This window comes from Paroedura picta, chromosome 7 (assembly GCF_049243985.1).
Source record: "Paroedura picta isolate Pp20150507F chromosome 7, Ppicta_v3.0, whole genome shotgun sequence".
Classification (NCBI taxonomy): Eukaryota; Metazoa; Chordata; class Lepidosauria; order Squamata; family Gekkonidae; genus Paroedura; species Paroedura picta.
In genome coordinates, this window is record NC_135375.1 from 102,596,463 (window position 1) to 102,738,182 (window position 141,720).

The 141,720-nt window shown below is 48.4% G+C and overlaps 5 protein-coding genes and 1 long non-coding RNA gene across 8 annotated transcripts in view; 2 read left to right on the plus strand and 4 right to left on the minus strand.

Moving 5' to 3' along the window:
- Positions 1-4,039: 4,039 nt before the first annotated feature.
- On the plus strand, positions 4,040-16,896 carry LOC143841479 (vesicle-associated membrane protein 1-like). The gene is made up of 5 exons (XM_077345838.1): positions 4,040-4,204; positions 9,069-9,198; positions 9,758-9,916; positions 11,022-11,073; positions 11,397-16,896. Coding segments are annotated over exons 1-5 (360 nt in total). The 5' UTR covers positions 4,040-4,202; the 3' UTR covers positions 11,414-16,896.
- A 9,768-nt stretch (positions 16,897-26,664) lies between these two features.
- On the minus strand, positions 26,665-60,761 carry SCNN1A (sodium channel epithelial 1 subunit alpha). Of its 3 annotated transcripts, none has more exons than XM_077345841.1 (13): positions 60,702-60,761; positions 45,239-45,650; positions 43,899-44,154; positions 42,077-42,264; positions 37,278-37,378; positions 35,940-36,103; positions 34,422-34,520; positions 34,151-34,268; positions 33,965-34,043; positions 33,159-33,216; positions 29,643-29,698; positions 28,258-28,333; positions 26,665-27,226 (listed from the first exon to the last, which is right to left on the minus strand). In XM_077345841.1, exons 2-13 carry the CDS (start codon positions 45,634-45,636, stop codon positions 26,906-26,908), a joined length of 1,914 nt encoding a protein of 637 aa, XP_077201956.1. In that variant the 5' UTR covers positions 45,637-45,650; positions 60,702-60,761; the 3' UTR covers positions 26,665-26,905. The 3 variants fall into 3 exon arrangements, with proteins under 3 accessions (XP_077201956.1, XP_077201957.1, XP_077201954.1); XM_077345842.1 differs by lacking the exon at positions 60,702-60,761 and adding an exon at positions 54,244-54,364; XM_077345839.1 differs by lacking the exon at positions 60,702-60,761 and adding an exon at positions 53,783-54,062.
- A 35,077-nt stretch (positions 60,762-95,838) lies between these two features.
- LOC143841941 (taste receptor type 2 member 3-like) lies at positions 95,839-96,819 on the minus strand. Its single transcript, XM_077346490.1, has one exon. The coding sequence runs from the start codon at positions 96,817-96,819 to the stop codon at positions 95,839-95,841; it is 981 nt and encodes a 326-aa protein (XP_077202605.1).
- Positions 96,820-106,368: 9,549 nt separating this feature from the next.
- On the minus strand, positions 106,369-112,064 carry LOC143841942 (taste receptor type 2 member 2-like). Its single transcript, XM_077346491.1, has 2 exons — positions 111,322-112,064; positions 106,369-106,483 (listed from the first exon to the last, which is right to left on the minus strand). Exons 1-2 carry the CDS (start codon positions 112,062-112,064, stop codon positions 106,369-106,371), a joined length of 858 nt encoding a protein of 285 aa, XP_077202606.1.
- Positions 112,065-127,807: 15,743 nt separating this feature from the next.
- LOC143841943 (taste receptor type 2 member 7-like) lies at positions 127,808-128,800 on the minus strand. The gene has a single exon (XM_077346492.1). The coding sequence runs from the start codon at positions 128,798-128,800 to the stop codon at positions 127,808-127,810; it is 993 nt and encodes a 330-aa protein (XP_077202607.1).
- Positions 128,801-135,926: 7,126 nt separating this feature from the next.
- The window catches only part of LOC143841875 (uncharacterized), a 6,300-nt gene continuing 506 nt past the window's right edge, over positions 135,927-141,720 (plus strand). The window contains exons 1-4 of the long non-coding RNA XR_013232918.1: positions 135,927-136,056; positions 136,712-137,103; positions 137,921-138,040; positions 140,771-141,720. The exon at positions 140,771-141,720 is cut by the window's right edge and continues 506 nt beyond it. This is a non-coding gene — a long non-coding RNA (uncharacterized LOC143841875). The remainder of the gene's footprint in view (positions 136,057-136,711; positions 137,104-137,920; positions 138,041-140,770) is intronic.

Genomic DNA, 141,720 nt, shown 5'->3' on the forward strand with positions numbered 1-141,720 from the left:
CCAGAAAGGAGGCCATGATGCCCCGCAGCATCCAAACAAAACAGGAACCCAGCCGCATCATAAAGAACAAACAGTATTATTCTAGAGTATGCTTTCGAGGGTGTTCTCTGACTCACAAAAGAATAAATCTTGTTCAGTCTGGATAGGTGGGGATACCTGGTTTATCTCAAAGAAGTATAGGTGAAACTCTCATGAAATCTATGAACTTCATATAACCTTCACATCCAAACTATTACCTGTGTGTGTGTTTGTGTGTGTGTGTGGGGGGGGGGAACCAAGTGAGTTAGTGCTTCAAGCTGGTTTTAACTGGAAATGTGTATTATTCATTATGATAAATGCATAATTACTCAAAGATCCTTCAAGAATAACAGAAAAAACACAAAATCAGGAATATAAGGGAGAAAAACATAAAACACTGGCTCAGCTTGTCTTTGCTTAAAAAAATAGTTTTTATTACAAGGGTTTTTTGGGTGGGAGGGAGAGGAAAGATAAAAACACCAATACTACAGAAAATGGAAAAAGATATATATAAAGAAAAGCCTTCCACTTTTATCTACAACGTATAAGTAAAGTTACAAACTTATCACTTACTTGCAATTTTAGGAGGGGAGGGGGGAGAAGCACCTAGTCTCTAAATCTTAATTTCTTTTCTCATCAGTACATTTCCCACCCTCCTTTTCATCCAAAAAAAAAACCCATAAGGGGTTTCCAGTTAATAATAAACGTAGACATTATCTTTTCTGTATTCAAAGAAGTCAGTTTATCTGTTTCAGCAAGTTCAGTCCTATTCTCTATCGTGGGTAATACCAAACTTTCCAATTTTTTTGAACACATAATAATCCTGCTGCTGTTATCACATATCAAATTGCCTTTGTTTTCATGAACATCAGTCAAATAGTTGCCTGGTGCATTTAATGAATTTCAGACAAGTTTTGGGTCAAGGCTGACCCAAAGGGTCTTCCATTGGCCTCAGCTGTTAGGTGGGCACAGTATTCCCATACGGATGGTTGTCAGGACATTCAGTGCAGCAAGGGTGTGGTAGTATTCATTCAGGCGGGTCACTGGCTCTGAAGCAGCAGAGCAAATTTTGAGTCCAGTGGCACTTTTAAGGCCGAGAAAGTTTTATTCAAGGTATGAGTTTCGATGTGCAGGTGCACTTCCTCAGGTATAATCTCATGGAATGGAAGTAATCTTACTGATAGGCAATGCGTGAGAGTAAATTAACATACGGCATGCTGAGAATGCATAACAGATCCCAGAGAAAAATTGGGGAAAACCAGCAATTTTGATTTGTTTGTATTTACTAGAGCAGGCTTTCTCCACCAGGGTTTTGTGCAACCCTGGGGTTTATTTCGTAAAGAGCGATTCAAGTGGGCAGCCATGCTGGTCTAAAGTAGCACAACAAAATCAGAGTCCAGTGGCACCTTTAAGACCAACAAAGATTTATTCAGGGCGTGAGCTTTTGTGTGCCACTGGATTCAAATCCGGGGGTTTCTTGACAGCCCTGGAAGGGCTTCCTGAATGGATGGGAGTTAAATATTTTTTAAATTTGGCAAATGTTTATCAGGTGGGATGACCATGTCAACCCACCCTATCCCCAAATGACCAATTATGAGCCTGGAAGGAGTAGGAAGGGGAGGTGTTCTGGATGGGCGTGTACACAGCTATGCTTCCCAAGCATATTCTGCATGATCAGGGATTTCTCAACAGTAAAACAGTTGAGAAAGGCTGCACTAAAGATTGAATAGCATTGGGAAACATTTTGGAGTCAATAAAAGAGTCTACCTAGGAGAATAATGAGCAAATATAGAATCAATTGCTGACAGCAACTAGCTGAGATCTTGCCCTTAGGCCCCTTCCTCTCCTCTCAAGCAATGGATGCATCTTAGTGCATCATCATCTTTGAAGTGGAGCATCTGGCCATCTTCCCTGATTGCAGGCCAGAGAAAAACAGCAATATCCATTCCAAACTACATTGCATTATACTAGTTATAGTTACATTACAATCGACTTGTTCAAATCGATTATTCCAGATAAGAGAGAAATTAAAATACAGAGGGCATTTGTTTTTTCTGGGAGATTGTCAAGAATGCAGGCTAGCATATGTAGTGAGAGAAGAAAACCAATATCCCTGTTGAGCCCTGGGGGTTCCATTGTTCCGAGTGTTGTAACAACTTGTGTTTCAGCCGTTTCTCTTTCCATTCTGTTCTTGAAGTTCCTTTGCAGTATTCATGTGAGCACAAAGCTGCCTCCATCTGGCCCTACCAATGTCAGTCTACCCTGTACTGGCAAATCTCTGAGGTCTGGTGTCCCCTGTCACCTTCTGTCTGGTGATGCTGGGATCCTCTGCATGTGTTGATCCAGGGCTCCTCCTTAGGTGACATTGATCTTTACTGAGTCAGCCCTCAGATCCAAGGTCATGCAGCTCCTCAATAGGCAAACGCTTATATTTATTTAGACATTTATGTCTAAATACCTCCTCCTTTTGTACCTTAATGGGGACCCAAAGCACATTACTATGTCCTTTTCCCCTCCTCCATTTAATCCCAACAGGTAGATTAAAGAGGAGTTGGTACAACTGGCCTAAGGTCAGCCAGCAAGCTTCCATGGCAGAGTGGGGATCTGAACCTTGGTCCCTCACGTCCCCATATGACTACGCCACACTGGCTCCCTAGTACAGCGGTACGCAAGCTTTCTCCCGCTGTGGACCGCTGCGGCGTGGTGTGGGGAGAGGGCGGCCTGGGGGCCCGCGCACACATGGCAGCCCCAGTGCAAACGCGCATGCCCTCTGGGCCGCCAGCAAATCGGCTGCTAAAGCGGCAAGCTTCTCTTCCCTCCCCTCCCGAAATAAGAAGCTTGCCGGGCCGTGAGCTAATCGGCTGCTTTGGCGGCCGATTTGCTCGTGGCCTGGCGAGCTTCTCGCTTCGGGGGGGGGAGGGAAGAAGGAGCCGCGGCCCGGCGCCAAGGCCTTCGCGGCCCGCGGGTTGGGGACCACTGCCCTAGTATGTGAACTTTGAAGTCAGAGTCATTTGAAACAATAGGGTCAAGTATCTATGGAACACAGGTAATATGGAAGGAGAGGCCCTTCTGACACATTCATATGTGATCCAGAAAAATGCAGCGACCTTTCAGGCATTAGGGACAGTCCTCATTTTGATGTAGGGGTTAAGAGCAGCAGTCTCTAATTTGGAGTGCCAGTTTTGAGTCCCCATTCCTCCACCTGTAGCCAGCTGGCTGACCTTGGGTCAGTCCCAGTCTTGTTAGAGCTGTTTTTGCACAGCAGTTCTCTCAGAGCTCAGCCTCACCCACCTCACAGGATGTCTGTTGTGGGGTGAGGAAGGGGAGGCAATTGTCAGCCCCGCTGAAGCTCATGAGGCCTACTGGGTGACCTTGGGCCAGTCACAGCTCTCTCAGAGCTCTCTCAGTCCCACCTCCTTCACAGGGCAATTGTAAACCCCTTTGAAATCACTTTGGGCACTAAAAAGCTGGGTACAAAAAACTAGCTCTTCTTCTTCAAGCAGTTGGAAGATGTAAAACTGCACGTGTCACCCTTGTTCACACTGCAAAGTGACTACCTGTACTGGCAAAGCTTTCACCCGCGAAGGTTGTCTGAAAACGGTTTCATGAAGGGTTACATTCAAAGCAGGTATGGCTGAAAGCATGCTTTTCCTTCCTTCCTCTTCCTTCCCCATCGCCCCCTTTCCCCCCACAGAGGGTGAACGCGCGTTCCCCCTAACGTGCGCACCGGATTCGCTGCCCGCCTCTCTCCCCGGGCGGAATCCCGATTCAGCACTTTCACTCCGGAGGTCTCCCTTTGAAGGTCTGCGGCGGGAGGGAGGAGGCGGGGCTATTCCGCCCGAACGCGGCTGCGATTGGAGGAAGCTCTCGCCCCCCACCCCGTCCGGAGATGAAAGGGCCCCGCTTAGAGCCTTTCGCCGGCGAGGCTTGAGAGTGGGAGGCGCGGCGAGAAGCCGCCCTCCTATTGGCTCTCGCCGCCGGGAGGCGTGGCTGGCGGGGCCGCCCGTCCCCACCCCTTCTATAAAAGGGAGGGGGTGGCGGAGCGGCGGCCGCTGCAGCAGTTTCCGTCGCCCGCGGGGGAGGCTTCTTGCTTTGGCGCGGACTCCACGAGCCCCCCCGGCCGCCGCCCGCCGCTGCCCCCTGCCCAGCCGAGAAGAAGGAGGCGCCTGCCAGGGAGACCCGCCATGTGAGTCCAGCGGCCAGCCGCGCACCCTCGGAGGCTCCGCCGCTCGCCTGGCCACGGCTGCGGCACCTGCCAAGTGGCGCATTGCACCACCGTCCCCCCCCCCCCCCAATCCTCCGGTCCGGATGGGGATCGGTCACGCGGCGCCGTCCCCCGCCCAGGCTAGATCCCCGGAGGGCTGCGGGGCACTGCCCTCCCGGAATGCCCCGTGGAGATATTGGGGGGGGGGGGCGTGCAAAAAACCGGGAGGGAGTTGAGAAGGTGTGTGTGTGTGTGTGTGTGTGTGTGTGTGTCTGGGATGGGGGAACAGGGTTGCATTCACACGTGACGAGCAAACTCACCTCGGAGGAGAAGCGCTGGCTGGGGCAAGGCTGGGGCACGCCGCAAGAGAGCCGGAGGGCGGTGTGGGTCCTGCAGAGCGGGCGGGCGGGCGCTGCCCCGGAGGCAGCCTACCTTGCGAGGGTGGTCGCGTGTGCGGGCCTGAAGGTGACGGGACTGGCAGGGTGGTGCCTGCTGGAGGCCCCTGGGGAAGAGGGGAGCGTGCGCTGCTCTGCCTGGGGGAATGCTCAGATAGACCTTCCTGCTTGCCAAGGGGACGGCTTCTCTTTGCTGGGGGGGGGGGAGTGTTATCTGTGGGCTGACCCTGGACGGGGCTGATTTCCCCCCACTAGGGATGCCAACCTCCAGGTGGGACCCGGGGATCCCCTGGAATCACAACTCGCCCCCAGAGGACATAGATCAGTCCCCCTTTGGAGGGGGGACTCCAGGGCAGTAGATGCTGCCCTCCCCAGCTTCCATCTCCAGGTGCCTCCCAATCCGGATCAAGCATCCCTTCTCCCCCACTGATGGCGAGGCGGGACCTGACAGCCCAACACCCCACACATCTGGTGTGCAAAGGAGAATCTTGCACCAGATGGCTCATATTGGTGGGAGCCCCTCCCACCCACCCACCCCCGTTTGCTGCCCAGCAAGGAATACTGCTCCGGGCCCAGAGCTTGCACTTCACGGACAGCTTTTCTTGCGGGTAGAAATGGAAAGGCCAGGAAGCCGAGGGATTTTGCTGCCTGCTCTCTCCTGCTGGTGCTGCCAGTTCCTTGCTTGTGTGACACAGCAGTTCTTTTGTGTGGCTGTATAAACAGAGCAGACTCTTGCCTGGTCCGCATCCACATTCCTCCCTCAGAGTCAAGATTTTCCCTCTTCCTTCCATGACTGGGCTGCCCTAGTTGTCTGTTTTCTCCTTTCCTGAAGAATTATCGCTGTCCCGCCCTGTCACAGTATCATAATTTGCCTGGAACCTCAGGGAAGGAATGGGGTGTCCCCTTTAACTTAACGTGACTTAGGTGGCCCTTGAGAAGTGTCCAGGTTCCATATTGCCAAAATATTTTATTCCACACAGAGTGGAAGGGTCAGGTGAAATCAGGAGGGAAATTCCTGCAGTAATATAGGGAATTCTGAGGTCAAGCCAGTACATACACAGACCTTATGTTTCAGGCTAATGAGAGTTTCTTAATCTATTCAATTTCTTAAAATCTTTATGCGGAGAGAATTTTGTCCCAGTGTTTCCCTCAAAGTACGGTTTAGTGTTCTCTGACTGGTTTCCAGTAGGCTGGTGTATTCTTTCCAATACCCAAACCTCTTCTCTTGAAACACCAGTATGTGTCTTGAGTTTTTAACTGACCCTTAAGGTCTCCAAGAAGGCCAGATACTGGAGATGAAACTCAAATACTTTGGCCACCTCATGAGAAGGAAGGACTTCCTGGAGAAGAGCCTAATGCCGGGAGCAATTGAGGGCAAAAGAAGAAGGGGGCGACAGAGAATGAGGTGGCTGGATGGAGTCACTGAAGCAGTCGGTGCAAACCTAAATGGACTTTGAGGAATGGTAGAGGACAAGAAGGCCTGGAGGATCATTGTCCATGGGGTCGCGATGGGTCGGACACGACTTCGCACTTAACAACAACAATAAAGGCAGTTTCTAACCACACCAGACCAGGAATCTCTGCAGTCGTCAGAATTATCTCCTTGCTTGACTGAGTAGGGAGTTTTCTTTTCTCTCTAGAGCAGCTGTGGACAAACTGTGACTGGCAGAGGCTCATGATAATTGTAGTACGTGGGCATCTGGAGAGCCACAGTTTGGACATCCCTACTCTAGAAGGTCTGTCCCTTTTCCTTAGCCCCAATGGAGGTCTCCATCTAAGTACTCACTCGTCCTTGTCAACTTTCCCCAGTTCTCTCTCTGTGCTAAACTGCTCTCAGCCAGGGCTAAATCCCGACACTGTCAGTACTTGACTCTTCTCAATTAGGGCTGAAATCGGACTGAATCCTCTTCAGTGTCCAATTCAGAAGCCTTTCTCTGCTTAGCTGATGCTAACCAATCAGATCACTTGGAGCAGCCTGTCACTCAAGGCTCTCTGTGTCTCTGAGGCATTGACTCTCCACAGTCCTTTAGCTGTTTGTGCAGTACTTCTAAGCTTTTAAAAGTGTTCTCTGTCATGCCTGGCTTCCTGAGATGATGGCCAAGAGGAGATGTCCTTTCTCTCTCTCTCTCTGGGACCTTTACCCATTCTGCACCCATTGGATAATGCACTTTCAGTGCACTCTATTAGAAGCAGGGTGTAGTCTGCACGGGGCTTTTGACCCACTCCCAGTTTGAATAAATCCCTCCTGTCTACACTGAATTGAATTTCAATTTCGATTTTGGGTGCTTTAAATTTTTGCTCTGCAACATGCATGATTGATCCGGAGTGACCCTATCTTTCCCCCTGATTTGAAAAATCACCATCAGTAAGTGTGCAGATTTCTGCTTTTTGTGAATTCTTCCTTCTCTGTGCCTCGTAGCAAAGTAGTCTTCCCTGATTGGCCAGGGCATCGGTTCAAAGACTTCTTGGTTCCCAGTTGCAAGGCTTGTTTTAAAGTGACTGCACTACAGAAGCCCTAACTTCTCTCAGCAGAGAGTTGCCTCTTGGATTTATTTCCCCATGTGAGGCTGCTGTCTCCAATCCTCCCCCCCACTCGTTCAAGAAAAGAAAGAAATAGACTCCTGCTGTACTTGGCTCCCCTCCCCACTCTGAGCTTCCCCAATAAAATGCAGAACACTTTCTGTTACAATGGGGGGGGGGGGGATAGAGAAGACCAGAGTTAAAATCGATCTGAATTCAGCAGGATCCACAATGGAAAGTGCAGAATCAGACGAGCTTTTCCGGTTTGCGCAGAAAAATCCCGCTGCAAAAGCACATTGAAAGTGCATTATCCCACGTGTGCGGAATGGGCCCCCATTCGCAGCAGTGATAAGTCGGACCCGAGGAGTTTGCGACTAACAATTCCAGCAAGATGGACAGGGTGCATTTTCAAATATTGGAGTGCTTCCTGTACATTCTCTTGGCGAATCTCCCCATTTGTATTTATTAAATGTATAGACTGCCGTTCTCTGCAGTTACTGACATTAAAATTCCAGTTAAAATATAATAGGTAAAGGTATCCCCTGTGCAAGCAGCAAGTCATGTCTGACCCTTGGGGTGACGCCCTCTAGCGTTTTCATGGCAGACTCAATACGGGGTGGTTTGCCAGTGCCTTCCCCAGTCATTACCGTTTACCCCCCAGCAAGCTGGGTACTCATTTCACCGACCTTGGAAGGATGGAAGGCTGTGTCAACCTTGAGCCAGCTGCTGGGATTGAACTCCCAACCTCATGGGCAAAGCTTTCAGACAACATTTCTGCTGCCTTATCACTCTGCGCCACAAATACAACACACACGGTTAAAATGACAGATGCCCCATAATGCTGCATTATCCTGCCTCTCGTCCCAACGTTCAATCGTGGGATACTTTGGACAGGGGGGTGGCCCTGTGGCCTCATTTGCTGAGCTGGCTGTTTCCATAATGCAGGGGGGATCAGTGGGGCTGAGGGTGACAGGCTTGACCCCCCCCCCCCAAACAGCTCAGATGCAGTTTGAAGGGTGGTGGCTTTCCAGCAGGTCCTTTAAAGATGGCTCAGCTGTATTCCTTGCATCAAGGAGAAACCTGCAGCTGACAAAGCTCTTTGCGAGAGAGGGAAGACGCTTTTGCTTCGGTACCCGACGCTAAGAGCTCTTCACTTTGTGGCAGAAATTGCTGTCCGGTGAGGTGGCATTCAGAGGTGGCTTGCTGTCGCCCACCTCTGCATAGCAACCTTGGAATTTCTCAGTGGTCTCCTCTCCGGATGCTAACTAGGGCCAACCCTGTTTAGCTTCTGAGATCTGAGGGCATCCGGTGAGCCTGGGTCATCCAGGTCAGGGAAAACCCTCCCCATCCTCTACACCAGTGGTCCCCAACCTTTTTATCACTTGACATTTTTACTGAGGGGGGTAGTCTTTTGCCGAGGGACATTACCGCCCCCTGAGCCCCTGCTCCACATGCTTTCCTGCCGGCGCCTGACTTCCCACCACCCACTGGGGGGCGCTGCCAGCAGCAGCTGTGCAGTGCCACGCCGAGGGGGAGCCCCAGCCATGGCAACCTCCGGAGAGCACCAAAGGTGAGCTGGCAGCAGAGTGGCAGGGCAGCCCCCAAGGCAGCAGCCGGGGAGGAGGACACGGAAGAGATGTGGCCTGGTACTGACTGATCCACGGACCGGTACTGGTCTCCAGCCCGGGGGTTAGGGACTGCTGCTCTACACCATTTGCAGTCTTCTAAATTCCTTTTGTTGTCCTTTCCTCCTTGGGGGAATTGCTCCTTGGACATCTCGGTGACCTTCTCTACCTCTTCTGGTTGGGAGAACCTTGGCTGTCTCATGCTGGGTTTTCCATGCAACGCCTGGGACCGCTTTTTGCTGTCCTTCGGCCTGTGGATATGGAGGGTCGACAGCTGCGGCCGTTCTTTTATTTTTGTCTCCCCAGGTCTGATCCATCCCAGCAACCTGCCCCTGGGGCAGGAGAAGGTGGCGAAGGGGCAGGAGGCCCCCCGGGGCAGCCTCCAAACTTGACCAGCAATCGCCGTCTGCAACAGACTCAAGCTCAAGTAGAGGAAGTAAGTCGGTCAGAGGGGAGGAGTGGAGCTGTGGCTCAGTGGGCGAGAATCTGCTTGGCGTGCAGGAGGTCCCCGGTTCAGTCCTCGGTGCCTCCAGTTAAAGATCAAGTAGAAGGCAATGTGAAAGACCTCTGGCCTGAAAATCTGGAGAGCAGTTACTAATCTGGGTAGAGCAGATTGACCTTGATGGACCAAGAGTCTAACTTGGAATGAAGCAGCCCCATATGGGAATATCTTAGGCTGTTCTGCAGTGGACGCGTGTTTTGATAGGGTGAGAGACAGTGTGCTGTAGGGGTTAAAGAGCAGAGAACCGGGTTTGATTCCTTGCTCCTCTCCATACATGGTCCCTGGGTGACCTTGTGCTCGTCATGGTCCCTGTGAGATACATGAGCTCTGTTGGGTGACCTTGGGCCAGTCACAGTTCTCCCAGAGCTCTCTCAGCCCCACCTACTTCACAGAGTGTTGTGAAGGGATGGTGATTGTAAGCTGCTTTGGGCTGTGAAAAGTGGGGTATAAAAACCCAGCTCTTCTTCTTCTTTTCTTCTTCCTCTTTCTCCAGGTGGTGGACATCATGCGCGTGAATGTGGACAAAGTCTTGGAGCGAGATCAGAAGCTGTCGGAACTCGATGAGCGAGCAGATGCCCTCCAAGCTGGGGCCCAGGTCTTTGAAAGTAGTGCAGCCGCTCTCAAGAGGAAGTACTGGTGGAAGAACTGTAAGGTGAGCGCTCGAGAGGGGAGGTCCAGGTCCCCTTCTGGGCCGACAGCAGAACCCTGGCACCCTGCCTGAACTGGACAGGACTGGGAAAGAGTTCTTCTTGGAGAACTGCTGCCAGGAAACAGCGAAGGACGGGCGAGACTAGGAATCTGATTAGGGTCAGGGCAGCCCTATATGGGCGGTGTGTGGAGCTGCCTTATAGGGGGTCGTCTCCTCTTGGGGAGACTTCAACCAGATACAATCTTTTCATGGGGTCAGTTTGGGGAAGAGTGTTGGAGTTGAGCATCAATGTTGCCTGAGCATAGCGGGAGAGAGATGTGCTGTAGGCCAGGGGTAGTCAACCTGTGGTCCTCCAGATGTTCATGGACTACAATTCCCACGAGCCCCTGCCAGCAAACGCTGGCAGGGGCTCCTGGGAATTGTAGTCCATGAACATCTGGAGGACCACAGGTTGACTACCCCTGCTGTAGGCAAATGGCTTCAGCTTGGTGTGGTGGTTAACTGAGAGACAGAGCGGTTTCTCAGTGGAACAGGCTTCCTCGGGAGGTGTTGGGCTCTCCATCTTTGGAGATTTTAAAGCAGAGGCTGGATAGCCATCAGACAGAGAGGCTGATTCTGTGAAGGCTCAAGGGGGTGGCAGGTTACAGTGGATGAGTGAGAGGGTTGTGAGTGTCCTGCATAGTGCAGGGGGTTGGACTAGATGACCCAGGAGTTACCTTCCAACTCTGTTATTCTATGATTCTAAGAGTGGTGGCCTCTGATCTGGGGAACTGAGTCTGATTCCCCACTCCTCCACATGCAGCCATCTTGGGTGACCTTGGGCTAGTCACAGTTCTCTCAGAGCTCTCTCAGCCCCACCTACCTCACAAGGGTCTCTGTTGTGGGGTAATGAAGGGGAGGCAATTGTCAGCCCCACCGAGATATGTGAGGCCTGCTGGGTGATCTGGGGCCAGCCACGGTTTTCTCTGAGCTCTCCGCCTCGCCTACCTCACATTGCGTCTGCTGCGAGGAGAGGAAGGGGAGGCGATCGTAAGCCGCTCTGAGACTCCTTCAGGGTACTCAAAACCAGGTCTTCTTGCGTGTCTAATCTGGCGCCTTTTCTCTCCAGATGATGATCATGCTGGGGGTGATCTGTGCCATTGTGGTGATTGCCATTGCACGTAAGTACTATGAGGAACGGGGCTACTGAGCCACAACCCCCGGACAGCAGGAGCTAGCTGTCTGCCTGCCGGTCACGGGTACTGGGGAAACGATCCCTGCTGACTTTCTCCTCTGGGTGGTACTTGAGATAAGCAAATCTGTGAAGGGTCGTGGAACCGTTGAGGGTAACAGGCTGTGTTTTCTCCGCCGGAAGGGAAGGCGGGAGTCGGGTAGGGGGAGGAGGGCCTTCCATTCCGGGATGCTCGAAGGCCGGAAGTGTTGGGATGTTTGGGGTAACTTGCCCTCTTGTTCTCTCCTTTCTTTTTCCACCTTCTGTCCCCAGTTTATTTTTTTACCTGATAACGTGGTTCCCCCTTCCCTCCGGTCTGCAGCCTCCACCCCCTTTCCCCCTTTCCCCCTTTCTTCCTTTCTCCCTGTCATTCCGGCTTTATCATCGGGACCCCCGTTATTTTTACTTGCCTTCCGCAGAGGCACCGATGCACTCCTTCTGGTTTTCAGTTGAACCCCCTTCATGGCTTCCGCAGCCCCCCCGAGAGCACCAAACTCTTCTGTTTATTTTCAGACTGTAGCAACGGGGCCTAGTGGATAGGGTTAGGGGTGAGCGGGTAGGGGGAGTCCGCTCTGCGGATGGCGGGAAGGTTTTGGTTTCCATAAGGGCACGCAAGCTTCCGCTCCCCGCTTCTTCGCACCCCCGGTGCTTCAGGCCTGGCCTCGATGCTGCTGCTCAGAAGAAAAAGGTAGGGACTGGCGATGGAAGACGAGGCCGATTTCAACCCTACAAGCTTGGAATTGCCCATGACTTTGCCAAGCCCGGAGTCAGGAGGACCCTCTTTTCCTGTTAGCCCTGACCTGGGTAGCCCAGGCAAGCCTGGCCTTGCCAGATCTCAGAAACTAAGCAGGGTTAAGCCTGCCTGGTATTTGTTTGGGAGACTTCCAAGGATCAGGGTGGTAGTTCATCCGAAGAACACTGGGGGTCGTCATGCCATGGAGGCAGGCAAGGGCAAACCACCTCTGAACACCTCTTGCCTGGCCGCCAGACAGTCCTCAGATCTCCTGGCTAATACATGCTGTACGATAAACAAACAAACAAACAAATCATCTCTTACTATTGACATTGTGACCAGAGCAGAGTAGGTATTTGCTTCCAGGACCAGGGGGGTGCATCAGTGCCACTGGGCTAGGGCTGATGGTCTGTGGTCTGCTTCCCCAGCTGGGGCTATGCCGGCCTCAAGTGAGGGTAAAGTTGCCAAGCTCCAGGTGGGGGCTGGAGATCTCAGGGGATAACAACTGATTTCTAGGCAACGGAACACCTGGAGAAACTGGCCGCCTTGGAAGGTGGGTTCTGCGGTGTTACGCCCCTCCCCAAACCCAGCTCTCATTTGGCTCGCACCCTCCCAAAGTCTCCGGGTATTTCCCATCCTGATGCCAGCAACCCTAACTGAAGTTTATCTCTTAACCCATGTGGGTGTGATGGTTGCTGCCTCCCCCTTCGTATGGCAGAAGGAGCACATGTCCAAGCTGCATGGGGCTGGCTAGATGGGCTTTTCCATCCTTGGAAGGGGAGGGGAAGGGGGTTCTTCCCTGGCTGCTGTTCTTCCCAGTTTGCCTTGGTATCCATGGGTGGGGGGGGGGTAACTGAAACAAGCTCTATGTCCTTGAAGAAATCTAGAGGTGGGATGAAATTGTGTCATCCCCCTTCCCCTGGCTGTGTGTTCCTTGCTTTTGGCTCCTCTGTTGGGTGGTGCCACTGACCACAGGGCAAGGTGAACATGGCTCATTACATATGTTGGCAGAGAGTGCGCAGAGCTAGGATAAAAAGCAGGAGGCCTCACCGGCTTAGCTTTTTGAAGGCTTCTCTAGCAAGATCAGATTCCTAATTCTAAAAACTCCTAGAATAAATGTAGGCGCAGGTGGGAGGCAGAATGTCCAGAGAACGCATCATGCCGATGTCCAGTTTTAGAGGGCTAGCAGTTCCACATGCAGTTAATCACTTTGAATATCCAAGTTTGAGTCCATTGGCACCTTCACGCCCTGCCAAGTTTTATTCAAGGGATAAGCTTTCGTGTGCATGCACGCTTCCTCGGAAACAATGAAATGGGAGTTACCGCTCCGTGCCTTCAGGTAAAGTGTGAGCAGTACATTAACTTACAGCATCACGAAAACGTTTAACAGAGTCCAGAATCTAACAGGGATCAAAAAAATTTGCAAGAATCAGATTGTCACCTAAGATGTATGTGAAAACCTCTAACATGAAAACTCCATATTTTTTAAATTTGTTTTTACAAATTTTTGGGTTTTTTAATGGCAAATTGTTTTCATCAAATGAAAGATCCCGACGAGACAGCTGTCGGTTTTTAAAGTTTTGAAACTGTCTGCAAAATAACGGAGGTATTGTGATGCAATGCTAGAGTGTGACACTTGCAGCTTGTGGCCCTACTCTACAGAGCATGGCTTGTTAGTGGAAAGCACACCTCATGCACAGCCTCCTGGCTGTTTACAGCTCATGTCTCCGTGTCCTTTAAATTCTGCTGGCTGAGGATTTCTTCTAGAATGGGTTTCCGTTGCATTTTCCCGTTGCAGATCTGAAAGATTTCCCCCACGGCTGCCGCTTAAGATGTTTTCCCATCAACAAGCTTAGTTGACAAAGTTACTGTTTGTCTGGGTTCAGTTCAGGGGAAAAGATAGCGAAGGAAATATGCCAAAGTGGGAGAGTTATGGGCAGATGTATTGAATTGTGGGATGCTGAGAGCAATTAGCTGAGTTTCTGCCTTTATGCGCCTCCGGCTCCTTTCAAGCATGGATGCATCTCTGCAGCATCCTCCTCTTTGAAGCGAGGTGATTCGCTGTGCAGAGCCATTCCCCCTGTTTCCAGGCTCGAGAAGGACGTGTCAGGTTGCCATTCCAAATGACATTGCATTACGCTGTATGTTAATTTACTGCTCTCATATTTTACCTTTACGTATGGTCTGGCACTTGGTGTAGCGGTTACGAGTGGCTGCCTCTAATCTGTAGACCCCGGTTCGATTCCCCACTCCTCCACATGCAGTCAGCCGCATGACCTAGGGCTAGTCACAGTCCTATTAAAGCTGTTCTTGCAGAGCAGTGCTGTCAGAGCTCTCTCAACCCCACCTACCTCTCAGGGTGTCTGTTGTGGGGAGAGGAAGGGAAGGTGATTACAAGTGGCTTTGAGACTCCTTCGGGTAGAGAAAAGCGGGGTATGAAAACCAGCTCTTCTAATTTCCATTCATTGTATATGAGGAAATGTGTGTGCATTTGAAAGCTTATACCCTGAATACAACTTGTTGGCCTTAAAGGTGCCACCGGATCCAAACTTTGCTCCCGAGCAACATGGCTACTATCCCCTTGGATCCATCACTTTGAAGATATTATTGGGGGTGAGCATGCACATGCCTGTGTACCTACCGTGGCACAGAGAGGGTGCAACACACTGTGTGGCAAAAAATGCCAATCTCGAACAGGGAGCTTGCTCAGGGTCACGTGAAAAGGCCCTGATTCACCAGGCAACTATGAAACCTGGTTTGGGCGGGCCATTCAGCATATGGCTAATTGTCAGAGATGCACCATGGAGAGGCTACCAAAGATACAATTCTGTCCAGGCAGAGTGGTAGAGATCTTGATGGAAGCAACAGAAGAGTGTGTAACCTTCCAGGTCAGGGATGGGTAAGGCCTTCTAGGGTGGACCGTCCTGGCCGTTTCGGCGTGTTCCGGCCGTTTCGGCGAGCATCAAAGCCCGAGGTGGCCAGTGGTGTGGCAATCCTATGAGTGGATTTTATCTGGCCCCCAAACAACAAAAGAGAAGGGAAAACAGAAAGCCCAACCTGAAAAACAGGTGTGAGGACCAAAGAGGTGGAGGGACATGAAAGTGTAAAACTATATCGAATGGAAACTTTATTTGACATGAGCTCAAAGTAATTAAAAAAATATATATATATTTAAAAGGTAACATGGGAATGCTTCTTTACCCTATAGGTCGTACATGTATCAGTCTTGCAGGGGTAGTCAAACTGTGGCCCTCCAGATGTCCATGGACTACAATTCCCATGAGCCCCCGCCAGCGTTTGCTGGCAGGGGCTCATGGGAATTGTAGTCCATGGACATCTGGAGGGCCGCAGTTTGATTACCCCTGGCTCTAGTGCCTACCTTATAAGAACAAAAAATCTTGGCCCTGATGTGTTTCAATCTGGGAGATCTTCACCATAGGTCAAGACAACAAATACCAGTATAATAATTCTCACATCAGGCACTTTTCCAACAGGCTGTAATCCCCCCCCCCCGGGTGGAACTCGATCGCACAGAGAGACTCAATTTGGTCTGCTTCCACCCAGGGGTTATAGAATAATATATTGTAATACTTGGGTGTAATACTCAGCTTCTTCGGATATCCCATCGTTTCCCCACCGGATTCCTAAATCGAGCTGCACTTTGAATAGTCTCTCATAGCATGCTGCGCAGGTGCTGGGTGGCTTTTGTTTTGCATGCTCAATTCCATGCGCCTGCATTTCACGCACTGAGTCCATCGCCCTGCGATTCCCCATCTTTTTCTCCACCTGGGGGAGGAGGAGGAGGAGGAGGATGGAGAAGACCAGGAGCGCAGCTGTCAGCATCTCTGGACAAATCTCAGCGGAGCTGGGCTGACGGGGCTCCGAAGACCATCAAGGAGCTGGGTTTGGATTCTGAGGAAGCACAGTAACGTATACCAGGCCCCTCTTGGTCTCTTGGGAGAGATGCTTTTTGGTCCGCTCTGCTGTTGCTGATCTCTCTCTTCTACCCGGAGAGAACCCTTCTTGTTCTGTTTCTTCTGGTTTGTTCTCGTAGGTATCGTGCGTAGCCTCTTCATTTCCCCCTCCTCCCCACATCTACCTCTTCCATCTCTTTTATGCATGGGCCAAAAAAAATAAAAGAATAAATAAAATAATACACCTGCCCGGGCCCCTCTGCGCCTACAAGCAAGGGACTATTTTCCCCCCTCTATGCACAAGGACTCCAGCCGCTTTTCTCGCACGCGTGCGCGTGTGGTTTTATGTCTCTTTGTGAGGAACGCCGCTGTAATTCTTCCTCCGGCATGTATAAACAACCCACCTCGTGTACTCCCGCCGACCTCCTCCGCTAACTAACTCTCCCGTGTGTCACCCTAAAACGACGAGTCTGGCTCATCTGTCTCGGGTGCTGGAGTGGGAAGGGCGATTCTCCCGGCGGGTGGCGCAAGCAGAAGGAGCCGGACTGCAACGACCGGCGTGAGAAAGAGAAGGCCACCATGAAAGCGTGCGCTGTCTGTTAACATGCACGCTGCTTCTGGTGGAGATGTTTGGACCACAGCTGGAGAAGAGCAGAAGAAGCTTCCGGGCCAGGCGCTTGGCCCATGTTCTTGTCCGTCTCGCCGAAACCGGGCACCTGCTTGGCAGACTGTCAGCAGACCTGCTTGGTTGACCACCTCTGAGCACTTCTACCTAGTTCTGTTCTGTTACACTTTGGACTTAACGTGTCGAAGGCCGGCAGTGGCTGGTGTGGACCCTTCTCGGTAAACTGGGGGTAGAGATGCTTTTGGACAGCCAGGACTGGCTCACAGCAAATGTGGGCTTGGTGGCCAGAGTTGGGTCGGGTCCAGGGCAGCCTCTGACCGTCTGTCTCATGCTTAGCTCCCCCGTGTCCAGTTTCCTGCCTTTATTTACCTTCCTGGTCCAATGCGATCTTCTGTTCATTTGTCCGTCCTCCCTCCTCCCCCGTCTTTCTTTTTCTCGGCCGCCACCCAAATTCTCTGGATTCTGATTGTGAGCAAAATAAAACTATGTCCAGATAACCAACTGCATAGTAATGGGAGTTTCCTAACCTGCCTTGGGTCATAACGTTTTGGGAGGGGTTGCTGTAAATGTCGCTGCCTTAGAAATACTACTGATTTGTTACTTACGATCTGCCGTTCTTGCTGGCCTTCTAGGCAGATAATAAAGAAGAAGAGTTGGTTGTTATATGCCACTTTCTCTTCCCAAAGGAGTCTCAAAGCAGCTTACATTCCCTTTCCTCTCCCCACAGCAGGCACCCTGGGAGGTGGGTGAGGCTGGAAGAGAGCCCTGATATTACAGCTCAGTCAGAACAGTTTTATCAGTGCTGTGGAGAGCCCAAGGTCACCCTGCTGGCTGCATGTGGGGGAGCGGGGAATCAAACCCAGCTTGCTGGATTAGAAGTCCGCGCTCCTAACCACTACACCAAACTGGCTCTCATAATGCAGAGTGGGTTAGTGCATGTAATAGAATGGGTCATTCAGTGAACCATGAAATAGGCTAAGTGTTGTAGAACCAATAAGAGATCTGAAGACAGCTGTGGAACAAAGCACATGTACTGACACCACACTGACACCACGCATGAAGACGAGCAAAAATTACATCATAGGATCCTGCTTAGGCCTCAGTCCCAATAATTCAGCCAAGTAGATTTGTAAATCACTTTGTACAGTGCCAGCCACTTGCCTGTGTAGACAAGCCCTCTGGAATAATTTGGTTTTCTTTTAAAATAAGTGTTTAATTTAAAAGCAATACACTGCATGTTACAAAACTACTGTTTCTTAAACACATTAAGCTACTATTTTGTAATATGACAGCTTTTAAGAAGAAAAGAGGGAGGAAAAGACCTATAATATTATAATTTACATTTTATAACCCAGTTATTCCTTTCCATCTAATTTTACTGATCAATATAGTCTAAGATAGGACTCCATTTTCTTCAGAAGTCTGATGTCAGTCTGTTGTGCATCAGATATGTAAGTTTTGCTATTGTCACATATTCAGCCACTCTGACCAGTCCATAATATCTGGTGGAGTTTCTTTTTCCAATTTTGATACATATAGAATCCTTTCAGCTGTAACCATATCCTTAACAAGTTCACTATATATTCCATTATTATTTGGTACCATATTTAATAACATACATTTTGGCTCTAGCACAGATTTGCATTTCCATGTCTTTTATAACTCATTATTATGAATAATAATCCAGTATTTCCCTGTTTTTTGACAAGTCCACCATCTATGATAAAATGATGCATTTATATCCTGACGTTTTCAGCATTCCCCCTTATAACTTTTAGTTGCTCTTGCTATACCTCTGGAATAATTTGGTTTTGCCTAGTTTGCAGAAAGTGAGGAGAAATGCAGGCTCCCTTCTTGACCTCCTCTGGCAGGGATCCTCCTTAAAAAAAAAAAGCTGTACTTTTGCATTTAATGTGCATGACAATCTAAAGTGGGGAACTAGTCTGCTTTCAGGCAGTCCCCTTCCAGGCCCACCCAGTGGGCTCAAATGAGTTTTTCTCCATTGAGAGAGATCAGTTCAGGGTGCTCTTGTGATGCTTCTCTTATGTTTTCTCTACCTTACAACTGCAAATAAGTGAAGCAGTCCAGGTGTGTAAGGGCTGAAGATGCCATTGAGCGCATGATGCAGCAGGAGCACTGAAATGGTATGCAGAATGGCCATTGACCTAGCAGAGGGTCCCCTACCAACCCAAAGAGGTGGCCGTCCCTGTCTTGATCTTCTGCTGGTTGGAAGGGGAGGCGTGAAACTTCAGACAGCTTTCATACTCTGTAGACCCAAATTCACCCTTCTGCTGTACAGGAGGAAGCTGCATTCTGCACACAATAGATAATGCACTTTGAATGCACTTCAGAAGTAGATTTTCCTGTTCCACACAGGAAAACCCAGCTGCCAAAGCACATTGAAAGTGCATTATCCTATGTGTGAGGAATGGGCCCTGGTTGCCCTCCCCCTGCAACTTTGGGGGGGAGTTGTCTGGATTGCAGCTGGCCAGTTGCTAATGTCTGTTCTGGGGGACTGTCTGTGGACCCCAACAGGCTGCCTATGCCCCAGACAGAAAGGAAATGGATGGTCTGTATGCAGAGTGTCTTTGCCTTCCTACCCTGAGCAGCTGCGTTGGGCGTATTTGAAGGTGCACCCTTCCCCGGGGTACAGTGGTCTTGCTGTCTGCCGTAATTGGGCTTGCAGTGGCTTTCAAAGCAAGCATGGGGTGGTGGTCTAGAGTGGTGGCCTCTAATCTGGAGAACTGGGTTTTGATTCCACATGCCTCTGCATGCAGCCAGGGGGGTGCCCTTGGGCTAGTTGCAGTTCTCTCAGAGCTGTTCTCATAGTGTAATTATCTCTGAGATCTCTCAGCCCCACCTACCTCACAGGGTGTCTGTTGTGGGGAGAGGAAAGGGAAGGAGATTGTAAACCACTTTAAGACTCCTTCCAGTTGTGAAAAAGCGGGATATAGAAACCAACTCTTCTTCTGCAGCTACTCAGCAGAAATAGTTCTGATCCTCTGCTGCAATGAGGGTAGCTGTGTCTTCATGTGATAGTAATTGTTCTGCCTTTCATCCCTGCCCCACTAGCAAATTTAGGAACTTGGGGGCAGCTACAATAAGGTCAGCTCTTGCCAACCATCAGTTATAGAAGAAGAAGAAGAGTTGGTTCTTATATGCCGCTTTTCTCTACCTGAAGGAGGCTCAAAGTGGCTTACAGTCGCCTTCCCTTTCCTCTCCCCACAACAGACACCCTGTGAGGGATGCTGAGAGAGCCCTGATATCACTGCTCGGTCAGAACAGCTTTATCAGTGCCGTGGCGAGCCCAAGGTCACCCAGCTGCCAGCATGTGGGGGAAGGCATATTCAAACCCGGCATGCCAGATTAGAAGTCTGCACTCCTAACCACTACACCAAACTGGTTCTCCTACCTGGTAGGTAGGCATGCATCCCTAATTGGAGGAAGGCCTTGGCCTACACCCTGTTCCCCCCCAGGCTAACTGCTTAGGCCCTGCATGAGACAGGATGCTAGATTAAACAAACCGCAGGTCTGATGTAGCAAGGCTTGTACATTCTCCTCAAATCACCTGTACTTTGTAGATTGGATGAGACCTGGGGATTACCCCGGTTTTACAGCTCATTTCCAGGTGACAGAGATCGGTTCCCCCGGAGAAAAGGGCTGCTTTGGAAGGTGGACTCCATAGCATGATGCTCTACTGAGGTCTCTCCCCACCACAGATCCCTCCCAGCTCCACCCACAAAGTCTCCAGGAACCTCCCAACCCTATTTGTAGAGAATGTATGCCTGGCCTTACACTGGTAGGCCTGATGCTAGAAATGTAAGGGCCTGATCGATGGGGACGGGGTGTGTATACAAAACCTGGCTTCATGCTGTTTCCAGGAAACCACAAAGGGAGGGGGGCAACCTAAGGCTCAAGTCAAGTGCCTAGAAGGTTTGGGCAGCTCAACAAAAGAATAAGCTTGCATCTATTTATTCCCGTCCGTTCACATTGCAGGCATGTTGCTGTGTGTTATGTGGATGTAACGCGATACCCACTATCTTGTGGATTTTAATCTATGTTCTCTGCAGGGTTTGTAATGTGTAGATGCATCTTATGCTTTTGTTGAGCTGCTCAAACCTTCATTGTGTCTCCTGTGTCTCCTGCAGCGATGCTTGGAAATGTGCCCGGTTTGCCTCTCTGTACTAGGTGCCTTGATGGAGCTGTGAATGGGCGTCTCTGTTACAGGATAGCACTAGGCCCTGCCACCCCTTGATTTGGCTGGGAAGCTGGCTGGGAAGTCTTTACGGGATGCTGCATCAGCAGAAACAGGGCAAGGAAAAGCTGTGGTCGGTCGTATGCACTCATGAACACTGGAGGGAGCTTTCAGAAGGCAGCAGCACAGGAATGTATACTGCTGCTGGCCTTCCACTCCTGGCCAATTTGTAAAGTCACCAATTGTTACCCGAATCACGCTTACATGTACCCTGAGACACGTGTATTAAGCCTTGGGGAATTAGCTGAGCCATGAGAGGTGGGGTCACAGCCATAAAAGATCAATTTTGCCCGTGTTTATGAGGTTGATTATGCCCTTAAGAACTCAAGGCAGACACGTTGGTAAATCTGTAAAAATAATCGGAATAGTCTTTATTAGCAAGAAAATAATAAAAGCATAAATATACCTAACACACTTATCAAGCAGTTGTATAGAGAAGAAATCAGGTGGGAAAAGAAGGTCCAGTATAATTATCTTTCCTGGAGAGTGTAGAGTCAGAGGTAAGCAACACGAGCCAGCGTGAAGGGAGGTTCCAATGAGTCCCAAGTTGGAAGGCACTCGGAGTGGCTGTGTGAAGCCATTTTTATAGGGTTTTTGGGGAGGCAGCTGTGAGGTGGCCTTAGGTGAGCACATGATGGAATTTTCCATGGGTCAGGATGTTGGGCAATGCCCTGGCCAAGTCTGGAGATGGCCATTGATGGGCTTAGACAAAGGTGTTAATGGGTCAAAGAAAAGGGACCCATCATGTCTCAAGATTTCTAGCTGCTGGTGTTTGGGGAAGATATTTCCCCTGGCAGAGGGGCCAAGGATGAGTGATGTGCAAGACAAAGAGGTTTGCCTAGGAGCCCCTGGGCAAACAGGCTGGAGCTGTTCCACTTGATCAGCAATACATCGGAGTGTGTGTGTGGGGGGGTGTTAGATGGAGAGCAAGATTTGAGCCAGGAGGCACCTGGGTCAGGCAGAGGCTGTCATTCTGAACCTATTGCAGAGCGCAAGCTCTCTAAGATGGCGTCTAGCCTGGCTTGGCAGACTTTAACAGTGTCTTGGCTTTGGCTCAAGCCTAGACTATTGAGGGGTGCCATTGGTTATGGAAAACAGTGTGCCACTCTGTGTGGCAGGGGTCCTGCCATACTTAACACAATGAGCATTCTTTGTGTAACCCTGGGGCAGTGTTGCTTCTGAAGGGGGGCAAAGAACTAAGCTTGTAGCTTTATTGGTGAACTTTTTTTGGTGGGGGGGGGGGAGAGGAGGAGAACACCAAGGATTTTTCTGCAGTTGTCTGTCCTCTCCGGGTTCCCTTCGTACTGGACTTTGGAAGTTGGCATCGAATTTGCACCTGGTTCTCCACACTTTGTCTCCAAATGGCAATATTGAGGACTGGTTTTGCTTCATGCCATTCACATTTACTTTGGAGGCACTGACTGCCGGTGCTTTTTTGGGAGGCATGGGTGGCCAATCCTACTCCTTTCCTTGTTTTTTTTGGTTTGCTCTCATCACCAACCTTCCTCCCCCATCCCTTCCTCCCCCTCCTGTGGGAAAAGCGCCCAAGCGCCCCTTTTCCATATCCTGTGTAGCTCATCTCCCCCCCCCCCCCAAGCCTTCTTGGGAGCAATGCAAATGAAGACATCTTGGGGAAAATGATGTCTACTTGCACCTTTTGTTTTAAGTGTGCCACTTCAGACAAGCATCCTACGTCGTCAATTTCTTCCCCCCTTCCTCCCCGTATTGTACATGTTATTATTTTTTTAAACAGTTACTTAGGTGGCTCCTTTGCTGTAAAACGAAGAAGTGTGGGGTTTTTTTGTACTTTGAGGAAGCCATGGGAGGTTGCTGGATGAAACTGAACATGCTGGTAGCCTCCCTGCCTGCCTGAAACTGACCATAGCTTGATTTCTCTTCATGAAATTGACAAAGAATGTTCAATCTTGCTGGAGGAGGAGGGGGGGGGAGGCAGTGTGTTTGTCATGCTTGTGCTATTTTGGAACTACATTGCAACATAATCCTGTTCAATTTAAAAATACAGCGGGGAATGGTGGGAAACAGTGGAGGAAGCCAGTGTGGTTTTTGAGTTCCATTTTAGGTTACTGCGAATTCGCTCGGGCGGGGGACGGGGGACAACTCACGTTTTCTCAGATTTCACAAGATGCGCGGCAAACAGGGAGCTGTGTCTGAATCGGGAGGTTTTAGCATGCAACTAAGGAAATTCCGTGAAGCTTTTAGTCATGTGGAAATGGCCCGAGCGGTTCTTGCTCCCATTTCTTGGCTCTAGACTTTGTTGTTGTTAGGGGCGAAGTCGTGTCCGACCCATCGCGACCCCATGGACAATGATCCTCCAGGCCTTCCTGTCCTCTACCATTCCCCGGAGTCCATTTAGGTTTGCACCAACTGGCTCTGGACTAGGGTGGCCAATTTCTTTGAGGCTGAAACGAAGCAAAACAACTTGGCTGCTGACGGCTGAAGATTATTCAGTTTCACAGTATGCCAGAATGAGATCCGGTAGACCTCGTTTTTGAAAAATCGCAAGTCGTCTTCCATGGCTAATAATAAAACAATAACCTTACAAAAATCATTATGTATCTCTGATTATTATTAATTAAATTTCTAATTTAAGTTAATTAAATCACCTGTCATATGCATAATATGTTTGTGTGATATTTTATTGTTTTTGATTTTTCGAAAACGAGGTCTGCCAGATCTCATTCGGGCATATTGTGAAATTGAATACACTTCAGCTCTTAGCAGCCAATTTGTTTTGCTTTGTTTCTGCCGGACTGGCCGGTTCTCTTGAATTTGCAGTTCTCTTAAACTTCCCTGCGGCACCTGGAGACCTCTCACTATTACAGTCGACCTCCAGAGAGCAGGGAGCCATTCCCCTGGACAAGATGGCTGCAAAGCCTTGAGGACCAATAATACAGGCCGTCAGGGGTTCAGCCTTCCCCACAGTGTGGGCTTTGGGGTATGCCAAAAAAGAAATGGAATGGGCAGTGTGTTCTACAGCAGGGATAGGCAACCTGTGGTCCTCCAGATGTCCATGGACTACAATCCCCATGAGCCCCTGCCAGCAAATGCTGGCAGGGGCTCATGGGAATTGTAGTCCATGGACATCTGGAGGACCACAGGTTGACTACCCCTGTTCTACAGAGCCTAGTACAAATGTGGGGGGTCTTTAAAGTAGGCCATGTCTAGGCACAGCCTGCCTGCCTGCCTGCCTGCCTGGGAAAAGCCCTATGTTGTTGACTTGGTTTCCTGTTCCTCAGAAGGGGACCCAAAGTGGCTGTCACCTTTCTCTTCCCCTTCATTGCATTCTCACAGCAACCCTGTGAATGTGTGACTGGCCCAGTGGGTGGTAAAGCCTTAACCTAAAAGGAAATAGGAGGTGGGGGTTGTGAACATCTTAGGAGAACCGCCTGCTGCCTGTGTGAGAAGGCTTGCACATTCTGTCTTTCTCTACCTGAACGAGTCTCAAAGCAGCTGATGATCGCCTTCCCTTCCTCTCCCCTCAACAGGCCCCTTGTGAGGCAAGTGGGGCTGAGAGAGCTCTGAGAGATCTGTGACTGGCTCCTAGTCACCCATCAGGCTTCATGTGTCTCAGTGTGGCTTGCAAACACCTTTCCCTTCTTCTCCCCACAACAGACACCCTGTGAGGTGGGTGAGGCTGAGAGAGCCCTGATATTACTGAATAAGAAGAGTTGGTTCTTATATGCTGCTTTTTCTACCCGAAGGAGTCTCAAAGCGTCTTACAGTCACCTTCCCTTTCCTCTCCCCACAACAGACACCCTGTAGGGTGGGTGAGGCTGAGAGAGCTCTGAGAGAACTGTGGATGGCCCCAAGTCACCCAGCAGGCCTCGTGTGCCTTACCATCACCTTCCCTTCCTCTCCCCTCAGCAGGCCCCTTGTGAGGCACTTGGGGCTGAGAGAACTGTGAGAACTGTGACTGGCCCAAGGCCAAGCAGCCGGCTTCACATGGAGGTGCAGGGACGCAAACCCAGTTCTCCAAATCAGAGTCCGCCGCTCTGCACCACCACGCCACGCGGGCTCTCAGGAGGAAGCAGCCGAAGAAGGAAATCCTGCCTGTGCTCCCAAAGCCGGAGTTTCCTGAACTTTTTCACGGCTGAGGTCCCTCGAATAAAAGCACAGGCCCAGCCTTCGTTGTGGCCCTCAGACTGCATCATGATCATTCATAGACTTTTGCCACGTCGAGGTGTCTTGCTTTAGTCTCTATTGCTCCCTGCTACCCCTGCTAGGGAGGGCTCGGGGGAGGGGAGATCGGATTCTGTTTCTGGAGCTACAGCATGGAAAACATTGGGGAGCCCAGTGAGATTGTATTGCTTCTGTTGAACAGATACAGCTTGCCCTGGGGGGCTGCAGAGTTCAGAGGGAGCATTCGCTTGCAGATTCCTCTGAGTCGTTTGAAGCTCTTCACAGCACCTCACAGCAGATCTCTGCTCCTTTCAGGCATCTCATGGTTCAGGATCCAGTGTTTTTAGGACTGCAGATGGTTCCAACAGTCTTTCTTCAGTCTGCTTGTTTTTGGGGGCTGCAACAGGAAAAGGATCTCCAAACAGCACATGGAGCAAAAGAAGATACTGTCGGCATGGATTGTGGTGTGTCTCTCCCCCCCCCCCCAGTTTGGAGGGTTTCCCACTGGGTGGCTTTCCCGTTGTCACTGTGGCCCAGCAGCTACACATAGGGACGCCCTGGAGATCTAGCTCATGTCCAGATGAAAGAGATCGGCCCCCCTGGAGAGAATGGCTGCTTTGGAGGGCAGGCTCCATAGAATTATGAGGTCTGGAGGAACCGGGTTAGATTCCACACTCCTCCTCCTCCACGTGAGGCCTGCTCAAACCAGTCACAATTCTCTCATGGCACCCGTGTCAAAACCTGCCTGTTTGGTTCTAAGTGTGGTTCTGTTTTCCCTCATGTTTGTTGGTGTGTGTTTGGCTGTGGCTTAGGTTAGGGGGTTAGAATGTTAGGATGCTTTAGGCTAGGTCAGGGCTCTCTGTGGCTCTCCAGATGTTCTCCTAACTGTGGCTCTCCAGATGTTCATGGACTACAATTCCCATGAGTCTCCTGCCAGTATGTGCTGGCAGAGGCTCATGGGAATGTCATTTATGGACATCTGGAGAGCCACAGTTTGGCCACTCCTCAAGGTTAGAATTCTAGGCAGCTTTGAGGTGTGAATTACAGCGGGGGTCGTCAACCCCCGGTCTGCGGCCCAGTAATGGGCCGTGAAGGCCTTGGTATTGGGCCAGCGGCGACCATGCCTGCCTCCCCCCCCCCCCTGCAGCAAGAAGCTCATCAGGCCGCGAGAGAAGCGGCTGCCAAAGCAGCTAGCTTCTTGCTGCTACGGGGGGGGGGGGGAAGAGGCAGGCGCGGCCGCCGGCATGCTGGTGGACACAAACGTGCATGCGTGGAGCTGGCGCGCATACGTGTTAGTGTCCCAAGGTGGTGAAAACGTGCATGTGCGGCAGCTCCGCGCATGCGCATTTTCACCACCAGGGGGAGCTAACGCGCATGTGCGGCGCCCGGGCCACCGGCTCTTCCCCACCCCCGGGGGCTGTCCCTGACCATCAAAAGGTTTGGGACCGCTGAATTACAGAGTTTTGACCATTTGCCCTAGATGTCCTTACGAAGCAACAACGCCCTGTCACCTCTGTTCCCTGGGTTTGATGCCTTTGATCGGGGCATTGCCCACCTAAACTGATACGGGGTCGGGGGGACAAGTGGACACTGAAGGCTAAAACTGTCTTGTGGCCATCTTTGATTCGGTTTCGACCAAACGCTTGCAGGAGCAGCTTGTTATTCTCCAAGAAATAAACTTTTTTTAAAAAAGAAGTTTTCTTATTCTGGCAGTCGGCTGAAACCACAGCAGCGACTCAGCGAGCCTGGGCAGAAGTCGAAAAGCTGAGAGCCGAATACGGAGGGAAAGAACTCTTGGATGTCCAGCGTGGGCTCTCCTGAAGGCCTCTCGCTCGTGCCCCGCATCCCACCGAGGCGATACAAACACACCCCAGTTTGGATAGAGACAACCCTTCTCTTTAATGTGGTTCTCAGATACCTGAAGCGAACACAGCAAAGGAAAGCTGGGCCAAAGGCTGATTCCAGTAGGGCCGGTGTGTCCTTGCCGTTTCCTTATAGGCCTTTCCAGTTCCCCCTGCCTTGTGGAGATGTAAAGCTTATAACCCGGAGGTGGGCCGCAGGAGCCGAGCCCCTCTTTAAGCCACGAGGCACAGCCAGCCGGAGCAGGGCCAGGCCTCACTCTCTTCCCCCACAGGGAAAACTGTGCACGGCCAGCGCTTCCAGGCTGTTGTAGGACGGCAGCGTGGCCACCCCGGAGGTGACGGGCAGATGCGGCGGGGCGCCAGCCGTAGAAGGCGGGCTGCAGAAGGCGGAGTTGTCGTGGCCGCCGGGGGCGGGGAGGTCGGAGGAGCGGTGCAGGTAGGCCCACTGGAAGGCCAGGAGGCAGGTGACGGCCAGGAAGTCGAAAATCAGTTCGGCCATCTCCACGACGGAGAGGACGGAGGACCCAAACCACAGGCTCCACTGGTTGCCCAGCTGGGACAGAAGCGTCACCACCTGCCAAGCGGAGGGCAGAAAGTGAGGAGAGCAGGAAAGGTCCCCCAAAGGTCCTGTGGTCCCCACTGGCTTCTTTTGGAAGCCACAGCCATGAGGGACCTGGGATCAGAATGCGATGGAGGGCAGAGTGGGGAAGCAGCTCTTTCCCTCTGCAACTGGCATCAGTGCTCTGGGACTCTGCCCTGTTGCGGGGGGCAAGGGTGGAACTGGGGATCCCTTGGAGTTATAGCTCATCTCCAGACTGAAGAGATCAGTCCCCCTGCAGAAAAGGGCTGCCTTGGAGGGTGGACTCCACAGCATTATACTCCACCAAGGTCCCTCCCAACCCAAATCCCACCCACTCCTGGCTCCGCCCCCGAAGCCTCCAGGCATTTCCCAAACCAGATCTGGCAACCCTTGTTCTCCTGGAGAAGATGGCTGCTTTCTAGGGGGGACTCCATAGCATTAGACCCCACTGAGACCCCTCCCTGCCCCAAATCCTGCCCACTTCGGGCTCCACCCCCTGTCCTGTGAGGTAGGTAGGGCTGAGAGAGCTCTGAGAGAACTAGGACTGGCCCAAGGCCACCCAGCAGGCTGCATGTGGAAGACGAGCAGGGTTCTCTGGATTGGTACCATAAGGCCCCTTAGGTACCATGTGGCCCCTCAATGGGAAAGGCCCCTCAATGGTACTGCAGTGTGGCAGTTTTCAAAATGGCGACTGTGAAAGAGGGTTTGTAATTTTTTCTTTAAAGCCTACCCTTATTTGGTCAGGGTGACCCAACCCCTTCTAAAGTGGCCAATGATGGACCTGGAGGGGGTAGGAAGCCATTTAAACCTTTGCCGCCCGAGGTGCCCTCCCACTTCCTGGTCCTTCGAAGCCTGAAAAATATTTCAGTGGACCTTCCATGGTCAAAAGGTTGAAAAAGAATGCTCTAGGGCAGGGGTGGTCAACCTGTGGTCCTCCAGATGTTCATGGACTACAATTCCCATGAGCCCCCGCTCTAGGGCAAGCAGGGCAGTGGGTGCTGAGCAATGACAGACAGAATACCTACCGTGAATGCTGGAGTCTCCCCGTTGCTTTTATAATTCCACTCCTGAAAAAATATATTCACTTTGGCAATTCCGCTCCTAGTAATGAGAGAGGGATCGAGTGAACCTCGCTCTGCAAGAACGGGCTACTTCATCACGGTCCACTGTGCATCTCTCTCCCCCCCCCCGTACTTCTTCCATTATTTCCAGATTTCCAGCCTGCAGCTTTTTCCTAAACCTGCTATGACCCACATCTGTGTACTGCCCAAACCACATGGAAGCAATAGGAGTATCGGCCCTGGAGTCCTATATAAATTTCCTAGCTGACTTGCTTCTGCAATATACGGGCTCCTCTCTTTTCTGTTCCATTTCATCAGTCTCGGACTCTTTGCCATCAGAAGGAAATTGTGTGGCCTGGGGATCATGCCCCCATATTGCGCCTCTAAGAGGTTTTTGGGTGCATGTTGGCTTCTGCTATGAGCCTCTTGTGGCGCAGAGTGGTAAGGTAGCCGCCTGAAAGCTTTGCTCATGAGGTTGGGAGTTCGATCCCAGCAGCTGGCTCAAGGTTGACTCAGCCTTCCATCCTTCCGAGGTCGGTAAAATGAGTACCCAGCTTGCTGGGGGGTAAACGGTCATGACTGGGGAAGGCACTGGCAAACCACCCCATATTGAGTCTGCCATGAAAACGCTAGAGGGCGTCACCCCAAGGGTCAGACATGACTCGGTGCTTGCACAGGGGATACCTTTACCTTTACCTTTACTGGCTTCTGTCGCTAAAATAGCCCGTCCTCATAACGCAAAGAACCTCCCTGGACTTTCCTCCACCTTCAGAAAAACCCAAGAAGTCTCCCTTTGGGGTCTGCAGGGGGTCTCCCCACCATCGGCAGATGTTTGGCTTGGAGCCTCCTAACATTTTGCGGAGCTCCCCTACATTTTGGGATCAGCCCCAACCATGGTAGCCACAAATGCAAAGCATGCAAAGGTAAGCGATTGCCAAAAATACAGGGAAACACCTGTGTGAAAAGGCTACAGATCATGCATTGTATGTAATCCTCAGTTCAGCAGTAGAAATAAAAACACTGCTGAGCCTTGTACATTTTGTCTTGAAGACTGGTCTTTATTTAGCAGTCTTGGCCACTGAAGAAAGTTTTGAAAGGACTTCTTGGATCACTCCTTTTATTCAATTGTTCCTGAAATCTCAGCCTGGATTCGAGCCATCTGGCTAAAGTGGTAAGCCAGGCTTCTCTCCCTGGGCTGGATGGCATCTTCTGCCCCATTTTCTGGAAGTCTGCTTCTGTTCCCCACCACCCTTTTGCTGGTTGGCATCTGCCTGCCCCTGGAATTCTCTCCCTAAAACCCTCCTTTGGAAATTGTCAATCCACATTTTGACACTAGATGGAGCTCTTACCTCTTGGAGGTGATGTTGTACTTATTCTGCTTATTCAGCATGTGGAAGACCCAGGACTGGGAAAACAGGAGACAGAAACTTGTTATGTCTATAAGGCCCTTGGAGCTGGGGAATATTATCATTATGCTGTGTACGAGTCCATGACCCACTCTCTACTTATATCTGCGGTCTGGTTGTCTGAAATAGCGTGCTGTGCACACAAGAAGCTTACACCATGAATAAAGCTGGGTTGGTCTTCAAGTTGCCATGGGACTCAAGCTTTGTTCTAGGGCAAGGAAGAATTGCGTAATGCCAGAAAAGACAAACACACACTGTCTAGCTGCAGGCTATGCGTCGCACCTAGATTCGAATCCTGTAGCACCTTCAAGACTGAGAAGATTCTGAGAGTCTTTGTCAGATACAAGCTTAAATGCCTATAACTGGGACGTGATGTCATTTTTAAAAAGTGCTCCGGAAGGGGGAATTAAGAAGAAAAAGAAGAAAAAGAAGAAGAGGCTTTTTTATACCCCACTTTTCACTACCCAAAGGAGTCTCAAAGTGGCCTTCCCTTCCTCTCCCCACAACACATATCCTGTGAGGGAGGTGAGGCTGAGGAAGCCCTGATATTACTGAAGAAGAAGAGTTGATTCCTATATGCTGCTTTTCTCTACCCGAGGGAGTCTCAAAGTGGCTTCCCATTGCCTTCCCTTTCCCCACCCCACAACAGACACCCTGTGTGGTAGGTGAGGCTGAGAGAGCTCTGACAGAACTGCTTTGTGAGAACAGCTCGAACAGAACTGCGACAAGCCCAGCTGGCTGCTTGTGGAAGAGTGGGGAATCGAACCCGGAACTCCAAATTAGAGGCTGCCGCTCTTAACCACAACATCGAGCAGAGGGAGAGGGATTGCTTCATCCTTCCTGTGTTCCCAGGCTAGCCTGAGCGCCTTGGATCCTGGACGCTAAGCTTGGTTAGTATCTGGATGGGGAGACCACCATGGAATTCGAGGGTTGCTAGGCCGAGGAAGGCGAGGGGAAACCACCTCTCGACTGCTCCTGCCTTGAAGACTATAGGGCACGGGGGCCAAACTGTGGCTCTCCAGATGCCCAAGGACTACAATTATCACGAGCCCCAGGCAGCATGCAGCATGCCATATGACAGGGGCTCATGGTAATGGTAGTCCATGGACATCTGGAGAGCCACAGTTCACCCACCCCCTGCCGTTAGGGGTAGCCGCAAGTTTGTTGCAATTTGACAGCACTTTGCACCCACATCCATGTTCCTGCACTCCATCCCCCTGACCATTTACCCTGGAACAAGCATCCCCTGTTATGTAGTCACTCTAAGTTTCCCCTATCTCTGGCAGCTTTTTAGTTTGCAAAGCAAATGCCTTTGTGTGGGATCTAGACAGCAACTCAAATTATTCTAAACACTTAGGTCGAATTCTGGAGTTCTCTTGGGATTACAGATGCTCTCTGGGATACAGAGATTGGTTCCTTTGGGGGAAACGGCATTGGAGGGTGGACGATGGGCCCCTGGCCAGGGTATTTTTATTGGGTGGAAGGCGAACTGGCACAGTGGTTTGAGCACACCATTATTTATTTACTATGTGTGTGTGTGTGTGTGTGTGTGTGTGTGTATGTATGTATGTATGTATGTATGTATGTATTCATTCATTTATTATGACTGAGCTATGAGTCTCTGCAAGGAATCGTCCGGCAACAAAGCGCAGACCATTTCACTTAAAACCAAGTACCCCTTTATTCACACACAACAAACAGTCCTGTGAATGCATGAAGATTCCCACCTCCATATCATCCCCCTTCCACTTTCCTGGGTTTCTGGGTGCCAAATGGGGATATATCACCATAAAAGTGTCTTTTCCCCTGAGCATGAAATGAGGCTTTGCTAACAGAGATCACAATAGAAGGTGCATTTTGGCAGGATGGATAGCCCCTTTGATTCACAACACCATCATCCAGGGCTAATCCTAGTGCGAGTAGAAGATCAGATGGGGCTCCCCCCTTAAAAATATGCTTCCACGCTTCCATTGGCGAGGTCGGTTGTCACACCCCTCTCTTAGCCACCCCAGCTCTTAGTGGGGGCTGTTAAGATAGAGGATTACTATTTACGCTGTACGGTTTTTGTATTTTTCTGTAATTTTATGGGGTTTTAATGGGGCTCTTAATTGGGGGTTGCATTATTGTTCTGAGTTTTGTATGTAATCCGCCACAAGCCAGCCTGTCCAGGAGTGGCAGGCAATAAATACAACAACAACAATAACAACAACAACAATAACAATCTTCCATTGAGCTCAGTCCACCCCAAAGCCCCTAGCCCTGCTCTGGTTTCTTTCCCCATAACTTGCTATAAGGACAATAAAAGCAGAGTCTAGTAGCACCTATAAGAAGTTAAGGGTAGCTGTAGGCAATGTGCAATAGAGTTTCCAGCCTCCAGGTGGATTCAAGTGTGCAGCCGGGTTGCTCTGAAGCAGCAGCACAAATTTAGAGTCCAGCGGTGCCTTTAAGACCGACCACATTTTATGAATAACTCCCGACGCCCAGTGCTGCTAGGAATGAAACTTTGTGGGTCTGAAAGGTGCCACTGGGCTTTAAATTTGTTCTGCCTCCAGGTGGTGCACTATTGACAAGCAATCACCAGAACAGGAAAATGGCTACTTTAGTTTAGAGCAGGGGTAGTCAAACTGCGGCCCTCCAGATGTCCATGGACTACAATTCCCAGGAGCCCCCTGCCAGCATTTGCTGGCAGGTGCTCTTGGGAATTGTAGTCCACGGACGTCTGGAGGGCCGCAGTTTGACTACCCCTGGTTTAGAGGACAGAGAAAGAACATGACCAAGCTGGCAATGGAAAATCCCACAAATGTTCATTGTAGTTCACAACGGTGATCCACAATGGGCTTGGGGTGCAGAATGCTTTTCCCCACCCCAAGTGTTTTCAAGGGCCAAATGCTTTTCCCTACCCCAAGTGTTTTCACTTGCTTCAGAGCACAGCTGATCAAATACCTTGTGCACAAAGCAAGGTACAAAAGGAAAGCCTGGGAGGGAGCCGGAAGGATGGAAAAAATTCCTCATTGGCAAAGCTTGGAAGGGAGGGGGGAGGAGGGGAGAATCTTCCCCTTATTGGCTAAGCCTGGGAGGAAGGCAGGAGGAGGGAAGGAGAATCTTTCCCTTTTTGGCAAAGCCTGGGAGGGAGGTGGGAGGAGGGATGGAGAATCTTTCCCTTTTTGGCAAAGCCTGGGAGGAAGGCAGGAGGAGGGAAGGAAAGGCCCTCTCTCACTGACAGAAGACTTCACAACCCCTAGTGCAGACTGGTGGGGCATGACAAATGATTGGTGGGGGTCATACCCCTTTGTGCATCACCGTGGTTATCAGGCTTGTGGACTATGTCATCATATCTCTCCCTTCCTCAAACTCCACCCTCTACAGACCCAAATCTCCAAGTGTTTCTCAAGTTGGCATTAGCAGATCTACCAGGAGCGCTCTGTGTGTGCACATATAACCCGGAAATATTCCTCTTACCTCAGAGACAGGAGAAGGCCAGCGTGAATATCCAGCTGACAGCCTATATTCTGTCACCCTAAGGAAATGAAAAGTTTATGGCTATGCGGCTGAGGGAACCTCCTGCATATCCAGCAACTTCTTGTCCAAATTATTCTACCCATGTTATTCTGTTATTGCCACTTAGATTAACTTGGTGCCCAATCTATATGTTTAAACTGGGTTAGTCTCACGTCGGGTAAGACCAACTAGGATGCCATCTTTGGGGTATTTTATTTATTTTACATATTTATTGATGCATTTTTAGTCACCCCTCTCTGGAGATTTGTGGAGGGTAACAGCTGCATAGAAAACCCTATTAACGTCCCATTAAAACCCCTGTAAACAACACAATTGGCAGCATAAAACCTCACCACCCCATCCATCCTATCTTGAACAGCCATCTGTCTCAGGATGTGGGGCTCTCCTGGCATAGCCTGAGGAGGGGTCACCATTGTTCCTTGCTCTGGCCTCAACCAAAGATCTTGGGTTATCCTGATATGGGATCTGGACTCATCAGCTAGAGAAATCACATACAGTGATAGGCCTCCAAAAACAGTCCTGGAACAACTCAGTGCTGCTGAATTTCAGAAGAACATTTGCGGCTTATGAGATGCTCTCTCCCACAACCCAGAGTTTCGAAGGCTCGGGTGATAGGACGTATCTAATCTCACATCTCATCCCCTGTTCTGCCCCGTTTTATTAAATATTTTCTTCTGCTAAGCAAGCTCTGTTGGAATTTGACCAGCTCTAGGAATGCAACTCCGCGGGTTTGGAGCCCTACTCACTTGCACGGTTTCCGACATTTGCTGAAGCAGTCCAGAAAGCCCGCCTTGAACTCGGCCTGGAGTTTGTAATAACAATAACCTCGGCAGGAGAGAGAAAGAGAGGGGTGAACATACGACGCGTTAGCTGTCCAATCGGTGCACGTGGGGCGTGTGAGTAAAGAGCCCTAATCCCGCCTCTGCACTTACCCCAGCCTGGGTATTTAGTGTAGTCGCAGTAAACTGCTCCAGGGGGCAACGGGTAGATGTAGTGGCCGCAGCCACAACGTTCCACCATGATAGTCTGAAAACAGGAACGAATGCAGACCTGGGAGAAGGCAGGGAGAGCCCTGAGCAACGGCATCATCACAGCACCCCAGGAAGCCTGCCGTGACGAGGCGATCAGGGTGATCCTGACCTCGGGCCGGGCACGGATGGCACAGGCCATGCGGTGGTGGGGACACTGGGGGGATGAAGATACCTGCTCAGTGTAATGGGACGGGTAGAGGTTCTTCACCGGCACGTCGCTCCCGTTTTCGGTGCAGCCACTGTAGCTGCCCCCCAGGCGATTTGTCGTTTCCTGGCGCAAGAAGTTGAAATTTATCGGTTCCTACTGGATTTTGGAGGGTGAACTGGGGGGGGGGGGCTTATTGGCTTGAGGTCAGGGTTGAGCACGTGGCCCAAGGGCTTTTGGCACCCTAGGTGGGCCCTTAGTACTCCAGCTAGCTCATAAACTGTGTGAGCCCTGAGCTACTGGCTAGCCTGGAGACCCCAGTGGGGCTGGGACAAGGGGTGCCATGAGCCTGCCTGCATTTGGTGCTCCTGGTGTCATTCCATACTCTGGTGTCCTCAGTGATCGCCAGCTTCCAGGTGGATTTGGTCGTCTCCCAGAATCACAGCTGATCTCCAGCCAATCATTTCCCCTGGAGAAAATGGCTGCTTCCACGGGTGGACTCTACGGCACTATACCCTGCTGAGCTTCCTCCCGTCCCTGAGCCAGATGCTTTTGAGGCAGCCAAGCTTTCTCTCGCAAAGCACTGCACAAGGAAGACTCCGCTGCAGGGAAGAGGCATCGGCCAGCCAGCCAATGCGCAGGAGCATAGAGGAAGCCTCCCCTTTTGGAAGGGAACCCTGGTCTAGGCTCCTCCTATAGCAAGAGGGAAGCTGATTGATGGGGCAGGGCATGTTTCTCAAAGCCTGAAGAATGTTTCAGGGGTTTCTTAGTGGTAGAAAGGTTGAGAAGGCTGGGTTAGAGTATACAGGCTGGACCTGGGGTTCCTGGCACCCTACATGCTGAGGCACAACCACACGTGACTCACAAGTCCTTCTCAGTTTCCAGGCCTGCTGAACCAACTTTAGATTGTTAGTGTGATGCATGGACAACACTTTCCCAGCCTGCAATGCACAGAGCTCTGCCTGACCTAACAGGGAGACCTCAGTCTTCACTTGTGGATTTCTTCAGCTCCCCTCCAGGATCGCTTGGAGGCGGGAAAACTGGAGCGTGGGGGTGCAGAGAGGTCAGATAGTGGATCATTTCCCTTTCAGCCAATTGCTAATCGTCCCCCCTCCCCTACAAACCCTGTAGAATCAACAATAAAGCTGTGATTGTCCCAGTGAAGATGAATGGCTTTGGCTGTTTGTTGAAGTTCTCTGGTTTCACGGAACTGCGCAAGAATGGAAATGATTTTATTTTGACCTCTCCTCGCCTGTAAATCTAGACCGCAGAACAAAACTGATCCTGCGGCTTGCAGGTCCTTCCCTGGTCCCACAACCAAGGTTGAGAAATCCCAGGAGATTTAAAAGTGAGGCCTGGACAGGGTAGTGTTTAGAGAGGGGAGGGATCTAAGTGGTAGGTCCAACCTGCAAAGCAGCCATTTTCCTCCCGGGGAATTGATTGCTGTGTCTGGAGATAAACTGTATTTCTGGGAGATCTCCAGGCTATGCCTGGAGGTTGGCAGCCTGACCCTGCGCACAGAAGCCCTTCCCCCCTCCCCCTTACCTTTCTCATACTGATGGAGGTTTCCATGCCGGGACGCACGTTAAACCCCCCCTCGTCCATGAAAGCCGGCTCGTTCTGCCCGTGGACCATCACGCGGGCTCCCGTCACAGTGGAGAGGAGAGGGATGAAGTCGTGCTGCTCCGTTCGGACCAACAGAGAGAGGCCTGAAGAGAGGGGAGGGAAAGAGAGTGGGGAAGTGAGGGTAAAGCAGGTCGCATCCAGGCAGGCCAAGGAATAGAGAACAAGGCAGAGTCCAAAGGGAGCTGAGGTCTGAATCCTGGCTGAGCTAAACAGCCTCCAGAGAATCACCTAATACTGTTGAGCTTAGAGCAGGGGTAGTCAACCTGTGGTCCTCCAGGTGTCCATGGACTACAATTCCCATGAGCCCCTGCCAGCAAACGCTGGCAGGGGCTCATGGGAATTGTAGTCCATGGACACCTGGAGGACCACAGGTTGACTACCCCCGGAGCATCAGAAAAATAGCACTCTCAACTTTATACCATTGAAAAAGCTCTGAAATATGAGAAATAGTGCCGCTGTGCAGAATATGGTTAGGAAGCATAGCTGTGTCTACGCCTACCCGGGGTCCTGCTCCTTTCCACCCCCTCCAGGCCCATCATTGGGCCTGGAATTGGGGTCACTCTGGGTAGACCGGTAGCTGTGAATTTCCTGCATTCTGGAGGGGGTCAGACTAGATGGAAGTCCCTGACTATGTTTCTATAGGCTCCATGTGGTACCTTCTCCTCCATGGATCACAGGCATAGCCTTTCCTTTCCTTTCCTCCCCCCTTTCCCCTCTTTGATACTCGGAGTGACACCCCTCTGCCCTCAATCTGGTTGCTCCTGCACGCTGCTTGGCCCCTGCATCTCCTTGAGCTGGCTCTGGTGCCATGGCTCCACGAATCCCTAAACCACTCATGGCCTGGTAGTGGGAAGGGGTCATCAAGTGGCCGCTAACATCTGGCAACCCCAGCATGTATTCAAGGCAAGAGATGTTCCAAGGGGGTAAACCTTGACCTGCCTCTGCAGAGTGACTCTAAATTTCCCTGGTGGTCTCCCATCCAAATTCCAACCAGGGCCAACCCTGCTTAGCTTCTCAAACATGACAAGATCAGACTAGCATGAGCCATTTGGGTCAGGCCTTGTGTGAACGAGTCCTAGGGGACCCTTGCTGTTACAAGAGCAGGGGACTGCAGCCCATAGGTCTTATCATAACCCCAACGGGAGTGTTTTGTCGGAGGGACCTTCCTAGCATCTGTTACTGACAGCTGGGTTTTATAAAGGAGTCACTCACAGTCTTTTGGGGATGTATCTCACTACGCAACATGCACCTGCTCACCATTATTGATCCCAGGCAGAGAAGACATCCAGAGTGTGCTGGTATTGTCGTTGAAGGTGTAGCAGTTCCCATAAATGGGGTGGTGGAAATGCGTGTAGTTCCTGGAGGAAGAGATATGAGACGTCCTGGTCAGTGGCATTCATGTGACGGAACGTTTCTTCCACCATGTTATCCCCTTTGAAAGGAATCGGAACATCAACTGCAGCAGAAGGGCTTGCCAGCTGAAAGGTCACAAGGCAGCGTGGAAACGTTACAGTGCTTCTTCAAGCTGAATGTTTAGGGGGAAAAGAAGTGGGTGCATATAGGGTAAGGGGAAAAAAACAGCATGGTGAAAAAAGTCAGATCTGCAGTTTCTAGTGGTCCAGACGTAGAAAGGTGGAGGTGATTTGAAGATTTTGTTATGTCTTGCCAAACCAGTGGGCACTTTAGGAATGTTGAGAATGGGGAATGTTGAGAAAGTGGAATGTTGAGAAAGGGGAATGGCATAGGGTTACTAAATCAAGCTCCAGGAGATTTGGGGGGTAAAGCTGGGAGAAGGCAGAATTTGTGGAGGGGAAGGAGCTCAGTGCAATTTAATGCCATGCAGCCCAACACACGAACCAGCCATTTTCTCCAGGGGAACTGATCTCTGCCCTCTGGAGACCAGTGGTAATTCTGAGAGATCTCCAGGACCCACCTGCATGTTGGCAACACTAGGGAGTGGGTGCATCAGCAAAATGGCTGCCATAGGGTGCTGGAACCAACTCCAAAAAGTTTGGTGATTGCAAGTCAAGGGAATGGAAGCAGCTGCTTTGGATGGGCTCTCCCTGAACACCCAAAGGTGATGCTTCTTGTCTTCTTCTCCTGTTTCAGTGAGGTAGAGGAGAACCAGGAGTAGCCCTCTGTTTTTATTTTTATTTATTTATTTATAATTTGATTTATATCCCGCCTCCCTTGACAAAGTCGTCTCGAGGCGGCTTGCAAAACAGAAATATAAAAAGAATTAAAAAAAACCACTATAACCCATACCCCCCCCCCCTCTACAATATTAAAACCCAATTTTTCCACAGCAACTAACAATAATACAACAACAGATGACGGAATAAGAACAACCCTTCTCACTGTTCCAGTCAGCTTCAACCTACAATTGCATCCACCTACTGACATCCCTCAAGGCCTTTTGGGGAAGAGATGCGTTGAGGAAGAAGCAAATGGGCACCCATTAGAGTTGGTGTGGTACAGTGGACAGAGTGTTGGATGAGCGCGTTGGGAGACGCAGGTTCGAATCCCCCACTTCTACCATGTAAGCTTCTTGGGTGAGTCGGGGCCAGTCACATTCTCTCTGCTTAACTTACCTCACGGGGTTGTTGTGAGGAGAAAATTTAGGGCAGGGGAATTATGTTCTAAGCTGCGTTGAGTCCTGACTAGGGAGAAAAGAGGGACATAAATAAATAAATGCAAGTACATGCACGGTGCCCTCAGGAGCTGTGTTGGGGATCCCAGCATCTGTTGGTCCTTCACCTCAGACTTCCTTGGACATCCAAATACTAATCAGGGCTGACTCTTCTTAGCTTCTGAGATCTGATGAGTTTGGCTAGCCTCAGCTATCCGTGTCAGGGCATTGGTTAACATACACACTGAAAAAGATCTCTGTTGGCCCCTCAGGTTGGCTCACTGGTGCCATCCATGGCCTTCGTAAACGGACTGAAGAGCACTTGTGACAGATGAACCCTGCAAGAGAACATTTATTCTAGGAAGGCCATTGTGTGTTTCTTCTTTTTCCCAGAAGAAGAGCTTGGTTTTTATTCTCTGCTTTGCACAACCTGAAGGAGTACGCCTTTTCCTTCCTCTCCTCACAACAGACACCCTGTGAGGGAGGTGAGGCTGAGAGAGCTCTGAGAGAACTGTGAGTGGCCCAAGGTCACCCAGCAGGCCTCAGAGGGTCGTACAGTCACCTCTCCTCCCTCTCCCCACAACAGATGTAGTTGGTGGGGCTGAGAGAGCTTTAAGAGGACTGCTCTGAGAGAACTGTGACTGGCCCAAGGTCACCCAGCTGGCTTCAGATGGAGGAATTTGGGACTCAAACCCCGTTCTCCAGATTAGAATCCATGCTGGATCTCATAAGCTCAAGAGGTTCCCAAAGAAGAAAGGGCTTTCGAAGGACACAGGGGCACACAGAAAGAGGTCAAGGTGACCTCCTCAAGCTGTGTCCCTACCATAAATAAGGCAACAGCAGCCTCAGGTGCAGATGCGGGTGGCTTAAAGGCCATTCAGAATGTAAACAAAGATCAACAGCATTCAAGACATGAGTCAAAACAGTTCCGAGTGTTTGTGGCAGGTGGGGTTGGGATGGGGAAAGAAAAGGAGTAAATAAGTTATGAAAGAAAGGTCAATGTAAGGTGAGTTGCCAAAGAACTGCAAACAAGTGCTGGAAGAAATGCTGGGCTGGCTGCAGGCCAAGCTGATCCAGAACCACCAGGATTCAGTGGCTGTGGTGTTTGCTTGCTATCCAAGGGGATGCACCTAGTGTAGCTATCTGACACTGAAGGCGTGATTTGGAAAGACTAGGGGCTCAAGGGTAGAGCAGCTGTTGGCATCCCGAAGGAGTTCTGCCCCAGCCATCTCCAGCTAGAAAAGGCATCAGGTAGCAAGTGATGGGATAGATCTCTTCTGTCCAAGAGCTCGGAGAAGTGCTTTTAGGCAGCATAGACACCACTGAAATACCAGTGGGTCTGACTCAACAGAAGGCAGCTTCATGTGTATCTGTGTGATTTTAATCCCAGGTCGGCAAAACTGTTGACTTGTGAACTGCAGCCCACCAGGGGGTTGATATACCTTTGGGTTTGGCTGCTGGCACTGCGAAATGGCTGCAAACGTGGATGCAATCCAAAGAAGAGTTGGTTCTTATATCCCACTTTTCGCTACCCGAAGGAGTCTCAAAGCAGCTTTCCATTGCCTTCCCTTCCTCTCCCCACAACAGACACCCTGTGAAGTAGGAGGGGCTGAGAGAACAGCTCTAGCAGGACTGTGACTAGCTCACTGTGTCACCCAGATGGCTACCTGTGGAAGAGGAGTGGGGAATCAAACCCAGATCTCCAGATAAGAGGCCGCTGCTCCGAACCACTGCGCACTATCCATAGTGGAACGATGTTGCAAACCGCCTCAAACTCAATGGGAGAGAGGCTGTCTGGAAACATCTTAATTATGCGATGTATGAATCCATGACCCATTCTCTACTCATACACGTGGTCTTGTAACCCCCATTTTATTGTCTGCTGAAGTGAGCTGTGCATACAAAAGCTTACACATTGAATAAAACTTTGTGCGTCTTAAAGGTACCATTGGCCTCAAACTTTGTTCTGACAAAAAGAAAAGAAAAGCATTCATGTCCTTCTGCTCTGGTCAGTATAACAGAGGGTTAACTATCCATTCATTCATTCATTCATTCATTCATTCATTCATTCATTCATTCATTCATTCATTCATTCATTCATTCATTCATTCATTCATTCATTCATTCATTCATTCATTCATTCATCTTATATACCTCCCCTCTCTGTGAATGGGATCAAGGTGGTTCACAACCATAGGATAAAACAATCAATAAAACAATGAAAATTGCATGAAATTACCAAAATTAATAGTTAATTATCAGTAGTTAACAAAGCCCCCCCCCCAGCTTTCTTCATAGAACTATAGATTTGGAAGGGCCCATCTAGGCCATCCAGTCCAATCCCCTGCTCAATGCAGGATTAGCTTCAAGCATCCAGGATAAGGATCTGTCCAGCTGCTGCTTGAAGACCGGCAGTGAGGGGGAGTTCACCACCTCCTTAGGCAGCTGATTCCTCTGCTGAACTGCTCTGTGAAATCCCCCCCCCCATAACTAGGCAGTGCTGGGGGTCCTATTGTCTGTTGCCAACAGGAACCTTCCGTGCCTGCAGGGTTGGTAGTGTGTGCCAATGGTGGAAGGAGATGGAGGAAACCAGAGAGGAGAGGAGAGAAGGGAGGCCTCTATGGTGTTAAATTGCCTTGGCCTCTACCATAATCCTGTTGGAAGAGTGTCATCTTACAGGTCCTGTGGAACTGTAATAGCTCCATCAGGGTCCTGATCTCAGAGACAGTAGAGTTAATGAAGCTGGAAGGTCAACCATGTTACAGTGGGAGGGGTGTAGCTATGTGCCTGGTACATTTTAGATGAAGATGCCAATATCAAAATCAATGTGTCTATTTGGTCCTGATCCATCTTAAAAATCATACCCAAGCTGCCCTTGAGTGGCAGCGGAATAATTGTTTTGCTGGAACTCTCTTTCTTGGTACATATGTAAAATCATAGAGTCACGGAGTTGGAAGGGACCTCCAGGGTCATCTAGTCCAACCCCTTGCAGAACGCAGGGAATTCATAACTACCTGCCTACCCACAGTAACCCCAATTCCATGCCCAGATGATGCCCCCCCCAAACCACAACAAGAGAATCTCTAGCGGTTTTTGAAATATCAAGGCTTAGATCCATTCCAGGGTATCGCAGGGGAAAGGTACGGTCACCATGAATCAATCATGCATGTTGCAGAGGGAAAATTTAAAGTGCCCCAAATCAAAATGCAAATCTAATTCAGTGTAGATGGGAGGGATTCATTTGAACTGGGATGGGGTAAAGAGCTCTGTGCAGAATACACCCAGGTTTGAAGATAAGAGCTGTTTTCATTAATTCATTCATTCATTCATTCATTCATTCATTCATTCATATTTTTATACCACCCTTCCCTATGGCTCTGGGCAGTTTACATAAAACATTTTGGAACATTTACATTTTGGGACTCACGCTTTGTTGCAGGAAGCCTCATTAAAGCGACAGGCGTAAATGAAGCTCTCAAAGTTGGATTCGTCGACATCCTTGGAGGCGGGGACCCGGGCCAGGATGTTGATGTAATGGAAACTGTACCACTCTCGCACAGCGTCTACCCCTGATGAGTACATTTGCTGGAAACAATCAGTCTTGTTTTCATTCCACTGGGAAGTGAATGAAGAATCTTGTCAGGACAACCCCTCCAAGACAAAAGTGATGGAGTGTGGCAACAAAGATGAGCGATGGGCATGAACCGAACCACAAAATAAAATTTGTCATGAATTGTACCCTGTTAGTGGTTTGCAAATTGAAGTTCATGGCGGGTCTACTCTCATGAACTTCCACAAACTTATAAATCAGTGGTTCTCATCCTGGGGGTCGGAACTCCTTTGGGCAGGGCAAGCAGCTTGGCCGGGGGAGCGCCACCCACACAACAGCCTTGCGGGGTAGATCGAGATAGAGCATTCACCTGTCTGGAGCAGCGGAAAAGAGCGAGATCGGCATGGTGGGACAAGAGGCAGAGCTGAACTGAGAACCCCCGGGGGGGGGGGAAACAATTTATATACAATCATGAACAATGAATCTTCACGCCACTGGTCAGTTTTGGTTTAATTTCTGTGAAAGAACACTGGCATAATTTTATGGTTGGGGGTCACCACAACAGGGGGAACTGTATTAAAGGGTTGTGGCATTAGGAAGATTGAGAACCACTGTTTTAAAGCAATTTGTGGTGGTTCATGGATGCAGGAGCAAGCATGGGTTTGAAGGGACTCCAAGTCCCTTTAAACTCTTGCTTCCTGTCCCCCCCCCCCAAGCCACAAAACAGTTGAGTAGCGGGAAGCATCCTGCTTCCTCCTCCTTAGCTGTTTTTCAGGCTTTCTGCATATCCTCACTAACCTTGTGGGGAAAGGAAGGGAAGGTGACTGTAAGCCCTTCTGAGACACATGAGGCTTGCTGAGTGACATTGGACAGTTCTCAGAGCTCTCTCAGCCCCACAGTTCTCAGAGCTCTCTCAGCCCCACAGTTCTCAGAGCTCTCTCAGCCCCACCTACCTCACAGGATGCCTATTGAGAGGAGAGGAAAAAGAGGCAATCGTGAGCTGCTTTGAGACTCCTTTGGGTAGTAAAAATTAGGGTACAAAGCCATTTGAACTACCTCACAGGATGCCTGTTGTGGGGAGAAGAAGGGGAGGTGATTGTAAGCCACTTTGAGACTCCTTCGGGTCGTGAAAAGCAGGGTACAAAAGAACCAGCTCTTCTTCTCTCACATTGGAGGCCCCTGCTGGAACTCCTTGAACAGCAAAAGATCCTGTCTCTATGCAAGCGGTGAAATCTCCAAGACAGCAGGATGTTGGGATTCACCATCTGGTGAACCACAGATGCCCGTCTGAACCTTCATACTCTCTCTAGCACCAGCAAGTGCATTAGACCAGGGGTAGTCAACCTGTAGTCCTCCAGATATCCATGGACTACAATTCCCATTAGACCAGGGGTAGTCAACCTGTAGTCCTCCAGATGTCCATGGACTACAATTCCCATTAGACCAGGGGTAGTTCACCTGTAGTCCTCCAGATGACCATGGACTACAATTCCCATGAGCCCCTGCCAGCTAACGCTGGCAGGGGCTCATGGGAATTGTGGTCCATGGACATCTGGAGGACTACAGGTTGACTACCTCTGCATTAGACGACAGAGCAATTGTAGGCAAGACTCATGTGTGGAGAAGATACAAGCCAAAAATGGAGGGGAGAGAAGTTGAATTCGGAATGGGGGCTGAAGGGGAAGGGAAGGAGCCTCACCAGGAAGAAGCCAATTCTCCAGTCGTTCATGGCCACTTCGGGATTGTTATCCTCCATGCTGCCTTGAGCATCTCGCTTCTGCCTGCGCAGCGGGTGACGTTGGATGTGGTAGTGCAAGCTTCTGGATCTGCGTTTCCGGCTAGTCTGGCCTATGCGGCTTTTCTGCCCCAGTGGCATATCGTATTTGTACATGTCCATCAGTGTTCGCTTGGTGATGCGGTCCAGTTCTTCCAGGTCATGCTGAAGAGCACTGTACCTAAGAGATGGATGCCATTTCTGTATTTTTGCAGATTAATCCTCCATCAAGGATGGACCTCAAGGGTCCTCTACATTCTTGAGCTCATGGGCAATTCGAGGATTTGGAGAGCAAATAGTAGGCACCATGACAAAAATGCTACTACAGTTGCAGAACCAATCACAAAATGGCTACCTTGGCTGGTGCCAATCAGAAAACATTGGGAAGTTCCAAAAAATGCTAGGATGTTCCAAATCAATTACCCTTCTATCATAAATAGGGTCACCAGCTCCCAATTGGCAACCAGTGGGGGACGGGAGAAAGAGAAAAGCCCACGCCTCATCGCCAGCATTGCATCAGAAGTGACATCATCACAAGAGTGATGTCCAGGTGACACTCTGGTATTTGGGCAAAAACTCTATGGTAAAACTGGCTTCTTCCATAGTGTTTTTGCCCAAATACCAGAGAATCACCTGGTTGTTGCTGTTGTGATGACGTCACTTTCTGTGTGATCCCGGTGATGGGGCCTGGGCCTTTCTCTTTCCCCAGCTGATCAGTGGCTGAGGGGCAAGTTCTGGCAGTGGGACTCCCACCTTCACAGGACAACCCAATCATAGATAAAGCTATTTCTAGAGGGGTGCTTCCTACAAACCCAAAAAACATGCCTTCTAGATTCTTCTGAAGCACTTCCTGGGTCAGTGAGGCGGGAGAAAGTCAGGACTGGCTTCTTGCTTCAGGGAAGAGATATTTTAGGGAAGTAACTGGTGGGTATAAGGATATACGTTGTTGTGGGCACCAGCCTTGGTCAGAAGGTAGACAGAAGGAGGACTACTGGCTAGTTTCTGATGAACAGCCTGTTACATATCACTGAACTAGATGAAGATTTGTCTGCAGCAAAGCAATTTGCGTTCTTAAGCAAGGATCCAACCTTGGGATCACTCTGCACAAGCTGTTCGTGCCCTAGCTTTTAAGAGATCTTGAATTATGTATTTTGGCTTTGTAAGTCAGAGATGTGACAGCCAGCCCCATGGACTCTTGTGAAAGAAGAGAAGTAGTCCGTTCAAGATTCAAATCACCCCTCAGCACACCACATCACTGGACTTACCGGTAGGGGTTGAGGGTACACAGGGTGACAGCCGGAAAGGTCAGCCTATCGGAGTTGAGGTTCAAATTCAGGTTGACCGGAAAGCTGAAATAATCGGCATAGATGATTCCAAACTGCCAGTACATAAGGCCGAAGGTGAGGAAGAAGAGAACCGACCAGAAGGCGGTCTTCATCTTGTTCCTCTTGGAGCAGACCAGCCGGATGGCCCCATGGATGGTTGTGTTGTTGCAGAAGAACTGGAAGAGCTCCTGGTAGGAACTGAAGAATTCAATGAGACCTTCACTGTCATCCTCTTTCTCTTCTTCCATCTCTCCGCCTTCCTCTACTTTTGGCTCCTTGGTCTCCAACTTGGATGACGGCTCGACCCTCTTGCCTTCCGGCTGTCTTTCAAGCTTCATTATTGCGGTCAGAGCTAAAACGAATATTCACAGACATTATCAGTTCACGAGTATGTCTAGGGTTGCCATGAGGGATGCCAATCTCCAGGTGGGCCCTGGGGACCCCCCAGAATTATAGGTTGACTCCAGTTTACAGAGGTCAGTTCCCCTGGAGAAAATGGATACTTTGGAGGGTGGACTCTATGGTATCACACGCCAATGAGATCCCTGACCTCCCCGGGCTCCATCCTCAAAACTTCCCGGCTTGGATCTGGCAACCTTACCTCCCATCCACTGTTGGTGGCCAAGAACACCCAACAATCCTAGGTCCATTCTGCACACACTGGATAATGCACTTTTAGTGTGCTTTTACAGCTGGATTTTCCTGTGCAGAACAGGAAACTCTCCTTCGAAAGTGCATTGATAGCACCTTATCTAGCATGTGCAGAATGGGTGCTAATCACCATTTAGGGTCTAGTCATGAAACTTTAGATTCAAAATGTGAAGTCGCCTGCCCAGCATCTGAAACTGTTCTGCGAACTTCCTTTATTTAGGAGATTTTAAGGCTGCCTCTCTAGAATTGTGCTCGAGGCGGCTTTCTAATAAAACCAATGCCAAGACTTCATCATAAATTATCGACATGAAAACAAAATCAATTACAAACAAAATAGGGATATAAAAATTGCCTAAAATGTCCCTTAAAAGGACCAGAAGAAGACCATTAAAAAGCTTAACCCTCAAAGGACTGGAAACGTGTTATCCTGGCCATCTAAAACAGCCATTCTCAATGGGGGCCGTATGGGGGCCCTGGCACATCTGAAGGGGGCCACAGTCTGAAAAATGTGAGAACGGGAGCCCAAAAGGTTTATGGGGGAGCCTGCTAATTGAATCAATGAAATACCTTCTGGTCACATATGATGTCACTAATTGCTAATAAATCCAACCTTCGTCAAGGTAAAGAAAAATAAATCATGTAAGCTGTTTCCTTGTGTGTGCTTAAATTAATACATTCAAGGGGGAAAAACACACACATGCATATGTTGGTTGAACGTTCTAGACATCTGTCTCGCATATGTACGAGACAAGGTCCATTGAGTATAGTTAATCCAGCCTTAGCTTTAGCTTTTTAAAGCCTCACTCATTGGGCAAGGGGTCCTGGAGCCAGAGAAGAGCTCCTAAAAGGGCCATAGCAAAAAACAAAACAAAACAAAAGTTTGGGAATGGCCAAGGGGCCTCCAGTTCCATTATTGCATTAAAGTGAGCAGAAAGGTCTTGGCAGCGTGACAAGATTTTCTCTGCAAAAAAGCTCAATAAAGCCTCACAGCTCATGCCCGACTGAGTAATTTGGGATGGTCCAGCAGTCAGGGACGTCAAAGATCGAATCGCTCCAAATTATTGGGCTGGGCGTGAGCTGGCAGAGGCCATAGAGGCTGCAAATTATTCCTTCTCTGCAGTCTTTATCACCGTCTCGTAAGCGTTCTTAAGCGTCTTGTAGGATGTTCTTGCGGTTTCGTCACAGGTTTTTCGTGAAATTCGCTCTAGCCGTCTCAGTTCCCGTTCCCATTCGTGCAGCTCTGGGGCTGGCTTTGGGAGGGAGCGGAAAGGGCATCAGGGCTTTGGAGAGACAGCTATTCTAGTCCTCTCCCAGCTCATCTACCGAGGCTCAAATTCTGTTCGGCTACTTCAACACAGCTACCTACCTGAATCACCTCAGCTTTGTCACAGCATATGCTTGGTTGCAACAGGTTGGATCAGGGGTAGTCAAACTGCGGCCCTCCAGATGTCCATGGACTACAATTCCCAGGAGCCCTTGCCAGCATTCGCTGGCGAATGCTGGCAAGGGCTCCCGGGAATTGTAGTCCATGGACATCTGGAGGGCCGCAGTTTGACTACCCCTGGGTTGGATCTATGTTATTCTGGTTATTACACCACTTGGGAACGACACTGTCTGTACTGAAATAATACACTGTGAGAAAGCTGAGGTGAAACAAGGGGTGTAGGGTTGTGCGATTCGGCATCCGAAGCGGCCGTTCCCGCCCGAAGCAGCCAACAGCCGCTTCGGATGCTGATTCGCACAACCCTAGATGTCGTTCCGGAACCCTGTCACATATCGATACAGAAAAAACATATGCAGCTTGAACAAAAGAAGACGACTCGTAATTGACTTTTGACTTCTTTATGGTTATATAATTGTCTTCATTTATTTAATTTATTTATTTAATTTATAGACCGCCCTATCTAGTGAACAGGCTCAGCGCGGGGTACTTCATATTCTATCGGCAGATTAAACCGTTCACTAAAATTAATTTAAAGAAAATCTAAAACACATAAAGTGTAAAATTTAACAAGACATCCTTAACACGCCCGCGGCGCCGCGGGCGCCGCGGACTAAATAATTCGCTAAGCCCTCAGGCGGAGGGCTTTGTCCGTGATGAGGAAGGGGCCGGATTGGCCCCTTCCTCCTGACAGACCATCGGCCGGGCCAATTGGCAGGCGCGAAGCGCCTGCCGATTGGCCCGGCCGATTCCTAACCTGCTGAAGGAAGCAACTGCGAGCCGCGCAGAGCGCGGCTCGCAGTTGTTTCCTTGACGGCGGCCTGATGCGTCGAGAGGCTGCCAGTGGCTCCCTGCCCGGCGGGCTGAAGCAGCAAGAAAGGGAACCCCTGGGAGCCGCGTGGAGCGCGGCTGCCGGGGGCTCCCTGCCCAGCGGGCTGAAGAAGCAAGAAAGGGAACCCCTGGTAGCCGCGTGGAGCGCAGCTGCCGGGGGCTCCCTGCCCGGCGGGCTGAAGCAGCAAGAAAGGGAACCCCTGGCAGCCGCGTGGAGCGCGGCTGCTGGGGGCTCCCTGCCCAGCGGGCTGAAGAAGCAAGAAAGGGAACCCCTGGTAGCCGCGTGGAGCGCGGCTGCCGGGGGCTCCCTGCCCGGCGTCCTGAAGCGACGAGAGCCGCGAACAATAACAACTACCCCCCAAACTCTGCCTGGCCTAAAGGTTCGATCCTGCGCGCCTTGCTTTAGGTGTAGCCGTAACTCTGGACTCCGGACAAAAGAGACAACAGACCAGGACTATAACGTGAGCGATTCGGCCTTGGCTGCGCGGACGCAAAGGCTGTACTGCACGTTCGTGCAAGAAGTTTCCGCCCAGCCGAGGCTTCCGCCCAGGCCCTGCCAGGGAGGGGACGGCCGTGAAGCCGCGGCTTCCTTCTGTTCCTCCCCCCAGTAGCCGTCCTGTAAGAGGGGTCGCGCGTTGGCGGACTCCGCCTCCCTGCGCGCTGGAGGAGGGAGAGGGGGGATGCCTGGGAGAGCCGGCCAAGCGCCGCGGGGGAGAGGAGGGACCTGGGGCCGGCGGGGCGGAGCGGCGTCGCTTCGGCTGCGGCTTTTCCCCACCAGCGAGGCGGAGGAGGGGGGATTAGTTGTGTAAGGGAAGCAGTCCGGGCAGCCGGCTGGCGGGGGGTGCGAAGAGGGCAAAGCAGCATGGCTCAGCCCCCTCCGCCCTGACCGCGCCTCCTCCTCCGCCGCAGCCGCCGCCTGCTCCAGCGCCCGTCTTTGAGGCCACGGTGAGTGCCGCCTTTCCTGGACGCTGGGGCTTCGATCCCCACGCTTCACCTCGGGTCGCGCCGCCGCCCATGCCTCGCCAGGGCTTCCCCGTTCTGCCTCCCCCTCTCCCAACCACCTTTCTCCAAGCAGGCCTCTCCCCGCTTCAGCCCGCCCACAAAGGGAAACCTCCCTGCCCAACAGCCTGACAAACGGAGCCAGCCCACTGACAAACGGAGCCCCGGCAGCCGCGCTCCGCGCGAATGCCGGGGGCTCCGTGGTCTAGCGCCCGCTGCATTTAGCTGCAGCGGGCTTGATTGCTAGTCTTAATATAAAAACCAGAATAGCAGCATCAAGTAACTCAATTTATCTCCAGTTCTTCCAGAGCTAAGCAATAGTCTTGGGGCATCTTTTTGATAGGGAGGGCCTCATGGATGTTGCTGTTAGCCACCTATGCACAGCGTTTTCTCTTCTATGGCTTCCTCAGGAGGTGGTGGGTTCTCCGTCTTTGGAGATTTTTAAACAGAGGTTGATTCTGATTCAAGGGGGTGGCAGGTTACAGTGGATGAGCAATAGGGTTGTGAGTGTCCTGCTTTGTGCAGGGGGTTGGACTAGATGACCCAGGAGGTACCTTCCAACTCTATGATTCTATGATTCTACCTCATTGCTGGCTGGTTATGGGCCCTCCATGGTGTACCAGTGAGGACCCTAGGAGCTACATCTTACATCAGTTGTAAGTCAAAGACAAGGAAAGGCCAGCATAGAGCAAGTTACAGAAGTCAATCCTGGAGGTGACCATTGCATGGAACACTGGTACTCCTTGTAATACCTCAACTAAGGAATGACTTCCTTAAGCACTACTCAGATGTTTTTGAAGACCCAGGTCAATTTCCTGGCACTCACCACAATTTACTTGACCCACCAATCCCTCCCATTGTCCGTGGTTGCAGAAAGATCCCCTACTCTCATTTTGAACAAACTGAAGGACACAGTTCACTGATTGGAAGCACAAGGCCTCATCACAAAAAATCACAAAGCCCAGTCCTTGGGTCAGTAGCACAAAAAGGAGAAGGGTTCACTATGGACTTGTCTTAATCCACATGATCTGAATAATTCCTCTCTTGAAGATATCAGGAAAAACTTGGCTGGGAAGTAGCTGTCTACCAGCCTAGATGAAGAGGATGGCGACTGGCAGGTAAAACAGGAAAAAGAATGCTCAGAAGGGTGTACATTTAACACCCCATGGGGAAGATACCACTTTAACAAACTCCCCCTTCCATATATGGTCAGCAAGAGAGGTAGGGGCAACTGACTGGAGGATTGAAGGTGTAGTGCAGGGGTAGTCAAACTGCGGCCCTCCAGATGTCCATGGACTACAATTCCCATAAGCCCCTGCCAGCAGATGCTCGCCAGGGCTCGTGGGAATTGTAGTCCATGGACGTCTGGAGGGCCGCAGTTTGACTACCGCTGGTGTAGTGTGTAAGTGCCAATGATGGCCTCACTTCCAGGAAAAAAAACAGCAACTGGACACATTCTAGAAATCACCATAAACTCTATGGTAAAACCACAGACTTTCTGGGGATTCCTAGAGCTGCCTGCCATAATGTGTGGGCTTTTTCTGAAAGCGATATTAAGCCTGAAGGGCAGATAACTGAAGTTCTGATTGGGGGAAAGGCACCCTTAGGGTGAGTACAATGCTAGGAAGCAACCCAGATCCAAGATGGAAGCCGAGATGCTAGGAGGCTTACATGAGCATGATGCATAGGCTTGTGAACTTCCTAGTGTGGCTTAGCGATTTCTGGGAATTACAAGGGATCTCTTAATGACAGAGATCAGTTCCTCTGGAGAAAATGGCTGCCTCCAAAGCAGCCATTTTCTTCAGGGGACTTAATCTTGGTCATCTGAGATCAATTGTATTAGTGGGAGATTAACAACCTTACTCTCCAGGTTCTACCTCAAAATATGACATGTTTCCCAGCCAAAAGCTGGAAGCCCAACTTCTGCATAGAATACAGTGGAAAAGAACAAGATAAGGGGGATAAAAATTTCAACCCAGAACAGATCAGATAACTGAAAAGGTTGTGGTAATGGTGGGGTGTGTGTGTGTGTGTGTGTGCATCCTTATGAAAGAGAATATAAATGTCAGTTACAAAAAGGCTAATACTATATTCCAAAACCTTAAATCAAATTAAAAATATTTAAAACTCTGCATCAAAATACAACACATGTAGTCACATCTACAGGTACCTTCTATTATAAAAAAGACTTTCCCCCCCATAAAACTGCACTTGTATCATATAAAAGTGTGTGCATACTTCCAACGACGTGTTGAACATTCCAAGCCCTCCTATTGGCCCTCAGTGGGGGGTATGCATCCAATAGGCTGAGGGCACTGTCCCACTCAGCACTGCTTTGGAGGGGAAACTCTATGGCACTGTACCGTACTAAGAGCCTTCCTCAAAACCTGGGTGTAAACTGCACGGAGCTTTTATTCCAACCCCAGATCGATTCAGTCCCTGCCCTCTACATAGAATGCGATTTCCGTTTGGATTTTGGGTGATTTTAATTTTCCTTCTGCAGCAAGGAGGATTGATCCGGAGTGACCCTACCTTTATTATACGATATCTCAGACTGCTTTTAATCCTGAATATCCAGCTTGGGAAAGAAAGCTCCGTGGTAGAGAACCTCTGATAGACTTCACCTGGTCATGTGACACGCTTGCCTTAAAGGAGAAGACCCTAATTTGTCTCAACTTCTGTCAGTCCTGGATTTTTCCTCCCTCCTCTGCCTTTTTTGATCCTCTCCCCCTCCCCTCCAAGAAAAGAAAGGGGCTCCCTGCCTGGCTCCTCTCCCCCCCCCCTTCAAGAAAAGAAAGAAAGAGGCTTGGCTCCCCCCCACCTTCTGAGCCTCCCTAACCACGTGCAGAAGACTTTCCTGTTTCAATGGGGAAGGGGGGGGAGAGAGGAAGACCCGAGTTTCAAAGTGATCTGGATTGACAATGGAATAAAGAAAGTAAGTGCAGACTCTGCCCTGGTCTCCCTGGGCTCCATCCACAAAATATCCAGCTGTTTCTGAACCCAGAGCTGGCAAATCTATGTGTTTGGCTACACAAGCCATTGGGCAATGCTTTCTCCTTGTGCCACTTCAGATTACCCGGAGATCTACTTAATGGTTGCCTAATGAAGTAGAAATGTTCCTGCCTCGGTCCCCTTCCCCCACAGAAATGTAAAATGCTGGCAGGGGCTCGTGGGAATTGTAGTCCATGAATATCTGGAGGACCACAGGTTGACTACCCCTGTATAAGAGGACTCTTAGCTTTTGGAGTGTTTGCAGGGGGAGGCAGTGGCTGAATTTGCTGGATGCCGCGCCCCGCACTGCTGCAGGAGGCAAGGAGCGAGCATGTGCCTGTCACCGATGTTGGCTGGATCAGTACTACTCACAGGGCTGCCAAAGCTTGGCTTCATCTGTGCCTGAATCCCAGAGGTGCTGCGGAACAGCAGCCTGCTGGGACACCTCCTGGGAAGTCCACGGACCAGCCCGCCCCGGTGATGTGTCACTCCTTTCTAAGAAGCCACCAAAGCCCACCGACGCACCCGCCCATTGGATCCCCCCCTTCCCCAGACAAAACTGCTGTACGGGCTGGTGGCACTGCTGCAGCGCCACGTACAAAACGAGATGTTTTAAATTTGTTTCGAAGCCGGCGGCCTCTAGTTGGAAGCAAAAACTCTCAGGAGGCCCGAGGTGGAGTGTAAAACCACAGAAGGAGCGGCTGGGCAAACAATGTGGCTGGGGAGGGGGGGAGAGGAAGAGATGGAGGCAACGAGACGTTCTGTACCACAGTCAGCGACACCTCGTCATTTCCAAGGCAGGAGGGCAGGAGCCGTGCTTTGGCAGGTGGCTCACCTGCGATTCTGGCATCTGAATGAGCCTAGGATGCGGGGAGCCAAGACACCTCGCTTGGGAGTGCAGGATCCCATTGTGGGCTCAGAGAAGGAGGGCAATTGGAAAAAGAAGAGCATCTTGACAACAGGGCTGTTCAAGAGCTGTCTGATAGGCCCAATTTTGCAGGTAAAGTCATTCTGGATGGGGAGAAGATGCTTCACCTGGTTAATATCTACCTGTCCAGTTTTTTCAGGTGAAGCCCTCCCTGTCTTTTAGCTGGGGGAAAGGTGGCTTCGCCTGGTCAATAGCTACCTGCTCCGTTTTTGCAGGCAAAGCCATTCCAGCATGGAGATGGGGGAGAGGATGCTTCACCTGGTTGATATCCACCTGCCCAGTTTTTGCAAGAAAAGCCACTGCTCTCTTGGAGATGGGGGAGAGGATGCTTCACCTGGTCAATCTCCACCTGCCCAGTTTTTGCAGGTAAAGCTGTTCCTGGCATGGAGATGGGAAGAGAATGCTTCCCCTGGTCCATATCTGCCTGCTGGAAGGCACTCGAGCAGGGCTTGTTAACAAAAATGAGCACAACACGACTGGCTTTGGAATCCCAGTGGAATTTGCTCTGAGCCAAGGCCTGTCCTCCTACCCGTGCTCTGGAGTTCCAGAGGCCACCTCTCCCGTCTTCTGTCCCCACCTCCTCCTACCTGACCTCTTTGAGAGGAGGTGATTCAAATCGGCCCCAGAGCCACAAGAGACCAACCTTCTGCATCTTGGGGGTGCTGCTGCTGCTGCGTGTCCCCTGCTGCCTTTGTTTTCCGGAGGGACCTTCCTGATCCCCAGGAGGGCTGTTCCCCCAGCAGCCGGGGGGGGGGGTCTCCCCTCTGGTCTTGCCTCCTCTCTTTAGACCTGAGCTCGGCAGGTTTTCTCTGCCCTGCTGGCAGCCGGCTCCCTTTTCCCCAGGGCGAAGATTGAACTGGTTCCTTTCCAGATCAATCTAGCAGCCTGTCTTGCGCTGGCTCGGCCTGCCCTCCCTCCCCGCCCAGGAGAGGGGCTGGGATGAAAAGGGAAACTCTCCTTGCAGCAGCTGCGGACGGAGCAGTAGTGATTCGGTTTGCCGGACAGCCCTTGGAGGGAGGCAAAAGACCGGGGAAGGGAGCAAAGGAGAGACAGAGAGAGCGAGAGAGAGAGAGAGGGGACACTAGAGAGAGGGCTGAGATTCACCTCTGCACTTTGGGGCAGCCTGGCTGAATCAGGAAAGGAAGCTGTCCACAGCTGACCTCCAGAGGGGCTAGTTTGATAGTTCGATTCCTCCTCGGGCATCCTGCTGATGCTTCTGCTTGTTCCTTCTCATGCTCCCTGATAGAAGGAGCCAACTCTGGATTGGGAAATGCCTGGTGACTTGAGGGGGTGGGCCCTGGGAGAGAGGCCTCAGTGGGGCAGGATGTTCCAGGTCCCCCCTGGTGTGCCTGAAGCTCTGCTGAGGTCCAAGCTTGAGGGCCCAGGCAGGATCCAAAGCCTGCACTGAAACTGACATGTGGCTAGATCCCATTGGCTCTATCCAGTCCGTTAAGCAAGACCAATTGATCGCGCGCACTGGCAGGAAGATCCATTGTGTGGCTTTTGTATATAAGTTGGGGCTGGTTGTGGGTTTCTTTGGTTCAGTTTTGCCCCCTGTACCATCACGCTGGGGTCACAATAAAGAGCCGAAATGAACTCATAGCGTCCTGATCTCTAAACTCACACAGATCTAACACCCACTTTCAGAGCAGCCATCTTCTCCACTGATTGCTGAAGCCTGGAGCCTGGCTACAATCCCAGGATGCCTTCTGGCCTTTATCTAGCATGCTGGTTCTTTCCCCCGTGTCTGTCTGAAGGGTGACGGGGTAACTGGGCCACCTCTTGAAATGTGTGGGTAAAGATCCCCTCTCTGTCATCCCTCTTAAAAAGTATAGCTGAACTATTGTACCAGACAAAATGTCAGAATAGAGAGGGAGGGAAGGAGAGAAGGTTTGAGATTAGGGCTGAGTTGGAAAATCCCTGGAGATTTGGAGGGAGGGGGGGAGCCTGGAGAGGGTGGGGTTCACAGAGGGGAGGGACCTCAGGGAGGTGTCATGTCACACAGGCCAGTTTAACTCCAGGGGAAACCAGCCTGGCCTGAGCCTAAGATAGTATATAAATATAAAATATTTATATAAATCATAGAATCATCGAATCATAGAGTTGGAAGGGGCCATTCAGGGCATCTAGTCCAACCCCCTGCTCTACGCAGGATCAGCCCTAAGCATTTAAAGGTAAAGGTATCCCCTGTTCAAGCACTCAGGTGACTGGTAAGTTTCTCTTGTCAGTTACACATCTGTGGTCTCCTCCTTCCCTCTGACCTTCAGCTCTAAGACAGACAGACAGCTCAATGGGAATAATGAGAAGATCCAAAGATTTCAGAACGCTAAAGGTAAAGGTATCCCCTGTGCAAGCACCGGGTCATGTCTGACCCTTGGGGTGACGCCCTTTAGTGTTTTCATGGCAGACTCAATACGGGGTGGTTTGCCAGTGCCTTCCCCAGTCATTACCGCTTACCCCCCAGCAAGCTGGGTACTCATTTTACTGACCTCGGAAGGATGGAAGGCTGAGTCAACCTTGAGCCGGCTGCTGGGATCGAACTCCCAGCCTCATGGGCAGACAGCTTCATACAGCATGTCGCTGCCTTACCACTGTGCGCCACAAGAGGCTCTAAAATATTTATATAAATGTAAATAAATAAATTTGTGTGGTCTGGAGATCAGTTATAATTACAGGAGATCCCTGGTGCTCACCTGGAGGTTGGCAACACTATGAACTATGCCAAAATAATGTAAAGTAAGTCCCTAGGGTTGCCAGCTCCAGGTTGGGAAATTTCTGGGTATTTTGAGGGTGGAGTCCGGGGAGGGTCCTCAGCACAGAATAATGCTGTAGAGCAGGAGGAACCAAACTGTGGCTCTCTAGATGTCCAGGGACTACAATTCCCATGAGCCTCTGCTGTGCTGTAGCTCACAATTACCTGGCTACCCACAGTGTCCTCAATTCCATGTCCAATAAAACAATGAATAAAAAACAGTACAACTTTTCAGCATAACTTCCTGCTACAGCCTCCCTCCCAATTTACCAGACAAGAATAATCCACCGTCTACTGCCTAAAGCCTCAGGAAGGGCACACATCCAGCCCTAGATATTCCGGGGGATTCTGAGGAGGGACCCAAGATCTTCCACAGCCTGGCCTCAACCAAGGGGCTGGTGGAAGAGCTCCGTCCAGCAGGCCCTACGGAACTGTGACAGCTCTGTCCACGGAAATCGGGGCCCTGTGGGACCTTAATCAGCTCTGTAAGGCACATAAAACAGCACTATGGTAGAAGACAGGATTATATACATTTAACATCAAACTGGCTGGTCTCCCTGTCATCACGTTGGAAAAACTTTAAAAGAATTTAGAGTAAAATGACCATTTATCCTGCAAATGGCAGGACTGGCCCGGGTTCCCCCCAAATGCCTCACACTCGGGGCAGTTGCCAGATTGTCCCGCGGTGTTGAGGTGAAGTAGGGGCGTCCCTCTCCCTTCCCTTCCCTGGCAGGGCGGCAGTTGGTGGCACGCACAGGAGTTGGCCTTGCACCCTCCTTCCCCCACCCGGGAGGGCCCGCCTTGGCCACAGGGAGAAAGGGAAGGAGGGCAGGCTGGGCACGAACTCTGTGCATGGGGCAGGAGGACGTGCTGCGCTCAGAGCCTTCTGCCACCCGGCGCGGCCTCCAAGGACAAGGTAGGAGGGGGGCCACCGCCGCACTGCTGTCGCACGTGCTGCCGCGGCGGCCACAGAGGTGGCGCGTCCCGCCTTACGGCCCCAGAATTCTGGTTAATTTAGAGACAAGTGGTAAATATTATGAAAAACGTATCAGTATGTTTGTAAAACACTGTAAATGGTTTCAATTGAAATCAATGTACCATTTCATTGTTTATTGTGCTGCTATGTAGCTGTTTCCCAGTCTCCCCAGAAGAAGTACCGTGAAACAGGCAGGCCCAACTACCATTGGGAGTCACAGGTGGATTGTATTCTCTTTATGGCCTTTGGCTCTGTTTACAAGCATTGTATTTGAAAAAAGCTAAAACTTTTTGTGTGTGTTAATAGTGCACTGTACAGATATTTTGGTTGTATTTTATTATGCTATTGGTCTGTAAAAAATTAACTGTAAAAAGTAATTGTGAATATGACAGAAATTTACTGCATCCATTGTGCCTTTGAGCCAGGTTGGTATAATGGTTAGGAGTGCAGACTTCTAATCTGGGGAGCCAGGTTTGATTCCCCACTCCCCCACATCCAGCCAGCTGGGTGACCTTGGGCTTTCCAAAGCACTGACTGAGCAGTAATATCAGGGCTCTCTCAGCCACACCCACCTCACAGGGTGTCTGTTGTGGGGAGAGGAAGGGGAAGGCGAATGTAATCCGTTTTGAGACTCCTTCTGGTAGAGAAAAGCGGCATATAAGAACCAACTCTTCTCCTTCTTCTATACACCGGGTTAGGAAAAAGATTCCTAGTCATTCAGAACCGTCTTCCAATTGACACAGGGAATTCCATTTCCCTATGACATTTAATTGGCATCCCCTTCAGTTCTCTGATGAGCAGTATCACACCATGACAAATGGAATGCCAAAGCTCTGGAGGGCTTGCAAAATGGCATTCTTCTACTAGGACTTTGGCTGCGGCTGGAACAAACTATACCTCAATATAATCTACGGCAGGGGTAGTCAAACTGCGGCCCTCCAGATGTCCATGGACTACAATTCCCAGAAGCCCCTGCCAGCGAATGGGAATTGTAGTCCATGGACATCTGGAGGGCCGCAGTTTGACTACCCCTGATCTACGGGCTTCCCTCCATTAACCTCTGGGTTATTCTATTCACCAAGCTAGAACCCAATTAAAAGATCTCACTGTCTCCAAAATGGACCAGGAGGACGTTTGATGGATCAAAGAGCAGAAGTAACGCAGCACCGCTTGTTTTTAATCATCTTTTTAAAAACTGTGATTTTATAAACATTATCCATGTAACGCAATGTAAACAAAAAATAAATTAATATCACTTAATGGTAGAAGCTTTATTTATTTATTTATTTATTTATTTATTTATTTATTTATTTATTTAGTTAGTTAGTTAGTTAGTTAGTTAGTTAGTTAGTTAGTTAGTTATAGCTTGCCACTCTCGAAAATCGGCTCATGGTGGGCCACATACAAAAAATCCATACAATAAAATTCAATAAAACCCCCATTAAAACCCAAAAATCTTAACGGATGGCAAAAATCCCATGGCCCTCCTTAAAACAGGAAGGCCCCGGTGAGGGCAGCATGCTGGGGGGGGAAGTGAGATATTCGGTACCAGATGGTCAGGTCCCAATACCAAGGGGGACCCATATCACTTGCTCTAGCCCTAGCCTTGACCATAAATCTGGCAGAAGAGCTCCATTTTGCAGGCCCTACGGAAAGCAGTAAACTCTCCAAGGGCCCGCAGCTCCTCCGGGAGCCCATTCCACCAGGTAGGGTCTTATGGTACTTACGGGTAGCAATGCTTTTTTTTAAAAAAATTCAAACTTATAAGAAAAAATGACCATGGCAAACATCTGTAAGTTGACAACCCACAACCCACACTGAAAGACCCATCCTGAGAACAGAATTAAAGAGTAGTGGGGAGATGATTCATGCACAGTGCAGTCTGTGCTCCTGTTCTGCCAACCAGCAAGCCAGCAAATGAGAAATCAGCTCCTAGGGGGAAAGGACCCTTATGAAGAAAGAAGGGGAGACACTGGATTAAAGGCAACGTTACCTGGAAGTGCAATGATAACGTCATGTACAAATTATGGTCATTGTGGTTCATGCGACAGATATGGAAAAAAACGGGGAATGTCCACCACAGAGATTTCTCTCTCTCTCTCTCTTTCTTTTCGGCAAAAAAACTTTAATTGGGGATTTTTATACAGATTAAAAGAAGTGCAAAAAAAGTCATACAAAGAAAAAAGGAAAGAAACAAACAACCGACATAACTAATTCAATGTTTTTCAGCCTTCAGCTAACCAGACCATAAACTATAATCTCTATATCAGATTTATCAATTTGTACCAAGCTTGCTCCTTTAAACTGAAATTAAAATTAGCTCTACCTTGGTTTTCTTCAGTCTCTAACGCCGCAAGCGGTTAAACCAATCTTACTTCTTTAAATCAAAATAAAAATTAATCTCTGGAGATGAGCTGTGATTTTTGGAGAGCTCCAGGCTCTGTCTGGAGATTGTACACCCCAGAAGTACAAACAGTACAAAAAGTGGAGACTCTTGTTCAAAATACATTGCCTGTATTAACAAATTACATGATGTTACATTAACAGCCATCAACAATAACCCCCCCAAATCCTTAGTCCACACACTACATGGGAAATAGCTGGAGACTTTAGGGGTGGAGCATTTGCTGGCAGGGGCTCATGGGAATTGTAGTCCATGAACATCTGGAGGACCACAGGTTGACTACCCCTGACTACCCCTGCTCCATGGAGTATATTGCCATGGAGTCCGTGTTGTGGATCTGCCCAGGGCTCAGCTTGAGGTCTGAGGCAGAATCCAGGCAGACACGAAACCAGCCAGTGTGCTGCAAGGATCCCTGCTGTGGGATCCAATCAATTTAAATCAATCATGTTCAGTTAAATCAATCATGTTCAATGGCATGAAGCTGCAGGGGTTTCTTTTGCCTGTATTATATATGTAACACAGTTGGCATTTTCTCAGGGTTTTTCAGTCTTGTTGCCTGCTACAACATGTACTCACTGCTGAGATCACCAATAAAAAGCTGTTTGTTTGCCCAGTAGCCTGGCTTTCTTCCTATGAACCCACACATTTTACAGTCCCCCCCTCCAAGGAGCCATTTTCTTATGTGAAATAAGGGTTGCTGGTGCTCGTTTGGGAAATCCCTGGAGACTCTGGGGGGTGGAGCTGGGTCTGGGCAAGGTCTGGGGTGGGGAAGAACCTCAGTGGAGTATAATGCTACGGAGTTCACCCTCCAAAGCAGCCATTTTCTCCAGGGGAACTGATCTCTTGAGTCCGGAGATGAGTTATAATTCCAGGGGGTCCCCAGGTCCCACTGAGAGGCTGGCATCCCTATATAACAGAGATAATAAAGTCTGCAATTCAAATCAGCCATTTTCTCCCAGCAGCCATTTTCTCTGCTTTGAATTGCAGACTTTATTATACATCATTGATGGCCTTCCTGACCCAAATCCTGCCCTCTTCCATGCCCAAAACTCCAGGAATTTCTCCACTCAAAGCTGGCCACCTTATTTGCAGGACAGGTGAGATCATTCTTTGCAAAAGAGCACAGATCCCCTCCTTCCACAGGGCCTCCTTTGCCAAAGGAGCTGTACCATCAAGTACATTGACCCCGGAACAAGCACACTTAACAGGGTCAGTCAAGAGAAGGAAAAGAGGCTGCTGGTGAGGTTTTGGGAGCATGAGGAAGGTAGAGTTTGTAGAGGGATAGACTTCAATGGGATATAATGCCATTGAGCCCCCCCTTCCAAATCAGTCATTGCCTCTAGGTGAATTCATCTCTGTTGCCTGGAGATCAATTGTAATAGCAGGACATCTCCAGCCTGGTGGTTGGCAACCATACCCACCAGCCTTACCTTGCCAGGTTGCAGCTGAAGGCCCGTCACACAGCTGGTGACCGTTTACCTAGCATGTCGATCTTGGCTTGCCCTGAAAGAGGTAAGGAGAAGGAACAACAGTTTCTGCTTCAGGGTATAAGTGAAACTACTTGAAAGAACACTGTGTTCCTAGACTGAGGTGGGGGGACGATGACGGACAAGTCAACAATGTCCCAGTGACAAAAGAAAGAAAAGAAAAAGAAAGATATACAGCAATCTAGAAATAAATTAAGAAAATAAAAAGGAAGGAAGGAATTAAGAAAGAAAGAAATTAAGAAAAAAAGGAAGAAAGGAAGGAAGAAATTAAGAAACTAAAAAGGAAGGAAGGAAGGAAGGAAACAAAAAAAAAAGAAAGTGAAAAATAGCAGGAAAGGAAAATTAAAACTGCACATGAAATGATCTAAATTAGACAACTATAATTATTAGATATTATGGAAGTTGGTTTTCTTAACCAACTTAATTCGTACGGGTCAATACAACAGGACAATAAATGAAAAAATTATAAGTCAGAATAAAGAACACTTATTTCCCAAACATGTGGATCAAAGAAGAGCAATCAGCAGTTCCAAAATATAAAAGCCATTTCCGCATGAGGAATATTTTCCTGGATGGCCTCCAAATGTTGGTGGTTTTTAGAGCCCCATCCTCATAATGCGGACAACATCTCGAGGCTGTCTAGCAGACGGGTTGAGATTTGGCCATTTTTAAAGTGCAATTCACTAAATCCTCTATCGCACATCCCAGCAGCGAGCAAGCAGCAAGCAACCAGTGATAAGACCATATGGAGGCGGACACACACTATATGTCTTGAACATTGTCCCTCCCTTGCATCTCACCTCTCCATTTCCTGCACGCCGTTTCTAAGCTTCCACAATGAGGGAGCCAGATTCCCACCCCTGCAGTAGTTCAGCCGCTCAGCCCTTCCCTTCCCTTCCCTTCCCTTCCCTTCCCTTCCCTTCCCTTCCCTTCCCTTCCCTTCCCTTCCCTTCCCTTCCCTTCCCTTCCCTTCCCTTCCCTTCCCTTCCCTTCCCTCCCCTCCCCTCCCCTCCCTTCCCTTCCCTTCCCTTCCCCACTCTCCTTGGCCTCCTGCCCTCACCCTCTCCAAGCACTTCTTAAGCAGGTGAACTGCCTCCTCGCTGCTCAAGCTGTGTGTGTGTGCTGTATCTTGAATGGCAATGTGTGTGCATTGTCATGAGTACGCACTGCCACATGTAGGTTTCAATTTTAAAAAGTTTCTGCTCAGGGGAACTTTGGAGACCTACAAATCTCCGATTGGTTGCCTTCAGTGATTGACAGGCCGAGGTTGCTCTCTCTTGTGCCTTTTCCCACGCCAGTGAGGAGGGGAAAAGATGAAATGCAGCAGCAGAAAAAAGCAGGAAGGCTTTCCAGTGTGGAGGTGTGAAAAAAGGGCAATTTACTATCCCACAATTGTGGGCAGGAGACAAACTGCAATTTGGCACTCCATGAGAAATGGTTAAAGGAAATGGAGATCAGTGCTACGATATGAAGTCACAGCAGGGGACTGGGAACATGCAACTTCATGAGGATCAAAATGTACGAAATGTCTGGGCTTCAGAGACAACCTATGGAAAATGATGGATCAGTAGTATTAAACTCTGAGGTTTCAAAATGTACAACTATATATGATGTTGACCTGCCCCTCTCCAAATGGCCAGTGATGGGCCTGGAGGGGGTAGGAAGGGGAGGGGTCCTGGGTGGGCATGTTCACAGCGATGCTTCCTAACCATATCCTGCACCATCACACCACTTTGGGGGCTCCTCGAAGCCGGAAGAAGGTTTCAGGGGTTTCTCAATAGTAAAAAAGTTGAGAAAGGCTGTTCCAGAGCTAAGAAGTATTGGGAGAAGATTTCGTTTTTAATGAGTGTGGGATAGGGAAGAACAGTCAAAAACATTCCGGAATGTATATTACTAAATTATGTTCCATTGGTGCCAAAGAGACTACATGTGACCGTGCTGAATTTGATTATGGCTGCGTGTTTAACCTTTTGACACCGCTGGAAATCTTAAGGTGACGCTGGATATGCATGAACGGCTAGATGAAATAAAGGAGATTTAACTCATTAAAACTAACCGCATTTCAGTGAAATGAAAATCTTGTATGTAACTCTGCAGGCAGAATGGACAACAGTGGTTAAGCCTATTCAGTTACATTTGATCAATGCTGTGTAACTGACTTTAAATTAATGTTGTCTTTCTTTGTAATGCCTTAACAGGTTAATAAAGTGGTGGGGAAGAAAAACTGTACCTGACTCTGGGAGTTCTTTGCTTAGAACACACAAGCATGATTTCTCCCTGAATAGCAGGTGCACGGAGGCCCGGTTTGGATCAAAACTGTGGCACAACACTGTATTATTTACCAAAAGGTCCTATTGGGCCCACTTACCAGCAACATGCACAGCACCTGCATAGTTGCTGCTCAAACATGTTGCATGTGCCAGTATGCACATGAAAAGCCAAACTGGGGGTTAGGTGCATAAACAAACACAGGTGCATAAGCAAACATATGTGCCAACACATTTGCCAACACACTAAAGGCTGACGTCTCTGCTGGAGAAGGAATGAGTTGGAAGATCAGCTCCTTACCAAAAAAAACCCTGTCTAGGGAAATTCAAGCTGTGGGCATTAGGAACATTGTGATTTGTAAAAGATTTTTAACTGTATGTTTTAAATCATAGAATTATGGAATCATAGAATCACAGAGTTGGAAGGGACCTCATGAGTCATCTAGTCCAACCCCCTGCACTATGCAGGACACTCACAACCCTATCACTTATCCACTGTGGCCTGCCACCCCCTTGAGCCTTCACATCAGCCTCTCCATCAGATGGCTATCCAGACTCTGTTTTAAAATTCACAAAGATGGAGAACCCACCACATCCCGAGGAAGCCTGTTCCACTGAGAAACCGCTCTGTTGGGAACTTGGCTGTTTAGACAGAATTTCTTATGAATTAATAAGGGATATAAATTAAAATTTATTATTATTGTTGTTGTTGTGGTGGTGGTGGTGGTAAGAATGGGAAAGGCATAGCCTGAGATGGTGATGCCATACCTCTCTAGGCATCCGTGGAAACTGCATAGTAGCACCATAGAGTTTCCAGTGATTCCTAGAAAGCACTGCTGTCACATCCAGGTATCCCACAGAAGGGACCTCCCACCATCCTCCTGAGAGCCATTTTCATATCCTAGACTCCACCTGGAGTTTGGCAGCCCTAATTTCACTCAGCAAACCTTTGCAAGGACGGACTCTCTGCTTGGCTGCCCCAGCATAAAAGTCCTTAAAAATAATTGCAATATCTGTTTACCGAGCCTGATGTACACTTTGGCCCGTAGGTCAAATCTGCAGTCGACGGATGACCCTGACTGCAGCTTAAAGTCAAACAATCCATAAGACAGGAGTGGGTTGTGCTGGTTTTAATTACAGGAGACAAAGGAGTGTTGAAACGGGGAAAGACAGAGTGCATCCTTGGCTCCTCCTTACAGCCTGACTCCCCTGTGCAAAGTGATCCTGGGGATGAACTCTCCTTCCATGATGTCAGAACAGCCTGGTGGGTCAGGTCAGCATTCTTTGTGAGCAACCAGAAGGCCAGAGATGGCTCACCATCTGGACTGTGACTCCCCCTTCAGTAGACCACAAAGAGCCCATTGTCCACAGTGTATTGTCACCAATAAGGCAGGCCTGGAATTTGTGAATGGCTCCACTCTACAAACCCGGTTGAAAGTAGCCCACCTGGAGGAACAAACTTGGCAGAAGGAAGGGTAGTAATTGGGACACTAGCCTCCCCACCCCAAATCCCTCCCACTCTCAGCCCCACGCCCCAAAGACTATTTCCCAGAGCTTGGTCTGTTTAGCCTGGAGAGGAGATGACTGAGAGGGGATCCTTGTGGGCAACAATGGAGGCTGCAGCCACAAGGCTTCTAACCATCTTCAACTCCAGCTAGTGCAAAACGCAGCTGCCAGGGTCCTCACTGGTACACCTTGGAGGGCTCACATTCAGCCAGTGCTGAGGCAGCTGCACTGGTTGCCAATTGCTGCCCGGATCCGGTTCAAGGTTTTGGTTTTAACCTTCAAGGCTTTACGCGAGTTGGGACCCACATACCTGAGGGACCGCCTATCGCCCTATGCCCCCCGCAGAGCCTTACGTTCTGCGGGAGAAAATCTGCTGGTCGTTCCCGGCCCCAGGGAAGCACGCCTGGCCTCGACCAGGGCCAGGGCCTTTTCGGTCCTGGCCCCTACCTGGTGGAATGAGCTCCCGGGAGAGCTGCGGGCCCTGCAAGATCTTCCATCATTCCGCAGGGCCTGCAAGACGGAGCTCTTCCGCCAGGTTTACGGTTGAGGACGAGGCTAACATCTATGCCCCCCCCCCAGGGACCCGGGACCCGGGATTGAGATTGGGTATTAGTACCATCAGTATCCCCTCTCCACCTGCTTGTAGTAGGAGGGGGAGGTTGATTAGCCTATCTTGCCAGGTTAGCTTGCTAACCGATAATGTTATATTGTAATTGTTGCTGAGGGTTTTTTAATGGATTTTATTGGGGGTTTTAAAATGTTGTAACCCGCCACGAGCCGTAAGGGAGTGGCGGGCAATAAATCGAAAGATAATAATAATAATAATAATAATAAAAGTATTTAAAAGGCTGCCATGTAGAGGATGGAGCAGAATTGTTCTCTCTTGCCCCGGCGGGACAGACCAGAACCAATGGGATGAAATTAATCAAAACAATTTCCGTCTAAACATCCGGAAGAAGTTCCTGACAGACAGAGCAGTTTCTCAGTGGAACAGGCTTCCTCGGGAGGTGGTGGGTTCTCCATTTTTGGAAATTTTTAAACAGAGGCTGGATAACCATCTGACGGAGAGGCTGATTCTGTGAAGGCTTAAGGGGGTGGCAGGTGACAGTGGATGAGTGATAGGGTTGTGTGTGTGTCCTGCATAGTGCAGGGGGTTGGACTAGATGACCCAGGAGGTACCTTCCAATTCTATGATTCCCAACCCAAAGCTGGTAACCTTACCTAGAATGACAGCTCTTCCCCGAAGGATGTGGTGAGCTCCCCCTCACTGGCAATCTTTAAGCAGTGGCTGGACAGAACCTTATCCTGGATGTTTTAGGCTCATTTAGGCTTATCCTGGATGTTTTAGGCTCATGTTTTAGGGACCTGGCATTCCCCTGAAATTATAGCTCAGCCCCGGTGACAGAGATCCCTGTCCCCTCCAGGCTGTGGGGGTACAGCCAGGAGTGGCGGGATTTTGCGCGAGAAGGGACCTCGGTGGGTTGCTATACCCCTCTAAAGCCGGGGTAGTCAACCTGTGGTCCTCCAGATGTCCATGGACTACAATTCCCATGAGCCCCTGCCACCGAATGCTGGCAGGGGCTCATGGGAATTGTAGTTCATGGACATCTGGAGGACCACAGGTGGACTACCCCTGCTCTAAAGCATCCATTTTCCACAAGGGAACTGATCTCTATTGCATGGAGATGAGCTGTAAAATTGGGGAGGGGGCGGCTCCAGGTCTCACCTGGGATCTGGCATTCCTAATGAGGAATTATAGCTCACGCCCAGGTGACAGAAATCAGTCCCCCTGGAGAAAATGGCTGCTTTGGAAGGTGGACTCCATAGCACTGTACGCCACTGAGGACCCTCCCCGCCCCAAATCCCACCCACTCCCAGCTCCACCTCCAAAGCCTCCGAGTAATTCCCAACCCAGAGCTGGCAACCCAAGCAGCAGACCTCTTCGCCCACCTCAGCTCCCACACCGATACTCTATCTGTAAATCTGCAAAGAAAACAAATTCTACAAATATCCCTCCCCCCCCCCTTCCTCTCTCCTCCAAAAGGAACTAGCCCAGGTAAACATTAGCCTCTCAAATGTCTCCCTGCTCGGGGAACTGTGACAAGCCGGACACAATCTTTCCCAAGCGGTAGCTAAAGACCACTTGCCTGGTTACGCAACAGCTTGGTTTTCTTTCGCCGCCATCTCTGTGTGGCAAAGTGGGACAGGCCTTTTGCTCATGCAAGCCAGAGCCCCTCTGGTTCTTACGGTCAGCATCTCCTGTGGGGTTGCCAACCTCTAGGTCAGGGGTAGTCAAACTGCGGCCCTCCAGATGTCCATGGACTACAATTCCCAGGAGCCCCTGCCAGCGAATGCTGGCAGGGGCTTCTGGGAATTGTAGTCCATGGACATCTGGAGGGCCGCAGTTTGACTACCCCTGCTCTAGGTGGTGGCTGGAGATTACAATTGGTCTCCAGACTCCAGAGATCAAGCTCCCTGAAAGAAATGGCTGCTTGGGAAGGTGGGCTCTATGAAGTCATGCCTCACTGATGTCCGTCCCCTCCCCAAGCCCTGCTGCCCCCCAGTTCCACTACCCAAATCTCCAGGAATTAACCAGCATCGAGCTGGTTACCCTACTGATTAATTATATTTATTTATAATTTGGGTTTTATAATCTTACCACTTTTTTTGCTTGGTAAAGCTACTTCCCATATGAAAAAAGAAGAATGTACAAATAGTCCTGCTGGATCTGATTGGAGGTCTCTCTGATCCATCATTGACCAGACATATTGACCAGGGAAGCCCACAAAGGGAGCCCTGCTGGTTCTGACCAGTGGTCCATCTAGCCCAGCATCCTGCCTTGCACAGTGGCCAGCCAGGTCCTCTGGAGGGCCAACAAAAGGGCACAGAGGCGGAGACCTTCCCCCTGATAAGGACATAAGAAGAGCACTGCTAGATCAGTCCAGAAGAACCCTGCTGGATCAGACCACTCCCAAAGTCTGCAGGTTTTTTACAACCGTATAAGAGAGAAGGGACAAGAAACACAACCCAGAGGTGTACCAGAATGAAGAACAAGCCAATGATAATAACTATGGAGGCCTCCTTTCTGCCACAGAGAGACCTTGCCTCACTGTCCCGTTACTCCTCTCAGCATTTGTCCAAAGAGAAGCAGGAGACTCTGCTCTCAGCACATGCCTACTAGCGGCAGGCCTTTCCACAAGGCAGGAAAAGATGCAGCTCTCAATGGGTTCAGGTGGAGTTCCATGACCTGTCTGAGGCTCCTGATGCAACAGTTGAAGACCAGATGGCTCCTTGGTCTACTCCTATGTATATATTAGCCATGTTTCATGAAGCCTCTATGTTTAGAGGCAGTATACCTTTCTGAACTGGATGTTGAGAATGAATGACTAGAGACAGTCACCATCCAACACCTGCTTTTCAGCAGTCCACTGTGGGGATAAGCTGAAACAGATCTCTGTGGCTGCCTTCAGAAGATTCCTGGCCTTTTGACCTGATCCAGCATAATGTTCTTTTGATCTTTCTAGCATCGCACCTGTGATTGGCAATACCTAGACTGCAGGTACACCTGACAGTAGGTCTGAAAGTCAGCTATTATGGTTAGATAATCTTTCACCCCAGGTTATCAAAGGGTACACCTCGCTAGCCCAGAAGGTAAACAAGGTCATCTTGGTAGCCCAGAAGGACTCCTTGTGATGTTTTTCAGTCCTGGAGCTGTTACGATTTGTGAGACTTGCCTTCTGGAAATGCTTTGGGGCTTAAAAGCAAAGGATCCTGAAGGATTGAAATAGTCACCTGTGCCTGGGCCCGTGTCCAACTGGCTAGACTCACGTCATGGGGAGGGGAAAGGGTGATCTGAAACTTCAACCAGTACACAAGTGGAGAGCACCAAGCAAACATTAGCTTGACTCTCTTTAACCCCAGTTCTTCCGGAAACATAGAGAAGGCCCAATCTCTCTGGATTTATGTCTGCCGTTCTTTTCCTGCAAACAAATTTGTGATCAAAAGAATGGAGCTCCATGTTTTTAAATCAATGATTTGGACGAAAGGGTGGAGGGACTTCTCATTAAATTTGCAGATGACTCCAAACTGGGAAGAGTAACCAACATCCCAGAATAAAATCCGAACCACCTGGAAAAGTGGGCAACTGAGAACAAGATGAAAATCAGTAAGGAGAAGTACAGAGTTCTAAATTTGGGTCACAAAAATGAGAAGCATGCCTACCAGATAGGAGAAATACTTCTGGGTAGCAGAATGTGGGAACAAGATATTGGGGTCCTTGTGGACTGTAAGCTAAATATGAACAGTGTGATGTGGCAGTCAAGAAGGCAAATGCAGTTGGGAAGAAGAAGAGTTGGTTCTTATATGCCGCTTTTCTCTACCCGAAGGAGTCTCAAAGCATCTTACAATCTCCTTCCCTTTCCTCTCCCTACAACAAACACCCTGTGAGGTGGGTGAGGCTGAGAGAGCCCTGATATTACTTAAGAAGAAGAAGAGTTGGTTCTTATATGCTGCTTTTCTCTACCCGAAGGAGTCTCAAAGCATCTTACAATCTCCTTCCCTTTCCTCTCCCCACAACAGACACCCTGTGAGGTGGATGAAGCTGAGAGAGCCCTGATATTACTGCTCGGTCAGAACAGCTTTCTCAGTGCTGTGGCGAGCCCAAAGTCACCCAGCTGGTTGCATGTGGAGAAGGAGTGGGGATTAGATGTCCGTGCTCCTAACCACTACATCAAGCTGGCTCTCAGGCTGTTTCAAGTGAGACATCGTATCGAAATCACAAGATGTCATACTCCTGCTGTATATTGCATTGGTCAGACCCCACCTGGAGTATTGTGTGCAGTTCTGGAGGCCTCGCTTCAAAAAGGATGTGGATGAAAGGGTGTCTAAGGAGGTTGTGAGCTCCCCCTCACTGGCAGTCTTTAAGCAGCAGCTGGATAGATGTGGTTCTATGGTCTATGCCAGGGGTAGTCAACCTGTGGTCCTCCAGATGTCCATGGACTACAATTCCCATGAGCCCCTGCCAGCATTTGCTGGCAGGGGCTCATGGGAATTGTAGTCCATGGACATCTGGAGGACCACAGGTTGACTACCCCTGGTCTATGCTTCATGAAGGGTGGGGAGGAGATGAAAAAATGTCTTCCAATACCTCTCGACAGGTAAGACTTAATAGGTACAGCTTCCCTTCCAGACAGCCTTTCCAAAGCAGGATAGATTTATTGGGATATTTGGTTACTGTAGCAGAGTTTCACACAGGCCTAGAAGTGTGATGGTGGGTGCAGGAAATAAGTCTCCCAAGAATTATATTGCAAAAAATAAATCAATGAAAACTTTACATTGATTCAAATAGATCCAGTTCACATGCAGGTTGCAGTCAAAAGAAGAGAAAGAGAACCCCATGTAAAGAGTGCTTTTCTTCTCACCGATGCAAACGCTGGCAGGGGCTCATGGGAATTGTAGTCCATGGACATCTGGAGGACCACAGGTTGACTACCCCTGATCTTGACCATTAGAGCGGTTCCTCAGTGGAATAGCTTCCTAGGGAGCTGATGGGTTCTCCTTTTTTGGAAGTTTTAAAGCAGAGGCTGGATAGCCATCTGACAGAAATGCCGATTCTGTGGATTTAGGCCAGGGATGGCCAGATTGCAGCTCCAGATGTTCATGGACTACAACCCCCATGAGCATGTGCTGACAGGGATTCATGGGAATTGTAGTTGAACATCTGGAGAGCCACAGTTTGGCTGCCCTGACTTAGGCAGATGGTGAGTGGGTGGGTAGAAGGGGTTGCGTTGATGCTTGGTTCTTCTGGCCCTTTCTTGCGTGCTCAGGGAGGCAAATTTCCTCCAGGCCAGACTGGCCAGGGATTCTGGTTTTTTTTTGGGGGGGGGCATCATCTGGGCATAGAATTGGGGGTCACTGTGGGAGGTCAGGTAGCCGTGAGTTTCCTGCATTCTGCAGGGGGTTGGATTAGATGACCCTGGAGGTCCCTTCCAACTCCATGATTCTATTATTCTATAACTTCCTGCTAGTAGCTGGGTTTTTCTGCAGCAGAAGAGCTGGATTTCAGTCCAATAGCCCCTTAAAGACCAACAAGACTTCCAGGATATAAGATTTGTTGGGGAACTTCACCCTGGAAATCTTGTTGGGAATCGAATCTTGCTCATCCCACCATCTGCCTGCTAGCAGCCGGTAACCCTACTGAGAAGAATCAAAAGGTGCTGGGAGATCTGTCCTCAGGTGACTTCAGTTCTCCAGTTACTAGCAGAACAAAGGCAAGGAGGAGAACGGAAGGGAACAGGTTTCTTGACAAGCCGGGTGCTTTGGGTAATGCTTCTAAGATTGGAATGAGGAAACAGGAGGCCCTGGAGAATGGAAAACCACAAGCTGGGGTTCCTTGAAAAAGAAACACAGGGGATTTCTCATCTCCAAAGAGGAGCTCTCATCTTATGCTCCAGCAAGGCAACACGCTTCACTCCATGCACATGTTCTGCCTTGAGCTCACCGGAGTAAATCTCTGTTCCTCTGTCTTGTTAGCCAGAGTGGAACTCAGGGCCGGTTTACCCATGGAGCACAGACAGCACGTGCTACAGGTCCTGTGCTTCCGGGAGCCCTATATGGTGACTCCTCCCCATGGATCAGGACCATAGCCTCGCTGTCATGAACCCTGGTTCCTGACCCATGTTTCTTGGCTTTCTCTTGTTGCTCCTGTGCTGTTAGCCCCCTGGTCCCATCCTTCGCCATAAGCTCATAAATCCCCCGGCTTGTTGTTCACCTCCCTTTGCATTCCAAAGAGTCTCCCCGCCAGCTGGCCCTTATTGCTTCCTGACCTTGCAAGGCTCTGTGAAGTCTCAACACTTGCAATGTTTAGATCAAAGTCTGTGCCTGATTGTTCCCTTGAGAAATGTTGCATTTTCCTGTCTAGGGAATCCCCCGGCCCTTTCCCCCTTTCTGTCACCAGGTATAAAACCCCCAAGGGGTCTTTGGGTCCTTAGTCTCCGCCAAGGAGTTTGCTCATTGAACTTTCTCTGTAGATGCCTATTTGCTTTAGTCTACTGAATAAATATTCCTTTTTGGATTTCTCTACAACTGTGGTCCCAAGGAGGTGATTATTCCAGTGACTGAGCAGTGGTGTCTTCTGCATGGTTCATGACACTTGCTCCTTCCCCCCTTCCCCCCCCCAACCTTTTATGATGCATGGATGTTTGGAGTGCGGCATCAACGTGTCAGGGTAGGAAGGAAGATGGCTGCATTGCGCAGGCGCAGCCCCAAACAGGTGGAGCCAAGAGACCCAGCTCCTTCCTCCGTGCCCTTCACTCACATTGCCTCCACTGCCTCTTCCCTCCTGCACAGGACTGCAAAGGAGGCAGCAGTGGGTGAGTGAGAGGCCCCCTCCTTCTTTGCCCCTTCCACAACACTTGTGTCAAGGGCCTGTTCAAAAAACAGCTTGGTTGATAGAGCTCTTTAAGGACCTTCAGAGTGACACACCTGTTTACTGGGGGTGGGGGGGCTCCACCCTCAGTCTGGCTGCTCCCACCAGAAGTGGTTTAAAGATTCACAGTGCCTGTAACGCTAGGACCAGTTTAAGGATTTGCAGGGCAAAGTACAATGGTGGCAGGAGAAATCAGACTGAGGGCACAGGGGCCACCCACTCCGAGGGTCCTTAAAGAGAGGAAAAGGAGGGAGGTGAGAGGCTACAGTCCTGATCCATGGGAGAGAAGGCACAACGTGGGGTCCCTGGAAGTCCGAGGCTTGTAACACATGCTACAGTCACTACAGTTGTGCCCTATGAATCCTCAAGCTGGCTCTGGAACCTCCTCAAGCTGGCTCTGGAACCTCCTTGGAGTACAACGCTCTGGGCAATTAGAATAAGAGTTTGTGAACACCAAAAGAAATGCTTATGCAGATCATGGCTTGAGAGAGAACAATTTCTACAAATGCTCTTGTCCAAAGCCTTTTCCTTCAATTTGTTTGCTTGGAGTGTCCTCAGGAAAATCAAGACGATCATTTCTGTCCATGTGACCTTTCTCAATCGATAATTCTACAAGACATACAGAACCATTACAATTATGATGTAGTACGAAATCAAACGAGCATGCCTTGGAAAACAGCTTTGCAATCAGCAACTCAGCAGATAAAACCAAGGGCCATTTCGCACGGCTTCAAAGTAGCAGAATGGTTGCTATTTGGAAACGCTACTAATTTGCCATAACCCACGACGTCGTAGACAATCTGCAACAATCCTGAAACCAATCAGCAAAAAGCGCTTCGTTGTGGCGCTTTCAGGGGAATCCAGAAAAGTGGATTCACCCTCCGGATAGCGATACACTCCTGCAACCAATCTGCAACAGTAGCGCTAAAGACCTGTGCGTTACCATTGTTGCGGGTTCTTCAAAGTCCCTCCCCCTGGCTCTCTCCTCCAAACTTCCGGCGAAGCGATCGCCATTTTTTTTTCTCCGAGCGAGCGGGGATAAACGCACCGGCGAGCCTCTTTCTGTTTAGAGGCTTCCCTGGCTTCAGTCCTTCACCTTTAGTCACTAAGCACAAACCACTGAAAAGCCCGTTTGCTGAAATAAAGTCCCTTTATTTTTTACAAATAAATTCAGCCGAAAATCGGGCCCGTGAGAGGGGGGGGGGGATTTTTTTTTTTATCACTCGAGGCAGCGTGCAAACGATCATACAATCAAACGACAGCTCACATTAGGCAGCTGGATGGGTCTCTCTGTAGCAACGAATCTACCTAGATTCGTTGCTATGGGTCGTTTGTTTTTTTTTTAAACCTTTCTTAAAGGGAAAGGGGCTGTTTGGGAGCATGCTAACGGCTGCCCATTGGCTGCTTGATGGCCAGGGGCGGGACGAGCTTGGCAATAGCGCTTCCTTTCTAGCGATTTCTGCCGAGACCGGAAGCCTGTGGGAAACGCTAAAAAACGCAACTGATTCCACTACAAAGGCAGGTATGCATAATGACGAATTCCACTATTTTAAATGGCGATTTTTCATTCCGCAAACAATTTGCAACAAAGATCCGTGTGCGAAAAGGCCCCAAGTTTTTCATGCCCTCCAAAAAGAGCGTTCCAAAATATGTGAAAAGTTTCTACCGAAGAAATGAGATCATTGTTTAGGACATGAAATAATGTCAAAGAAAATAAAGCTTCTAGTATTTTTCTTATAAAGACATTCTTATCATTTGTCTACCCCTCAGGCTTCTGTGACTATCAAGCTGTCACTGCCTTAAGGCATGAATTTAAAAGACTGAAAGTGTCACAGGAGTCCCACCAAAACATCCTTTCAGTGGTGGCAATCTCAAGGTAAAATAACAAACAGCTGTGTTGTTAATACAAATTGTCAATGAATAGCAGAAAACAGCTTAATTCAAAATGGTGATTTAAACCGAAAGGACTTAAGGGTTTTAAAAGAATAGTTAGTTTGACCTCCTCTTGGAGAAGAATTTTGCAAGCATCTGGATCATTATATTGATGAGCTTTAAATACAAACAGAAAAAAGAATCTTAGATCCTCCTCTGTATGTCCTGCTTGAACAAAATGAACCGGTAATGGCATCTCAGTATTTTTATTTCTAATGCATCTACGGCAGGGGTAGTCAAACTGCGGCCCTCCAGATGTCCATGGACTACAATTCCCAGGAGCCCCTGCCAGCGAATGCTGGCAGGGGCTCCTGGGAATTGTAGTCCATGGACATCTGGAGGGCCGCAGTTTGACTACCCCTGCTCTACGGGGTAGTCAAACTGCGGGGAATTGTAGTCCATGGACATCTGGAGGGCCGCAGTTTGACTACCCCTGCTCTACGGGGTAGTCAAACTGTACCCCAAGCACACGAACCCGGACTGCGCGCTCTGTCATCCCTGTGCAAATCAAGAAACAAGGACACAGAATTGCATGTACAGCATGTTCTGTAGAACATGTAGCAAAAAATAATCCAATGACCTAATAAAATTACAGTCAGGTTTATGATAAGAATCCATCTGTAAGGGATATTTGTGCACCACACAACACTGGCACTTAATAAAGCCTTTTGCAAGAGTAGAGACATGAGTTTGCAAATGAACCAATAAATCTTTACGAGAACGAGTCTTCTGGAAAGCTACTCCTGTGAGAATCAGGACAATTTACAGCATCGGCCACCATATGCCCGTGTTTCTGAATAATATCCTTCTGTTATTTCCAATGGTCGGTTATTCTCTGGAGTGAGGGGGGACAGCAAAGTAAGGGGTAGGGTTTGGAGAAGAGAGAAGGGAGGCTCATGTTGTTGTTGTTAGGTGCGAGGTTGTATCCGACCCATTGCGACCCCCCATTGCGATCCTCCAGGCCTTCCTGTCCTCTACCATTCCCCGGAGTCCATTTAAGTTCGCACCCACTGCTTCAGTGACTCCATCCAGCCACTTAATTCTCTGTCGTCCCCTTCTTCTTTTGCCCTTCTTCTTTAGGGATAACTATGAGGGAGCCTCATAGTCATCCCTAAATCATCCTAGCAAGTTGGTATTTGCAGAGTGGGGTGCTCATGGGGAGGAGGATATATATATTCCTCTGGCTCTACCCCCCACTTCTCCAACAATTCAACAGGGATGAAATTCTCAGGCAGGACAGGAAGAAGCCTTTGAATTTTAGAGGCAGGGCAGGAAACAAGAGCCCCAGGGAAGCTGTGGGATGGAGTGGGGGCAGGGGCATGCATTCGGCAGCCTGAGGAAGAAGGTTGCGTGGCACCGTGGTCCTGAAGATCACATCATTCATAGATACAGGCAGATGCCATGGATAGCAGGACTGCGCATACCGTGCGAGGTATTGAGCAAGGGTGTGGGGAGCAGTGCTATTTCGCAATCCCTCTGTGGCACTGGAGTGTGACTTCCCCCCACTCCTTTCCCTCAGGCCAGGACGACAATGTTGTGCGTATGTTCTATGATCTTAATCAAGGTTTTGGGTTAATTTTTGTTTGGTTTTTACTGAAGGGAGCTACTGACGACTGCTGACAACAGAGCACAGATGTTACTGAGAAGAGACAGAAGATCCATGGGATGGCAAGTATGGTGTCTGTTCTCCTCTCCCCCCCCCCTTGTCTGCAGATGTTATTTGTAGGCCAATGGTGCATAAATCAAAGAGGGCTATGTCTAGCAGGCATAACACCCCAGAACTTAATAGACCAGGGGTGCCCAAACTGTGGCTCCCCAGATGTCCATGGGCTACAATTACCAGCTGGCAGGGGCTCGTGGGAATTGAAGTCCATGAACATCTGGAGAGCCGCAGTTTGGCAGCCCCTGGAATAGTCCAAGGAAACAGAAGCCACAAGTTGTATAAAATCCAAGCCCTACCACAAACCAGGGAATTAGCAATCTGATTGGTGTAAAAACTCCAGTGACTGGTAAGTTTCTCTTGTCAGTTACACATCTGTGGTCTTCTCCTTCCCTCTGACCTTCAGCTCTATGACAGACAGACAGCTCAATGGGAATAATGAGAAGATGCAAAGATTCCGGAACGCTACTGATTTGTTAATTGTTCAGTTTGGATTAGTTATAACAATGAATAATTAATGAATAATTAATAATTAATGAATTAATGAATAGAGGTTGTTGGTCTGGGTTTCAAGCAGTTAATACCTGAATTTAAATTTCTAGATGGAAAGGCTTAGAGAAGCTTTTAGTTATTATGTCATAATGGGTCGGATCCAGGCAACTTTTCCATTCAGTCCCACCCAGTGCCCCTCAGACACCTAGGATTGCCATTTCTCCACATGTGGAGAGTAAACCCCACCCCTGGTCCCAATTCCTGCCTTTAAAACAGTGAGAATTGTAGGAAAAATGTCTGACAAAATTTTCCCCATAGTTCTATGGTCTTTATCATAGAGATTAGGAGGAATTCCTAGACAGTCTCCCAGAAGTTATGTCACTTCCCAACTCCCCAAATTCTACTGTCCACAGACACCACACTCGGGGCCATTTCGCACGGGGATCTTTGTTGCAAATTGGTCACTGAATGAAAAATCGCCATTTAAAATAGTGGAATTCGTCGTTTTGCATACCTGGCTTTGTAGTGGAATCAGTTGCGTTTTTTAGCGTTTCCCACAGGCTTCCGGTCTCGGCAGAAATCGCTAGAAAGGAAGCGCTATTGCCAAGCTCGTCCCGCCCCTGGCCGTCAAGCAGCCAATGGGCAGCCGTTAGCATGCTCCCAAACAGCCCCTTTCCCTTTAAGAAAGGTTTTTTTAAAAAAAAACACACCCATTGTAACGAATCTGAGTAGATTCGTTGCAATGGAGAGACCCATCCAGCTGCCTGGGGTGTTTGAGCTGTCATTTGATTGTTTGATCGTTAACACGCTGGCTCCGTTTGATTGATTGATCGTTAACACGCTGGCTCCGAGTGAAAAAAAAAAATCCCCCCCCCCTCTCATGGCCCGATTTTCGGCTGAATGGAATGTGTGAAACTGAAGGTCACTTAGTGACTGAAGGGGAGGGACTGAAGCCGGGGAAGCCTCTGTTTGAGCTGTCATTTGATCGTGGCCATGCTGCCTCCGAGTGGAAAAAAAATCCCCCCTCCCCCCCCTCATGGGCGCGATTTTCAGCCGAAACAGTGTGAAAAATAAAGGGAAAATACATCAGCAAACGGGCTTCTGCGGGCTTCTTGTGCTTAGTGACTAAACTGCTCTGAGGAGGGACTGCAGCCTGGGAAGCCTCACTGGCTAAACGGAGGCTCGCCGATGCGTTGATCTCCACTCGCTCGGGGAAAAAAAAATGGCGATCGCTTCGCCGGAAGTTTGGAGGACAGGCTCAGGAGGAGGGACTTTGAAGAACCCGCAACAATGTTAACGCACAGGTCTTTATCGCTATTGTTGCAGATTGGTTGCAGGAGTGTATCGCTTTCCGGAGGGTGAATCCACTTTTTGGGATTCCCCTGAAAGCGCTAAAACGAAGCGCTTTTTGCTGATCGGTTTCAGGAGTGTTGCAGATTGTCTACGACGTCGTGGGTTATGCCAAATTAGTAGCGTTTTCAATTAGCAACCATTGTGCTATTTTTAAGCCGTGCGAAATGGCCCTCAAAGTTTCCTGGCATTTGCTCAGGCAGACCTAGTCCCTACCAACAATGGCTGTTGTTTATATGGATCCCAAAATCATATTTACCTGCTAAAAAACATGGTTGGGTCCAACCCCATAAAAAAAAAACTTTTATTGAAGATTTTAAAACCAGCGTAGAATCATATAATCATAGAGTTAAAAGGAGCCACACTGGCCCTCCAGTCCTGCCCTCTCCTCAATGCAGGATCTACCTAACATATTAAGTATCTGTCCAGCCACTGCTTAAAGACCGCCAGTGAGGGGAAACTCACCACCTCTGTAGGCAGCCAATTCCACTGTTGAACTAGTCAGACTGAATTCCCCCCCCCCCCCGGCTCCACTTTCTAGCCAGTACCATTCTATACATAGTTTAAATCTCTTACCATGGATCCTATCTTCTGCTGCCAATTGTAGCTGCTTCCTGCCCTAACATCACTGCCCACTGCCCCAACATAAAAGATAGATGATAAAAAAGAGAAGAGAAAGAAAAATGCATTAAAAGGTCTCTGATTTTATCTACGACCAACACCAGAAGTGCATCATCTTATAAAAGTTCTGCTTAAAGCAGGTTCAGCCTCATTTTTAATTTATAGTTTGGATGTTTAGGGAGCGGTGGGATATAAATTTAATGAATGAATGAATGAATGAATGAATGAATAAATGAATAAATAACCAACCAACCAACCAACCAACCAACCAACCAACCAACCAACCAACCAACCAACCATGTATGGTCATGTCGACCTACCCTCCCTCCCAAAATGGCCAATGATGGTCCTGGAGGGGGTGGGAAGGGGAGGGGCCCTGGGTGGGCATGTACACAGCTATGCTTTCCAACCAAATTCTGCATGATTGCGCCACTTCTGGGGTTTCTTGAAGCCTGAAGAATGTTTCAGCGGTTTCTCAACAATAACCAAGTTGAGAAAGGCTGGGTTAGAGACCTACTGGCCTTAGTTCACCTCCCATCCCTTCCTCAAATGTGACCTTGGGCATTACCTGATAGGAGGGAGTGGTCTTTGGTTTTCCGTCTGAGAAACAGTGAAGGAGAACTTTGATCACTAAGAAGTTCTCCTGGTCTGAAAGCTATTGACAAAGTGCCCTTGGGGTTGGTAAGGGGCTGGGGCAGCAAGGCAGTAATTAAATTCAAAATGACCTTGATGGGTCGGAAAGCTGGGCCTGAACTGAACAAAACACTTCCAGGTCACAGCTGAACAATTGCCACAGGCTGGGATCCAAGGGTGTGTTCAAATGACGAAGCGACGGCACACACAACGTGTGTTCATATGTGTGTCCTTCTCCCCAGGATTGTGCTAGTATTGGCTGGAGGCTTGGGACATCGTGAGAGAAACCTCCTTCCTTGGTACAGTTTCTCAACTCTTAAAAACTGAGGAACATTTTTTTAAAGGTGTCAGACAAAGATCATGTCTGATAAAACCAGATTGACCGAAACCTGTGGAGCGACTCTTCAGCGTTCTACCCATGGATTGATGTCCCTGTCAAAAGCACTGTGATACATCTGCTAGTGGGAATATCCCAAATTTAAGGTGCTATGCCAGCATTCCTCAACTTTTTACCACTGAGAAACGGCCAGACAGGGCCAATAGAGCATTTCACCAAGAGATAAGCCAGGGCAGACAGGATTCCTGTCAATGCCTTGTTGGTCTTATTCTCTCAGGTGGAGACTGATCCTTGTGCAGAACAGGTACAAAGCCAACTCTCAGAACTTTTTCTGGCATTTGTGTTCCCTCCACTGCTTTTAACTGCCTTGGCTCTCCACCAGGGCCCATTCTGCACATATTACATAACAAACATTCAATGTTCTTTTCCAGCTTCATGAAAAGGGAAAGGGTGCCCTCGAGTTGTCTGTGGTGGAAGCCAGCTTGGTGTAGTGCTTAGGAGTGCGGACTTCTAATCTGGTGAGCCAGGTTTGATTCCTTGCTCCTCCCCCACATGCAGCCAGCTGGGTGACCTTGGGCTCCCCACAGCACTGATAAAGCTGTTCTGACCGAGCAGTAATATAAGGGCTCTCCCAGCCTCACTTCCCTCACAGGGTGCCTGTTGTGGGGAGAGGAAAGGGAAGGCAACTGTAAGTTGCTTTGAGACTCATTCGGGTAGAGAAAAGCGGCATATAAGAACCAACTCTACTTCTTCAGTAATATCAGGGCTCTCTCAGCCTCACCCACCTCACAGGGTGTCTGTGTGGGGAGAGGAAAGGGAAGGTGGATGTAAGCTGCTTTGAGACTCCTTCGGGTAGAGAAAAGCGGCATATAAGAACCGAATCTCTTCTTCTTCTTCTTCTTCTTCTTCTTCTTCTTCTTCTTCTTCTTCTTCTTCTTCACCACCACACTGGGTTGCCAACTCTGGGTTAGGAAAAAGATTCCTAGTCAAACAGAACCATCCTCCAATTGACACAGGGAATTCCATTCCCCTCTGACAGTGAATTGGCATCCCCTTCAGTTCTCTGATGAGCACACTTCAAATCCTGCACTCTTCAGGATTCACCCCCAAAATCTGTAGGTGTTTCCCAACCCGTAGCTGGCAACCCTACTACGACTCTAGCTAAGCTCTCCCCACTCTTCAAACTCCAGCCTGCCCCAAATCTCCAGGAACTTTCCAGTGTCATAGCCAGCGACCAGGAAAAGAGGCTCTAGTCAAACCAAGGGGAGAAGAAAAAAATCTGCAGACACCCCTGGCTTGAGGGGTTGCGTGCCTGAGCCCTGAGAAAATCCTGCTCCAGTGGAACCTATTTCCTTGGCAAACAAAAGGACAACAGGGCATTCTTCTTTTGCGTTGACCCAATATTTGAGGAGAAACAGCACCACAAAGCAGTCCCGTGTCTTGGCATGTGAGCCAGACGGTTTCTTGTGCATCGCCTTTGCTGCAGCTTTGACCTCACGCTGCGGTGGCAACTATTAACTGGTTCAACGCCCGGAGCGCAGCCGAATTCTAAACCTCTCCTCATCGGCATGACTGCGTGACCTCTTCCCCTTGCCGAAGGGCGGGAGGAGAATCACAAACGTTTTAAAAACCAGTTGCAAAATCACACTGAGAACATGGCAGCATTAGCCGTCACTTCTGCACAGGGACAGTGGCCAACTCTGAGTTGAGAAATTCCAGGAGATTTGGAGGGTGGGGACTAGGGAAGGTGGAGTTGGGGGAAAAGATGAAGTTTGGCAGGAATCTGATCCATACAGTCCATCCTCTAATGGTACCATTTTTCTCCAGGAGAACTGATCTCTATTGTCTGGAGAGCGACTGTAATTCTGGAAGGACTCCTGATTTTAATTCAGAAGAATTGTAAAATGGAACAAGATTGGTATAAAGGGCAAAATTGTTGGTACTTGATTTGTGAAGCAGATTATGCTTTCCTCGGTTTTAGATGGCCTTACATCATGGTTTGTTTTTGCTTGTGCATTCTCCCACCTGGAGGTTGGAAGCCATACTGATAGGGCCGAAGGACTGGAATGAGACACAAAACATCTGCAAACAGCTGGACTGGCCCATGACCAATCCTGAACAAAAGCAAACTCTGAGCAATGCCTGCTTTTAGGGCCAATCAAAATGACACATAACATGGCCCAAGCTTTAGAGTTCATTCGAATTCTTCATCGAAGCCAGATGCTAAGAAAAGATAAATAATGTTTCTCAAAGATGGAGGAACCAGATTTTTCAGGTCAAGATTTTAATACTCTTGGGGTTAGATGCCGACTGGAATGTCATTTTATTGCTGCTGATGTTCAAATACAGTCTAGGAAGAAGGCAGCAAACAACAGGAAGCTGTAAAAATAAAGTCCGAATACTGCTCAAAAATGTAGTCAAGAAGGATGGATCTCTTTGCAGGCTGAAAAGAAGAAGAAAAAGGAAGAATTCGGTTTTCTGCTGTCGGCACCTTTAAAACTAATTTTATGCCCTATTATTATTATTATTATTATTATTATTATTATTATTATTATTAATTTAATTCCTATACTGCCTTCCCAGCAGATGGCACAACATTCACATAAATTCTCATAAAATGGCTGAAACAGTTTAATAATTCAATTAATAGCGATTAAAATTAATTTATAGCAGTGAATGATTTGAGTGCTAGATCTCAGTATCAGCTGCTAGTGTAACTTGGACCTAGTTTCTGATGGTTCTTCTGGTTCTAGAGTAAGGTGACCAGATGGTCCCACTTTTGGCGGGACATCTGGGGGCACCTGGCAAATTGTACTAATGTTGAAATTAAAATATATATGTTACAATACCATTTTTGCATTCTATGCGTTCTATGAAACTTTTTGTTGCTCCATATAGACCAAATTTTTAATCAAGAACCCCCCCCCCCCCAATCAATGGTGTCCCACTTTACCAATGTTGAAATCTGGTCACCTTATTCTAGAGCAGGGGTAGTCAAACTGCGGCCCTCCAGATGTGCATGGACTACAATTCCCATGAGAGGCTCATGGGAATTGTAGTCCATGCACATCTGGAGGGCCACAGTTTGACTACCCGTGTTCTAGAGTGTATTCAGGGGCCGTCTTCCTGGTAGGAAGGGCCTAGCTGGTGCATATTTTATATATTTTTATATATGTTGGGTTCCATTTACACTACAAATAGCCTTGAATTCTGTTAGGTGGAAAGATGGGTGATAAATATTTTAACTAGTCTTTAGCAATGAGATTTGAAATGATTAACAAACAAGGTTGTGTCCCTCCTCCCCCACCCCCAAACAGACATGCAGGAACCTTGGAGAGATGCATGCTGGGAATAATCAATGTGCTGCTCCAAAGTTCTGTATGTCATTTCCTGCCTAGGGGTCATTGCAGCGTCTCAAAACATGGCAGGAGACTGCAGTCGTAGTTCCAAGCACAAAAAGGCTCCTTCTGATCTTTAGAACAACATTCCCCTGGTTTGCTAATGCCCAGGAAGTGGTTGAAGATCTCCTGGGATCACAATTGATCTCCAGTAGACAAAGATTAGTTCACTGGGGGGAAAATGGCTGCATTGAAAGATGGATTTTATGTAAGGTGACCAGATTTTAACATTGGTAAAGTGGGACAACATTGACCGGGGGGGGGGGGTTCTTGATTAAAAATTTGGTCTACATGGAGCAACAAAAAGTTTCATAGACATAAGTACAATTTGCCGGGTATCCCCAGATGTCCCTCCAAAAGTGGCACAATCTGGTCACCATAATTTTATGGCTTTATAGCCCACTGAAGTCCCTTCCCTCCTCAAACCCCACCCTCTTCAGGCTCCCCCCCCCAAAATCTCCCGGTGTTGCTCAATCCAGAGCTGGCAGGCCTAGCCCTAAATCAGGGAAACCCAGACACAACTCTCTGCCTAGCCTACCTCACAGAGTTGTTAGGATAAAGCAGCCGAGAGGAGGAGGAGGATGTGAGCTGCTTTGGGTCCCCCACCGGGAGAGATGGGCTGGATATAAAGTACATAGTTGGACTAGATGACCCAGGAGGTCCCTTCCACCTCTATGATTCTATGATTTTATAAATAAATAAGTACAAACTCACCCCAAACCACAATGTCTTGTCTGACCCTTGCATGGTTCACAAGCAAGATCCTGTGTCTTGTACGGGCAATGGACAAAGTTTAAAATGGCTTGTAAATGTTTTCCACAATTTCTTGCCCAACAACTGACTAAGCCTTACTCAGCATGACCCATTATTTCCAGAGGTATAAGCAGGGACTATTAAATTACCATCTCTGTGATGGAGATAATAGACTATTGTGCACTGGTGTTTTCCCTCACTTTTACCATGCATGTCCATTGGGTTTTCTTTTTTATTCTGCATTGCTCCCCCCCCCCCCATCAGTGCTCAGCTCACTGTTTCCCTGGATTTTCTAAGAGTGGACAACTTCCCCCTTATTTCACTTCCAAGCTGAAGGTAATTCCCTCAGGTTTTTAGCCCCCGCCCATTTGCTGAACCTCTAATGTCACTCCCCTACGCATGTCAAGGTCATTCTGCCCGCTTTGCACCTTTTGTCATCCTCCCACTCTTCATAAGTGTACAAGCTCCATTCATTACTCCCCCTCCCTTTTATTTTACATTTTATGTTTTGGGAGGACAAGCAGCACGAGTCTAGTGATATGAGACTATTGCTAGTCTTGGATCACTGAATAAAAAAATTAAATGATGGAAAAAATAAAAAAAAGTTGTGCAAGAGATTGTGGTCTATCTTGGGCTTCGGTTCACAGTGGAAAATGGGAATGGTGGACTCAGACTTTATTGCTGGTATAGGCTGTTTTCTTCACCTCTGATCTCCTTTGTCAGCTCTGGGTTGGGGGAAAACCTGGAGATTTGGTGGTAGAACTTGGGGAGGGAAGGGTTAAGGGAGGGGAAGGGAGGAATCTCAGCAGGATATAAAGCCACCTGAAGTACCATAGAGCAGTGGTCCCCAACCTTTCTGAGGCTGGGGACCGGCAGGGCATTGGGCCGCGCCCGCGCATCGGGCCGCGCCCACGGACCACGCCCGCGCATCGGGCCGCACCTGCGGGCCGCGCCCACACGGGCCAAGCTTGCGGCCTGGGAAGTTTTTTACTGCGGGGGGGGGGGCGGGGAGAGGGAGCCGCGGCCCGGAGCCATGGCCTTCGCGGCCCGGCACCGGGCCGCGGCCCGCAGGTTGGGGACCACTGCCATAGTGACCTGTGACCTATTCAGCTTCCTGGAAACCAAGCAGAGAAAGCTGCACCAGTGCCTTGTGGCACCAGTGCCAAAGGCCAAACTACACGTGATGGCATTAGGATTGCCAACTCCCAGTTGGGAAAAACCTGGAGACTTTGGGGATGGAGCCTGCCGATGGTGGGTATTGGGGAGGAGAGGGGCTTCAATGGGGTATAATCACATACAATCCACTCTCCAAAGTACTCATTTTCTCCAGGGGAATTGATCTCTGTTGCCTGGAGATCAGGTGTAATTCTGGAGGAACCCCAGGTCTCACCTGGAGACCTGCATCCCTAGACAGCAAGTGCTGAAACATGCGTGCCTGCACCTGCTTTGGCGCTTGACAAGTTGTGGAGGGACAGACACAAAAGAGAGCCTCGGTTCAGGACTTCATGAGATTTTAAAATTACTTTATAAAGGTGGTGACGTCCACAGGCCTGACCCATGGACCCTGTCACGTCTTGTTGAGCCCCAAGAGCCATTGCTCAATGTTAGCACACCGGATTTGAGCCTTTAAATACAAGGCTTGCATTGTGTTCTCCCTGCAGAGTCCCTTGCAAGGAAAGGTATTGCTTCATCTATCCATCTCTCTCTCTTCCTCTCTCTGTGTCCTGCATTCTTATTACCCTATTTTTCAACCTCTATAAAATCTCAAGTATGTTGAGAGAAGGGGGGAAAAACAAGAGTCCTTTTCATTTTCTTCTGAAATATTTATCCTCATTAAATCCTTCTGAGACAGACCTGGTTTCTGCCATGGGCCTTGCTACACGTTGCAATGTTCCCCAACAATAAACTGCCCCACAGACACCTTTTAACCTGGAAAAGATCTATTGATAGACAGTGAACTGGGAACTAAGAGAATAATGGATGCTACCACTGTTTTATTTTTTTTACTATGTTATTAGCTGTTTTGTTATTGGTTTCCAAGAGAGCGGTATATAAATGGAATAGAAACAAACAAACACATAAACGTTCCTTGTGTTTGCCATTGGATAATTCTGTTATCCTTGCAGGGGACACTACTAAAGAGAATTCACACTTGGCGATGCTAATATTTGTAGACCTCTGTATAGTGGGTACCACAGAAACATTTGAAGATTGAATCGCATACATATTACCATAGGACTAAGATTTCATCCTACTGATATATGATAGGAATGCATTTAAAGAGGACCTATTATTAAAGGTTGAAGAGTATTTTACATCACTGACGAAGATACCGAAAACCATAAAATACCTAGGAGTTCGTTTTGATGTTTTGGAAGTTTGAGGAATTGTTCATAGCGGAATAAACTGTTAATTTGCCATTGCCAGCTTGAAAACTATTTCATTTTAGAATCATAGAATCGTAGAGTTGGAAGGGGCCATACAGGCCAATCTAGTCCAACCCCCTGCTCAACGCAGGATCAGCCCTAAACATCCTAAAGCATCCCAAAAGCGTAATTTTCTTGTGTTACGGCTGACCTGTTGGATGTTTGCAGGTTCAGCAGGCACAGTACAACCATCTTCAGCAATTACAACTCTTTATTAACACCAACACCAATCAAACGCTGAACAAGAAACACACACAACCCAACGCTTAAGGCTTCCCACCAAACTGCCTGATTAGCTCTTATCAGAGCCTTGTGATTGGATCTTAAACGCAGCATCTCATTGGCTACAGCAGATGAGCAGAAGTGGTTGTTGATTGGTTACATTGCAGTCCGTGCATGAGAATGACCGTAAACATGGTTCAGTGTTTACATGCACAACATTTTGTATCAGGCAGGCAGTGGGAGTTTTCCACCTCCCAGATACACAACATCCTTTTCCTGTGCCCATGGACTTGAGGAGACACTGCTTCAGCCTCCCCCTCACTGCTTTTGTGTGTGTGTGTGGTGACCATTGAGAGCTTTTTTGGGGGGAGAAACATTTTGTAATTATATATATATATATATATATATTTATTTATATTTATATATTTATATATTTATATATATTATTTTTTAAAAGTTTATTGCCATATATGGTTATGTTGACTTGTCCCCCCCCCCCAAGGGCCAATGATGGGCCTGGAGAGGGTGGAAAGGGAAGGAGCCCTGGCCATACAAATCTTTGCTGGCCGAGGCTTGTCACACATTATAGAGACTGGAGTTCACAGAGGTAAGAAGAAGAAGAAGAAGAAGAAGAAGAAGAAGAAGAAGAAGAAGAAGGGTTGGTTCTTATATGCCACTTTTTTCTTCCCAAAGGAGTCTCAAAGCAGCTTACAGTCACCTTCCTTCCTCTCCCCACAACAACCACCCTGTGAGGGAGGTGAGGCTGAGAGAGCCCTGATATGACTGAAGAAGAAGAGTTGGTTCTTATATGCCACTTTTCACTACCAGAAGGATTCTCAAAACGGATTACATTCGCCTCCTCCTTCCTCTCCCCACAACAGACACCCTGTGAGGTGGGTGTGGCTGAGAGAGCCCTGATATTACTGCTCAGTCAGTGCCATAGCAATCTCGAGGTCACCCAGCTGGCTGCATGTGGGGGAGTGGGGAATCAAACCTGGCTCCCCAGATTAGAGGTCTGCACTTGTAACCACTACACCAAGGAGGACTCCCACTTTAACTTAACTGCACTGAGGTGTGTGTGGAGGGGGGTGACAGAATGGTGGGTCACTACCCCAGCTCTGTTCCCAGCCCAATGGAATAGGTAGCTGGGCTGTTTCTGGCACTGGGGAAATGTGTGTGTGTGTGTGTGTGTGTGTGACAGAGTGCGACGTCACATTCAGTGGGAGTGTCTGGGTGATGGCTCTTCTGGTGACATGTGACTTCTGGGGGTGTGGCAGGGAGGTGTGGCCTGCTGACATCACTTCTGAGGTTTCTCAAAGCCTGAAGAATGTTTCAGGGGTTTCTCGATAGTAAAAAGGTTGAGAAAGGCTGGGATAAATGAAATGAATGAGTCAGTCCCCCCCCCCCCCAGAGCAAGGAATGGGTTATGTCAGCCTTCAGAACCATAAAGGTAATGGAGGTGACCCCCTTGTGCACAGATTCTTGCGTGCAGCAGCCTATGCGTCACACAAGAATGTGCAGATGAGGGCTGACGGATATTAAATATCATTGTAGCAGAAACGCCCCTCATTCACCACTCACCTGTGGTGGCCTAAAGGATTTGTTGCACAAACTGCCTTCCGTTCCAGCTGAAAGGAATTCAAGCAGCAGAAAAATCTTGATATCTGCCTGAGGTCTTGGAAAGCTTTTATGATCTCCTGATGACATAGATCAGTCCCCTGGGAGAGAGAAGGCTGGAATCTCTGGCATTATATCACGGGCTCTCTCTCCAAAGGTACTGGGATTTCCAGACCTGGGGTTTGCAGCCTTAGCCTTAGCCTTTGGGGGTATGGACATGCATGCACATTTCATATTAAGGTGCTATAGCAGTGGGGGTCACAGTCCAGGTAGATTTAACAGTGCGAAAAAGCCGATTAACACTCAAAAGAGTTGGCAAAGGCTTGCAAGGAATGCAAACTCCCCTCCTGCCCTCATTTAGTTGGAGAGCCAGCTTGGTGTAGTGGTTAGGAGTGCAGACTTCTAAACTGGCGAGCTGGGTTTGAATTTGCACTCCGCGGCATGCAGCTCGCCACAGGACTGATAAAGCTGTTCTATCTGAGCAGTAATATCAGGGCTCTCTCAGCCTCATCTCCCTTCACAGGGTATTTGTTGTGGGGAGAGGAAAGGAAAGGTGACTGTAAGGTGCTTTGAGACTCCTTCGGATACAGGAAAGCGGCATATAAGAATCAACTCTTCTTCTTCTTTAGTCTCCTCATTTAGTTTGGGGAAATGAGCTATGGGGAGGCATAGTAAGAGGGGATAACTCAGAATTGTCACTAATGTCTATGAGGATTGTTCCTTTAGTAAAAAAGCTAAAAAAAACAGTGAGGAATAAAACTGGAATGTTTTTTATTAAAGGAAATTGAAGGGGTACAACAACCACATGAAAACACACTGGAAAAAAAAACACACACAAGGCTGTCTAAGAAAATAAGGATGGAAAGGGGAGAAAGATTTTTTGGGGAAAGCAATATTACCAGTCACAACATGGAGAGGTTTGTGGATTCAGCAGTAAAATGACCAGCATTTCAGAGAAGAAGAAGAAGAAGAAGAAGAAGAAGAAGAAGAAGGGGACCTACATGCAAGTAGGGGAGGACAAAACTAGGAAACAGGTAAGGGGGTGGGTGATACAGTTCTCAGCATTTGACAGGCTACAGTTAATACCAGTGCCTACTGTCCAAAACTTGGGTGTTATTTTGGACCCTTCATTAACAATGTATGCCCCAGTCATGAAGACAGCCCGCCTGGTGTTTTTCTGTCTGTGCTAGGTGAGGCAGCTTGCACTGTACCTCTCAGAGCCAGAGCTGGCAAGTGTGATCCATGCAACAGTCACCTCTAGACTAGACATCTGCAACTCGCTCTATGTATGGCTGCCCTTGAGACTGCTCTGGAAACTCCAAGTGGTCCAAAATGCGGCTGCATGAAGGGACTTGATATGGAACATATAAAAGTCTGGTGCTTGTTCAGGTGCATTGGCTCCAGACTGGAGACTGAATCAGGTTCAAGGTGCAAGTTTTAACCTTTAAAGCCCTAAACGTTCTGGGATCAGCATACCTGTGGGACCGCCTTTTCCCTCAAGAGCACTGAGATCCCCAGAACAGAACCTGCTCAGGGTACCTGGCCTGAAAGAGAAGTTAGCCTTGTCCAAGGCCAGGACCTATTCAGCACTGGCCCCAGTCTAGTGAAATGAGCTCCCAGAAGAGTTCAAGACCCAGCAGGATCTAAACCATTTCTGCAGAGCTTATAACATGGGAGCTATTCCACAGGGCTTATAGTCAAGGCAAAGAATAACATAGAAGCCTCACTGTTAGGAGAGGAGGGGAGAAGGAATGAAGATCAGCTCCTGCCAAAAACCTCCCCTCTTTGGGATTCTAGTCAGAGGCAAAAATGACAGCAAATTATAAATTGTAATGTTTTCTTTAATTTTAATCTTTGCATTTGTTTTAATGTTGTTAAAACAGTTCTCAGGGTCGGGTATAAATATTTGTTATTATTAAAAGTGGATGAGCTCCAGGCCCCACCTGGAGGTTAGCAACTCTGTATGATGGGTTTCATGACTAGGCAAGGATCTGAAGCTGGAATTTGATCCTGGCCTATCCATCGTTGCCAACCTATTCTGGTTGGCAACAGCTCTTCAAGACCTCAGGCAAAACTTGAGGGTTTTCTGCTGCTTGAGTTCCTTTCAGCTGGAACGGAAGGCAGGTTGTGCAACAAATCTTTTATGCCACCACAGCTGAGTAATGAATGAGGGGCATTTCAGTTAAATGATATTTAATATCCATTGGCTCTTGTCCATGCATTGTTGCTTGAAGCATAAGCCACTGCACTCAAGAATCTATGCACAAAGAGCTCACCTCCATTGCCTGTATAGTTAAACACAGATCGGGGCAGGAAACCTCTTGATATAGGGCAAAGTACTACCACAGGCTATGCTGACATGCTTGTTTCAAACACAATGACTTGTTGGGATCTCTGGAGTTGGGATCTCTGGAGCAATGAACTGGGAGAAACACTGATGGATTCCCAAGCGTTAGACAATACTTGTGATAATCTTTCCTGAGGTGAACTATAGGCATTAAAATCTTGTTGATGACCCTTTAATTACTGGACTGGAAAGATACTGGGTTTGGGAAAGGTGTTAAGTGTTGCTAAATTAAAGTGACCGGATGCTGGGAAGCAAGATTGGGAAATGATGAGATTTGTTGCTAGTTCCTGGGAAACCTATTGTCCTTAATTATGCATCTCCAAGAAGGTCACCAGTAGGTCAGCTGTTCCTTATCACATGTTCTAAATGATATGCACAAACTTGTCCTGGAGACTGGCATCCATATCTTTTGGGTCAGGCAGTGTGTTTGCACTTATGAACTGGCTGATGTCTATTTCAGTGTTGTTTTCACTAGGCAGTATATTGCATTCAATATCTGAGATGATGTTCTAAGAAGGGTGTTTATATCTATCCCTAAACTGCCCCTCAACAAGAGGAGGGTTCTTCCTGCTAACAATTTGCCCCAGCAACTCGTAACCAAAACACAATTCTTGTGCCTTTGATACTTATAATGAAGGGAGAATTTCAGCAGATGCAACTTGTTTCTAAACTTAAATTCTGCTAACTCTGGTTTGGGAAATTCCAGGAGGCTTGAGGGTGGTGCCTGGGGAGGGTAAAGCTGGGGAAGAGATGGAGTTCCGTCTGGGATGGGATGCTGCTCTAGGACTTCTGTCCCTTTTAGATTCAAATGGTGTGTCACAGTGTTGGCACCATTTCCACCATAGGAACTGATCTCTGTAGTCTGAAGATCAGTAGGCATTCCAGGAGGTATTCTGCATAGAGCCAAATAAAACAGTTTAAAAAACAACCAGTTTAGACCGCTTTATTATATTACAATCGTTGTTCTGCATTGAATATAATCTGTTGAAAAACTATGTTGCAATGCTCTCTGCATGAAACAATTCATAGCCCTGCCCCCTATAGTTTTTCCAACCCTGCTTTGTTCTCTAATGCAGTAACTAATCTGCATAACGAAGGACCGTCTCTGCATGACTAATACTGCATCTCAGGCAGGCAGGAGAGAAATGAATCGGTGAAAAGCCTCTTTCAGAAACAACGCTTAAAAGACGCTTAAAGCACTGAAGAGGCAGTTCACCATGCAGAGCAAAATCAGTTTTGCGGAGTAAATTAACCCTTCTGTGCAGAGATCAGAAAAACAACAATGTATTTAGTGAGTTTTCATCCGCTTATCCATCATGCAGAAGAGGACCAGGAGATCTTCAGGTTGGTCAACCTATCCATTATTGAACAATGAATGAGTTCTGTGCTATCCTAATCAGCTTTTTTGTTTTTGTCTGGAAATGTATGGAAAGGGGAGTCCCTAGAGCAGTCATTATCAACTTTTTTACCACTGAGAAACCCCTGAAACATTCTTCAGACTTCAAGAAACCCCAGAAATGGCACGATTATGCAGAATATGGTTGGGAGGCCCTCCCCTTCCTACCCCCTCCAGGCCCGTCATTGGAAATGGAGGGGGAATGAGTTAACATGACCATACATGGTCATATCACCCAATATATGTTTAACAAATTTAAAAAAATATATAAAAAATTAACTCCCACCCATTCAGAAACCCATCCCAACGCCATCAAGAAACCATCAAGGGCTTCATGAAACCATGGCTGCTTTAGAGAGTTCCATCAGCAATCCTTTTCCAGCTTCTTGCAATGAGGCAACCTCTAGTGCTCTCGTTTGTTCCCATGCCAGAAAACATAAGAATAGGATTTACTCACACTGTGTTTCCAAAACTTTCTCTTGTTCTCTGTTTGTTCTCTGTTTTCAGCCTTACAGCTTATTCATTTCATCAGGTATCAAGTATCATCTACAACTTGCAAGAGAATGAACAATTCTCTGCTCTTGATTTTTCTTCTAGTTTGGTGTAGTGGTTAGGAGTGTGGACTTCTAATCTGGCATGCCGGGTTCGATTCTGCGCTCCCCCACATGCAACCAGCTGGGTGACCTTGGGCTCTCCATAGCACTGATATAACTGTTCTGACCAAGCAGTGATATCAGGGCTCTCTCAGCCTCACCCACCCCACAGGGTGTCTGTTGTGGGGAGAGGAATGGGAAGGCAACCGTAAGCCACTTTGAGCCTCCTTCGGGTAGGGAAAAGCGGCATATAAGAACCAACTCTTCTTCTTCTTCTTCTTCTTCTTCTTCTTCTTCTTCTTCTTCTTCTTCTTCTTCTTCTTCTTCTTCTTCTTCTTTCCTGTTTTGTTTCTGTTTCATGAGGGGTTTTGTTGTTGTTGTTGTTGTTAAGGACCCCTCCTCAGTATTTTGCTCCATTGTGGGCCTGTGCAGGCTTTTACAGAACCTTCCTGGTGTTCCATTAATGAGCCATCAGTCACTGCATTTTGTTGGTTAAAGACATTTTTTTAACCTCCGCTGAGGTTCCACCAAAACATTGCCATTTTTCAAAGCAGGCCTCCGCAAAGCAGTAGCACCACCTGCTGAGCATTAGCGCAATGAACTGTTGAAGGGAATACACTCTTATCCTATTTTAATTGGCTCAGCTTTGAGAAACTTGAACCCTACTAAAGGAGGTCAGCTGTTCCCGGCATGTATGATTTATTAAGCTTCTTTGAGCGGGCAAGTGGGAGAGAGAAACGCATCAAACGTCCCCTTTCACTGTTCGTCTTTGTCATGTGCATGAAATCACTGGCAAATATATAGAATCCTGGGGTGTGACTGGAATTGAGATGGATGGGCAACATTTTTTGTATCCCTTATTCATTTTCTACCCTGCCTCCAAGGAATGCATGGTTCTGACTCCTCCCCTTTTATCTTCACAAAACCCCCCTAAGTTATGCTAGCTTGAAAGAGTGTGACCAGCACAAGGTCCCCTCCCACTTCTTTCTCTAAGACTCCTCCCCCTAGGAAGCTCTGTTTTTGGTGAACCAGGCAGGGTGAGAAGTATTAATAATAATAGGGTTGGGGGAGGGCAATCAAAGAGGGTGGTCATTAGGTAGAGGACCGATACTTTACTGGACACATAATTAAATGGTGGAATTTGCTGCTAGTAGATCTATTCCTAAGGGAGACAACCCTGAATGTATGACTTTCCCCAACACAAACCAATGTAACTTGTAAGCAAATGTAAGAGGATCCCCTTTAGGGTTTCCCGTTTCCAGGTGGTGGATGCAGATCTCCTGCTATCACAGAGATTAGTTCACCTGGAAAAAAGGGGTCCTTTGGAAAGTGGATTTTATGACATTAAAGTTCCTTCCTCTGTTGGGCAAACCACATCTAGCGCATGGAGTTGAACCGTACTTCCTCCAGTGTGCTGGATTTAATTTCAGCTGATTCCTCTCAAGCAAGTCCACCACAGCCTCTAGACATTTGGCCAGGGAATCTGGGGGTGTTTACGGATGGCCGCTCCACAACAGAAATAGCTGGGTGTCATTTGTGTACTGGTGACATCCCAGCCTGAAATCACAGATCAGTTTGTCAAGGGGGTGCATGTAGATGTTGAATAACATCAGGGAGATGGTAGCTCCCTGCGGGATTCCACATATTAGGGGTATCTGTTGGGATATTCTCTCTCCTAGTGCCATCCTCTGCCTTGGAGAAAAAAACTGTAGTCATTCTAAGACTAAGGGCCATGCTGCACTGCTGGTAGAAATCCGTAATCAACACTGAATATTCCATTGCTGTGTATTTTCCTTCGTCATTTCACACCTGCCCCAAAACTCCGTTCTCCTAGCATGACTCTGGGCCTTTACGCACGGGGATCTTTGTTGCAAATTGTTTGCGGAATGAAAAATCGCCATTTAAAATAGTGGAATTTGTCGTTATGCATACCTGCCTTTGTAGTGGAATCAGTTGCGTTTTTTAGCGTTTCCCACAGGCTTCCGGTCTCGGCAGAAATCGCTAGAAAGGAAGTGCTATTGCCAAGCTCGTCCCGCCCCTGGCCGTCAAGCAGCCAATGGGCAGCCGTTAGCATGCTCCCAAACAGCCCCTTTCCCTTTAAGAAAGGTTTTAAAAAAAAAAAAACAGACCCATAGCAACGAATCTAGGTAGATTCGTTGCTACGGAGAGACCCATCCAGCTGCCTAATGTGAGCTGTCGTTTGATTGTATGATCGTTGGCATGCTGCCTCGAGTGATAAAAAAAAAATCCCCCCCCCCTCTCACGGGCCCGATTTTCGGCTGAATTAATATGTAAAAAATAAAGGGACTTTATTTCAGCAAACGGGCTTTTATGTGGTTTGTGCTTAGTGACTAAAGGTGAAGGACTGAAGCCAGGGAAGCCTCTAAACAGAAAGAGGCTCGCTGGTGCGTTTATCCCCGCTCGCTCGGAGAAAAAAAAATGGCGATCGCTTCGCCGGAAGTTTGGAGGACAGGCTCAGGAGGAGGGACTTTGAAGAACCCGCAACAATGGTAACGCACAGGTCTTTAGCGCTAGTGTTGCAGATTGGTTGCAGGAGTGTATCGCTATCCGGAGGGTGAATCCACTTTTCTGGATTCCCCTAAAAGCGCTACAACGAAGCGCTTTTTGCTGATTGGTTTCAGGAGTGTTGCAGATTGTCTGAGACGTCATGCGTTAAGGCAAATTAGTAGCGTTTTCAATTAGCAACCATTGTGCTATTTTGAAGCCGTGCGAAATGGCCCTCTTTCTCCGCCAGCGTTCCTCACCTACTTCCGGTTCTTGCTGAGGAGCAATGAAAACGCCACAAACTTTCCTCCCCCCAACCTCGAGCCTGCCAGTCAACCGGACAACCAATCAGCCTTGGCTTGCCTAGCAACGCAAAGCCCGCCTCCACCCCTCCTTTTTCTTTTTAAAAACACAGAATTAATTGTTGCAACGCAATTTTATTTGTTCACAGAGGCGTTGGTTTACTGTCACAGCTGTCTTCAAGTTTTGATAGTTTCATAGTGCAAACTTATATGTAGAGACTGCAGCCTGTTGGACTTGCCCTGTGCTTAGCTGGTAAGGAGTTGATTCCATAAAAATTAATCAATCTGGCCTTTGTGAGTGGGGCAAGGAACAGGGTGCAAATCTCCGCAAATAGCAGCCCCTTCTCAGAAGCAAAGAGGTAATGCTTTGGGGCCAAAAGATTTGTCAGTGATTTACAACAACAACAACAACAAAAACACAAGGGCGACAGAGTCTGTGAGAGAAGGAATTTTATTTTGGAGGGAGGGAGTGTGTATGTGTGTGTGTGGAGGGGGGGGGACCAGACTGGAAAGAAGTAAAAACAAAAAACATTTTTGCCTTGGAGAGTTGATTCCAACTGAGGTCTTTGCCCTTCCCTGGCAGTGAACTTGTCTGGATCTGCCAACCTCAGCCCCGCCCCCCCATCCCCTTCCAGCAGCCTGTCAACCCAGGGGGTGGGGGTAACCTGTAGTTTCCTGCCATTCACAAACAAAAAACAAGGGGGGGTATTTTGCTGGAGATCTACATGCGCCCCCCAATGAAAAAGAACACAAAATAAAATGTGACACACGCACTCAAATAAAGAGCAAGGGAGAGGAAGGGAAAGGCATTTGTAAACCACTTTGGGACTTCAGCTAGTGAAAAGTGAGGTATAAAGTAAACAGCTCTTCTTCTTCTTCTTCTTCTTCTTCTTCTTCTTCTTCTTCTTCTTCTTCTTCTTCTTCTTCTTTGAAAATAGGCTTCTCAAATAGAGCATCTAAAATGAAAGGAGCATCCAAAATAGACTTATAAGGAACAGAAAGAAAATAAAACTGAGCACAGCCTAAAAATATCAACCAGACCAACACTGGAAACCAAAGTCCTTACTTATATATCATTATCTACTGCTCTATCGAAATCAAAGGGAACATATGTAGTCTGACCAGTTCTGAAGGGGGGGGAGAGATTCCCTTGGCATATATCCATAGGGACACATTTCTTCTACTGAAGCAGCTAGAAAGATCATCCATTAGCAAAGCACACACGTTTGTGTGAAAGGGGACACGCACTTTGTGCACTGAAGAAGAACTTCTTAGTAGGGTGGGCCTCGTGAGTTTTTCAGTGTCCTTCTTGCAGAACAGGCTTTCCTCTCCTTACATGTTTTTGGGGGGCTTCCCTCCGGCAGCATTTAAAGTGACGTAGCATCTGGACCCATGCCTCTTTTAGTTTGGGGTTAAGGAATATCAGGATAATGGCATGCCCAGCGGGATAAACAGCAGCTGCGTTATCAACCAAGACCATTAGCTGACTGGAACCCTTGTTCTTCCATATTAGGATCCCTTGTACAATGAGTGCTACAAAACTGAAGAGGTACAGAACCGAGAAGGAAGCCAGAGCTTTAATGGCAGTCCAGTGAACCTGAGTGTTGAAATCCTGGATGCTGGTTCCATTGTGTTGCAAGCATCTCACGTGCTTCCCCAGAGAGATGATGAGCAAGATGGACGATGCCAAAAATATCAGCAAGGGAATGACGTTTGGGAGATTTGCTAGAATATCAAAATACCCACAGGAGTCGGGCACTGGAATTTCAGAATCATTGATCCTCAAAGGTGAACTGTAGAAATCGCACTTGGGCAAGTCGTTTCTGAAGCTTGCCACTAAAAGAATAGTCATGCCGGCAGAGAGAACGGCTGAGCCGAGGAGCAGCCACGGCACCAGTCCAGAGATCCTTTGCTTCACATGGAGGAAAACGGGGTGGGAGAAGACGGCGATCTTTGCAAAGTAGAACACACTGAGCCAGGTGGCAAACCAAATGTTGGTGGAGCTTATAAATATCCACAAGACGGAAATAGTCAGATTTACGTTCCCACTAGGACCGCTCAGAGAAACGATATCCAAAATTTCATCCAGGATCACGACGGTCTGCCAGGCAAGTCTGGACAAGCCAAGGCAGGTCAGGATCAGGTCATTTGGGGATAGTTTTCTGCTTTGGAACCAGCTGATATAATTGACGAGGACAATAAATCCGTTTGCTAGTGTTCCGAGGAGGGTTTCCATCACCAGAAGGGCAAAACTGATACTCATGAACAAGGTCGCCATCTTTCTGAACACAAAAGAACAGTGTAACGTCCTGTAATGTCCACACTTTCCCCAGTGTTATCCTTTCAGCGATATTCACCTGACACTGCCCAGTGCTACGGACTCAGAGCTCAAACTGAAAAACATCTGGAGAGGCGGGAACTGTTTTATTGCGTGGACTCTGTCGAGATGCAAATCTGACCAGATAATACAGATTCTGTACCCTGTTCTCTTATTTCCTATTTGCACATTCCGCAGAGAGACTATATACTACCTTTGCATATGTCTTTACAAATGAGTCTGTACTATTTAGGGATTTGTTCACTTTAACATATTTATATAGCCCTTATTACTAATACCCCGTATTACGAATAATTCTAATTTCTCTGCATTCTGAGCCAGCAGCCATTTCCTGGGCTTCTTCTAGGGCAGCCCAACATAGAGGGCATTGCAGGAAACCAGCCAAGCTACAAAAACAGAGATTATGGTGGAAATGTCAAGGAAAGGAGGACACTGATACTCTAAATGGAGCTGACATAAGCAAGTAGCAAAATTGGGTTTATGTGGATCTCCAAGCTCTTGTTCTGCATCTGCCACTGCAAAGTGATCCAGACACTTGAAAGTATCAACATTCTTGACCAACATTATTTATTTATTTATTATTTAATTTATATGCCACCTTCCCGGACTGGCTCAGGGCAACATACAACAATATTCATACACATAATTAGCAAGGATAACATTAAAACCGTAAAACCTTTAAAACTCATCTCAGTACAAAACATTAAAACTTTAACAGTGCAGTCTCCTTTTGGTGTAGTCTGTTGGTAGGTTCTTCATGGGAGGTTTCCTTTGGGGGGCCCACTTGGTGTTGTAGGCCACTGGTTCCAACCAAAAACCTGGTGGAAGAGCTCTGTTTTGCAGGCCCTGTAGAACTAGGACAGCTCTCACAGGGCCTTGATCTCTTTGGGGAGTTCATTCCACCAGGTAGGGGCCAGGATGGAGAACATCCGGGCCTTGGTTGAGGTCAGATGTACTTCCTTGTGGTCAGGGATTACCAATTGGTTGAAATTTGTAGGGTGTAATGCTCTTTGGGGGACATAGGCGGAGAGGCAGTCCCTCAGGTACACTAGGCCCAAACTGAGAATATTTATTTTGTATGGATTCAGCTTCATTGCCTTAGTCTCATGACCACAGCCTTAGAATGCTGCTTCAGTGAAGGGACAGCTGCATCTGAAGGCTTTGATAATGAAATGCAGAACTGGTTTTCACCTCCATGTGGATGACATCCAACCCCAGGACAAATTCCAATGAGCTCCTTCTGCTCCTCTGCTCAGACCAAATCAGTGAACCAACTTATCAGCCATTCCAGCCAATACAAATTATATAGGTCTAATGGAGAAATCCCCAACCTGTTTTGATACTGTGGACACCTTTGGCGTTTTAACACAGTGTGGTTGGAACAGCCACAAAATGGGTCTCACAAAAGGGCTGCCACAGGGGGCAAGGTCAGCCACAAAATGGCTACCAGGGTTGTGCAATTCTGTCCGAATTGGCCCGAACGGCTCTGAAGTGGCTCCGATCCAGAAACAGATTGCTTCGAAGCAGTCTGAACCACATGACTCATTAAAAAACAAGAGCTGGAGCAGTCCAGTGCTTTGGCGCCCATTAAAGTCCATGGCATCATTGACTTTAATAGGAATTTTGGCTTTTCCGCCTTTCTTGGGGCCTGGAGGAGGGGGTTAAGTTACAGCCTCCAAACTTTCAAGGGAGCTCCAGAAGGCTCTTCCCTGACTCGTGTCCAAATTTCAAAAAGTTTGGACCAAGCGATCCAATTATAGGGGCTCCCAAAGCTTCTAGTAACCAAATGTCATAATTCTATGGATGCCATGGATCAAATTTCTACCTAATGCCACAGCTCCTGGCTTTGCCCCTTCCACAGTTGGTCCCGCCCCTGGCCGTCAATCAAACGAACAGCCAATCATGCTCCGGAAAAGCCACTTATACACTGCAGAAAACTGCAGAAAACTGGATCATGCAAAAATAGATTAAACAATTGGCGAGTTAAAATACATGCCTGTTTAACTCCAATATCGATGAGTATTTTCTTAGTTAAGTTGCCAGAAGTTAGTTAGATCTGACAGTTATTCGCTAAATGCAAATTTCTTAAGAGAAATAAAAGACGAGGATTGATCTGGAGTTCTGCATGTTTGTCCCACAGTTTATCTCTGGGGATGGAATTAAAGGCCATCTTTAGATCTATGAATGCAGCCAAGAGTTTTGAGGTAAGGTAACTCCAATGTACGCTGCGGGAATCTGTGAGATATGCCAGGAGAAGGACTGGTTGGCTCCCTGAGCACTTTCACTCCCTCCTTAGGACTGCACTGTAGCTAAATCAACAGAAAGGCTTTCCCCTAAAAATCACAATATATAGTCCATAATGGAGGTTAGCAAACAGGACATTTAAAGAAGATGATGTTTTTACTCCTTTCCCTTTCTCTCCCCACAATAGTTACCCTGTGAGGTAGGTGGGGCAGAGAGAGTTCTGAGAGAACTGGCCTGCAAGAACAGCTCTAAGAAAACTGTGACTAGCCCAAGGTCACCCAGCTGGCTGAATGTGGAGGCGTAGGGATTTGAACCCAGTCTTCCAGATGACAAGCCGCCGCTCGTAACCACTACCCAACATCTCTTAAATCAACAAATGCCACCAGGATAGCTCATCAGCATTTGTGAAAACAGATGCAAAGATCATATTTATGATCTATGTACAGTGTGCAAATATGACATCCTAGAACAGGACATAGATTTAGCAATATGATCTTTTCCAGGAAGATTTGCATCTTAACAGAGCTCACACATGGAAATACCTCCGGCCTCCCTGATGGCTTCGTCTTCATAAAAGGAAGGTGTGCTGGTGATGGAAAGCAGAAGAAACTCTTATCACAACACAAGAAACTCTTCGTTTGTGCTCAGAAAGATGGTCACCTGGTTGACAATAACCGGCTTTGTGCTGCTCATTATGGAAACCATCTTTGGAATGGTGGCAAATGGATTTATTGTCCTCATCTGCTGTATCGACTGGTTCAGAAGCAGGAAGCTAGCCCCGACCGACTTGATCCTGATCTGTCTTGCCTCCTCCAGGCTCCTGTGGCAGGCAGTCATAATCCTGCATGTGACTATGCTTTCCTTCTTTTTGCACACCTATATATTGAAACGGATACAAGCAATAATGATGATTGTGTGGTTCTTCGCAGACACCATCAGTCTTTGGTTCGCCGCCTGTCTCAGCGTTTGGTACTTAATAAAGATCGCCATCTTCTCCCACCCAATTTTCCTCCAAGTGAAGCAAAAATTATCTGGGTTGGTCCCGGAGCTGCTTCTCACCTCAGCGGTTATCTCCATGGTCATGACTATTATTAAGACTATTATTGTCTTCACAGGATCCTGGACTGCCTCAGGCATTTGTGATCCCTACAAAGCCCTTTTAAATAATAGCCGTGATCCAGGAGTTAAGAAACCTCACTCTTGTACGGACCTTGCCATTTCAGCTATTGTTTCAAATGTCATCCCTTCCGTGATATTTTTGTCCTCCACCTTCTTGTTAATCATCTCTCTGTGGAAGCACACGAGACGTTTGCAACACAGTGGAGTTGGAGTCCGGGATCTCAACACCAATGCCCACTTGAGTGCCATCAAAGCTATGGCTTCCTTTACTGTTTTGTACCTCTTCACTTTTGTAGTCATCAATGTACAGGCCATGCTGGCTTGGGAAAGTCATGGTCTTTCTTGGTCATCAGTACTTTTCTTCAATGTCGCTGTTGTGTATCCTGCTGGGCATGCTGTTATCCTGATATTAATTAATCCCAAACTGAGACAGGCATGGGTCAGAATGGTCCATCACTTAAAATGCCGTCTGCGTGAAGTACCATCTTAAAACCTGCCAAAAGTACTAAGGGTGAGGACATTCTCTTGGGGAAAGAAGGAACCTGCAAAGCTTTCAGGAGACAATCCATCCAGATGTTCTCCTGGGATTTAAGGGATGTTGAATTGTTTCAATGAAGACGACCTCCTAGTGGACTGAGGTCTTGGATTCTGCATGTTCAAATGACTATTCTTGTTCACTATTATTCTTGTGATTGAGGATCAACGACTGCAGTAGAGTTTAGCTCAAGTGTCCCATTTCATTTATGCCTCTTCATCTCCATTTCATCCTTTGTTGTAATTTGCCTAATTTAAACCCTTTGATTGAGTGGGTAAGATTAGACCAAAAAGACTGATAATGAGTGTTTTAGCTCTGATGCATTCTGATGTTTCTGTGATGCACTCTAAACAAAACAAATCAGCACTGTAGTCCCAAGTGTTAGGAATGTCAACTCTCCAATACTGATCACTCCTAAAGAACAGTCTTCTCTTAGCCAGTCCTCAGTCCAGTGTCCGTGATCATCACATTGCTGTGTATATTAATCCAATGCCATTAATTTTCCTGCAATAAAGACTTCTTCAAATATGTGCTGGCTAGAAGAGCCTCTTGTGGCGCAGAGTGGTAAGGCAGCTGTCTGAAAGCTTTGCCCATGAGGCTGGGAGTTCAATCCCAGCAGCCGGCTCAAGGTTGACTCAGACTTCCATCCTTCCGAGGTCGGTAAAATGAGTACCCAGCTTGCTGGGGGGTAAACGGTAATGACTGGGGAAGGGAATGGCAAACCACCCCGTATTGAGTCTGCCATGAAAACACTAGAGGGCGTCACCCCAAGGGTCAGACATGACCCGGTGCTTCCACAGGGGATACCTTTACCTTTAGAAGCTGCTAGCTGTGCTTTGGATAAAATTTTTGAGTACAATGTTTGTTATCTCATGGGATAAATCAGTCCAACTGAGTTTTTAAAAAATATATTTTTCTATTTTAATTTATCTGCTGCCCCCCTCCAAAAGGTCTTGAGTACTGGCCAGACACAGAATAGAGGCTGATGGGAGTCTGGCGGGGGGGGGGGGTTCATGTAGATGACGATGGTGGTTCCTGGCCTCAACCAAATGCCTGGTGGAATATCGTTCTGTGGATATGTTTGTGCTTTGCCCATAAAGGAGCAAAGGGTTAGATATATGCACAATGGAATCATAGATATATTTCCATTTCATATCTTAATCAGGCACAAATTTCTAACAAAATTCCAAAACACAATATTTGGTACATGAAAAAAAATATCACGTCAAAACATCAAAGACCCTTCATTGATAGAATCATTAATGTGAAGTTCATACTCTTTCCCCTGGCAGAACAAGGTCATGCTGTATAGCACGAAAGCTCTGGGATAAAAGACATATAAATGTGTATTTTAAAAGGTCAAAGAATAATCCTCAATCTTAGAAATTAATCTCTTCGTACTCAATGGATGTTACTCCCAGCAACCTGAGAATTCTTTAAAATTATGCCCCCTGAAGAGCTCTTTGTTTGCCAGGTTCCTACCTGCTGATTATACCTGGCCCCAAAGAGGTGCAGCTGGTCTTGATCAGAGCCAGGGAACATGGCAGAACTCTTGATGTGGGGATTGAGAAGAATCTGCAAAAGTTTAGATGCGGGGATTAGCAAAGTGCAATTTAAACTGATTGGCACTCACTCATCAATATGCATTCCTGGAGACTCTTTTCCTGGCTGTCTGCAGGCAATTTGACCTGACTGGCCCTCATTGGCAGTATGATTTTTAAAATTGATTGGCCCTCATTGGCAGAGTGCAATTCGAACTGATTGGACCTCATTGACACAGTTCAATGTGAACTGATTGGCCCTCATTGGTAGACTGCTCATTCCCTATTGGCTGCATAACCCAAGGGAGGGTCAAAGAACTAACCATAGGTTTCTCAATTACTGCCTCTATGTCAGCTTTTCTCAACCCCTGAAACATTCTTCAGGCATAAAGAAACCCTAGAAGTGGGATCTCCAGATCCCAGCTGGAGGCTGGCATCCTGATTTCTAAGACTCAGCATGGGTTTCACAAGAACAAGTCATGTCAGACCAACCTTATTTTCGAGAACGTGACTATTTGCTGGATCAGGGGAATGCCGTGGACATAGTTTATCTGGATTTTAGTAAAGCTTTTGATAGGGTTCCACATGATATTCGTGCTCACAAGTTGGTAAAATGCGGTTTGGATCCTAATTCTGTCAGGTGGATCAAAAACTGGTTGACAAATCGTACCCAGAGAGTACTTGTTAATGGTTCAGCATCTTCTTGGAAAAGAGTGACAAGTGGTGTACCCCAAGGATCTGTCCTGGAGCCTGTGTTGTTCGACATATCTGAACACCGCCTGCGGCGCCGCGGGCGCCGCGGACTAAATAAAAGAGTAAGGGCTTTAGGGGCGGGATGTGTCCGGGATGAGGAAGGGTCCGGACAGACCATCGGAGGGACGCAAAGCACCTGCCGATTGGTCCCTCCGATTTCCGCCCCGGAGCAATTGTGAGCTGCGCGCAGCGCGGCTCGCAGTTGCTTCTTTGCCAGCGGCCTCCCGCCACATCAGGCCGCCGGCAAGGGAATCCCCGGGGCTCCCTGCCCTGTGGCCTGCCGCGGTGAGAGACGCTTCGCGCCTCTCACCGCATCAGGCCGTGTCCCAATGAGCCCCCGCCAGCCGTCCTGTGCCCGGCTGCCGGAGGCTCCCTTGCCTAGCGCCCGCTGTATTCAGAATATTCAGAATACAGCGGGCTTGATTACTAGTTTATAAATGATTTGGATGAGGGATTAGAGGGGATACTTATTAAATTTGCAGATGATACTAAACTGGGAGGGGTAGCAAACACAAGTGAAGATAGCAACAGAATACAGGATGATCTTGATAGGCTCGAAATGAAGTTCAATAGGGACAAATGTAAAGTTCTGCATTTAGGTAGGAGAAATCAAATACACGAATATAAGATGGGGGAGACTAGTCTTGACAGTAGCATGTGCGAAAAGGATCTAGGAGTCTTAGTAGGCCATACATTGAACATGAGTCAGCAGTGTGACTCAGTGGCTAAAAAGGCAAATGGGATTGTGGGCTGTATCAAACGGAGTATCGTGTCCAGATCACGGGAGGTGATGTTACCGCTTTACTCTGCTCTGGTTTGGTCTCACTTGGAGAACTGTGTTCAGTTTTGGGCACCCCAGTTGAAGAGGGATGTTGACAAACTGGAGCGTGTCCAGAGGAGGGCAACAAAAATGGTGAGGGGTTTGGAGACCAAGACATATGAAGAAAGGTTGGGGGAGCTTGGTCTGTTTAGCCTAGAGAGGAGATGACTGAGAGGGGATTTCAAGTATTTAAAAGGTTGTCATATAGAGGATGGAGCACAGTTGTTCTCTCTTGCCCCAGAGGGATGGACCAGAACGAATGGGATGAAATTAATTCAAAAGAAATTCCATCTAAATATCCGGAAGAAGTTCCTGACAGAGCGGTTTCTCAGTGGAACAGGCTTCCTTGGGAGGTGGTGGGTTCTCCATCTTTGGAAATTTTTAAACAGAGGCTGGATAGCCATCTGACAGAGAGGCTGATTCTGGAAAGGCAAGGGGGTGGCAGGTTACAGTGGGTGAGCGATAGGATTGTGGGTATTCTGCATAGTGCAGGGGATTGGACTAGATGATCCATGAGGTCCCTTCCAACTCTATGATTCTATGATTCTATGATCCCTGCCACTGTTCAGGGATGCCAGCCTCCAGATGGTACCTGGAGAACCCTCAGAATGAAAGTGCCTCTCCAGGCTGCAGAGATCAGTTCCCTTGGAGGAAAGGGCTGCTTAGGACAGGGATAGGGGCTGTGTGGCACTCCCACCACCCCCTCCCTTTCCTTCCCCCCACCCCCTGCAAGGACAGCTCTAAGAGAACTGTGATTAGACTATACTTTTTTTTTTTTTTGCACATCTATGTATTGAAAGAGTTTCATTTAATAACGGTGATTGCAGACACCCTCAGTCTTTGGTTTGTCACCTGCCTCAGCGTTTGGTACTTAATAAAGATCGCCACCTTCTCCAACCCGATTTTCTTCCAAGTGAAGCAAAGATTGTCTGGGTTGGAGGAAAGGGCTGCTTGGGACAGGGATGGGGGCTGTGTGGCACTCCCCTCCCCCTCCCCCTCCCCCATCCCCCCACAAAAGGGGGTTCCTTTCTTCTGGAATTGAAAACCACAGAATCATCTTTCCATGTAGGATATACCTGAGCGTCTCCCTTTTTGGATTGCTCTAAGAAGCCGCTGGCCAGAAGGGCCAAATTTAAAGGAAAAGAATCCCATTACAGTCAATAAGCAAGTCTGCAAAGTACAACTTCTCAGACCCGCCCACATCAGCATTATTTTCCTGCTGCAATTGTGTGTGATGGCTACTGGCAAAGCGTGTCTCCTCAGACTGGAAATGGCAAACCTCACATGACTTGCTCATGAGGAAGCATTCTTGGAGTAGAGGCTTTTCCTGGGCACACTGGGTCCCAGAGGGCTGCTTTGGTGGCATGTGGGGGAGCACGGAATTAAACGCGGCTCGCCAGATTACAAGTCCACCCTCCTAACCACTACAACAAGCTGGCTTTCTTACAAACACTTTCCCCCTTCCTCTCCCCAAGTAGTTGGGGGCAGAGAGAATTCTGAGAGAACTGCTCTGCAAGAACAGATCTAAGAGAACTGTGATTAGCCCAAGATCACCCAGCTGGCTGCATGTGGAGGATTAGGGAACTGAACCAAGTCTTCCAGATGACAAGCCGCCACGTGTAACCACTACCCAAACCTGTTGCTCTTAAACCAACAAATCTCACCAGGATAGTTCGTCAGCATTTGTGAAAACAGATGCAAAGATTATATTTATGATCTGTGTCCAGTGTGCAAATAGGACATCCTAGAACAGGACGTAGATTTAGCAACATGCTCTTTTCTAGGAAGATTTGCATCTTAACACAGCCCATGCATGGAAATACTCCCTGCCTCCCTTATGATTTAGCCTTCATAAAAGGAGGGTGTGCTGGTGACGGAAGGCAGAAGAGACACTTATCACAGCAGAAGAAACTCTTTCCTTTTGTGCTCAGAAAGATGGCCACCTTGATGGCTATCACTGGCTTTGTGCTGCTCATTATGGAAACCATTGTTGGAGTGGTGGCAAATGGATCAGTTGTCCTCGTCTGCTGTGTAGGCTGGTTGAGAAGCAGGAAGCTACCACCAACGGACTTGATCCTGATCTGTCTTGCCTCCTCCAGGCTCCTGTGGCAGGCAGTAGCAATCCTGCATGTAACAATGCTTTACTTTTTTTTGCGCATCTATGCACTAAAACACATGCGATCAGTCACGATGATTGTGTGGTTCTTCGCAGACACCATCAGTCTTTGGTTTGCCGCCTGTCTCAGCGTTTGGTATTTGACAAAGATCGCCATCTTCTCCCACCCAATTTTCCTCCAAGTGAAGCAGAGATTGTCTGGGCTGGTCCCGGAGCTGCTTCTCGGCTCAGTGGTTGTGTCTGTGTGTGTGACTATCATTAAGGCTGTTATTATCTTCACAGGATCCTTGAAAGCCTCAGACGTTTGTGATCCCTACAAAGCCCTTTTGAACAATAGCCGTGATCCAGGAGTTAAGAAGCATCACTCTCGTATGGACCTTGTCATTTCAGCTATTGTTCCAAATGTCATCCCTTCCGTGATATTTTTGTCCTCCACCTTCTTGTTAATCATCTCTCTGTGGAAGCACACGAGACATCTGCAACACAGTGGAGTTGGAGTCCGGGATCTCAACACCAATGCCCACTTGAGTGCCATCAAAGCTATGGCTTCCTTTGCTTTTTTGTACCTCTTCACTTTTGTACTCAGCAGTCTGCAGGCAATGCTGGCTTGGGAAAGTCATGGTCTTTCTTGGGCAACGGTATTTTTTTTCAATGTCAGTGGTATGTATACCGCTGGGCATACTATTATCCTGATCTTAATTAATCCGAAACTGAGACAAGCATGGGTCAGAATGGTCCATCATTTAAAAAGCCACCTGGGTGAAGCACCATCTTAAAGCCTGCCAAAAGAACCAGGTGAGAAGACATTCTCTTGGGGGAGAAGGAACCTGCAAAGCTTTCGGCCACCCAGAAGCTCTCCTGGGATTCAAGGCACATTGAATTGTTTAGATCAGTGATCCCCAACCTTTTTATCACCGGGGACCACTCAACGCCGGGGACCACTAACCGGGGACCACTCAGCGCCTTTTACTGAGGCCCGGTGTGGGGGGGGGTAGTTTACTCCTCTACTCTCAACCACTGCCCTAACGCTCTCTGATCGCTATGGTAATGTTTAAACATCCCTTCAAAATAAGATACAGACACGCCACAACAATGAACAATGAACATAAGGAACATTTTAGTTTCATGGAAATTTTAACTCATGACAATGACAAATCAATGGGAACCCTGAGCTTGTTTCTCTGCAACGAGATAGTCCCACCTGGGAGTGATGGGAGACAATGACACCCGAAGTGTGTTGTAAAGGGCCTGGGGGGTGAAGTAAAGGGTCGGGGGGGGGGGGAGAAGGCGTCCTTTGGGGCCCACCTCCAATTAGTCGAAGGACCACACGTGGTCAGCGGCCCACAGGTTGGGGATCGCTAGTTTAGATGAAGACAACCTCCCAGTGGATTGAGGTCTTGGATCCTGCATGTTCAAATGACTATTCTTGTTCACTGTTACTGTTGCAGGTTGAGGATCTATGACTGCCGTAGAGTTAAATTCGAGTTTCATCCTTCTGTTTCATTTATGCCTCTTCGTCTTCATTGCATGCTTAGTTGTGATTTGCCTAGTTTAAACCCTTTGGGGAAGATGAGAAGAAAATGAATGATAACGAGTCTTTTAACTCTGACGCTTTTAACCTTGATGCTGGTAAATCAGCACTATAGTCCCAAATGTTTGGAATGTCTCCGATACTGATCCCTCTTAAAGGAACAGCCTTCTCTTAGCCAATCCTCAGTCCAGTGCTTGTGACCATCAGATTTCTGTCTATATTAATCCAATGCCATTAGTTTTCCTGCAATAAAGCCTTCCTCAAATATGTGCTAGCTGTGCTTTGGAGAGAATTCTTGAGTACAATGTTTGTTATCTCACAGGAAGAATGAGTCAAACGTAGGTTTAAAAAAAAAATAATTTTCTATTATAGTTTATCTGCTGCCCCCCCTCCAAAAGGTCTTGGGGAGGCTCACATCAATGAGTAAAACCAATTACAAATTAAACATTTAACTACATTGAAACCAAGGGCCTTTTTGCACGCCTTCAAAATAGCACAATGGTTGCTAATTGAAAACGCTACTGATTTGCAATAACGCATGACGTCGTAGACAATCTGCCACACACCTGAAACCAATCAGCAAAAAGCGCTTCCTTGTAGCGCTTTCAGGGGAATCCCAAAAAGTGGATTCACCCTCCGGAAAGCGCTACACTCTTGCAACCAATCCGCAACACTAGCGAAAAAGACCTGTGCGTTAACATTGTTGCGGTTTCTTCAAAGTCCCTCCTCCTGAGCCTGTCCTCCAAACTTCCGGCGAAGCGATCACCATTTTTTTTTCTCCGAGCGAGCGGGGATAAACGCACCAGCGAGCCTCTTTCTGTTTAGAGGCTTCCCTGGCTTCAGTCCTTCCCCTTTAGTCACTAAGCACAAACCACAGAAAAGCCCGTTTGTTGAAATAAAGTCCCTTTATTTTTTACACATTAATTCAGCCGAAAATCGGGCCCACGAGAGGGGGGGGGGATTTTTTTTTTTCACTCGAGGCAGCGTGGCAACGATCATACGATCAAACGACAGCTCACATTAGGCAGCTGGATGGGTCTCTCCGTTGCAACGAATCTACACAGATTCGTTACAATGGGTCTGTTTTTTTTTTTTTTAAAACCTTTCTTAAAGGGAAAGGGGCAGTTTGGGAGCATGCTAACGGCTGCCCATTGGCTGCTTGACGGCCAGGGGCGGGACGAGCTTGGCAATAGCGCTTCCTTTCTAGCGATTTCTGCCGAGACCGGAAGCTGTGGGAAACGCGACAAAACGCAACTGGATTCCACTACAAAGGCAGGTATGCATAACGACGAATTCCACTATTTTAAATGGCGATTTTTCATTCAGTGACCAATTTGCAACAAAGATCCCGGTGCGTAAAGGCTCCAATTCTTAGTCAAACTCCAGTGTCCCTACAACCCTGGCTGTTGCAATGTCCAATTACTGGCCAGGCACAGAATAGAGGCTGAGGGGGGTCCAGTGGGGGGTTCGCGTAGGTGTCTGGTGGATATTTTTGTGCTTTACTCATAAAGGAGCAAAGAGTTACATTTATGCACTATAGAATTCTACTTCATATCTTCATCAGGCACAATTTTTTAACAAGATTCCAAAACACAATATTTGGTACATGAAAAAATATATCATATCATCAAACACTCTTCATTGATAGAATCATTAACGTGAAGCCGATACTCTTTCCCCTGGCAGACCAAAGACTTGCTGTATAGCAAGAAGGCTCTTGGGTAAAAGACAAATAAACGTGTATTTAAAAGGGTCAAAGACTAGTCCTCAATCTTAGTAATAAATCTCATTGTACTCGATGGATGTTACTCCCAGCAACCTGAGAATTCTATAAAATTATGCCCCCTGAAGATCTCTTTGTTTGACAGGTTCCTACCTGCTGATTATACCTGGCCCCAAAGAGGTGCGCCTGGTCTTGATCAGAGCCGGGGAACTTGGCAAAACTCTTGATGTAGAGATTGACAAGAACCTGACAAACTCTTGATGTAGGGGTTAAGGGAAACTTGGCAAAACTCTTGATGTGGGATTTAAGGGGAACCTGCACCATTCTTGATGTGGGGATTGAGAGGATTTAGTTCTCAGGCTGGTCCAAAGCAGCCACAAACTAAACAACTAATTGACTCACAAAGTTATTCAGCTCACTGAAGAAGCTGCTTTCTTTGCACTGTGCTCAAGACAAACTTTGTCAGAAACAGTTTTTTTAGATAATATTGTTTATTTTTTAAAGAAGAGAATAAAATACAAATTATAAACAAAACTTGCACAACAGTATTGATCATTATATTTTCTCTCTACAACCATTCTTATTATGACTTCACAGCAATTCTTCAAATCCTTATAGAAGCCTGACTTAAAACATTTGCCTTCCTCGTATCTCATAAAGATGAATGAAAAGTATTTTAAAGATAATTTTAAATTATTTTAGGTATAAACAGAAAAGAACAGAAAAGATTTCACTGTCCAATTTCATATTCCTAATCTTACTCCACTTTTAAACATATTAGTCCAGAAATAGCTACACTTGTTGTTTTCAAATTGCCCCCAACTAAAATAGTTTTCATATAAATATAACATTTTCAAAAACTTTCCCCTCAAATTTCATATTTCTAAATTTTCTTATCTCATAAAAATATAATTTTTGACTAATGTTTTTCTAAAGCTTCGCAATTCAATGTTCTTTCTCTATTTAGGTATATGAGACGTGATAAAAGGTGAAAATATTTTGACTTTAGATTGTTTGAGAATTTAGAGGTTTGCTGTTACATACAGATTAGACAGTGGTGTAATAGATAAGAAAGTAGTGATAGCTTTCCTTCTGGATAAGAAGCAAGTATTGTTATTGTCTGTTGTTATTATTATTGTCATTGTTGTATTATATTTGACACAAAACCTGAGTTCAATGTATTGTTCTTTACATTCCATGTGAACCACTCTGGGAGGGCGGTATAAAAATGTAATAAATAAATATAATAAAATATTGGGGTCCACCCATCACATCTTGGCCATGCATTATTAAGCGATTTCTTTTTGACCAAGTTGCAATTCGGCAACCGCAAACTAGCAAACCCAGCTCTGGATAATTTTTTGTATGAAGTCCGATTGCTTAAGGAGGGGCAGCAAAGTTTCCCAAAAATGTATATTTTTAAAAACTTTTAAGTGTTTTATTTTCCCAAAGAATCCAAGACATTCTGTACTTCAATTTGGGGGATATAAAGAAGGAGGCCTGTAGGTATGAAGACCCCAGAGTGTTTTGGGCTTTGTAGGCATAACCTTGAATCTGATCCAGTCTTCAGTCTGGAGCCAGTGCAGCTGGGAGAGCGCAAATTGAATATGTCCTAGTAAGACATATTCTGGGTCCTAGTAAGAACCCTCTTCATTGCATTCTGGACCAGCTGAAGTTTCTGGAGCAGCTTCCATAAAAGGCCTGCATATCATTCAGTGGGTAGCTGTGCTGGTCTGAAGCAGCAGAGTAAATTTTGATTCCAGTGGCATTTTTAAGACCAACAAGAGGTTTGCAGGTTCCTCCTTTCCGAACAGAATGTCCTCTCCCTTAGTTCTCTTGGTAGGTTTTAAGATGGTGATTCACTGACCCAAAATTTCAAGAGAGGTAGCATCTGGACCCATGCCTGTTTCAGTTTGGGATTAAGTAATATCAGGATAACAGCATGCCCAGCAGGGTACACACAAGAGAGACTGAAAACAAATTCAGATGCCCAAAAAAGATCATTGCTATTCAAAGCCACCATTGACTGTAAACTGGTGACTATAAAAGTGAAGAGGTACAGAACAGCAAAGGAAGCCATAGCTTTGATGGCACTCAAGTGGGCATTGGTGTTGAGATCCCGGACTCCAATTCCGCTGTGCTGCAAATGTCTCGTGTGCTTCCACAGAGAGAGGATTAACAGGATGGTGGAGGACAAAAATATCACGGCAGGGATGGCATTTGGAACAATACATGAAATGGCAAGGTCCATACAAGAGCGAGGTTTCTTAAGTCCAGGATCACGGCTATTGTTTAAAAGGGCTTTGTAGGGATCACATAAGGCTGAGCTACCGAGGGATCCTGTGAAGATAATAACAGCCTTAATGATAGTCACAAACACAGACACAACCACTGAGCCGAGAAGCAGCTCCGGAACCATCCCAGACAATCTTTGCTTCACCTGGAGGAAAATCGGGTGGGAGAAGACGGCGATCTTTATTAAGTACCAAACGCTCAGACAGGTGGCAAACCAAAGACCGAGGGTCTCCGCAAAGAACCACACGATCACCGTTATTAAATGAAACTCTTTCAGCACATACATGTGCAAAAAAAAGGAAAGCATGGTCACATGCAGGATTATGACTGCCTGCCACAGGAGTCTGGAGGAAGCAAGACAGATCAGGATCAAGTCGGTCGGGGGTAGCTTCCTGCTTCTGAAAAGGTCAATACAGCAGACGAGGACAATTGATCCATTTGCCACCACTCCGACGATGGTTTCCATAACGAGCAGCACAAAGCCAGTTATAGCCAAAAAAAGGGCCATCTTTCTGAGCACAAAAGGAAAGAGTTTCTTCTGCTGTGATAAGTGTCTCTTCTGCCTTCCATCACCAGCACATCTCCTTTTATGAAGACGAAGCCATCAGGGAGGCCGGAGGTATTTACATGTGAGGGCTGTGTTAAGATGCAAATCTTCCTGGAAAAGATCATGTTGCTAAATCTACGTCCTGTTCTAGGATGTCCTATTTGCACAATGTACATAGATCATAAACATGATGTTTGCATCTGTTTTCACAAATTCTGAAGAAATATCTTGGTGGGATTTGTTGATTTAACAGTGTTGGGGAGTGGTTAAGAGTGGCGGCTTGTAATCTGGAGAATTGGGTTTGATTCCCTAATCTTCCACATGCAGCCAGCTGGGTGACCTTGGGCTAGTCACAGTTCTATTAGAGCTGTTCTTGCAGAGCAGTTCTCTCAGAACTTCCCCAGCCCTCACCTACCTCACAGGGTATCTATTGTGGGGAGAGAAAGGGAAAAGTGCTGGAAGAAGAGGAGAGTATTGAGGAGAGTATTGCTGACAAGCTTTGGCTTTAAGAAAAATCATACAGCAATAAAGTCTGAGTGAGTTTGAGCAGTTCAACAATATCTTAATTTGCAACAGACCTCCAGATGAATTTTAAAGTCACTGGCATTTTTATTTGCATTACATTAGCAATAAGTTAGAAATATCAACAACCTCAGATATGCAGATGATACCACTCTAATGGCAGAAAGTGAAGAGGAACTAAAGAGCCTGTTGATGCGGGTGAAGGAGGAGAGTGCAAAAGTTGGCTTGAAACTCAACATCAAGAAAACAAAGATCATGGCATCCGGCCCTCTCAATTCCTGGCAAATAGAAGGGGAAGAAATGGAGATAGTGACAGATTTTATTTTCCTGGGCTCCAAGATCACTGCAGATGGGGACTGCAGCAAAGAAATTAAAAGACGCTTGCTCCTGGGGAGGAAAGCTATGGCAAATCTAGACAGAATCCTAAAAAGCAGAGACATCACCCTGCCAACAAAAGTGCGTTTAGTCAAGGCTATGGTATTCTCAGTTGCAATGTATGGCTGTGAAAGTTGGGCCATAAGGAAGGCCGAGCGTCAAAGAATTGAGGCTTTTGAACTCTGGTGCTGGAGAAGACTCTTGCGAGTCCCTTGGACTGCAAGGCGAACAAACCGGTCAGTCCTAGAGGAGATCAGCCCTGACTGCTCTTTAGAAGGCCAGATCCTGAAGATGAAACTCAAATATTTTGGCCACCTCATGAGAAGGAAGGACTCCCTGGAGAAGAGCCTAATGCTGGGAGCGATCGAGGGCAAAAGAAGAAGGGGATGACAGAGAATGAGGTGGCTGGATGGAGTCACTGAAGCAGTAGGTGCAAACTTAAATGGACTCCGGGGAATGGTAGAGGACAGGAAGGCCTGGAGGATCATTGTCCATGGGGTCGCGATGGGTCGGACACGACTTCGCACATAACAACAACAACAAAGCAATAAGTTTGTGAATTGTAGACAGGGACAACTGAAGGGGAGTACTCACTTTGAATATCTATTCTAATGTATCCATTATTTCTGTTACATGTTCATATACTATTAAATCTGTAACAGCGGGAGCTGTTTATAATAATTCACGAAGGGATAAGTGGGTGGAGAGTTGGCGTGGCCTGTCAGAGGCAGGGCCCAATAGGGACACGCAAAGCGTGTCCTGGTTGGGCCCTGCCTCAGACAGGTCATGCCCACTCAGGACTTTGCCCCAATCATTTGGCCAAGGTTCTGACAAGGCCTGCCCACCCATTCCAGCCAGGAACAATCTGGAGACATCGCTGCCAGTTTGCCCCTGAACACCGCTGGGAGCGGAGGTCAGTAGGGCTGCCAAGGGGGATGAGAACAGAGGCTTGGACAGGCTGCGCCATCCCTTTTCGCCCCAAGGCTGTCCTATCTGGCATGTCCAACTATAACTTCCCTCACTTTGCCTCGGAACACTGACAGAGCTGGCAGGAGGCTGGTGAACGCTCTCCCTCCCCCCTCTCTTCAGGCCTGCTGAGAAGGAGACTCTGACAGCCCCTAACTGATGGGAGGGAGGCGTTTCCAAGAGCAATGTGGGGGACTCTGAGGGCATGGGTGTGACCATTCCTTTTTTTGGGGGGGAGCTTTCCCCTTCACCAAACTGTTGGCTAACAGGGAGGTTACAGAAAAGCCCCTCTTTGGAAATTTTTAAACAGAGGCTAGATAGCCATCTGACAGAGAGGCTGATTCTGTGAAGTCTCAAGGGGGTGGCAGGTTACAGTAGATGAGCGATTGGGATGTGAGTGTCCTGCATAGTGCAGGGGGTTGGACTAGATGACACATGAGGTCCCTTCCAACTCTTTTATTCTATGATTCTAAGAAAATCAGCTTGGTGTAGTGGTTAGGAGTGTGGACTTCTAATCTGGTGAGCCGGGTTTGATTCCATACTCCCCCACATGCAACCAGCTGGGTGATATTGGGCTCGCCACGGCACTGATAAAGCTGTTCTGGCTGAGCAGTAATCTCAGGGCTCTCTCAGCCTCACCCACTTCACAGGGTGTCTGTTGTGGGGAGAGGAATGGGAAGGTGACTGTAAGCCGCTTAGAGACTCCTTCGGGTAAAGCTGCATATAAGAACCAGCTCTTCTTCTTCTTCTAAGCCACTTCGGGACTCCTTTGAGTAGTGAAAAAAAGGATTATAAAAATCAGCTCTCCTTCTTTAAAAGACCTGCTTGCTAACCTCCATTTTTGACTATATATTGTGATTTTTAGGGGAAAGCCTTTCCATTGACTCAGCTACAGGGCTATCCTAAGGAGGGAGTGAAAATGCTCAGCGGGCCGACCAGTCCTTCTCCTGGCATACCTCAGAGATCCCCCAGCATAAACTGGAGTTACGACAGTGCAGTGCCCCAGCATCACCTCACAACTCTTGGATGCTCTCACAGCCCTGTGAAGGCAGCCCCTTAGTGGGCCAGTGGCTTAGTTCCCTGTGCCAGCGTGTAAGTGGCTGAGCCAGGAGGTGTGGCATGAAGTAGAAATTTGATCCATGGCAAGTTTGATAGAATTATCACATTTGGTTACTGAAATAACCACATCGGTACCCTAGTTTTTAATTTGATCTTTTTTTCTTCACTATTATTTATTCCAGTAATATATTTTCTTATTCAGCAGCCAATATTACCATTACTAATATGAACAATATAAGAGTGAAATTGGACATCTTTGTTGGAGTCCTTTGCCAATTTCACCAAATCAGAACTCATGAATCACAGGAGGATGGGTTAACCCAACCTTTCTCTATTTTTTTTGCCATTGAGAAGCCCCTGAAACATTCTTCAGACTTTGACAAACCCCAGAACTGATGCGATCATGCAGAATATGGTTGGGAAGCATAGCTGTGGCTGATTTTTCCCGCAACAGTGAGAACCGGGCATGGAATCACTGATTGGTTCAAAATTAAGAAAGGAGTTCAGCAAGGCTGTATACTATCACCTTGTCTATTTAACTTGTATGCGGAGCACATCACGAGAAAGGCGGGGTTGGAGGAGTCACAAATTGGGATTGAGATTGCAGGGAGAAATATCAACTACCTCAGATATGCAGATGATACCACTCTAATGGCAGAAAGTGAAGAGGAACTAAAGAGCCTGTTGATGCGGGTGAAGGAGAGTGCAAAAGTTGGCTTGAAACTCGACATCAAGAAAACTAAGATCATGGCATCCGGCCCTCAAAATTCCTGGCAGATAGATGAGGAAGAAATTGAGGGAGTGACAGATTTTATTTTCCTGGGCTCTAAGATCACTGCAGATGGGGACTGCAGCAAAGAAATTAAAAGACGCTTGCTCTTGTGGAGGAAAGCTATGGCAAATCTAGACAGCATCCTAAAAAGCAGAGACATCACCCTGCCAATTAAAGTGCGTCTAGTCAAGGCTATGGTCTTCCCAGTTGCAATGTATGGCTGCGAAAGTTGGACCATAAGGAAGGCCGAGTGTCACAGAATTGAGGCTTTTGAACTCTGGTGCTGGAGAAGACTCTTGCGAGTCCCTTGGACTGCAAGGCAAACAAACCAGTCAGTGTAAATTTAAATGGACTCCGGGGAATGATAGAGGACAGAAAGGCCTGGGGAATGGAGGACAGAAAGTCCATGGGGTTGCGATGGGTCAGACATGACTTTGCACCTAACAACAACAACAACAACAGGCGCAATAAATACCAGGATATTCAGACCCCCCCCCCAAGTTTTTATATGCATGTTGTGAACCGCCATGAGCCAGCTTGCAGGGAGTGGCAGTATATACATTAAATTATAAATAACATCATATAATAAATAAGCTAAGACAATGATAAAATACAGAATTAGGTCAATTATAATAAATACAAGTGTTTCTGCTTTAGAGATTGACATGTACAAAGCGATTCCTTTACTTTTTTTCAATAACAACATAAAGAAGGCGACTTTAATTGTTATATATGAATTTGCTTTTGCCAGTAAGACACTAATGCAATCTCTACTGTTCTGACAGACTGCAGGATGGCCTTTTATAACCCAGTGTCGGTAGGATCATAGAGTGTGCCGTGAAAGAGGAGATGTGTTCGATCTCTGATGTGATAGGAAGCACAAGGACAGAGACTGTCATCTGAGGGGATCTTTATTATATCCATCCTGTAAATGTAAATAGGCGAAGGGCATTGTTTGAAAACAGGCAATCGTAAATGCTCTCCTTAAGGGGATCAAAGAGATCTCCTGGGTACTTTTGAGTTTTGACTGTATTAAAGGGAATACCATATACAAAATCTGGAGTTTAGAACACAGTAGCTGTCATGGCTCGGCTCCTTTTCAATGACCCATTTATGGGTTATTGGAGGTCCCAGGTTTTAAGGGCCTCTAAGGGGGATAAAGTATACAGTTGAAAGACTGAGCTTGACCCAATAGTTGTCCTTTGCCTAAAAGGGGTATCCTATGTAGCCAGCTGGGTTTCAGATGCATTTCCCAGTTTGGTATTAAAACCCAAGAGCCTTAGATGGGTCCTTATAGAGACCGAAGGGGGTCCAACATTTCTTCTTAAATGAGCTGCTGGACTGAACTGAGCAAGTCCTGAGATTTTCCTAAGAAAGGTGCTTTGGATAACATCCAACTGAACTGGAATCTTATGATTCCACCCCTAGATCTGCACCCCATACAATGGCTGGGGAATTCCCTAAAAAGGCATTCATTGCTGGGACCCCATCTGGAGTAGGAAAACTTCAGGGTGGTACCAGTTGCTCAGCGGGTAGAAATTAAAGAAATTAAAGCCAGGAAATGGCCTGAAAGGTGATGTCTAGATATTTAAAAACTCGGCATTGATTGATTTTGTTGTTTTTGATTGACCAGCCAAATGTGCTTTGGGAACAACCCAAACTGACTATTTTAGTTTCATTGCAGTTGACCGTTACAACCTCATTTTACAGTAATCTGCTAACGTAGCCAGTTTGGTGTAGTGGTTAGGAGTGCGGACTTCTAATCTGGCATGCCGGGTTCGATTCTGCTCTCCCCCACATGCAACCAGCTGGGTGACCTTGGGCTCGCCACGGCACTGATAAAACTGTTCTGACCGAGCAGCGATATCAGGGCTCTCTCAGCCTCACCCACCCCACAGGGTGTCTGTTGTGGGGAGAGGAATGGGAAGGTGACTGTAAGCCGCTTTGAGCCTCCTTCGGGTATGGAAAAGCGGCATATAAGAACCAACTCTTCTTCTTCTTCTTCTAGCCAGCATCTTATTCAGACTTGTTTTTGGGAGGGATAAGGTGGCCATGTGATCCACATAAACAGAGTGGTTATTTTCTCTTTCGCCAAGGAAAGGGGAAGAAATCCCTGCCCCCTCCCCTAACTCTCTCCCCCTCTCCCTCAGTGTCTGGCCCGCAGCCTCTGGTTGGTCACCCTTTCTGCCCATCCTCAGGACCTCTGCTTTCCTCAGCACCGGCTTTTCCCAGGCTCCTTCCTGCCTCTGCCCCATTGCTGCAGGGTTGCCAAGGGGAAAGCCATAGACAGCCTCGCATCACAATCCATCCACTGGGACATCCCGGCTCCCAGCAGCAGTGAGGGCAAACCAGTGGTTTCTGCTGGACTAGCAGCACGGTTTTGCAAGGTTAGTATGTACGGTCTTGAGCTGCTTCAAGAGACCTCCCCGCCTCTAGGCTTATCTATTGGGTTAGGAAACACCTTCTCCCTCTCCTTCTGTCTGAGCAGCCAGCCTTCAAGGGAAGTCTCCCCAGGATGCTTCTGGGTCAGCCCCATGGACATGATCCTGTGGGAAGGAACTTCAGCCTCAGCACAAGTCCCAACTAGGAAACAGGCTGGGGGGAGGGGAGAGCAAAGAATGCAATGGGGAACCCCCCTTTATGCCCCACTCTCATGTTCTGGTTGGGGAACCAGGTGGGGATTCTCACAGTCTTTCGGAACCTGATTCAGGCTGCTAAGGGCTTTGTTGTGGAAAGTTGCCTCTCCTCGTGAGCAAACTGCTCAAAGGATTGATAGCCCCGCGTTTTGCTCTCCACCCTGGTGTTTCAGCACACCCTATTTCCAAGTCTGACTGAGCTCTGCTCCTCGGAGTAAGGAGGGGCACGACCAGGGACCCCCACAAGAGAGGAAGTAACATGAAGTAACATGATTTTCAAGCTGGCAATGGCAAATAACAGTTTATAGTGGTATAAAATATTATTTGCCATCTCCACCTTGGAAATCATTTCATTTGCTCATGAACTAAGCTGATGACCACCTGGGGGAGCTTCCGAGAGGAGCCTTTCTTTGTTCTGAAGAGACAAAGGTTAAAGAGGCACTTTTGGCAATTAGCTCGGTCCATTTCTTCCTGATGGCTCCACTAACCACTTGACTAACCTTCAGGTCTCTACGGGTAAGAATTCTTCCTCCTGGATGCTGTCAGGAGCCTCAGCCAAAGATTTGTAACCAGCACGTCACAGGTGGCTTGAGTCAAAGTCATCAGCTCTTGTAGTCTGTTACTGGCTGGAGAGAAAGCATAATTGTCCTTCTTATCTTTATTTCTAAAGAGCCTCTTGTGGCGCAGAGTGGTAAGGCAGCTGTCTGACAGCTTTGCCCATGAGGCTGGGAGTTCAATCCCAGCAGCCGGCTCAAGGTTGACTCAGCCTTCCATCCTTCCGAGGTCGGTAAAATGAGTACCCAGCTTGCTGGGGGGTAAATGGTAATGACTGGGGAAGGCACTGGCAAACCACCCCGTATTGAGTCTGCCATGAAAACGCTAGAGGGCGTCACCCCAAGGGTCAGACATGACTCGGTGCTTGCACAGGGGATACCTTTACCTTTACCTTTATCTTTATTTCTAGTGGCTGTTCCTTAGGACAATAAGCAGGCTCTCCGCCAGGCATTGCCAGGAGATGTTTTGGGACTCAGGGGAGCAAGGGCAATATTTATTTATTTTTTAATTGCATTTTTATTCCGCTCTCCCATTTGGCCCAGGGTGCTTTGCAACACAGGTTCATGACATATACATGCTGAAGTGTACGCATTGTAATGCACTCCAGAATCAGACTCAGTGAACTGTTTCAGCATCCATAAATATATAACCAGTAACAGTTCAACATTTATCTGTGACCAACACAACACTCAGCATTCAGCCATGAACTTTAGAATTATTTGACGTCGTGCTTGACTATAACCCAACAGGCTCATTGGACCCAGGATTGCCTTGCAAAATATTCTGTGGGCTAATCAGGTAGCAGCATGTTCTGCAGGACCCTGAGGGTGTTATCCACTCACTGGCCCCCAGCAAGGCTTTGCGGAAGAGCTCCGTTTTGCGGAACTGCGGTAGATCCTCCTATTGGGGGCACGACTGAAAACGTCCTGCCCTGGTTGAGTTCAGAGGTGCTTCCTTGGGGCCAGGGATCAGCAGTCAGTGGGAAACGGCTGAGCCTGCTGCTCCTTATGGGCATAAGCAGACAGACAGTATTGAGGTGAAGAACAAGGAGGGTTTGGAGAGAGACTTTGGACCAGAGGCGGGTGCATGATTCTGGAGCTTTAGAAAAGTCAATCCTTCTCCCCTTAAATCCACGCTTTCTCCCGAGATGCAGAAACTATAAATCCAAGTATATAAACTATTGAGTTTACTTATTTCTATAGGGATTTATACCCCTCCCCTCCCAGCAAGCTGGCATTGGGAAACTGACATCTTTTCCCTCTTAATAAAACAGTAAGGGGTGTTGGGGTGGCTCAGTCCGTGATGAGGAAGGGCAACAATTGGTCCCATGGCCCTGGACTGACAAGCGGAGAGGCCAATCAGAAGGCGCTTCGCGCCTTCCGATTGGCCCGTCACCAGGACAGACCAAAATTCCATCCAGCCAGGGGCAATCTGGAGAAATGGCTGCCAGTCTGCTCCTGACCACCGCAGGGAGAAGAGGTCAGTAGGGCTGCCAAAGGGGGATGAGAACACAGGCTGAGCCAGCCCTTTTCACCCCAAGGCTGTCCTAACTGTCATGTCCAACTGCAAATGGCCTCAGAGCCCTGACAGAGCTGGCAGGAGGCTGCAGAGTGCTCCCCCTCCCCCTCCCTTCAGGCCTGCTGCGAAGGAGCCTCTGACAGGCCCTGACTGAGGGGAGGGAGGCCTTTCCAAGAGCAACGCAGGGGAGACTGAGGGCCTTCCTTTTGAGGGGGGGGGGACTTTCCCCTTCTGCCAAACACTTGGCTGACAGGGAGGCCACAGAAAAGCCCCTTCTCACTTAAAATGCTGCTCTGGCTGGGGGTTAGACACAGCCAAGCCATGTGTCTTTCTTCTTTGCAACTCTCTGCAGGTTTGAGGCCACTGCACAGCATTATTCTGCAGATGAAACTGGGTTTTTTGTCTCCTGTTTCATCTGCACAACAACCCTGTGCAGTAGGTCTCAATTCAACAACAACCTGTGTGGGAGGCCTTAAATGTTTCTTCTCTATCACAACCCTCTCCAAAGTAGCCCTTTCTGCCTGGGGAGCTGATCTTTATACTCTGCAGGTGAGCTGTAATTCCAGGAGCTCTCCAGGCCCCACCTGGAAATTAGCTTTCGGTGTCTGTGGCCTAATTCACACAAGAAGGGAAATGACGCAGAACTGGGGGGGAATTGGTTGCCATGTAATCTTCCCCTAAGAAGAGTCTCCAGTCTGATTTTCCCTTCACATATCTGAAGACATGGCTCTGGAAAGCTCAACTGTGACCACTATGCCACAATTTCCAATGGTCAGTCCTCTCCCACACTGAACGAACATTCCACACCACAGGTTCTTGACACCCATATCTCCACACCCATGCCCTCATTTGCCACCATGCCACCACAACCTCCCACACAACACACACATTCAACCCCATGCCCTTACAGACTGGACAACTCCTCCCCTTCCTCTTCCCACTGCCAAGCTCTAGTGCCCGTTGTATTCTTGGATACAACGGGCTTTGCCCCTAGTAACACTATATGTAGCTTCATCCATAAACAGGCTTTTAATTTCCTATTTCGGGGAGGGGGGCACAGCCGTATAGAGCAGGGGTAGTCAAACTGTGGTCCTCCAGATGTCCATGGAATACAATCCCCATGAGTCCCTGTAAGCAAACACTGGCAGGGGATCATGGGAATTGTAGCCCATGGACATCTGGAGGACCACAGCTTGACTACCCCTGGTATAGAGGGAGCACCTCGATGTTTCCAGACATGACCTTCGTTGGCCCCAAGCAAATGCCAGGGGGAGGAGCCTGAGACTTATTCTGGGCATAAAGCCATTCGGTCCTGCGTTGCCCTTCTCGGGCTGGAAACCGTAAGCTGGCTAGAACAGTGGGGGAAAGGCATTTCTGCAGATTTACAGAAAAGCCTAAGATGAAACTCTCATGCCGGCTGAGTTGGAATCCGCTGCACTGCCGAAGGATTCAGTATGGGATTGGAGGGGAAAGATGTGGGCCTCCTCCAATGGGGTTTTTGGAAGGGAATTTCGTGGATGTATTAATTATGAGAAAGGGGTAAGCAGGTTGACGAAGCGGGAGACCTGTCGGGGGTTGGGTGCTGAATCTGGCCGTACTTGGTGGTCTGAATGGAGGCTGGGCTGGGGAGCAGCCTACGAAACAGCGGCCGGCCCTTTGAGCCACAGGGAGCGGAGAGTGGCAGGCAGGATATGGGCATGGCTCAGCATCTTGTGATGCAGGTTACCCTGAGTGCCTGTGTTTGTGTGCGTGTGACAGAGAGAGAGAGAGAGAGAGAGAAATTGAGAGAGAGAGATGTCTGGAAGGCTGCAAGACCTCTTCATACAGGGATCACCTGCCCCCCGGCATGGAGCACCTGGCCGCCTTCCCCCAATTGAGAACACCAAGGGTAAGAGCCTCCAGCCACCAGGAAACACAAGGAAGCCCTTGCGGCTGCTGACCTTGGAAGTCAGCACTGGGGAGTGAACCTTTGGAGAACACCTGCCCCCCCCCTCAAGGAACAGGCTGGCTTAGCTTGACCTGCTTTGAGCAGATGGCTATCAGCAGCCAAGGACCCAGAAGACTTGTCTGTAGAGATCCCCTCTTGAGGGTCCACCCAGGAAAGGCACCAGCAGTTCACCCTGCAGAACAGAAGGGAGAGTTAGGGGGAGAGCGCAGAGTGCCCCTCGGGAAGCACCAAACGCCTCTTTCCCCCACACGGCACGCAAGGAACCAAGGAGACGGTGGGGCGCAATGCATGGCGCCTGAATCCTGAGCAAGAAAACGGGACCAGAGCACAGCCTCCCTCAGAGGCCTTACCTCGGCCTGAGGTCCTCCTGCTGCTCCAGAGGGGCTTAGCGATAGGAGCAGACTTTAACAAGGCCCCCGTGTGAACGGCGGGTCCATAGAGAGGGTTAAAGCCACGTGGGGATCCCCTGTCCGCTGACTGTGGCTTCTTGGGAGAACCACGCAATGTGCCAAGGGGAAGAGCCCCCGGAAGAGCAAGGAAGGCCCAGAATCCCCTGCCCGCCCCGTTCATTTTGCTCTTCTCGCCTTTAATTTCCAGAGGCGGCCAGGAAGAAAGACCGAGCGCGGCTGGAGGAGCCGGTTGGGGGCTGCATCAGACTGGTGGATCTTCTGGCCTGTCTTCCACCTACCTTACCACGGCCAGTGGACAGGGAGGGATGCAGCAGGGGGAAGCTGCGACCGATACTACGGTCGGGGGCTAAGAAGCCAGGCCCTGGCTCAATGAAGCGGGTACGCCTTGTGCTGCCTGACGGAGAGTCAGGGCCACCCGCCTCCCTGTCCGCCCCAGCAGCAGCCCCCCAGCTCTTTCCCCCTGTGGAAGACACTGCCCTGGTGTCACGGGGACACCAGGGCTTCAGGGGGAAGAGCCGCTCCCTCCAGCCGCGCCAAGGAGCTCCATTGCCGGCGTGGAGGAGGTGTTAGGTGGAGGAGGTGAGTATGGTCCACCGGGAGAGGAGACGGAGGGGAGGGGACAGGGTAGTCTTCTCTGAGCATTGCAAGGGCTGGGGGGGGGCAGTAGGGGCATCACCCCATCCTTCTGGTCGGGGGACAGTCAGGCTGCCAGCTAGAAAGCAGGAGCGAGGAGGGTGGTGGGTGGTTGGGTGGAAGGAGGGGATTTGGAGAGTCCATTGAGGTCTTGCCGGGAGGGAGAGATGTAAATGGAAGGAACCAAGCAGGAGAGGGAGGAAGAGGAAGGCTGGGGAGGAAGAGCCGGGGAGAAGCCTAGAGGTGCTGGGAGGGAGAGCAGTTTGGCCTGCCACAGAGGCCACAAGCAGGAAATAACGCAAGGAGGGCTTGTCTCATTCTTGCTTGGATCCCTTAAGAGTGAAACATGACATTCATTTCCCAGTATTGCTGGGTAGTAGTTTTGTGGCTACAGTGGTCCTTTCAGGGCCTCCTTCTCAAGGCAGCTTTACATTTTGCTGGATCTTCTCCTGGGAGTTTGGTTGTCTGTGGCCCTTTCCCCAGTCTGGTTTGAGCCCCATGCATGGCATCTTAGAGGGCTCCTTGGCACGATAACCAGGGCAGGTGGGCCCGGTGGGAAGGAAGTGCAGTTATGGGTTGTCAATTCAGACACTGGGACAGTTTCCAATTATGGCTTCCCAGCCGCTTCCCAAGCGTTGTGTCTGTCGTGCAAAGCCGTAGCTAATCTTCCTGTTCTCCATGGCTTTGCCTCATGGCTCGGTCCAGCCAGGGTCGGTGTGGTCCCTCTCTCTTGGCTCTGCTCAGCTCTGAGCCACTCTTCTTTTTCCAACAGGGATAAAATAACATCATTCCCGGCATAGAAACATCAGTCCTGTTGGCCTTCCAAACTCCCACCTCAGGGCAGTGAATGGCCTGTCCTTGTTCATTGGCTTTTGCCCCTCCAACAGCTTTAATGGTAGGTATTGTTGTAGGACCCCAAAAGGGCATCTGGAGCCAAGGTGGAGAGCCACACAAGATAAGAAATGTGGTGTGAGAGGCGCCTTTTGATCATGCTGAGGTGTCCTGTCACTCATGGGACGCCAGTGGCCATGCAGGTCAGGAGCTTAGCGGAGAGAGACCGAATTCCTCCCACTGAGATTCTGGCATTAATGGGGACTGCCAAGAGCAGCAGTGAGCACCTGCAAAATGCTGCAGACAGGGAGAGTGGCAGATCTTGGCCTCCGTCCGACTTAGAGGGCAGGTGAGGAAGGCAGCTTGGCAAGAGGGAACCCGCTGAGGTGAGCAAAGGTTGCCAGGAGATTGAGATCTCTGCATTGTCCAGTTTGATTCACCCGCAGCACCTTTGGGCCTAGCAGAGACTTTCCTGCAGAGTCAGTCTGCCGATTCTCGGTCCAGTTTGAGGGCTGTGACTAGGAAGAGGAGCATTATCTGGTCTGGGATATGTTTTTGCCACAGCATCTTTATCCCCACGGGGTTTTTGACAGAGGCAGGCAATAAATTGGAATAATAAATAGGAAGAGGTTAGGAAACCAAAGATTGAGCTACAAGGAGAATTTTAAAATTCAAATATGTATTACAATAAAGCACAAAGTGCCAGTTGAGTGACCTTAGGCTCCCCACGGCACTGAGAAAGCTGTCCTGACCGAGCAGTGATATCAGGGCTCTCTCAGCCTCACCCACCTCCCAGCGTGTCTGTTGTGGGGAGAGGAAAGGGAAGCCGTTTTGAGACTACTTCAGGTAGAGAACCAATTCTTCTTCTTCTTCTTCTTCAAAATACAAAGCATCAACAATTCACAATTGTTGAATGTATAACATTTCACAACAACCCATGGAAGTGAGGCCAAAGCATCTCTCCAACAAAAGGGTCTTTCTCAGTCGTCTAGTTATTGTAAAACGCACTAATACATAAAATTTGGGGGCTTGCTGATCGGCACAAAAGGCCCTGAAAAAAATATGTTTTCAAAAGCTATTAGAATGAGCATTTATGATAATTGCTTAACATAGTTATTTATTTTTTAATTAAAGAAGTAAAAGTGGCGGTAACGTACTGTATGGTTCTGCTCCGACTAATCTACATAATCCATGTAGCTCAACCTTTGGGGTGGTAACTTGCCTAGTTAGGTTGGGATTCGGTTCCCTTTGGGGCCAGAGCCCGCAGGGCCCAGTGGAGAGCCAGAGGGTGTCCTTCCTCTCCCGCGACTGCTCTTCGTGGCCCTCTCTCCAGCCACTGGGGCTGCCTCAGGCTGCTGCCTTCAGGCCAGTGCTGGAAGTTCCCGACAAGCCGCTGACGGGGCAGATATGGGAAGGGGGCATCTCCGGGGAATAAGGAGCCCGTCTCTTATTGGATCAGAAGAAAAGCCATTCAGGGTGGGCTGCAGACATCAAAGTACAAGGAAGGCAGAAATAGAGGTCAAACCCTGATGAAAAGAGGGGGTGCAAATTTTTAAAACTTTATTAAAGATAAAAAAGAAAGAAAAAATCATGATGAATATCCAAATCACAAAGCAGGAGCGATAAGAAGCCAGACTCCAGAAAGCAAGGAAAGGCTTCTTTTCAAAACTTGGAAGCCATCGGTTGCCAGTCTACCCAGCCAAACCCAAACAGCAGCTGTCTGAGGTTCCCTCATCTGGAATGGGGCCTTTTTACCCTCTGACTCTTCTACTTGCTCTGGCCGGAACTGCAGATGGATGCAATGCGGACTCTCTTTCTCACCTTCCCATAATTTCAATATTCAACAGATCTTTGCACTTTCTGGCCAAAACAAGGATCAGATTCAGAACTGTTGTCTCCATAAGAAACGGTTAAGATGTCAAACCGAGAGGAAATACAACTTGAAGAATCTCTCTCCCATTTCGAAAAAACATGCCCAGCCTGCAAATGGCCAGAATGATAATCGCTAAACTTGATGCGCTAAACTAAGGCGACAACCACAGCAACCCCCACTGTGATGCAAGTGTGTAGCTGCAATAGATCAACCAGGATCACTCACGCACAAGTGTGTAAATTTCGGCAGCATGACACAATGGCTGGTTCTTCTCCTTGGCATGCAGACTACACACTCCACAGTTCCTAGGAGGAAAAGTGGGGGGGAAAGAAAGTTGTGGAGGGAATGCTGTCAAGCGCCAAAAGAACTCACAACAAAACTTCTATAATAAGAAAGCTTTAATGGAGGTTTAGTCACTATAACTCAGGAAGTCAAATCTACCCCAGAAAGAATTGCAAGCCCTTTTCAATCCCATTCTCCCGCCCAAAACCTGAATGTTCCTAAGGGGAGGGGTGCCCTCTTCCCCAGGTGCCGTCCCAGGCAGAGGTGCTACAATTCGCATGTCCTTGGACTGGCCGGCGCCTAGTGACAAGATACAATGTTGCTGTTACAAAATGCAGAGCGAACGGGCAGGGATCAAAGCACAAACAATTCAGAGCGGGCACTACAAAGCATGATAACATGGGAACAGAGAATAGGCTTGGGTTACATGGAAATCCAGGAAACAGAATAGTGGAATAAAGACAAGATGGGGTAACCCCTGTTCATAGACAATTCATGGCAGAGAGCAGGCACTGATCCTGACAAATACACGGCATGTGAAGTAAAAGCCTACTGACTTGACTTCAGTGTAAATCGAAACGAAGGCATAATAATTCTTTAGGTTGAAGCTTTCACCATCCACACTCATTCAAAGTGTTTAAATGAGGCAAGTCACAGTAAGAGATGAGGTATACCTGAAATTGAAACGAAGTTAGTTGGGTGTAGTGGTTAGGAGTGTGGACTTCTAATCTGGCGAGCCAGGTTTGATTCCCCTCTCCTCCTCCACATGCAGCCTGCTGGGTGACCTTGGTCTCCCCACAGTACTGATAAAGCTGTTTTTACTGAGCAGTAACATCAGGGCTCTCTCAGCCTCACCTCCCTCACAGGGTGTCTGTTGTGGGGTGAGGAAAGTGACTGTAAGCTGCTTTGAGACTTCTTCGGGTAGAAAAAAGCAGCATATAAGAACCATTCTTCTTCTTTAGTAATATCAGGGGTATCTCAGCCTCACCTCCCTCACAGGGTGTCTGTTTTGGGGAGAGGAAAGGGAAGGCAATTATAAGCCACTTTGAGACTCCTTTGGGGAGAGAAAAGCAGTATATAAGAACCAATTCTTCTAGCTTCACGGCAGACATTGATATTCAATGGCAAAAGTATTTGTGAATAAAAAAGAGTCATTTGCACTTGCAGGAGCCAAGAACTCAATCCACTGGAAGGTCATCTTCATCAAAACAATTTAATGTGCCTGAAACATCAGGAGAACATCTGGATGGATTGTCCCCCATGACCTTAGCAGGTTCCTTCATTCCCAAGAGAATGTCCTCTCCCTTCGTTCTTTTGGAAAAGATTATGATGGTGCTTCACGACATTTAAAGAGATGTGTTGTTCTCAACCACGCCTGTCTCAGTTTGGGGTTAATTAATATCAGGACAACAGCATGGCCAGCCGGATACAGACCACTGACATTGTAAAAATACACAGATGTCCAAGAAAGATCATTGCTTTCCCAAGACAGCATTAACTGTAAAATCCTGGCTACAAAACTGAAGAGATACAAAAGAGCAAAGGAAGCCAGAGCTTGGATGGCCCTTAGATGAGCGCTGCTGTTGAGATCCCGGACGGCAATTCCATCGTGTTGCAAATGTCTCGTGTGCTTCCACAGAGAGATGATCAACAAGATGGTGGAGGACAAACATACCACAGAAGGGAGCACATTTGGAACAATCCCTGAAAAGGCAAAGTCTGTAAAAGAGCAGATCTTTTTCACTTCTGAATCACGGCTATTGTTTAAAAATGCTTTGTAGGGATCACAAGGAGGTGAGCCATGTGCGAAGACGATAAGAACCATAACCACAGAGGAAACCACCGTGCCGAGAAGCAGCCAGGGGACCAGCCGAGAGAAACGTTGCTTCACTTGGAGGAAAATCGGGTGGGAAAACATGGCGATCTTTATTAAGTACCAAACGCTGAGACAGGCGGCAAGCCAAAGATTGACGTTGTCTGTAAAGAACCACATGATCGTCACCACTGAAGACCCCTTTTCCAATATATAGGTGTGCAAAAAAAAGGAAAGCATGGTCACATGCAGGATTACCACTGCCTGCCACAGGAGTCTGGATGAGGCGAGACAGACCAGGATCAGGTCAATCCGGGAGAGCTTCCTGCTCCTGAACCAGTCAGTGCAGCAGACGAGGACAATAAATCCATTTGCCACCGTCCCAACGAGGGTTTCCATGACGAGAAGCACAAAGCCAGCTATTAACGACAAGGTGGCCATCTTTCTGAGCACAAAAAGGAGCGTTTCTTCTGCTGCGAGACTCACGGTTTCCGCCACCTGCATACTGTGCAACTTTGGGGCCCTCCTTTTATTAACAGGAAAACAACAGGGAGGGAGGAGCTATTTCCAAGTGCGGCTCGGTTAAGATGCAAATCTCCCTGGAAAAGATCACGTTACTCATACTGCGCCCTCTTCTAGGATGTCCTATTTGCACCTTGTCCATAGATAATAAATACGATCTTTGCATCTGTTTCCACAAGTGATGATGAATTGACCTGGTGGGATTTGTTGGTTCAAAAGACTGATCTCTCCTGCAATCCTCAAGGGGGGGGGGGTGAATGTGCTCAGGGAGCCAACCAGGCGTTATACTGGCACTAGAGGCAAAGCCCGGTGCTCCCAGGAATGCACCAGGCGCTGGGATGCACACCTGGATTGTGGCCTTCGTGGGTGCTGGCCACACGGCAAGAGCATAAATCATGGTTCTGACACCCTCCTGGCCCTGCTTCCCACTCGATCTTCAGGCCCAGTGTGGTGTGGTGCTTAAAGAGCGGCAGACGCCAATCTCAGGAGCTGGATTTGATGCCTTCTCCGTATGCAGCCAGCTGGGTTGCCAACGTCCAGGGGAGCCGAGAAAAAGAGTCAATCATTGGCTGTGCAATAAAGTCTATTTTCAGTAATGCCAATTGTGAATGTGTTTCTTGGTTTTCACTTTGTGGGATCCACAGACGTTTGTTTTCGAACCTCATGGGGAGGCGGGAGATCCTCAGGAATTACAACTGGTCTCCAGGCAGCAGTCCCCATGGAGAAAACAGGTGCAGCTGAGTGTGATCCCCCCTAGATGCAGAGAGGGTGGGGAAAAGCACTCAGCCAGCAGCTGCTAAACTGTGGCCTGGTGTAGGTCCTGCCAGGGGGATTTCACACACGCAAACATGCATGTCATCTCAAAGTGCTCACCTCCAGAGTATAAGATCAGCTCTGCGGGGGAAAAGGGCTGCTGTGGAGGGGAGACTGGGAGGCTTTGCGCCATCTTGAGGCCCCAGCTCCAAACCTCCAGGAATATTCCTACCCTAGGGGTTGCTAACCTCCAGGTGGGGCCTGGAGATCTCTGGGAATTAGAATTCCTGTATGATCTGAACTTTCCTGGGGGATGGGCTAGAAATAGAGATCCATTATTAAACACAAACATGTACTGATGGAAGATTCTGATATCTATCTATCTATTTACAGATGTTTTTATATGTCTGTTGTGAACCGCCATGAGCCAGCTTGCAGGGAGTTGCAGTATATACAGCAAATTATAAATAACATCATACAATCAATAAGCTAAGACAATGATAAAATACAGAATTAGGTCAATTATAATAAATACAAGGATTTCTGCTTTACAGATTGACATATACAAAACGATTCCTTTACTTTTTTCAGTAACAACATAAAGAAGGTGACTTTAATTGTTATATATGAATTTGTTTTTGCCAGTAAGACACTAATACAATCTTTACTGTTCTGATAGAGTGCAGGATGGCCTTTTATAACCCAGTGTAGGTAGGATCACAGAGTGGGCTGTGAAAGAGGTAATGTGTTCAATCTCTGATGTGATAGGAAGCACAAGGACAGAGACTGTCATCTGAGGGGATCTTTATTATATCCATCCTGTAAATGTAAATAGGTGGAGGGCATTGTTTGAAAAGAGGCAATCGTAAATGCTCTCCTTAAGGGGATCAAAGAGATCTCCTAAGTGCTTTTGAGTTTTGACTGTATCAAAGGGAATACCATTTACAAAATCTGGAGTTTAGAACACAGTAGATGTCATGGCTCGCCTCCTTTTCAACGACCCATTTATGGATTATTTGGAGGTCCCAGTTTTAAGGGCCTCTAAGGGGGATAAAGCATACAGTTGCAAGACTGAGGGCCATTTCGCACGGGGACTGAGCTTGACCCAATAGTTGTCCTTTGCCTAAAAGGGGTGTCCTATGTAGCCAGCTGGGTTTCAGATGCATTTCCCAGTCTGATATTAAGACCCAAGAGCCTTAGATGGGTCCTCGTAGAGACAGAAAACCCTGTTTCTTAAATGAGCTGCTGGACTGAACTGAGCAAGTCCTGAGATTTTCCTAAGAAAGGTGCTTTGGATAACATCCAACTGAGCTGGAATATTTTGATTCCACTCCTAGATCGCCACCCCATACAATGGCTGGGGAATTCCCTAAAAAGGCATTCATTGCTGGGACCCCATCCGGAGTAGGAAAACTTAAGGATGGTACCAGTTGCTCAGCGGGTAGAAATTAAAGTAGGGTTTTAATGTTCCTGCCAGGAAACGGAGGCCTGAAAGGTGATGCCTAGATGTTTAAAAACCTTTGTAGTTATTGATTGACCAGCCAAATGTGCTTTGGGAACCCACTATTTTAGTTTCATTGCAGTTGACCTTTACAACCTCATTTTACAGGAATCTGCTAACGTAGCCAGCATCTTATTCAGGGTTGTTTTTGGGAGGGATATGGTGGCCATGTCATCTACATAAACAGGAAAGGGGAACAAATCCTTGCCCCTCCCCTAACTCTCTCCCCCTCTCCCTCAGTGTCTGGCCGGCAGCCTCTGGTTGGTCACCCTTTCTGCCCATCCTCAGGACCTCTGCTTTCATCAGCACCGGCTTTTCCCAGGCTCCTTCCTGCCTCTGCCCCATTGCTGCAGGGTTGCCATGGGGAAGGCCAGAGACAGCCTGGCATCACAATCCGTCCATTGGGACATCCCGGCTCCCAGCAGCGGTGAGGGCAAACCAGTGGTTTCTGCTGGACTAGCAGCACGGTTTTGCAAGGTTAGTATGTACGGTCTTGAGCTGCTTCAAGAGACCTCCCCGCCTCTAGGCTTATGTATTGGGTTAGGAAACACCTTCTCCCTCTCCTTCTGTCTGAGCAGCCAGCCTTCAAGGGAAGCCTCCCCAGGATGCTTCTGGGTCAGCCCCATGGACATGATCCTGTGGGAAGGAACTTCAGCCTCAGCACAAGTCCCAACTTGGAAACAGGCTGGGGGGAGGGGAGAGCAAAGACTGCAATGGGGAACCCCCCTTTATGCTCCACTCTCATGTTCTGGTTGGGGAACCAGGTTGGGTTCTCACAGTCTTTCAGAACCTGATTCAGGCTGCTAAGGGCTTTGTTGTGGAAAGTTGCCTCTCCTCGTGAGCAAACTGCTCAAAGGATTGATAGCCCCGCGTTTTGCTCTCCACCCTGGTGTTTCAGGACACCCTATTTCCAAGTCTGACTGAGCTCTGCTCCTCGGAGTAAGGAGGGGCTCGACCAGGGACCCCCACAGGAGAGGAGGTAACATAAAGTAACATGATTTTCAAGCTGGCAATGGCAAATAACAGTTTATAGTGGAATAAACTGTTTTTTGCCATCTCTACCTTGGAAATCATTTCATTTGCTCATGAACTAAGCTGAGGACCACCTGGGGGAGCTTCCGAGAGGAGCCTTTCTTTGTTCTGAAGAGACAAAGGTTAAAGAGGCACTTTTGGCAATTAGCTCGGTCCATTTCTTCCTGATGGCTCCACTAACCACTTGACTAACCTTCAGGTCTCTACCGGTAAGAATTCTTCCTCCTGGATGCTGTCAGGAGGCTCAGCCAAAGATTTGTAACCAGCACATTAAAGATTCTCGGGCTGGCTTGAGTCAAAGTCATCAGCTCTTGTAGTCTGTTACTGGCTGGAGAGAAAGCAGAATTGTCCTTATCTTTATTTCTAGTGGCTGTTCCTTAGGACAATAAGCAGGCTCTCTGCCAGGCATTGACAGGAGATGCTTTGGTACTCAGGGAAGCAAGGACAATATTTATTTATTTATTTATTGCATTTTTATTCCGCTCTCCCATTTGGCTCAGGGTGCTTTGCAACACAGGTTCTTGACATATACATGCTGAAGTGTACGCATTGTAATGCACTCCAGACTCAGACTCAGTGAACTGTTTCAGCATCCATAAATATATAACCAGTAACAGTTCAACATTTATCTGTGACCAACACAACACTCAGCATTCTGCCATGAACTTTAGAATTATTTGACGTTGTGCTTGACTATAACCCAACAGGCTCATTGGATCCAGGATTGCCTTGCAAAATATTCCATGGGCTCATCAGGTAGCAGCATGTTCTGCAGGACCCTGAGGGTGTTATCCACTCAGTGGCCCCCAGCAAGGCTTTGCGGAAGAGCTCCATTTTGCGGAACTGCGGTAGATCCTCCTGTTGGGGGCACGACTGAAAACGTCCTGCCCTGGTTGAGTTCAGAGGTGCTTCCTTGGGGCCAGGGATCAGCAGTCAGTGGGAAACGGCTGAGCCTGCTGCTCCTTATGGGTATAAGCAGACAGACAGTATTGAGGTGAAGAACAAGGAGGGTTTGGAGAGAGACTTTTGACCAGAGGCGGGTGCATGATTCTGGAGCTTTAGAAAAGTCAATCCTTCTCCCCTTAAATTCAAGCTTTCTCCCGAGATGCAGAAACTATAAATCCAAGTATATAAACTATTGAGTTTACTTATTTCTATAGGGATTTATACCCCTCCCCTCCCAGCAAGCTGGCATTGGGAAACTGACATCTTTTCCCTCTTAATAAAACAGTAAGGGGTGTTGGGGTGGGCTCAGTCCGTGATGAGGAAGGGCAACAATTGGTCCCATGGCCCTGGACTGACAAGCTTCGCGCCTTCCGATTGGCCCGTCACCAGGACAGACCAAAATTCCATCCAGCCAGGGGCAATCTGGAGAAATGGCTGCCAGTCTGCTCCTGACCACCGCAGGGAGAAGAGGTCAGTAGGGCTGCCAAAGGGGGATGAGAACACAGGCTGTGCCAGCCCTTTTCGCACCAAGGCTGTCCCAACTGTCAAGTCCAACTGCAAATTGCCTCAGAGCCCTGACAGAGCTGGCAGGAGGCTGCAGAGTGCTCCCCCTCCCCCTCCCTTCAGGCCTGCTGCGAAGGAGCCTCTGACAGGCCCTGACTGAGGGGAGGGAGGCCTTTCCAAGAGCAACGCAGGGGAGCCTGAGGGCCTTCCTTTTGAGGGGGGGGGGGGACTTTCCCCTTCTGCCAAACAGTTGCCTGACAGGGAGGCCACAGAAAAGCCCCTTCTCACTTAAAATGCTGCTCTGGCCGGGGGTTAGACACAGCCAAGCCACGTGTCTTTCTTCTTTGCAACTCTCTGCAGGTTTGAGGCCACTGCACAGCATTATTCTGCAGATGAAACTGGGTTTTTTGTCTCCTGTTTCATCTGCACAACAACCCTGTGCAGTAGGTCTCAATTCAACAACAACCTGTGTGGAAGGCCTTAAATGTTTCTTCTCTATCACAACCCTCTCCAAAGTAGCCATTTCTGCCTGGGGAGCTGATCTTTATACTCTGCAGGTGAGCTGTAATTCCAGGAGCTCTCCAGGCCCCACCTGGAGATTAGCTACCCCTGGGTTGGAAATATTCCTGGCGGTTTGGAGGTGGGACTTCAAAATCGTACAATGCCTCAGAGTCCAGCCTTCAAAGGAGCCATTTTTGCCTGCAGTTGGGAGGGAGTGGTGCAGGAGTGTCCCTCCTGGGCTATGGGCTATGGCCAGGCCTTACCAGCAACTGTTTGTATTCTGGGGTGCAGACAGGCAGACCAGCATCAGTCCTGTGAGTCTGGAAAGTGCAGGAAGATCTAAATAAATACTTACAGCCTGAAACTGTAAATAGTGAGAGGAAGGGAAGATGATTGGAAAATGCTTTGAGACACCTGAGACCTGTTGGGTCACTGCAGCCCATTCCCAGTTCTCTCAGACCTCTCACAACCCCACATACCTCACAGGTTGACTATTGTGGAGAGACGAATGGAAAAGGTGTTTGTGAACCGCTTTGAGACTCCTTTGGGTAGTAAGCAATAGGGTACAAAAATCCGTTCTTCTAAGGAGCAACCATGAAAGAAGCAAGTGGGCACATAACTTTTTACCAACAGTGAAAACATGGGAGACAGAAGGAACAGGGTGGACAGCTGTGTACTGTGACTACCCCATGGGTATTAGGGCAGAGGGGCATTTCGGTGTCTGTGGCCTAATTCACACAAGAAGGGAAATGACGCAGAACTGGGGGGGAATTGGTTGCCATGTAATCTTCCCCTAAGAAGAGTCTCCAGTCTGATTTTCCCTTCACATATCTGAAGACATGGCTCTGGAAAGCTCAACTGTGACCACTATGCCACAATTCCCAATGGTCAGTCCTCTCCCACACTGAACGAACATTCCACACCACAGGTTCTTGACACCCATATCTCCACACCCATGCCCTCATTTGCCACCATGCCACCACAACCTCCCACACAACACACACATTCAACCCCATGCCCTTACAGACTGGACAACTCCTCCCTTTCCTCTTCCCACTGCCAAGCTCTAGTGCCCGTTGTATTCTTGGATACAACGGGCTTTGCCCCTAGTAACACTATATGTAGCTTCATCCATAAACAGGCTTTTAATTTCCTATTTCGGGGAGGGGGGCACAGCCGTATAGAGCAGGGGTAGTCAAACTGTGGTCCTCCAGATGTCCATGGAATACAATCCCCATGAGTCCCTGTAAGCAAACACTGGCAGGGGATCATGGGAATTGTAGCCCATGGACATCTGGAGGACCACAGCTTGACTACCCCTGGTATAGAGGGAGCACCTCGATGTTTCCAGACAAGACGTTCGTTGGTCCCAAGCAAATGCCAGGGGGAGGAGCCTGAGACTTATTCTAGGCATAAAGCCATTCGGTCCTGCGTTGCCTTTCTCGGGCTGGAAACCGTAAGCTGGCTAGAACAGTGGGGGAAAGGCATTTCTGCAGATTTACAGAAAAGCCCAAGATGAAACTCTCATGCCGGCTGAGTTGGAATCTGCTGCACTGCCGAAGGATTCAGTATGGGATTGGAGGGGAAAGATGTGGGCCTCCTCCAATGGGATTTCTGGAAGGGAATTTCGTGGATGTATTAATTATGAGAAAGGGGTAAGCAGGTTGACGAAGCGGGAGACCTGTCGGGGGTTGGGTGCTGAATCTGGCCGTACTTGGTGGTCTGAATGGAGGCTGGGCTGGGGAGCGGCCTACGAAACAGCGGCAGGCCCTTTGAGCCACAGGGAGCGGAGAGTGGCAGGCAGGATATGGGCATGGCTCAGCATCTTGTGATGAGGGTTACCCTGAGTGCCTGTGTTTGTGTGCGTGTGACAGAGAGAGAGAGAGATAGAGAAATTGAGAGAGAGAGATGTCTGGAAGGCTGCAAGACCTCTTCATACAGGGATCACCTGCCCCCCGGCATGGAGCACCTGGCCGCCTTCCCCCAATTGAAAACACCAAGGGTAAGAGCCTCCAGCCACCAGGAAACACAAGGAAGCCCTTGCGGCTGCTGACCTTGGAAGTCAGCACTGGGGAGTGAACCTTTGGAGGACACCTGCCCCCCCCTCAAGGAACAGGCTGGCTTAGCTTGACCTGCTTTGAGCAGATGGCTATCAGCAGCCAAGGACCCAGAAGACCTGTCTGCAGAGATCCCCTCTTGAGGGTCCACCCAGGAAAGGCACCAGCAGTTCTCCCTGCAGAACAGAAGGGAGAGTTAGGGGGAGAGCGCAGAGTGCCCCTCGGGAAGCACCAAAGGCCTCTTTCCCCCACACGGCATGCAAGGAACCAAGGAGACGGTGGGGCGCAATGCATGGCGCCTGAATCCTGAGCAAGAAAACGGGACCAGAGCACAGCCTCCCTCAGAGGCCTTACCTCGGCCTGAGGTCCTCCTGCTGCCCCAGAGGGGTTAGCGATAGGAGCAGACGTTGACAAGGCCCCCGTGTGAACGCCCGGTCCATGGAGAGGGTTAAGGCCATGTGGGGATCCCCTGTCCGCTGACTGTGGCTTCTTGGGAGAACCACGGGATGTGCCAAGGGGAAGAGCCCACGGAAGAGCAAGGAAGGCCCAGAATCCCCTGCCCGCCCCATTCATTTTGCCCTTCTCGCCTTTAATTTCCAGAGGCGGCCAGGAAGAAAGACCGAGCGCGGCTGGAGGAGCCGGTCGGGGGCTGCATCAGACTGGTGGATCTTCTGGCCTGTCTTCCACCTACCTTACCACGGCCAGTGGACAGGGAGGGATGCAGCAGGGGGAAGCTGCGACCGATACTACGGTCGGGGGCTAAGAAGCCAGGCCCTGGCTCGATGAAGCGGGTACGCCTTGTGCTGCCTGACGGAGAGTCAGGGCCACCCGCCTCCCTGTCCGCCCCAGCAGCAGCCCCCCAGCTCTTTCCCCCTGTGGAAGACACTGCCCTGGTGTCACGGGGACACCAGGGCTTCAGGGGGAAGAGCCGCTCCCTCCAGCCGCGCCAAGGAGCTCCATTGCCGGCGTGGAGGAGGTGTTAGGTGGAGGAGGTGAGTATGGTCAACCGGGAGAGGAGACGGAGGGGAAGGGGCAGGGTAGTCTTCTCTGAGCACTGCAAGGGCTGGGGGGGGCATTGGGGGCATCACCCCATCCTTCTGGTCGGGAGACAGTCAGGCTGCCAGCAAGAAAGCAGGAGCGAGGAGGGTGGTGGGTGGTTGGGTGGAAGGAGGGGATTTGGAGAGTCCATTGAGGTCTTGCCGGGAGGGAGAGATGTAAATGGAAGGAACCAAGCAGGAGAGGGAGGAAGAGGAAGGCTGGGGAGGAAGAGCCGGGAGAAGCCTAGAGGTGCTGGGAGGGAGAGCAGTTTGGCCTGCCACAGAGGCCACAAGCAGGAAATAACGCAAGGAGGGCTTGTCTCATTCTTGCTTAGATCCCTTAAGAGTGAAACATGACATTCATTTCCCAGTATTGCTGGGTAGTAGTTTTGTGGCTACAGTGGTCCTTTCAGGGTCTCCTTCTCAAGGCATCTTTACATTTTGCTGGATCTTTGCCTGGGAGTTTGGTTGTCTGTGGCCTTTTCCCCTGTCTGGTTTGAGCCCCATGCATGGCATCTTAGAGGGCTCCTTGGCCTGAGAACCAGGGCAGATGGGCCCGGTGGGAAGGGACTGCAGTTATGGGTTGTCGATTCAGACACTGGGACAGTTTCCAATTCTGGCTTCCCAGCCACTCCCCAAGCTTTGTGTCTGTCGTGCAAAGCCGTAGCTAATCTTCCTGTTCTCCGTGGCTTTGCCTCATGGCTCGGTCCAGCCAGGGTCGGTGTGGTCCCTCTCTCTTAGCTCTGAGCCGCTCCTCTTCTTTTGCCAACAGGGATAAAATAACATCATTCCCGGCATAGAAACATCAGTCCTGTTGGCCTTCCAAACTCCCATCTCAGGGCAGTGAAGGGCCTGTCGTTCATTGGCTTCTGCCCCTCCAACAGCTTTAATGGTAGGTATTGTTGTAGGACCCCAAAAGGGCATCTGGAGCCAAGGTGGAGAGCCACACGAGGTAAGAGATGTGGTGTGGGAGGCGCCTTTTGGTCATGCTGAGATGTCCTGTCACTCATGGGACGCCAGTGGCCATGCAGGTCAGGAGCTTAGCGGAGAGAGACCGAATTCCTCCCACTCAGATTGTGGCATTAATGGGGACTGGTAAGGAAGACAGCTTGGCAAGAGGGAACCCGCTGAGGTGAGCAAAGGTTGCCAGGAGATTGAGATCTCTGCATTGTCCAGTTTGATTCACCGGCAGCACCTTTGGGCCTAGCAGAGACTTTCCTGCAGAGTCTGTCTGCCGATTCTCGGTCCAGCTTGAGGGCTGTGACTAGGAAGAGGAGCATTATCTGGTCTGGGATATGTTTTTGCCACAGCATCTTTATCCCCACGGGTTTTTTGACAGAGGCAGGCAATAAATTGGAATAATAAATAGGAAGAGGTTAGGAAACCAAAGATTGAGCTACAAGGACAATTTTAAAATTCAAATATGTATTATAATAAAGCACAAAGTGCCAGTTGAGTGACCTTAGGCTCCCCACGGCACTGAGAAAGCTGTCCTGACCGAGCAGTGATATCAGGGCTCTCTCAGCCTCACCCACCTCCCAGGGTGTCTGTTGTGGGGAGAGGAAAGGGAAGCCGTTTTGAGACTACTTCAGGTAGAGAAAAGCGGCCTTTAAGAACCAACTCTTCTTCTTCTTCTTCTTCAAAATGAAAAACATCAACAATTCACAATTGTTGACTGTATAACATTTCACAACAACCTATGGAAGTGAGGCCAAGCATCTCTCCAACAAAAGGGTCTTTCTCAGTCGTCTAGTTATTGTAAAACGCAGTAATACATAAAATTTTGGGGCTTGCTGATCGGCACAAAAGGCCCTGAAAAAAATATGTTTTCAAAAGCTATTAGAATGAGCATTTATGATAATTGTCTGATATAGTTATTTATTTTTTAATTAAAGAAGTAAAAGTGGCGGTAACGTACTGTATGGTTCTGCTCCGACTAATCTACATAATCCATGTAGCTCAACCTTTGGGGTGGTAACTTGCCTAGTTAGGTTGGGATTCGGTTCCCTTTGGGGCCAGAGCCCGCAGAGGCCAGTGGAGAGCCAGAGGGTGTCCTTCCTCTCCCGCGACTGCTCTTCGTGGCCCTCTCTCCAGCCATTGGGGCTGCCTCAGGCTGCTGCCTTCAGGCCAGTGCTGGAAGTTCCCGACAAGCCGCTGACGGGGCAGATATGGGAAGGGGGCATCTCCGGGGAATAAGGAGCCCGTCTCTTATTGGATCAGAAGAAAAGCCATTCAGGGTGGGCTGCAGACATCAAAGTACAAGGAAGGCAGAAATAGATGTCAAAGGTTGATGAAGAGTGGGTGTAAATTTTAAAAACTTTATTAAAGATAAAAAAGAAAGAAAAAAACATGATGAATATCCAAATCTCAAAGCAGTAGCGATAAGAAGCCAGACTCCAGAAAGCAAGGAAAGGCTTCTTTTCAAAACTTGGAAGCCATCGGTTGCCAGTCTACCCAGCCAAACCCAAACAGCAGCTGTCTGAGGTTCCCTCATCTGGAATGGGGCCTTTTTACCCTCTGACTCTTCTACTTGCTCTGGCCGGAACTGCAGATGGATGCAATGCGGACTCTCTTTCTCACCTTCCCATAATTTCAATATTCAACAGATCTTTGCACTTTCTGGCCAAAACAAGGATCAGATTCAGAACTGTTGTCTCCATAAGAAACGGTTAAGATGTCAAACCGAGAGGAAATACAACTTGAAGAATCTCTCTCCCATTTCGAAAAAACATGCCCAGCCTGCAAATGGCCAGAATGATTATCGCTAAACTTGATGCGCTAAACTAAGGCGACAACCACAGCAACCCCCACTGTGATGCAAGTGTGTAGCTGCAATAGATCAACCAGGATCACACACGCACAAGTGTGTAAATTTTGGCAGCATGACACAATGGCTGGTTCTTCTCATTGGCATGCAGACTACACACTCCACAGTTCCTAGGAGGAAAAGTGGGGGGGAAAGAAAGTTGTGGAGCGAATACACGGCATGTGAAGTAAAAGCCTACTGACTTGACTTCAGTGTAAATTGAAACGAAGGCATAATAATTCTTTAGGTTGAAGCTTTCACCATCCACACTCATTCCAAGTGTTTAAATGAGGCAAGTCACAGCAAGAGATGAAGTATACCTGAAATTGAAACGAAGGTAGTTGGGTGTAGTGGTTAGGAGTGTGGATTTCTAATCTGGCGAGCCGGGTTTGATTCCCCTCTCCTCCTCCACATGCAGCCTGCTGGGTGACCTTGGTCTCCCCACAGCACTGATAAAGCTGTATTTACTGAGCAGTAACACCAGGGCTCTCTCAGCCTCACCTCCCTCACAGGGTGTCTGTTAGGGGAGAGGTAAGGGAAGGCAATTATAAGCCACTTTGAGACTCCTTCGGGAAGAGAAAAGCAGCATATAATATCCAACACTTCTTCTTTAGTAATATTGGGGATATCTCAGCCTCACCTCCCTCACTGGGTGTCTGTTTTGGGGAGAGGAAAGGGAAGGCAATTATAAGCCACTTTGAGACTCCTTTGGGGAGAGAAAAGCAGTATATAAGAACCAATTCTTCTAGATTCATGGCAGACGTTGATATTCAATGGCAAGTATTGGTGAATAAATAGAGTAATTTGCACTTGCAGGAGCCAAGAACTCAATCCACTGGAAGGTCATCTTCATCAAAACAATTTAATGTGCCTGAAACATCAGGAGAACCTCTGGATGGATTGTCCCCCATGACCTTTGCAGGTTCCTTCATTCCCAAGAGAATGTTCTCTCCCTTCGTTCTTTTGGAAAATATTATGATGGTGCTTCACAACATTTTAAGAGATGTGTTGTTCTCAACCACTCCTGTCTCAGTTTGGGATTAATTAATATCAGGACAACAGCATGGCCAGCTGGATACAGACCACTGACATTGTAAAAATATATAGATGTCCAAGAAAGATCATTGCTTTCCCAAGACAGCATTAAGTGTGAAATCCTGGCTACAAAACTGAAGAGATACAAAACAGCAAAGGAAGCCAGAGCTTGGATGGCCCTTAGATGAGCGCTGCTGTTGAGATCCCGGACGGCAATTCCATCGTGTTGCAAATGTCTCGTGTGCTTCCACAGAGAGATGATCAACAAGATGGTGGAGGACAAACATACCACAGAAGGGAGCACATTTGAGACAATCCCTGAAAAGACAAGGTCTGTAAAAGAGCAAATCTTTTTCACTTCTGAATCACGGCTACTGTTTAAAAGTGCTTTGAAGGGATCACAGGTGCCTGAGCCATTGAGGGAATATGGAAAGACGATAACAACCATAACCACAGAGGAAACCACCGTGCCGAGAAGCAGCCAAGGGACCAGCCGAGAGAAACATTGCTTCACTTGGAGGATAATCGGGTGGGAAAACATGGCAATCTTTATTAAGTACCAAACGCTGAGACAGGCGGCAAACCAAAGATTGACGTTGTCTGTAAAGAACCACATGATCATCAGCATTGAAGACACCTTTTCCAATATGTAGGTGTGCAAAAAAAAGTAAAACATGGTCACATGCAGGATTACCACTGCCTGCCACAGGAGTCTGGACGAGGCAAGACAG

What these genes read in the sequence shown, in the direction of transcription:
- LOC143841479 (XM_077345838.1), top strand. An exon ending in CTCAAGCTCAAGTAGAGGAA is followed by an intron (nt 9,199 to 9,757) that starts GTAAGTCGGTCA and finishes CTCTTTCTCCAG; the next exon opens with GTGGTGGACATCATGCGCGT. An exon ending in ACTGGTGGAAGAACTGTAAG is followed by an intron (nt 9,917 to 11,021) that starts GTGAGCGCTCGA and finishes TTTTCTCTCCAG; the next exon opens with ATGATGATCATGCTGGGGGT.
- SCNN1A (XM_077345841.1), bottom strand. Translation starts at nt 45,636, where the DNA reads ATGAAGCTTGAAAGACAGCCGGAAGGCAAGAGGGTCGAGCCGTCATCC. An exon ending in TCTGCCTGGGATCAATAATG is followed by an intron (nt 36,104 to 37,277) that starts GTGAGCAGGTGC and finishes CCCTCTCTTCAG; the next exon opens with GCCTCTCTCTGTTGGTCCGA. An exon ending in CCTCCATCAGTATGAGAAAG is followed by an intron (nt 34,521 to 35,939) that starts GTAAGGGGGAGG and finishes TTCTTGCGCCAG; the next exon opens with GAAACGACAAATCGCCTGGG.
- LOC143841941 (XM_077346490.1), bottom strand. Translation starts at nt 96,819, where the DNA reads ATGGCGACCTTGTTCATGAGTATCAGTTTTGCCCTTCTGGTGATGGAA.
- LOC143841942 (XM_077346491.1), bottom strand. Translation starts at nt 112,064, where the DNA reads ATGGCCCTTTTTTTGGCTATAACTGGCTTTGTGCTGCTCGTTATGGAA. An exon ending in ATGGCTTCCTTTGCTGTTCT is followed by an intron (nt 106,484 to 111,321) that starts GTACCTCTTCAC and finishes ACTGTGTTGCAG; the next exon opens with ATGTCTCGTGTGCTTCCACA.
- LOC143841943 (XM_077346492.1), bottom strand. Translation starts at nt 128,800, where the DNA reads ATGCAGGTGGCGGAAACCGTGAGTCTCGCAGCAGAAGAAACGCTCCTT.